The sequence below is a fragment of the Notamacropus eugenii genome, chromosome 2 (genome assembly GCF_028372415.1).
Source record: "Notamacropus eugenii isolate mMacEug1 chromosome 2, mMacEug1.pri_v2, whole genome shotgun sequence".
In the NCBI taxonomy this organism is placed as follows: Eukaryota; Metazoa; Chordata; class Mammalia; order Diprotodontia; family Macropodidae; genus Notamacropus; species Notamacropus eugenii.
Window position 1 is genome coordinate 410369322 of NC_092873.1, and position 144179 is coordinate 410513500.

Consider the following 144179-nt stretch of genomic DNA (forward strand, 5'->3'; position numbering starts at 1 on the left):
AAAATATATTAAATCCCTAGTAGTAACATTTGTGGTTGCCCTGAAGAACACTGAAATTTTATTTGTATATAACGCTTTTAAAATACTCTGATACTGAAATTCTGAGCTTACTAGGTTTTGTTAAAAGGTGATTGCACCAAGATAACAGTGTAAACCTGATCCATCTCAAAAATGAAATTCTTTGTCCACATAGTGCACCATGGGCACTCATGTTCAGCATAACGTCATAGGAGACTCATATGGGCTTAATAATATAAAAAGGCATGCTTCCATTCAATAACTGATGGAAACTCCCTCAACTTATGAGGCTTCTAAGACAGGACAATAAAAACACTGTTTATTTTCTTGTATTTTCATAACTACTCAGATGTTCTGGAAGTACCTGTGTGAAGAGATGTTCAAATTGTTTTTAATGAATTATAAATATTAAAAATCAACATAGCTAAACTGTTTTCAAAACTAGATGCATTTGACTAAATGAATTTTAATACATAAATACCATAATTTTGTAATTGCAAATATTCATCAGCTTCTTTGATCATTCCTATTCATTTTTTCTTTCATATGGTGGTAATTACCAATATATAACGCTTCCTCTAGTTCTTTTCCCACTTGGCACTGTTTCATAAAGGTCTTTTTCAGATTTCTTTATATTCCTTATGTTGGTTTATTTTAACTGTTTGTGGATTTCATTGTATTATGGTAAGCTATTCTATTCACGTACCACAATTTATTTGACCATCCTCCAGCTGGACATGTTGCTTCCAGTTTTTAAAAATGACAAGTGATGCTAGTAAAAAAAAAACACTGAAAGATATCAACAACTTCCAACCCATGTGCCTGTTTTGCCATCTCTACAGATTTTATGAGAATCATCTACACACACACACATCAGAAAAATCTTTTGAGAAGATAACAGGCAGCCTTTCACCAGATTCTATAACAGATCCTAATCACACAATTGACCAACAAACATAAGATCCAATTATGCTTGGTTTTTTTTGGGGGGGAGCTACAAAAAAATTTGATTAAGTAGAGCAAAAGGCCTGCCTTCAAGGTTCTCCTACAAAGGTTCTAACATCTATGTCAAAATCATACAAGATTTCTTGAAAGATGTAACAACAGAGATAACTTTGTTCAACACTTCTCTGATCATTCATCTCAATCAAGCAATAAAAGAGGGATACGTATATCCACCAAAGTTTTTTGACCCTGCCACAGACAATGCCCAGGGCAGAGGACAAATGGAAGAGGGATTCTTTTCATATGTTACTGTTTCTGGATACCAATTGCTTCCATCCCTGAATGGCTTATAGAGCCTTCTAAATTAGATTGATAATCACTCAAGAAAGTATGGCCTAAGTATCCATACAGAATAAATCAAGTGGATGAAGAGCTTCTGTTCTCCAGACTGTGATAGACAGTTGTATGGACAACCTGTAGCCTCAAATACCAAACTGAACAAACACTACAAATAGACAGTAAGTTCAGACCCAGAGTTAAATGAGAGGAGAGAGTAAGGAGGTTTGTCTTGGGGAAACTGTGCAGACTTTTTTAATGATCCCATGTTCTTCCCTAGAACAAAGGCCCATTGTTCTAATATCATTATTCTTCCAGGGATGCTATATGGCTCTGAGTCATAGAGTACCCCAGTCTATGAAGAATTAAAACTGAGGGACAACCAAAGGCCCATGGAGAGATGCATAGCAGCTGTGAATAGGCTGCAACACATTGCAACCAAAGAAGTGCACAAGAAAATGGCATATTTTAAGGCGTGTATGACTGGAGCAAAGATGGACCAGTCACATAGCAAGAGTGAGGGATAAGCAATGGATGGCCTGTTTGCCTACTCTTGTCTATACGACAGCAGAATTCCCAGAATGCTAGATGGACCCCTAGACTGGAATTATGGAGTACAAGGACAAGAATCACACAAGTAGGACAAGAATGGATGGATTGGGTAGGGAGTTACTCATTCTAAATCCCTTCCGATTCTCCATCCACCATGACTGTCCTTGTTCATCTACACCTGTGTTTGTACCTTGACAAAGATGATGCATGTATAAGTGAATATGAAATATTGACATTAACGTATTGATATGTGCATATAAAATGGTTTTCAAAATGAAGAAAAGTCAATAAGGCCTTCAGAACCAAGAAACAAAGAGGTGATACAAATTCAATCCTGAAGTGCCTAAATTCTGGGCTCTGAGCCAGGCCAAAGGACTTTTCAGACTTTTTCAGAGATGATATCCCTACCAAATACACTGATGAAAATATTACAAGACACTTTTCACCAATACGTTTTCTAAAAGAAAAAAATAAATGCAAAAAAAAAAATGGATGGGTTGTAGAGTTGAGGGAAGAATCTGCATCAATTATACACAGATCCATAAAAATAAAGAAGGGTTCTGGGTGTGTTTGGGAGTGGGGGATTTATTGAGAATAAATTGTAGTAGTAAAAACAAAACGCATCAATAAAACTTAAAAAACACATACCAAATGTCTAATTCATTGACTTCACAGATCCTGCCTTTACCCTTTCCAGAACAAATAACTATTTAGATCTATCATGTCATGAAACCATCAACAGGGTTAAGTTCTACAATGAGATATAATAAAGGATCATATCTTTATCTGTTCTCTATTGCCTTGGAGGACCTTCCCAAGGATCAGTAATGCTAATTGTCGTTTATGTGGATACCTAAATACTGAATAAGTCAATTAAAAAAATCATTGTAAAATCTAGACAAGCGGTTGCTATAGAACTGAAATGAGACATTGTTCATTGTAAGGAGCTCATTGACGATCTTCAGGCATTGTGGCATATTGGAGGTACCACATGCCTTGTAGTACCTACCCCAAAAGTTGCTATGAGGCTCCAACGAGACAATGTAAGTAAAATGCTTTGCAAACTTTAAAGCACTATATAATGTCCTTTATAATTTTTCTTGTTATTTTTGTCATTATAATTGTTATTAGAGTTATCTTATCCTGAGCCATCCAATCCAGACCACCAAGGATGGCAACTTATCACAGTTTATCTTTCCATAAAACTAGGGCAAATAGAAATCAGGCACATATGTTTGTGTAATTTCTTCCACACACAAAGTGGCAGCACAAGGAAAATATATTGCCATAGTTAATATGACTGTGGAAACCAGAAAACCTGAGAAAGATGAAAGACAGGCTTTAGAACTCCTGGAACCAATTGGGCAGAAAACTCATTAGCATCAGCGATCTCCATGTTTCAACTGATCTCAGACGAGAAAGTCAGGTCTTCATTTCCCGCATTTACAACGCTGGAACTCATGTTGAAATAACTTGTGATAACAGTAAAGACTTCTACAAGAGGACGATGGGGTCCAATTTTGGCTGTAAAGAAATAAAACATTAAAAAAATGGCAGCTCTGAAGAAAGCTAATAGTAACATGTTAATATCTAATTAGAACACATGTCAATTTCAGCTAATAAAAAACTCTGCAAGGAAGAACTTATGAATATTTTGTGTAATCAATATTGTTTAGCATGACATCCTTTTTTTAAAAATAATAATGATGACTAACATTTATATATAGCACTTTAAAATTTACAAAGCATTTTACAAACATCTCATTTTTATCCTCACAACAACCCTGGGAGGTAAGTGCTATTATTATCCTGATTTTATAGATGGGAAAACTGAGGCAAGTTAAGTTACTTGCCCAGGATCATACAGCTAGTAATTGTCTGAGGTCAATTTGAAGTCATATCTTCCTGACTCCAGGTCTACCACCCTATCTGCTCTGCCACCAGAATGCCTTTGAAAGATTAAAGAATACTATACTTGTAAATGTTTTTTTTCCCCTTTCTCTCACCTTTCTTCCTTCCCTTCCCCCCAAAATCTCATCAGTGCTCTAGACAACTCTGCGTAAGACTATACTTGTAGGACAGTTACTGATTTACATTAATAGTGACTTTCCTCACCAAGAATTTTATGCACCAATAAATTACAAGTTGGAAACAATAAAAAATCATGGCAAACTATCCCTGTTTTCAGTGGGCGGCTATCCAGAATCCACACATTGCTAACCTCATGTTATTCTACTACATCTAGATGTGGCCCCATCTCTGAGCCACCAGCCCAGCTGCACAAAGATGCAAGTTCAAAAAAAATTCAGGATTATCCACTGAGGCAGAATGAAAAATCTTGATACAGCCTAGGATCTTTTAGCATGTGTAGCCTTTGCAAGTATGTGCTTTTGCAGTTCAAGTGTTGGATCAGCAAATTGATGAGCCATCTGTCCACATGACATTGAATATGAATTTTTAGATTTTGAATATGAATATTTAAATATGAATACTTCATAATTTTGGACAGTATTGCTAATTAGGTTTACCTTCAGTTTTTTTCCCTGTCAAGTATTATTATGTAATTCAAATATCACTAATGAAGTAAGGTGGTGTCAGACCTAGAGTTAGGAAGGAGGACCTGAGTTCAAATGTGACCTCAGACACTTCCTAGCTGTGTGACCCTGGACAAGTCACTTAACCCTCTTTGCCTCAGTTTCCTCATCTGTAAAATGAGCTGGAGATGGAAAAGGAAAAAAGGATACCACTCCAGCATCTTTGACAAGAAAACCCCAAAAGGGGTCATAAAGAGTCACACAAACTGGGAAACAACAGTGTTGCTTTAAAGGTTTAAGGGATAGAACTTCAGGTTTTAAAATTTCCATCATTTGGGGGATGATTTTGATCATTTGAGGGATATCTGTGTTCAAAGATTAATTGTGGTGTTTTAATGTAACAAAGCAGATGAGAGAAAAAAAAACTCACAGACTGGCAAGATGTGGATACATACAGCTTCTGGAAGATCAAATAGAAACACAGTGTTTTGATAATACACTCCAAATTCATGATGTCTCTCTTAAAATGGCTTCAAGTTATTTCTGTATTAAAGAGGAAACCCAAACTCTAAAAACAAACAAGCAAATAACCAAATTAATTAAAACTTCCACAAACAAGTTTCCATTTCTGGAATACCTAAGCTATTGTTCCTGCCTCAGTAGCTCAGAATAAGGGCTCTTCCCTCCTATAACGGGCATAAAGTGGAGACTCCCCATGACTCTTCCTGATGTTGAAGTATCAGAATTGAGACCACTGGGTTAGGGTCTAAAATCAGTTGCTCTGGACAATTCTTTAAACTTTCCTTTAAAATTTTCCGTTTTTGCTTTGAGTTTATTATGGTTCCCCTCCAGCACCCAACACAGCCCATTAAATTTTAACTGAGATTTAAACTTAGGCTGTGCTATTTCAAGTTTCCATTTAATCCACTTTCATTCTGTTCTTAGTTCTTGCCTTTGAACCTCAGCATTCAGTTTTCTGAAAATCCAACTATTTACAAATTTCCTGAAACTCAAGACTCTCTTACAAGATAGTGATTTGTATCAAGAATTTTTCCTTTTTGATATATTCCTGATAATTTCTTAACCTTTTGCTTTTCTGTTTTCAAGTCACATTATATAAGTTCTAAATGTGCTGTTTTTGCTTCTCTTTTTCACCCTACTTTTGTTTCTTTTATAGGTTAGCATTGTTGTTGTTTAGTCACATCCAACTCTTAGTGACACTATAGGTAAGGAGGATTTTGTTATCCTTTTTAAGAGTCTAGTTTCTCAGGATTTATGACCATGGCAATGTCTAGCTTCCAGGTGTTAGATAACAACTCCCAGAATAGCCCCAAGGATCCTGGATAGTAATTCCTAGAAACACAGCGACAGGCAGTCCTACTGAGACTGCAAAATGAGACAATGTGATATTTACTATGCTTGCACCAAATTACAATATTACTAAAATTAACCTGTGAGCCTAATGTTGGCAAGATTCCTTCTATGCCTGTTGCCCTATAAAGCAAGTGGGAACTGGTCAGTGAGTGGGGAACCCATTTGGGATTTGGGTAATGTGTTGAGAAATGCATGTACCTGCCTCAACCGATCCCCATTGAGGCTTAGGGGATTCTTAGTAGGAATTGTAGCTCCTACTATATTCTCACCTGCCCCTGTGATAAGGGTGATTAGGGAATGCTATAGGATTTGATGCTCTCATTATCAGCTACTCCTTTGAGAAGAATACACTAGAATAAAGTAAGATTATTAACCTTTCCAAAGATGTCTTCCTGTCCTTCCTGTCTGATCAGATCCAGAGTGAACCTGTTAGAGGCTGAGTCCCCAAACTCCAGTGCATCCCATGTGTTATTTGTAAAACAGAACCTATTTAGGGTTTTCTTGGCAAAGAGACTGCAAGGGTTTGCCATTTCCATCTCCAGCTCATTTTACAGATAAGGAAACTGAGGCAAACAGGGTTAAATGACTTGCTCATGATCCCATAGCTAGTAAGTGTCTGACACCAGATTTGAACTAATGAAGAGTCTTCCTGACTCCAGAAACAGACTCTATCCACTGCATCGCCTAACATTCCTCTCTCTATTGGGCTTATTTATTCTTTCACATTGAGGCATGCTACCCAAAAAGCCCCTGTTGCCTTAGCCTCCTTTCTGGTTCAACCTGTGTTATACTTTTTGTAAAATGACTCGTATTTTTCATGCAGTTTGGTTATTGGATCACGTTAAGCTGACAGATTTCCAAGCACAATTTCTGTCCTTCACCTACTTTACCAGTTTGGTCTCTTGAGTATAAAATCAGCTCTTCTTGCCAGCAACAAATGGTACATTCCTTTATCGCCAAACACTTTTTCTATATCTGATCAAGTAATTCAACTAGATCTTGTACATATTATTGCATCACTTGAATTGATAACTAAATTCAACCAAATCATTCCTTTAGACTGGTACAGGTCAGGCAAGGTGAATTCAAATTCTTACACAATAAAAAGGAATCAAATATTACTTTAAGAAATACTTCCTCTTCCTTTGCTATTTTCTGAAATGCCACTTTCAAATTGAAAAAAGAAAGAACAAAAGGAAGGAAGAAGAAAGGAAGGAAAAGGAAAAAGGAGAAAGAAAAGAGAGAGAAAGAAAGAAACTAGAGGGAGCAAGCAGAGCCTTAGCCAAGTTTTACAACTGCAAGATAAGTGCTCCACTAACAGTTTTTGCCATTGGCAGCTGGTTTTATGTTCTGCTGAGCTTAAGCCTTCCTATAGCCTACAACAATGCAATGTCAAGGTTCCCTTTTATTTTCTGGGGTTCATGAACAAAGATAAGTGCAGCAAAATCTCGTTCATGATAGAAGGAGTTAAACATTTAGTAGCATTCCTTTGATCTATATAATACCTTCTTTTCCAAAAATGACAAGTAAAAGAAAAAATGCCCATCTCACTCAGGTTAACTATGACAAATAATCCCTAGGAGAAAAGTTGATCCTTGACTTTCAGACTTACTGCAGTTTTCCCAGGGATCCAAACATGCCTTCTTTCAAAGTCAAACAATTCCAAGTGGGGTTCAGCTTCATCAGTTACTTCAAGATAACAATTTTGCGGGTCCCAAAAAATTTTGCCCAAACTTCCAAATTCTTGCCTTGTCTGCATTCTCCATCACTGTTATTGAGCATGCTTCTAACTCAAATCTGTTGGAGGATAACACCCTTATTATCTTCCGTTCACTGACCATGAGAGCATCTAGAAACTGAGCCTCACAGAAAAAAACATGGTTTTGCTCACGAGGTACATTTAGTAAGGATCATGAGGCAAATAGATAAATGGCAAAAGATTGGCTCAATAATGTCCTTATAACCTCAGCATAAATTCAAGTTTATGAAGTATGTAGAATATCAGTAGAAAATTCTAGCTCAGAAAAGCACAAATATATAAAAACGAATTCCAGTATAAATGAAAAACTTCATAGTAATCCTAAAAATAAAAGATGTATAATTATTCCTGGAATAAGAGTGGCAGTGGATTAACACTCAATCCCTGGGTATAGCAGAATCTCCCTGGATATAAAACCACATAGACTTCCCAATTCTTTAAAGAGAAGTAGGAGAGAGAGAAAAAGAAAGAAAAGTTTATGGTTGCTCCTCCTCCCCAAATGAGTAATATTTTATCCACTTCTACCTATAAAGAATGGAAGGAGCCATCACTCTTCCCACTGCTCCATTTTCTAGAAGGGAGGAAAAGGGAGAAAGCATGAAAGCAAGGCCAAATCTCTGCTTCTCTGCTAGAACCCCAGGAAAAAGAAAGGCAAAGAATATGAGAGCAGGGCCATAATGCTGCTGCTTTTGTGGTCAAATAGAAAAAAAGAGAGTCAAATGAATAGAAAAGCAGATCTTGAAGTCACATTTTTTGTTGTTAAGTCATTTTTCAGCTGTGTCTAACTCTCCATGGCCCCATTTGGGATAGTGGGATACTGGAGTGGTTTGCCATTTCCTTTTTCAACTTATTTACAGATGAGAAAATTGAGGTAAACAAGGTTAAGTGACTTGTCCAGCGTCACAAAGCTAGTAAGTGTCTGAGGCCAGATTTGAACTCAGGAAGAAGTCTTCCTGACTCCAGGCCCCACACTATATGTATTGTGCCACCTAACTGCCTTAAAGTCATACTACTACTAGTCAAGTCACATCCCATATTCCTAGTGATGTCACGTTTTTCTAGGATCCAGCTCCTCCCCTAAGGGAAAAACATTATTGTATCTACATTCTAAGTTATGTCAGCCCTGAAGGTACATGGTAGTGGTTTCCCTTTCCTAAAGAAAAATACAGTTTTAAATCAAGGGGTCCTACCCTATTCGTGATAGAAAGCTACCTCCTCAATATGGACCACATGAATCATTAATACTGGCTGGAGCCTTGTGAGGGAAGGGCATATTATTCTATGCCTTTCCCATTCAAATAACTAGAAAGTTTCCATTGTTAACTACGGAACTATGGCATTACCAGAGATGGCTAACTTGAGTATAACTTAAGAGACAGGCTGGTGACTGTGGAGAGGCTTAAATTTATCTAGACTAAAGAGTTTATTCAGGATGACTCCAGGGTGATGAATCCAAGGGACTAGGAGAATGGTGATGCCCTTACCAGAAATAGGGACATTTGGAAGAGGGACAAATTAGGGAAGAAAGATAATATATCTCAATTTGGCCACACTGAGTTTGAAATGCCATCAAGATATTCACATAGGAGGGATGTCCAGAAGGAGTTGGTAGTATGGGGCTGGAGTTTAGGCAATTAGGGCTAAATGATAGGTTTGGAAGCCACTGGTCTCAAGATGATTCTTGAACCCATTAGGGATGGATGAGATCACTCAGCAACAGAGTGTGGAAAGAAAATATGATCCAGAATAGAGCCTTAAGGGACACTCACATATAGAGGATGGGAGATAATCCTACAGCAAAGGAAACTGAGAAGTAACGGTAGACAGGTAACAGGAAAGAGCAAAGTCATGAGAGCTAACAGAAGAGTGAGAATGGAGGAGGAGAAGGAGCCAACAGTGTCAAAAGTTGAAGAGAGGTTAAGGAAGTAAAAGAATGAGAAAAGGCTATATTACTTAGCAATTAAGAGAGAACCTTTGAGAAAATAGTTTTAATTGCAGGGTGGGGTCAGTAAGGAACTGGACCACAAGGAAGCAAAGAAGTCAGTTGGTGGTGAGGAAGGAGAAGCAGTGAGCATACACAATTCTTTCTAGGAGTTTGGTGGTGAAAAAGAGGAGAGCTATAGGACAATGGTTTAAGAAGATGAGAAGTGGATGGTTTTTTTGGTTGTTTTGTTTTTAAGGATAGGGCAAACAAGTAAGGGGCAGTTAGGTGGCATAGTGCATAGAGTGCTGTGCCTAGAGTTCTGAGTTCAAATCCAGGCTCAGAAACTTACTAGATGTCTGACCCTAGGCAAGTCATTTAATCCTGTTTGCCTCAGTTTCCTCATCTATAAAATAAGCTAGAAAAAGAAATGACAAAGTCACTCCAGTGTTTACAAAAAGCAAGACATGACTGAATAACACCACACACAGACTTAACTATGTAGGCAGCAGAGACAGCATCAGTAGATAGGAAGAGACTAATTGAAGATATATCAGAGAGAGAAGTAATAACCAATAGGACAAACTTTGGGAGGAAATGGGTGGGGTAGGATTAAGGTCACACCGGTCTTAGCTTTGGCAGGGAGAAGTAACAACTCATACTCAAAGACTAAAGTAAAAGAAGGGTGAAGATCGTGTGTGTGTGTGTGTGTGTGTGTGTGTGTGCGCACGCACATGTGAGCATGCGTGTGTGCATGTGTGACCTGAAGGGCAAGAGAGATGAGGGAGCTCATTATGGATGGCCTCAGTTTTCTCAGAGTAGGAGGCAATGTCATCTCTTGTGAGAAAAGGAGGTTCAAGGGTGAAGTTGGAACCCCAAGGAAACAGGATAATATTTGGAACATTCACTATATGAATCAAAATAGCAGTATATTAGGTGGCAAAACTAGGACTAGAACCGAGGTCATCTGACTCAATTTAATAATTCCACAAACATGTATTAAGTGCCTGGTATGTGCAAGACACTCAGCCCAGTACAGGGACATAAAAATGATTTCTGGCCTCATTCTCATTCTTTGCCGCCTCAAAAAGAGCTGTGAATAATTTTATGTATCCTTAGAGTTTGTAATCTATCCTTCTAATCCACCCCTCCTCTCCTTCTCCCCTTTCCCTCCTATTTCCCTGTTGATTGTCTATTTGTCTGTGTGTTTTGCTCCGTCCTCTGACCAGTTCAGACGAAAATGAGGTTGAAATATCAACTGTTCCCTCACTTCTTCTTCTTGTTCACAGAGATGTGTACTTATACATTAAGTGAAATAATGTTCCCTAACCTGCTTTTTCATTAACTTCCTCCCCACCAAAATTATCAAGATATAACAGAACCACTGCAAGACCTTCTGTTTAATTAGACTTCCTCTGTGACCCCTGATGATGACAGAGTTCGGAGGGGAAACCTATCATTTCCCCATATTTGAATGTTTATCAAGGCAGTTTATCCTTAGTTGGTCCCTTATCATTGTTCATTGTTCATCTTTTTGTTTCTCTTAACTCCTGAGTTTTAACTTCAAAGTTTCCATGCAGTTTTGGTCTTTTCATCAGGAATACTTGGAAGTCTTCTACTTCATTAAAGATCCATCTTTCTTCCCCCTCTAAAGCATCATACTAAGTTTTGCTGGGTTAATTACTCTTGGCTGTAAGTCTATATCCTTTACTTTCTGGAATATTTATTTCAAAATCTTTTCTCTTTGATTGTGGTAGCTGATAAATCATGTGTGATCCTGACTGTGACTCCTCAGTTCTGTCTTTCTGGCTGCTTACAGTATTTTTTCTTTGATCTGATAACTCTTGATTTTGGTTATGATATTCCTGGGAGTTTTCATTTGGGGATTTATTTCAGGAGGTGACTAGTATATTCTTTCTATTTTCACTTTGTCCTCTGGTTCTAAGTGATCTGTGCAGTCTTCTTTTAAGATTTCTTAAAAATAAGATGTCTAGGTTCTTTTTCTTTTTTGGGTCATGGCACTCAGATAGTCCAATGATTCTTTAATTTTTTTCTCCCCAACTACATTTTCTTCTACTTTTTAAAAATCTTTTGTATTTTAATATTAGTTTCTATTGGGCCCATTCAAATTTTAGGAAGTTGGTTGTGTGGGCAAAGTTTTATACCTCTTGTGCCAAGCTGTTAATTCCTTGTCTTCCATAACTCTTTTCCAATTTTTTTCCTCAAGTGCTCTCATTTCATTTATTTATTTGGTGAGGCAATCAAGATTAAGTGACTTGCCCAGGGTCATATAGCTAGTAAGTGTCAAGTGTCTGAAGCTGCATTTGAACTCAAGTCCTCCTGACTCAAAGGCCAATGTTCTCTCCACTGCATCACTGAGCTGTTCCTCTCATTTCATTTATAAAAACATTTAATGGGGGCAGCTAGGTAGCACAGTGGCACACCTAACCCCAATTGCCTTGCCTTCCCCCTCCCCCAAAAACACATCCAAAAATATGTTAACCTTTTTTTAAAAAGCCCAAAAAACCCTCTTGCTTCATCTCTTTTAGGAATTCTAATTGAATTTTTTTATGCCCAAGTTATTTTTCTGTGAGACTTTTCTTGTAAATGTGGAATCATTCTCTTCTGCATGTTTTGTCTTGAGCTTCTCTGCCACCATAATATCTCTTTATGGTGGTATTCATTTTTTGTTTGCTCTTTCTTCCAAAATATTTCACTTTGGATTTCATATTTAGGCTAGGTTCTGCCACACTTCTGGAGGAAAAAACTAGTATGCTGATGCTTTTGGAAGGTATTGAGTTTTGTGTTGTTTCAGGATTCCAGGGACAGGTTGGAAATCTGCAAACTTTCCAAGGTCCTAAAGTAGTCTGATCCAGGGCTAAGCCTGATTGCTACCTGGTCTGAACTCTGCAAGTTGCTGCCTGGGTTTGGATCAGAGCAACAGGAGATTGATGCCAAACTCCACTCCTATCATGCACAAATAGAAACATTTAGAAGACTTCAGCATTAACATTCTGTGAGTCTCAGTTTTCTCACCAGTAAAATGGGGGGACTGGTCTAGATGGACTCTGATATCCCTTCTAGCCTCAGACCTGTAATTGTATGATATACAGGGAACTCTCTCTTTCCTTTGCATTCAGTTCTGGAATCCTCCATGACAATGGCAAAACAAAACAAAACATTTATGAACATACGTTTCCCCGTTTGATGTCTCGGCTGATGTCACCAGAGGGCCCCTCAACATTTATTACCTCTCTTGTTACATCCTTCAACAAATCTCACACTATTTGACATGCAGGAGAAATACCTTGTTGGTAGAAAGTCTTTGGTATAATTTTGCTTCATCAAATTTTTTTATAGTCCCATGCTTTTCTTTTTTTAAACATAAGTCAACAGATAATAAGCAAAATAGGTTCTCATATTCTCTGCCTCTTTCATCAGTTGTATGGCTGTACTCTAACTGGTGGATAGTAGATTCTTAATAAATGCTTATTGACTAATTGTCATTGAATATCACTTGTGAAAACTTAAATATTCCCTTTCCAAACCGTCATCAAAGATGAACTTAATGTGTATAGATCATTCCCCTAAAAATTTTTGTGGAGATGGGAATGCAGGTATAGGGAGTGGTAGTTATCGACATTTTCTCATTCATTTTTTGTGTAATGATAAGGGCCTATATTTTCCCCAAGCACCAGAAAGCTCTTTATAGAGTTTCTCACTTCCTTCTCCTCCTTCATCAAAGATAATGGCACATAAGTAATTATACTAGCTTGCACTTTCGGTTTTACCAGAAGCTTGACAAATACTATCACATCTGATCCTCACAATAATCCTAGAAGGTATATACTATTATTATCCCCATTTTATAGATGAAGAAACTGAGGCAGACTGAGGTTAAGTGACTTGCTGCCCAGGGTCACACAGCTAGTAAATGCCTCTAGTAGGATTTGAATTCAGGTCTTCCTGATTCCATTTCAGTGGGCTATCTGCTGTCACCCAGCTACAAATATATTGGACAAAAACTACAAATATCTTCATGAGGGCCTTTGTGCAAATGTTTATAACGAGCATCGCAATAAAAGATGACCAAATGTCTGTTGCATGACATCATGATTCTTGTTGTTTTAAGACCCATCATAAAATCAACTCCATAAGTTTTTTTGCCCTTCCACAGAGAACCTGGGCATCATCCTTTGATTTAGCTACAAAATCCTTTTGTCTTCTGGTTTCCTTTATAAAAAGAAAGGCAAATTTAATACAATTCAGTTCCTTTAGTAGTCCATCCATGCACTGATCACTAGACAAAGTCTGGAGTATCATATGAACGTTTATAGATGGTCTCAAAATGATGAGTTGCCTTTTCATCCTCGGCCCCCTTTTCTGCTACTCCACCACTGTCACTGCGTTGTATTTTTCTTTATTTCATGGGTTGCAATAGCTAATGAATTTTTACCAAGTAGCCAGGCTACTAGTGATGAGCCTTTCCGTACTTAGACTAGTCCTCCTAAAACAGAAATTATCTGTAGCTAGACCATGGAATAGGATGGTAAAACAAGTATTTAAACACTTACAGTGTGCCAGGCACTATGTTAAGCACTCTAGCTACAAACAGAAAATTGAGACAGTCCCTGCTGTCAAGCAACTCACATTTCAATCTGGGGAGGGAGCATATACTGGAAGGTTCTGCTGTAGGGCTGGTAGAACTTCAGGAGCAATGGCAGGGCAGATAGGAATCAGAGTGGTCCACCATCTTACCAGTAGCACAATTGGTTCTGCTTGCCCATCCCACTGGTACACTGTCCATGCTCTAGTTCTTTCTATTACAGTCTATGTTCTATTATAACCAATAGGCTCTTGTCTTTCTATTAGCTACATAATTTAATAATTTCTGATCGCAGGTGGAGATAACATCTGACTACAGAAAGGTTTCCATTTTTTGTAACACTTTTTCCCATTGGGATGTCCAGGGCCTCCTGACTGGGCAAATCAAAAACAGGGTTGTTTCCTTAAGAGAATTTCATACTAGCATTTGACCTGTAGAGGGTGGTGTCTGCTTTAGTAACCAGCTATGGTAGCACAGAGCCTTACTGCCTCACCACCAGAGTCCAGTATTCTTTCAGCAGTGCCCTGTATCAGAAGGACGTGGTTGGGATAAATGAAACCACCATTGATGTTCCTGGAGAGTAGTTCTGATCATGTAACTCCTTTGGTTAGAAAGGGTTAGAGGCTCCCTATCGCCTCTGGGATAGAATACAAAGTCCGTCACTGTCTGGCTCCACCCTGGCTTTTCTTTTTGGTTGCTCCCACTCACAGAATCAACTGTTCCACACAAACTGGCTTCCCAGTTGTCTCTTAGACAGAATATTCCACGTCTTCTCTCCAAACCTTTGTCCGTGCTGTCCCTGATGCAGGGGACATTCTTCTTGTCTTCCTCTCTTGGAAACACCATTACCCCTCCCCCACCCCCTTTCAAGTCTCAGTTAAAGTGTCATGTCCTTCAAGAGGCCTTTTCTGATTTCACCAGCTGTTAATGCCCAACCACATTACTTTGTATGTATTTTACGTTTATCTATGTTTAGTTATATGTGCACATGCTCTATTTCTCTCCTCCCCTTTTCTTCCCCCCTGTCCCCTCCAGGTACAATCTAAGTCCCTTAAGGGCAGGAACTGACTTGGTTCTGTCTCTGCATCCCTTCTGTCTAGTACACTGTCTGGGACGTAGTTGGTGCTTAATTAATGCTTGTTGAATTGCATAGTAATGGTAGACAATGCAGCCCAAAGATTCAGCCATTGGTTGGAAAGAGAAAGATTTGAATTTCATTCTCCACTCCTGCCAGAGGATACCTGAATAAAGGTGAGACTATTCCTTGCTTTTTTTTTTCCTATTTCAATTTCTCAATTAGATTCAATATATAACCAAGTTGTATTATTCAATAAGGATAATTAGTTGTCCCCTTTCAGTCACCAGAGAGCTTGATGTAGACTTGTGGTGTTTGTCTTTTTAAAATCTAGAGAAGGAGGTTTTTTTAGAATAAATTTTTTAAAAAATTTAACATTCACTTTTTAAAATTTTGAGTTTCAAATTCTCTCCTTTCCTCTTGCTCTTCCCATGCCCATTGAGAAGGCAAGAAATGTGATCAATTACAGATGTGAATTCATGCAAGACCTATTTCGATATTAGCCATGTTGCAAAAAAAAAGTCAAGAAAAATAAAGTTAAAAAACTATACTTCAGTATGCTTCAAGCGTACTCCATCAATTCCCTCTCTCTGGAGATGGACAGCATCTTTCGTGGTAAAATTTCCCAGAAGGTCTAGCACAGGGGTAGGGAACCTGTGGCCTCAAGGTCATATGTGGTCTTTTGACTGAGTCCAAGTTTTACGGAACAAATCCCCTTAATAAAAGGATTTGTTCTGTAAAGAGTGGATTCAGTCAAAGGACCATGCTTGAGGGGCTAGAGGGTCACATGTGGCCTTGAAGCTGCGGGTTCCCCACTCCTGAACCATATGATGTTGAAGAAACCACTTGAGCTCTTGGGGCTTCAATATCCTCCCCTTCAGAATCAGGAGATTGATTTCAGATCTGACTAGTGTCCCATTATCCTTTTCATCCCCTTTTGCTTACCTTACTTTTGCTGTGTAACCTTCTGGCTCATTAGTTGTAGGGGCCAAGAGGAAGGGCACAGGGTAGGAGCCAGGAGGGCTGGGCTGTTGCCCTGGTTCTAGTGCTAACTCCCTCTGTGACGCTGTACAAATCAGGTCATCAAACAGGCCTTCAGTTTTCTCATCTATAAAATGCAAATGTTAGACTGGTGAGGTCCTTTCCAGCTCTAAGATTCTGAATTCTAGATCTGGGTAATGTCCTCCATCCTGCCACTCCCTCCTCTATACCTTAGATCTTTCCCTTAATTATGTGACCTCAAGGTTCACTGGTATGTGCTGTAATAGAAAGACAGGCCAAGAGTCAAGAGATCTGCATTCTAACCTTGGATCTGCCATGTACTAAACGGGAAACCTTAGGAACATCATTTTTACCTCTCATCCTCAAATTCTTTATCTGTCAAATGGAAGTGTGGCAAGTAATGTATACTTAATATGTCACAGCATTGTTGCAAGGATACACTGAGATGATGGATATGAAAGGTCTCTGGAAAAGAGTTAAAAGTGCCATACAAATATAAGGTCTCGTAAGAGGCTGTCCTCTCCTCACCTTGATGTCTTGATGAAATGTTTTGCCCTCACCCCTCACCAGCTGCAACTTGTCCAGCTAATCTCTATCATGGCTGGATTCAGCTTTCCTTTGAGCTGCCAGGGAAGAGCTGTCTAGTTCTATAGCTGATGATAGGATGGTGGTATTGTTTTCCCTAGAAGTAATATGGCATGGTGAAAATATCCTTGCATTAGGAGTTGGAAGACTTAGGTTAAAGTCTTGGTTCTGCTATTTGCCATCTGTGTAACTACTCAAAGCTATTTTAAGTTCCAATTTCCTCATCTGTATAATGAGGAGTTCAATTAAATAATTTCTGAGGCCCCTCCTAGAGCTAAAGTCTATGACTCTTCTCCCTCTTTCTATCCTCACTCCCCCATTCTTTCATTCACCCCATCCCACTCACTTCCTGCAATGGTGATAATAAAAGCTAAAAGGAAAGACACTTGGTTCTTTGGAAGTACTCCCCCCCCATTAGAAGCATCAGAGATGATACTGTCAATACAAAGCAATGAATTCCATCTCCATGTGATGTCCCAAGAAAGTCACTAATGACCTCAAGAACTATTCTGTGAACATAATTCCATAGACTTCACTAATTTTTAAAAATAGAATTCATGCCATAGATTACTTCCTTTTGGGTGATTTTCAAAACTGTCAGCCTCAAAACCAATCCATAAACTCTTAAATGTTTAGTATTACTTTACCTAAACTCCCAGGTGAGATTCAAGAAGGATGGGGGTTTGAGCCAAGTGGCTTTTTAGAGCTCTATCATCAGGGAAGAGCTTCTGAACTAAGTCAGAGCTGTTGACAGGCTCCTGGCTGGTCTAAGGTTTGGGGTATAGGATGCTAAGAAGTGACCTAACCAGACACGGGAGGACCTCTTCTCCTAACCCAGCTGGGAAGAGGTAAAAGTAATGTCAATAAGCATTTATTAAGTGCCTACTATGTGCTAGGTGTGAGATGATAAGGGACTGCACCAAGGTGATAGCAGCGTCAGAGGGGAGAAGACAGTATATATGAGAAATGTGGGGAAAGTAGAATCCATTGGCCTTGCCAACAGATTGTAAATGGAGGGTGAGTGTGGTAAAAGAATGAGGATTCTACGATGCAAGTTTGGGTGACTGGGCCAATGGTGGTATCCTAGACAGTAATATAGAGTGGTTTAGAGGAGTAAGCTAATCATGTTGAATTTAAGATGTCTGCTGGACATCTTTAAGATAGCTACTATGGCAGTTGGTTGGAAATGTGAGACTGGAGGTCAAAGGAGAGCTTGAGCTGGACAAATAGTACTGAGAATCATTTGTATAGACATGATAACTGAATTCATATGAATTCACCAAGTGAAATAGTACTCAGGGGTGGGGAACCTGTGGCCTAGAAACCACACGTCCTCAAGTGTGGCCCTTTGACTGAATCCAAACTTCACCAAGATTTGTTCTGAAAGTTTAGATTCAGTCAAAGGGCCACACTTGAGGACCTAGAAGGCCACATGTGGCCTTGAGGCTGCAGGTTCCTCACCCCTGGTATAGAGGAAAAAGAGAAGAAGGCCAAGGATAGAGCCTTGGGATGAAAGATGAAAGAAATAAGAATAAGGCCAGGAAAGGTAGAAGAATAGTAAATTTGGTAATGTGATCATGTATGTAAGATGCTTTGTACACTTTAAAAAGGTATATGTATGTGAGCTGTCCTCATTAATATTAATGCCTTAATTTTGATTTCATCACAAAATACAAAATCGCTCATCTCAATCACACAACGTTGAAAAGCTTTCTCATGAACAAAATCAATGCAAGCAGAATGAGAAGAGAAACTGTCAAATGGACTATCTCTAGTCTGATGTAGTAAAAATATATAGAAAATTGCCAAATATATAAGATGTATAGACATTTCTTAAAAGACAAGTGGTCAGAAGATACTGACAGTTTTCAAAAGAAGCAATGCAAATTAATAATCGTATAAAAAATCACTAACAATAAGAAAAATGCAAATTAAAATAAATGATGTTTTACTTCATATATATGAAATTGGGGAAAAATTATAAAATATAGTAATCATCTCAGAGGAATTGTGGGAAGTGATACATACTATTAAATTTCTGGTAAAGCTGGGGATTAGCGTAACTATTCTGTAAAACATTTTGTAACTATTTGAGACTGGTGTGACCAGGGACAGGTGACTTTAGTGGGCCTTAGTTTCTTAAAAATATTCATAACAGCACTTTTTGTAGTAACAAAAAGTTAAAAACAAAATACGTACCCATCAACTGGGCTGAACAAACTGGTTTATGAATACAATATAATAACGAGAGCTAACATTTATGAAATGCCTACTCCATACCAGGCACCGTGCTAGGCATTTTGCAATGATTACCTCATTTGATCCTCACAACAACCTTGGGAGGTAGGTGCTGCTATTATCCCCATTTTGCAGAAGGACAAACACACTTGATGGGCATCCCCTCAATTTACAGTTCTTTGCTACAAAAGAGATGCTACAAATATTTTTATACCTGTGGATTCTTCCCACCTCCCTTTTTAAAAAAATCTCTTTGGGATACAGACCTAGTAAAAGTATTGCTGGATTAAAGGATATGCACAGTTTTACAATCCTTCAGGCAAATTGCTCTCCAGAATGGTTGGATCAGTTCACAACTCCACCAACAGTGCATTAGGGTCCCAATTTTCCCACCTCCCCTCCAACATTTATCATTTTCCTTTTCTGTCATATTAGCCAATCTGAGAGGTGCGAGGTGATACCTCAAGAGGTGTTTTAATTTGCATTTCTCTAATCAATAGTGTTTTAGAGCATTTTTTCATATGACTATAGATAGCTTTGATTTTTTTGTAAAATTTTTTATTCATTTTAAATTTCCATTTCAAGAAAATCTATGTAATAAATACTACACATTATTTTCAAGGCTACCCAGCTTTTCTTTGCTTCCTTGTAGGTTTTCTTTTGTTCTCTACTGTACTTTATTTTTCCCCTCCCTCCTCTACCCTGTCCTAAAGAAGGCTACAAGTAAACATTGATAAATTATACATACACCTACACACATATGTTTTATACATGTATGTACATAGATATCTATAAACATACACATATATAGAAGACCATACTATACATATTTCCACTTGTCATCTCTATCTCTGAAGGTGGTTAGCATCTTCCTTCATTAAGTCCAAGTCTTTCCATGTTTTTCTAAATCAACTAGCTCATCATTTCCTACACCACGGCAACTTTCCAGTCTAATCACATACTATCTGAGAGATTGGCTATGAAAGTTTTTTTTTTTTTAATATTTTTTTAAATTTTTTTTTAAAATTTATTTATTTGACATTCATTTTAACAAAATTTTGGGTTCCAAATTTTCTCCCCTTTTGTCCCCTCCCCCCCCGAAACACCGAGCATTCTAATTGCCCCTGTGACCAATCTGCTCTCTCTTCTATCATCCCTCTCTGCCCTTGTCTCCATCTTCTCTTTTGTCCTGTAGGGCCAGATAACTTTCTATACCCCTTTACCTGTATTTCTTATTTCCTAGTGGCAAGAACATTACTCGACAGTTGTTCCTAACACTTTGAGCTCCAACTTCTTTACCTCCCTCCCTCCCCACCCCTTCCCTTTGGAAGGCAAGCAATTCAATATAGGCTAAATCTGTGTAGTTTTGCAAATGACTTCCATAATAGTTGTGTTGTATAGGACTAACTATATTTCCCTCCATCCTATCCTGCCCCCATTACTTCTATTCTCTTTTGATCCTGTCCCTCCCCATGAGTGTCGACCTCAAATTGCTCCCTCCTCCCCATGCCCTCCCTTCCATCATCCCCCCCACCCTGCTTATCCCCTTATCCCCCACTTTCTTGTATTGTAAGATAGGTTTTCATACCAAAATGAGTGTGCATTTTATTCCTTCCTTTAGTGGAATGTGATGAGAGTAAACTTCATGTTTTTCTCTCACCTCCCCTCTTTATCCCTCCACTAATAAGTCTTTTGCTTGCCTCTTTTATGAGAGATAATTTGCCCCATTCCATTTCTCCCTTTCTTCTCCCAATATATTTCTCTCTCACTGCTTGATTTCATTTTTTTAAGATATGAGCCCATCCTCTTCAATTCACTCTGTGCACTCTGTCTCTATGTGTGTGTGTGTGTGTGTGTGTGTGTGCGCGCATGTGTGCGTGTGTAATCCCACCCAGTACCCAGACACTGAAAAGTTTCAAGAGTTATAAATATTGTCTTTCCATGTAAGAATGTAAACAGTTCAACTTTAGTAAGGCCCTCATGACTTCTCTTTGCTGTTCACCTTTTCATGCTTCTCTTCATTCTTGTATTTGAAAGTCAAATTTTCTTTTTAGCTCTGGTCTTTTCATCAAGAATGCTTGAAAGTCCTCTATTTCATTGAAAGACCAATTTTTCCCCTGAAGTACTATACTTAGTTTTGCTGGATAGGTGATTCTTGGTTTTAGTCCTAGTTTCTTTGACTTCTGGAATATCCTATTCCACTCCCTTCGATCCCTTAATGTAGAAGCTGCTAGATCTTGTGTTATCCTGATTGTATTTCCATAATACTTGAATTGTTTCTTTCTAGCTGCTTGCAATATTTTCTCCTTGACCTGGGAACTCTGGAATTTGGCCACAGTGTTCCTAGGAGTTTCTCTTTTTGGATCTCTTTCAGGTGGTGTTCTGTGGATTCCTTGAATATTTATTTTGCCCTCTGGTTCTAGAATCTCAGGGCAGTTTTCCTTGATAATTTCATGAAAGATGATGTCTAGGCTCTTTTTTTGATCATGGCTTTCAGGTAGTCCCATAATTTTTAAATTGTCTCTTCTGGATCTATTCTCCAGGTCAGTTGTTTTTCCAATGAGATATTTCACATGATCTTCCATTTTTTCATTCTTTTGGTTTTGTTTTGTGATTTCTTGGTTTCTCATAAAGTCATTAGCCTCCATCTGTTCCATTCTAATTTTGAAAGAACTATTTTCTTCAGTGAGCTTTTGAATCTCCCTTTCCATTTGGCTAATTCTGCTTTTGAAAGCATTCTTCTCCTCATTGGCTTTTTGAACCTCTTTTGCCAATTGAGTTAGCCTGTTTTTCAAGGTGTTATTTTCTTCAGCATTTTTTGGGGTCTCCTTTAGCAGGGTGCTGACCTGCTGTTCATGCTTTGACTGCATATCTCTCATTTCTCTTCCCAGCTTTTCCTCCACCTCTCTAAGTTGATTTTCAAAATCCTTTTTGAGCTCTTCCATGGCCTGAGCCCACAGAATATTTAGTCTGGATGTTTGGGATACAGAGGCCTTGACTTCTATGTCTTTGCCTGATGGTAAGCATTGTTCTTCCTCATCAGAAGGGAAAGGAGGAGATGCCTGTTCACCAAGAAAGTAACCTTCTATGGTCTTATTTCTTTTCCCTTTTCTGGGCATTTTCCCAGCCAGTGATTTGACCTCTGAATATTCTCCTCACACCCACCTCACCTCCAGATCCTCCCAGCCAGCGCTTGGGGTCTGAGATTCAAATGCTGCTCCCCAGCCTCGGGGCTTCGGCAGGGGCAGGGCTGCTATTCAGTGTGAGATTAAGTTCAGATGCTCAGGTCAGGGCAGGGCCACCTCTCAGGCTCAGTTCCCTCAGGGGGTTTATGCACAGACCTTCAACAATGGATCCAGGCTCCTGCCTGCTTGGGGAGCCCTGGTCTGCCGCTGCGTCAGCTACTGCCTCCCGAGGGGTCCTGAGTTATGGGGGCACCCCACTCCCCTCTTGACCTGCCAAGAAGACCCTCTCACTGACCCCTGTCACCTGTGGGTGGAGGGACCCACAGGGCTGCTGGAGATCCCGTCCCTGAAGCCCTCTCAGATCTGCTCCTCTCCGTGCCACGGCTGCGGCAGGGCTGGGCTGGGCTCCGCGTCCACAGCGTGAAGGACCTTTTGCGAGAGGTTTGCAGGTCCCTCTGGAATAGAAATCTCCTTTGCTCCACTGTGCTGTGGCCTCTACTACTCCAGAATTCGCCGTGAGTTCCTTTTTACTGATGTTCTATGGGTTGTGGGTTTGGAGCTATGTGTATATGTGTCTTTCTACTCTGCCATCTTGGCTCCGCCCCGGCTATGAAAGTTTTTCCCCAATTTTCTGCATTCCTTCTGTTCTTGGCTACATTGGTTTTATTTCCACTCAAAAATTTGAAAATAATAGAAATTATTCATTTTACACTTCAAAATGCTCTCACCTTATAATAAAGTTAAGGTCTGACACTGCTGAATTTGCTTCCTTTACATCTTTTTTTTTTCCCTTGGTTTCTTTGAAATTCCTGACCTTTTGTTCTCCCGAATGAACTTTGTTATTATTTTTTTCTAACTCAGTAAGATGATTTTTTAATAATTTAATTGGGACAGAATTGAATAAATAAATTAGGTGAATTGTAAATTTTTTTATTACATTGGCTTTATCTACCCAATAAGTATTGAACAATAAGTATTACTTCAATTATTTCAATCTGACTTTGTATAAAGAGTATTTTATGTTTATGTTCATATGGTTACTGTACCTGTTTCGATAGATATACGCTCAGGTATTTTATATTGTCTCGTTATTTTAAGTGGTCTAAAACTATAGTTTCCCTATTTTTCTTTTGATTAAATTTATTTTAGCTTTAACTTTGTTTGAGATTATGATTATTACCCCTATTTTTTTTACATAACAAATTCTACTCTTGCCCTTTATTTTATCTTTGTGATATCTTTGATTTCTTTCTTTGAAAACTGATTATTCAACTCCAAGAACCCAGAGGAGAGGGACTTCTCTAAAGAACTTTCTCCCCTGCTTCAAGTAAGTTCCTCAGACATCTGGATATAAACCTACTACATTATGTGTGGGGTGTGTGTGTATGTGTGTGTATGAATGTATATCTGAAAGTATTAATATATATTTATAATTTATAAGTATAGAAATATAATGTATTAATATACATGAGTTATTATTACCTAACAAATGATGGTTCTGGGAAGCCTGGAGACTGTAGCTTCATCTTTTTCTTCAAAAGAACTAGAAAACAAATTCAAAATGTTTTGTTGGTTGTCGATCCCCTTTACTCCTTCACCATCCCAAGGACCTAGAGGGTGTACCTACTTCCTGACTACCTACCTACCAGTAACATTACATTTCAGATCTTTCAGCTTCCTCCTCCTTCCTGCTACCACTATGGCCACCATTTTACTTGGTTTTTACTTTGGCTAAAAGTGCAAACTGGACTTGAATCCTGACTGACATTTACTGACTTTGTGACCCTGGGTGGGCAAGATGCTTAACCCTTTGGGAGCTCTGTTTTCTCATCCGTAAAAATTGAAATAATAATACTTGTGGAATACTTGATGGGAAGAAAGCATTTTATAAACTTTCAGTGCAAAAGAAATGTAAATCACTTCTCTTATATTAGCCACAACTTGTTTTCACTTGGCCTCCTAATCCATTTCTTCTATTTTGACCATATTATCTCTCACTTCTGCTGTGCTCAACCCTCATCTGCTCTCTCTGCTTTGCTGGACTTGACTCTCTCTGCTCCCTCCCTAGTCTTTGAATGCTTCAGACCCTCCAGGTACATGTTGAATTATTGTATTCCTCTTCAGGCCTAAGACTCTTACTACCTTTCAAGATCTTGCAAAGAGATTATCGTCATGTTTTATGGTCCAGAATAATATCTCCTTGGTTAGAGGCAATAGCAATGCTCCCCTCATTTTTATAACATAATAACTAAATGAATTGTGATTTCATTAATGCACCTGCTCCCTGCACTGAGGCAGATCCCCATTATAATCTCCATTATTTTTCATAGGATTCTCATCCAGGTACTTCCAAAATTACTCTATGGAAAATCTACCCAAAGTGCTAAAGCCCTTCTTCTGGTTATTGGGATATATTAAGCAGATTAATCTAGCACTCAAATTGTCCATCCTTTGCCACTCATATTCACTAGATGAGTGACCTACTACTCTCTTTTCAGTTATCTGGACCCCTAATGATATCTCCTATTCCCCTAAATTACCATTGGCAACATGCTGGTGATTGGCTCTCAGTCTACTTGCATCCACTGTATATCTTTTCATTGTCCTGAGGGTCACCTGTAATTCTTACTCTTCGGAGACGGCATTGTTATAGCCACAGAACATGAATGATTCCTAGCAGAAATAAGATCAAGGGCATTAAAAGTACTGAACAATTTCCCAGATGCCTGGTCTCCTCCTATTCAACACTAAGCTCATTGTCTGGCTGTAGCTTCTGATAAATATCCATCGGTCAATCAATCAGTTAGCAAATACTCATTAAGTTTTCACTATGGCTAGGCACTTGGGATAAAAATAAATTTTATCAGTGGGCTGACTGTTCAGCGGCAACATCACAATCTGAAGAATAACCTTTTTTCATCCTCTCACATTCTTTGGATGTGGATGATTAAGCTAAAATCTTTCAAATAATTTTGTGGATTTCGCCAAGGAGGCTTTATAATGTTCTAGGATTCTATACAATGAGCACATCATGATGTCATCTCTCGGTAGGACCATTTATTGGCACCAGTAAGGAATTCTCTCTTTATCTGGATTCCATAGGAGACAACCTCTATAATAATAACTATAACTGACATTTATTTGGCACTTTCAAATTATAAAGTATTTTGTGTAGTAAAGAGCTTAAATAGGCATATGCCTTGCTTGATGTTAATGTTCAATTGGTCTTTGAGTAGTTATCTTGGTAGTTGCATCTCTATTATACAATTTTATGTTATTTAATGTGTATACAGAAAGCATCTCTAATTAAGGCTGAATTTTGTTCTACTAAATCAAGTGCTTTGAAAAAAATCAACAAAAATATAGTTGTCAGTGTCATACTTTCCATCTCTCCTAATTGCTGCAAATGTGTGGTCTGCTAGAGAAACAAAACACAAAACAAAAAACAAAAACCTTCAGAGCCTGCCTCTCCCCTTTGCATGTATTTGTTAAATGTATTATAACAAATGTACTTTCTAAGTCACCAGCAGATGTTGTGACAAGAGCCCCTATCCTTGCATAACCTCCCTTACCCACTGAGCCTGTGCAGACCTTGTTCTACTGAATAAACCTGTTCTGGTTCAGCCTGTCCCCCAACTGAGAGAAGTTTATAGCAGAATTCAAACACGCAAACATATAGGGGAACAGTGAGTCCCTTGCCGCTCTCTTCCATGCTTCTGATCTAGGTGAGCCCAGGGGATACACTCAGGTACAGATTGGGTGAGAATAAGGGGAGTATAGCCCTAAGAAAACCTGGGGCTTTCTTTGTACTGCTTCCCTAAGTCATCCTGGGGTCTTGGAGTACCCAGCCATGTTGGATGCCCTAGCTCTAAGTTCTCCTGTTCATTCGTGGGATTCTAGAAATGTCTGGAAGGAACTTGAGACCATATAGTCCTTTCACTTCTTTATTTGTGGGTTGTTGTTTGAACAACTTATGCATGATTTCATCATAGGTAAGAAAAACCACTCAAGCAAAGAAGATCAACAGCTTTGGTCCAATTAATATTATAGTCCTAGGGAGTTGCCAGGAGATATTGAGAGATTAAGTGACTTGGTCAGAATCATAAATTCTCCATTAGGAACAGTTTTGGGGCCAGGTCTTCCTTACTCTAATTTTACTGTATCAATAATCCTCTAACTTCATTCAGTTTCGAATCTCCCCTTTCACCAAGAAGGAGATGAAATTCTGACCCAAAGGCCTAAAACTTTTATCGAGCAGGTTTTCGACTTCTGCATTGCTTATTACAACTGACCCCCAAACAATCTCTTCATATCCTATCCCATTCTTCCCAGCCTAGCCTGGGGGCTCAAGGTGGCAATCTGACTCTAGCACTCCTCCTCTCAAATTCATTCCATCCTTTCCACCCATACAGCCATCACCTGGCTGCTAAACTATTCTAACAGTCTCCTAAGGACTTCCAGCCTTTCCACTCTCTAACATATCCTCCACATCACTTACAAGAAATATTGCTAAGGTCCAGGTTTGGCCTTGCCAACCCCATGAACCAAACTTTCAGTGGCTCCCTATGATTTCCAGGATAAAATTACAAGCCCAGTAGCCTAACATTCACAGTCCTACACGATCTAACTCCTACTTAACTTATCCAGGCTTATTTCATATTATTCCCTTTCCTCTATTCCAAATTCCAATCGAACCTAATTATCATGTTTTCTAAAATCATCATTCCAGCTCCCATCTCCATGAATTCATCTGAGCCACATGCCTAGAAATGCCCTTCCTCCCCACTGAGGCCTTTCCCGATCCAGATCTTCAGGGCTTCCCTCAGTGGACACATTCTCCTTCATGAAGCTTTCTCTGATTCCTGAGGTAGCTATTGCTTGCTTCCTCCTCAAACTACCCTCTGCTAAGATTTATTTGTGTTTATCCTGTTTCCTCCAAGGACAGCAAAACACCATATGGTCTAGGGGATAGAGTACTGGCCTTAGACATGATGATGATGATGATGATGATGATGATGAAGAAGATGATGATGATAGCAGCAGTTAGCATTTATATAGCTAGCATTTAAAGTTATCTTATTTTATTCTCACAACAATCCTGGGAAATAGATGCTATTATTGTCCTCATTTTACAATGAGGAAACTGATGCAGACAGAAGTTAAGTGATTTACCCAGGATCACATAGATTACAATTGTTTGAGGTCACATTTGAACTCATGTCTTCCTGATTCCAAGCATCTCCACTGTGCCACCTAGTTGCCAAGGGACCTGGGTTCAAATCTCAAGATACAAATGTTATTTATTCAGTAAAAAATACAGAGAGGATGTGAAATGGAGACTCTTTCTTTTTCTGGTAAGCCTTCATCTCCTCCCAGGGATCTGAATGGTCCTTTCCACGGTGAATGAGGCTCTCAAAGTAACTTGGTGTTTAAATCCAATCCTTCTTCAGTGAGCCTGACTACTCATCCCCTACTCCCATCTATATAGTCCTCTAGATCAGTCAATCAGCACCAATTAAGAACTTTCCTCAGTAGCTATTGCCAAACACTTTGCAACTTACAGGTAGAGCTCCAAACAAGAGGAAAGAACTAAAGGTGTGCTAAAGAATCAAGATATCTGACTTTCCTTGTGCGCCAACACTCTCCAGAGACCTGTATCTCCTATGTAATCTAGAGAACTGCCCTCAGTGGGGATGCATCAAGGGAAAAGATCAGGATTTGCTCCTTTTCATCATTCATGGATGAGTCTGGGCATTCAGTGCTACAGATCCATCATTCCCTTGGCTCTGGGTGTTCTGGGCATCATGGGCTCATCCCTTCAATGTTTGCCTGTCCAGGTTATCCTCCCTAGCTGGAGAAGATGTCAGCTATAGAGTTAGAGCATCAGAGATCCCTCTTTCAGAAGGAAATAGCCCATTGACCTAAGACTTGACACTCTTTCACTCATGCCCCAAGGCCCTTCTCATCTTGAACTCCAAAGAATCAAAATTTCAGTTGTTTCAAAGGGTAACAGAGAGATTTAAGACAGGTCTAAATAAGACAGAGTGAGCACTATACTGGCATCCATATCATGACGTTAAAAAAAAGCAATAAGTGCAACTCTTCTGGAGGATGAAAAAATGAATGAATGGAGGGGAAACATTTATTATGCACTTTTTATGTTCCAGGAACACTTATGGGAGGACATAAAAAAAGTCACACAAGGTGAGAAAGGCATTTGGGCCTCAGTTTCCTCATCTATAAAATGGGGAGCTATGGACTTGATGACCTTTAGGATTCCTTCATACTCTAAATCTAGCATCCTCTAATTCTATGAATACTCACAGCTATGAGATCACGGTTGCCACACAAGTCCTGAAGAATTACACCATTTCATTTTCATTTTCCCACAGGATGCTTGGCAAAGTGCTCCATATGTAGTGGATTTGTTGGCCAATAAATGTTTGTTGAGTTGAATTGAAGTGAGAGATAGAAAACTCTCTCTGTCTCCTCAAAGTAGAATGGGAGCTTGCTCGTTCCTGACTAACCTTTTGGGAGAGCTGCTGGTTCTGTGGGTCACCTGAACCCACAGACCAACACCATTGGAACTTTCAGCCAAGGGCAGTTAAACTGATTGTTTAACTGACAAGCCCTAAGGCAAAGACCAAGGCCTTCCATGGTCCCAAGTTTTCTCTCTCTCTGGAAATTACCCCCAGGCTCAGGATTCCAGTCTAGTTCTCATACCCTCTCTTCAAATTCTTACTCCACACTTATACACTTTGTTGTGGGTCCCAACACACTCCTCATGATTCCTTTTATTCCCTTCATTTGCTTTCTTTTTTAAAAAATAAGCATTTTTCAAAAGTAATCTTTTCTTCCCACTAACTCTCCTTCCATTAAGCAAATGAGAAAACAAAACAAGATGAAAAATAAAGCACTCCATACAAAGTTGCTTAGTCTGACAAAAAATTAAAATACAAAATCTGAAAATGGGTATCTCTGTCATCCCCTCGCCCTCAGGAGGTGAGTGGCATATTCCCTCTTGATTCTTTTTGACTTATTCATCATTGCGCGGATAGCACTCAAATCTTTCCAACTTGTTTTTCTCTAAAAATTTGTCAGTCATTGTCCTATTTCTGCTCACTTCACTCTGCATAAGTTCATAAAAGTCTTCCCATTTTCCTCTGAAAATGTCCACTCCCTAATTTCTTGTTACACAATTGTATCCTATTTCATTTACATAGCACAATTTGTTTAGTGGTTCTCTAATAGGATGACCCCTTAGTTTGCAATTTTTAACTAATATGAAAAAAGCTGCTATCAGTACCTTTAGGGCAGAGAGGGGGATTGAGTGTAGAGCCTGAAGTCAGAAAGACTCATCTTTCTGAGTTCAAATCTGACCATTGTGACCCTGGGCAAGTCACTTAACTCTATTTGCCTCAGTTTCCTCTTCTGTAAAATGAGCTAGAGAAGGAAAAGCAAACCACTCCTTTATCTTTGCCAAAAAGACTCCAAATGGGGTGATGAAGAGTCAGAGAGAACTGAATAATGCCAACAAAATTGGGAAAGGAGACTGTTTCTTCATAGAACAGTAGAGTTGGAAGGGACCCTAGAGACTGTCTTATTTAACTACCTGATTTTACAAATAAGGAAATAAACGACAAGCCAGAGTCACTCTTTTAGTTAGACTGCATTTTGAACCCAGGTTCTCTGACTCAGAGTCCAATGTGCTTTCCCTGGTACCAGTATTGTATGGTGACGGATGATCAGGCTCTTCTTCAGAAATCATACTACTGCTCTGTAGGTCACTGGAGCCAGGTTTGGAGAACCTTGGGTAAGGATGAGGTTTGGCATAGTAGAGTGATAGATTTAAAGTCAAAAGGATCTTTACAAGTTAGTCTAATCCCAGTCACTTAACAGATGAGGAAACTGAGATCAGAGAAGGTAAAGAGTCTCACACAAAGTCACACCCATAGCCAGTGTGGCAGGACTTGGACCAGGAGTGTGCTGCAGCCAACTGATACTGAAAGTCCATTGTTAAATTTTAAGTGTGAGCATTTTCCCTGGGATAATGGCAATGTTACAAATCAGGGCTTAGCTTGTTGTTTTCTTGACTGTCTGGACTCAAGAAAGTAAAGGAGAAAGTGTTAATAATGCAGATTAAATTTAAAAGTGTGCCCTAGTTTTCTTATCTTCTCATAAGGCAGGGTAAGGAGTAGCAGGAGGGAGAGAATTTGGAAATAAAAAAAAAAGAATAAAAACGTCTCTTTGATTAAAATAAACAAAAACAGAAAAAAGGGGGGGGATCTAAAAAGAAGTGTGCCTTCAAAACCAAACACATTCCTGATTTGAACTCAGACCTTCTGAGTCTGTATTCATTATTCTTTCTACTGTATGTGGCTCATGTCTGGTCACACTCTTATGCTGAATTGCAACTGTAGGGCCACCTGCTCTTCTTTGAGGTTAGGGATTTGGGGGCTCTAGGCCATTGCTCATACCTGCTCCCAGCCTAAAGAAGAGAGTTTCATGTGGAAAAAGAGCAGTCCCTCAGGTTTCCTTTGTTGGTGCCAGCTTGGATCTCGGTAGTTAGGAAAACGATAAGGTATCCTTCCCTCTTTCATTCTAGACAGTGTTGATTTCCCAAGATCTTCCCTTGGCCAAACCCCACACTAAGGCTAGATAGAATTCTACAGCTGTGACTTAGGGGAAAAAATCCTCAGCTGGAGACTAACTGGTATGGGGGCCAGAGAAAAGAAAGATAGATGGCATCAGAGGTGCATTCCATTGGGCCCCACAAGTCAGAGGCACCATCTGTTGTGTCCATCTTACAAGATGGTGCAGCAGAAGTTGTGCAATGTAGTATATTTATGGGACCTAGAAAAAACACAACGATGAAATGTGTGTCCCTTGCTCATTTTACTTTACTAGGCTGTTAAAAAAAAAGTTTATATTGTTAATTATCAAATAAACATTTACTAAGAACTTACTTTGTGAAGTAAGGCACCCTTGAGTCTAATCTCTTCTCCAGCTCAGCTGTCCTATCTACAGATCACAAGACTGAGATGTAGAAGAGATCTCAGAGAGTATCTAGGATGAACCCCCTCATTTTATGGAGGAGGAAACTAAGGAAAGATACGTGAAATGACCGGGATAATTCAATTCAACAAGCATCCTTTAGGTGCCAGGTTTTGTACCAGGCAGGCACAGAGGGTACAAAGACAAAAATAAAACAAACTCTGCCCTTAAAGAGCACATTCTGCTTGGGATGTGGGGAAGGAAATAAGTATGAAATATATCTAAATAAATGCAAAGTAATGTTTCAAAGGAAGCACTAACAAAAGGAAGGGAATGAAGACAGGCCTGATATATGAGGTGATGCTTGAGCTGAGCCTTTGGACAGAACTAGAGTTTTCAGTGGACAAAGGTAAGGAGGAAGAGCATCCCAGGCAGGGAGGACAAAGGCATGGCTGTAGGATATGGAATGTCCTTACAGGGAAAAACAAATGGGTCCTAGGTGGGTGTGGAGTGCAGGAAGTATGAGAACTGTCATAAGCCGGAAAACATAGGATGGAGTCAGACTATGAAACTCCAAACAAAGGAGTTTATATCTTATCCAGGGGGATGATGGGGAAACACTGAAGCAAGGCAGTGTCATAGTTAAACCTTGGGAGCTAAGAGGAAGAAGGATTGGAGAGGAGAGGAGAAGACTGGATGCAGAAACACCAATAAGGACACCAATAATTGCAGTAGTCCAGGTGAGAGGTAAGGAAGGCCTGAATTAAGATGGTGGTTGTGAAAGGAAAGAAGGGGACAAATGCAAGATGTTATGGAGGCAGAATTGATAAGATTTGGTAACTGATTCTCCATGGTAAAGGAGTCAGGATGAAGGGTGATATCTCTGAGCTTGTGAATCTGGTGACTGGATAAATGATGGTCCCCTTAACAGAAATAGGGAAGCCAGGGGTAGATTTTGAGTTCTGTTTGGCACATACTGTCAGGCACATCCAGGTGGAGATATCCAGCAGGAATCAATTATGAAGGATTGTAATTTAGGAGAGATAACTGGATATTTAGATTTGGGAATCACCAGTATGGAGATGATAATCAAATGCATGGGATCTAATGGAACTTATCAAAATAGAGAACATAGAGAGAAGAAAAAAAGAGTCCAGGATGGCTCTGGGATATATGTAGCCATGGGGGTGGAGCGTGGATGATGATTCAGCAAAGGAGGCTAAGGAGTGATCAGACACGTAGGAGGAAGATCTGAAAACAGCAATGTCACCAGAAAGAGAAAAATATCTTGGAGGTGGTCGACCACATTAAATGTTACAGAGAATTCATGACAAAGTAGGACTAAAAAGAGGCTACCTTTGGCAATTAAGATCATTAATTAGAAAGCAATTTCATTTGAAAGGGGCGGGAAAGGTGGGGGGTCCAGAATCCAGATTGCAAGCATGGTGTTGAGAAGTGAGAGGTGAGGAAGCTAAAGCAAAAAGTGTAAATAGCTTTTTCTAGGAATTTAAGTGTGAAGAGGGAGGGAGACACAATAAGGTAATAATAGGTTAGAATAATAACCTAACGGGATAGCAAGAGAAAGTGAATTTTTTAGACATGGAGGAGATGTAAGCATTGTTTGTAGGCTGTAGAAAAGGAGTCAGTAGATAATAAAAGATTGAAAACTAGAAGAGATGATTGAATGTCAGACCTTAAAGAGACTTGAAGGGATGTGAACAAAGGTATAAGCAGTGGAGGCTGGACTTGGCAAGAAGGGCTACTTCAAAATCTGAAACTAGAACAAGAGAGACTATAGTTGGCCCAATCAGTAGGTTTCTATAATATTGTTCTAATAAACTTTAGCAAAAAAGTAGGAGCAAAGAAAGTAGATGTGGGAAATATTCGAAGGTTAGTGTTTGGACAGAGATGACCAGGGATAAAACAGGGAGCACCGAAGGATTCGAGGGGAGAGAAGGGCATAAACTTGAACTAGTTAACTATAAGGTTAAGTTTTCAAAGGGAGGGAAATAGAGCCAGAGATGGGGTGATGGACTGGAAAAGCATGGAGAGCTGAAATGACTGAAGAGTTGTGAGACCTGAGAATAGCTATAGGAGGGGTGAGGCTCAGGGACAGATGGAAGGACAGGGAGCTGTGGTTAGCGAGCACTTTCAGAATTCTGAATCATGGAGACAGGACATGTATGGGAAATGATGAGATAAGCAACAGACCATACCCAGAGAAGGTACAGAGATCATGGGAACTGGGGAGGTTGGGAATCTGGAAACAGAAAGGTGTCTGAAGGGATATCAACTTGTACAACAAATCTTCAAGTTTAAGAAGCTGGGAAAGAGAAGACTATAAGTCAGGCACTGAATTTCTTGCAAGAGGAAAGAAAATGAACTAGAGTTATTCTATCACCAGGCTCGGAAGAGGGTGATAGATCTGGACAGAGTGAACTTAAAAGAGGTAGTTGGAGATGGTCACATGCACAGTTAGTAAGGGAGTTGAGATTAGAACCCACATTTCCTGACAGCAGAGTCAATATTCTTTCCAACGTATCATGTGGTCTCTGTTGCTAAACTAGAATTAGAATGATGGGGAAAGTCATGGTCTCCTGTTAAGAAGGGTCCTGAATCTCATAAAGTGGACCCAATGGAACGACAGAGAAGCTGGGTAAATGGTATCTTGTTCTTCGGGCCAGAGCTAAAACCTCAGCTGGTATGGACCAGGTTTGACTGTCAGGTGATCTGAGAAACAATCAGGCAGGCATGTGATGATAGATGCTCTATCGAATCACCTAGACTTCCTGTTTTTCTTTTACAGAAGAGCAAAAAAAAAAAGTGTGACCTTCTGTTCCTGGAAATGGGCTTGTTGTCCTGACCTCAAAAGCATTTATCCAGCCTGCTTTGTAGAGATCACTCCCAGCCTGCTTTCCAGATCCTTTCCTTCCTATAGAAAAAAGTGGCAGGTGCTGTGTGACTTAATTCCCCCCATGGAGGCCCATATGTGTGGCCATTTGCAACACCTCCCAAAACCCATAAGATTTCTTCCTAAAGCCAATGCTGTGTGGGGCTCCTTCACTTCCTGAGCCCGGGCAGGTTCCTCTTTCAGCGTGGCAGGGAGTCTTGGGGGGATGATTCTTCTTGCAGGGAGTCTTGTCTCTGCTTTCCATCCCACACTATGAAGCATCTATAAGATTCCATACACAACCGTGCCCCATGATATCTGTATGGTAACGTGGTCTGTCAGAAAGCTGCCCTCAAGAAAACCGGTCTTGGCAGTGACTGTCCACAACTACTCGCCTTTATATAGCACTTTAAGGTTTCAAAAGTACAATATCTCTTAATGCAAATAGCTACCTTCATTTTATAAAAAGGAAACTGAAGCTTGGAAGGATTGATTGTCTTGCCTAGTAGGGTCACCCAGCTAGTAAATATTGGTGCCAGGAGTCAAATTTAAGACTCCAATTCTTTCCACTTCATTGTATGTTTTTACAGACCACATAATTCCTGAAGCCTTAAAGGGCCTTTGGGGTAGAGCAATATTCCTGAGCAATAGGATGGAGCAGGCCATTTGTCAGCCAGGGCTAGCTGCTAGAATGTAAATTTGCAAAGTGACAGGGGCTTGGACTCTAGATTCTACGGAAGTCAAAATACTGGGTCATTGGAACATTTTCTCTGTATTGATTCCACCAAATAAAAAGGATGAAGTGAAGCATGGGATCATTCAGGAGAGCACAGAATTCAGAGTTAGGGTTTAAACTAGAAATAGAGATTACTTCTCCTCAGTATGCTTTCTCCTTACAATCGGTTAACAATTTCTGGACAAATCCTTGACGTAGAACTTTGGTCAGAGTCATAAACTCTCCTCCTTCTGGTGGCTCTGAGAAGGATGAGGGCAATGGTGAATTGAAGCCACATTCTGGGCAATTCAAACCAAACACAGAGCCCATAATGACCTAGCAGTATTCCCATGTCAGCCCTTCCTGTTGTCATTTTCAAGTTACAGAAACCCCAGCCTCTCACCAGCACCTTCCTTTACCCAAAGGTGACAAGACAAATGCTCATGAGATCTGGGCTTTGCATTGCAAAGGAAGTAAAAAGTATTACCTAGAAGTGTGGAAGGGGCTGCTGAGTAGCTGGAGAGCACCTATTCTAATCACCACCTAGAGTGACAGGGTTTATTCCAACAACAGGGTCTCACCAGGGAACATGAGAAAAGCTTATTGCTCTTCGACAACAAGTGCCAAGTTCAAAATAAAATGCCGAAGCCAAGAGGTCCGGAACTTACCAGAGGGGACAAAGCCCCATGTTGGTGACACACTGGTGTGACAGCCTGTGTTATTTACTAGGAATGCTATTATTGGGCCCAAGTTCCCAGTGATGCTTCTGTCTGAGCTCTTTGGAGTCCAATAAAAGAATTTGTAGCTTTGTATATACTTCTAGAGGTAGGGGAGAGACATGCAACTGTGGAGAATGGAAAACGTTGGTCAGTCAGTCAATAAGCTACCATGTGTCAGATGTTGGGCTAAGCACTGGGGATATATTTAAGAGACATCCCTTCCCTCAAGGAGTCCACAGAAGGCCATATGAAAACAAATATGCACAAATAATCTGTACACAGGCTAACTATGAAATAATCAACAGATAGAAGAAATTTAGAGCTTTGTTTTAAGTATTTTTGCAAACCAGATTCTCATATCTGCTTCTGCACACAGTCTGTTAAGATATATTGTTTCGATTGAGGTATAAGAGGAAAATCTATAGCTATGTATCCCCCACACACACATAGGAGAATTTAAAAGGCAAATAATGTCTTAATATTATAATGAAAATAGTTTTGACTTCATGGACCCCATGAAAGGGTCTCAGGGACCCCGGGAATCCACAGGCTGCACTTTGAAAACTACTGCTCTCAAAACATCAGGCGTTTCATATAAGATCAGACACACTGAACCAGTTAGTCCACCAGTAAGGTACAGACAAGAATATTTAAGCAAGAAGATGTGTAGTACCCTAGATCTCCTGGAGTCAGAAGACCTGGGTTTGAGTTCAGACTCTGCCACTTATGAGCCCAGACTCTGCCACTTATGAGCCGAGTCGTAGGCAAATCACTTAATCTCCCAAGTACTGTTTCCTCACCTATAAAATTAGGAAGTTAGACTAGCTGATCTTTAAGGTTCTTTTCAACTCTGACATTCTAAGCATTCAAGGAGCAGCAGGTTTTGTTTCAGCAAAGAGTTCTTTTAGGGGAATAGTGGGAAAAGAGGTAGGCAGGAGTCACATCATATGGGGCCATGAATAGCACCCTAAGAAAACTAGAATTTACTTATAGATGATGGTGAATCATTGACTATTTTTGAGCAACTCAGCGGCATAATCAAAGTAGTATCCTAGAAAGATTAACTGAATGGCAATAAGTAGTACAGACAAACAGAAGAGTACAGTTTGGAGGATACTGTAGATAGACTTGATGTGAAGTAATAAACGACTGAATTTGGGTGGTAGCAGTGATGATAAAAAAAAAATGATAGAAACATTATAATTATCCAGTCATACATCCCTCACTTTTTGGGGATTGCTTTGGAGTATGGGTTGGATGAGGAGGCCCCTAAGGTTCCTCCTAGTTCTCAAATTTGGGGGTTCTGTAGGTGGATTTAAGGGGGAAAGTTAATTAATTCTGGATTTGTTGAATATTTGAGGTACTTAAGACGAATTCAGGTCCAGTAGTCAGTTGGTGATGTGGGAAAAGTATTCAGGAGACAGGTGAGGGATGAACACTCAGTACAGTGCCTGAAATCTGGGGGCCTCTTAATAAATGCTTGTTGACTGACATGTAGATTTCAGAGTCATCCCCATAGAAATGATAATGGAACCCATGGAAGCAAGATAGTAGACAGAGAAAGAAGAGAACAGGATCCAAGAAAACTGAGGAGTGGTCAGAAAAGTTAAGAGGGGAACCAAGAAAGAGGAGTGTCAGGGAGATGCAAGGAGGAAAGAATATCCAAGAGGAGGTGGAGGATGAGGGAGATCAATTGTTCAGAATTCAGAAAAAGTCCCTGGATTTGGTCATTAAGAGATGGTGGATGACCTCAGAGCATTTTCACTTGAGTGGTAGGGCCAGAAACCAAATCACAAACAAAGGGTTGAGAAGTGAGAGGGAGGTAAGGAGGTGGTAATGACAAGTAAATAGACTTTTTTCCCCAGAAGTTTGGAGAGCTATAGGATCCTAGCTTGAGGGGACTGCACAGACAAGTGAAGGGCTTTTTTTTGTTTTTTAAGGATGATCTGGGTTGTTTAAGGGAAGAAACTAATGGATAATTGAAGATTAGGGAGCAGAGAGTTTTCTTCTAGTGCTTTCTGAGCTACAGTTGTACACCTCTATTTCTTTGCCTGGCTTCTCAGCAAAAGTGGCTATATCTACATGAAGCCAAACATCTGGATGAAAAATGGAAAACATCAGTCACATCTTTGGTCCATGTGATATGCCATGTAGAGAGAGGAAAACAGCAGGATGGTTGACTATTAATGTCCATCTTTGATGCAGATGTTTAGTTTCTCAAGATACTCTGAGACACCTGGGGACATGATTCCAGAAGAATGAGTGGAGGACATCCCAGTTCTGGTTCTAATTCTGGTTCTCTCTTGTACTCTGTAGTAGGAAGACACTGGACATGTCCCCTTAGTTATCTTTGCCACAGTTTCTTCTCTCTAAAATGAGACTTTAATCAGTCAGCAAGCCGTTGACTGCTGACTAGCACCAAGCACTGTGCTAAGAGCTGGGAATACAAAAATACAATTTCTACTTTCAAGAAGCTTACATTCTAATAAGGGAGTCAATATACTAACAACTATGTACATGCAAGAATATATGCAGTGGAAACCGAAAGTAATCTCAAAGGAAAGGCAAAGGGTAGAAAGCAACCTGCAGAGAATAGGATCTGATCTAAGCCAGGGGAGCCAGTAAAGAGAGGTGAAGAGGGACGCTGTGCTAGCAATGAGGGACAGCCAGTGTTCTGTATGGGGAACAACACACAAGCCAATGTTACCAGACTAGGGAGTGCAGAAAGGAGAATAAGGTGCGAAAAGACTGGAAAGGTAGGAGGGGGCTGGATTGTGAAGTTTTGAATGTCAAACAGAGGTTTTCATATTTGATCCTGGAGGTAATAGGGAGCCACTGGACACTATCGAACAGGGAAGTAGCATGGTCAGACTTGTGCTTTAGGAATATCATTTTGGCAGGTGAGTGGGAAAAGACTTGAAACAAGATCAATCCGAAAGCTATTGAGTCGTGCGTCTAGGCATGAGGTGATGACAGCCTGCACCAATGTGCTGGCTATGGGAGTGAAAAGGGGATCTATACTGGAAATGATGTGCAGACAGAAATGACATGGCTTTGGAAACAGAGTTGAATATATGGAGTGAATGCAAGACAGGAGTTGAGGATTGACTCCTAAGTTGTAAGCTGGGTCACTGGGAGGACAGTGGTGCTGTGGACATGAGTTCTGTTTTGAGCCTATTGAGCTGGAGATGCCTCAGAGACATCCGGTTAAAGATGTCCAAAGAGCAGGTGGTTATGCTCAGAGCTCAAGAGAGAGGTTATTATCTTCCTTCCTAACAGTGTTATGGAAAGAATACCAGACTTTCCCTTCCCGCTTTCCAGTCTTCTTATAGCTCACTCTCCCCAATACTTCAATACAGTGACACCAGCCTCCTTGCTGTTCCTTCACCAAGACATTTCACGTCCCTACTTCAGGAATTTTCATTGGCTGTCCACCACGTTAGAATTCTTTCTCTCCTCAACTCTGTCTCCTGGCTTCCCTCAAGTTCCAGCTAAAATCCCACCTTCTGTAAGAAACCTTTCCCAATCTCTCTCAATCCCAAGGCTTCCCTTCTGTTGATTACCCCCAGCATTTCCTGTTAATAGCTTTTTTGTACAGAGTTGTTGATGTCTCTCCTCCAGTAGATAGAGAGGTCTCTGAAGGCAGGAATTGTTTGTCTTTCGTTTTGTTTTTACCTTTTTATGAATGCCCAGCACTTAACACGGTGCCTAGTGTATAGTAGTAGGTGCTTATTAAATGCTTGTTGACTGACTTTGATTCAAGTGACCTTGTTTTGAGTCTTGGCTTTGACACTTACTAGGTAATGAGGCCATTGGACATTATCAAAGTATTCTGCGCCTCCATTTCTTCATCTATAAAGAAGGGATAATAGGGTCATAAATCTAGGGGGAGAAGGAACTTGAGAGGCTATGTAATAGAACTCCCTCATTTTACAGATGAGGAAACTGAGGTCCAGGGAAGTTAAGTAACTTGTTCCAAATCGTAAAATGGTGACAGAGATGGGAGTTGAATTCAGGTCTCATAATTCCAAGGCCAACAGAAAATTCTGGTATCTTTGTCACTGCACCATAATGCTTCCCATAATAAACACTCATACTTCATACAGTTGGTGCAAGGAAAAGTGTTTTGCAAACCTGTAAATGCCATAGAAGTGGAAGTTATTATTTCTTCCCTATCACAGAATTATTGTCCTATTCAAATCCTGTCCATCTTTCAATGCTGCTCTCAGATTCTACCCTTTTCCATGTACTCACCTGATAACTCTAGCATAAATAATAACTGATAACTCCAGGCAGAGAGGCAGCACCATAATACTGGGCCTAGAGTCAGGAAGACCTGAGTTTAAATCCAACCTCAGATACTTAGCAGTTGTGTGACCCTGGGCAAGTCACCTAACTTCTGTTTGCCTCAGTATCTTCATCTATAAAATGGGGATAACAAGAGCACCTACCAACCAGGGTGGTGGGTTGTAAGGATCAAATAAGAAACTAATCATACAGTGTTAGCACAGTGTCTGACAGATAGTAGGCACTATATAAATGCTTAGTTTCTTTCATTCCTCTTCTAGTAAATACTTATCTTTTCAGTTGTTTACCACTCTATCAGTTATTTTGACACATACAACTTAGAATTTTGCTATATACTGCCTTCATAACATTTTAAATGGTTTCATGTGTGTAGGATCATAAGCTCCTTGGAGGTTAAGTTTTGGCTTGTGTAATTCTGTATTCCAATAACTAGCATCGTGGAAGGCTTATAGAGTCACCCAAGGAATAGCCTGATGCACTGATTTGGACAAAGAGTTCATGGCTCCAGTTTCCTGCTAAGCTCTCAGAAAGAAAAAAGGCATATTTTTTAGTGTCTAGTTTTTAGGAAAATAGTGCCTCTATCAGAATTTATAAAGTTAAAAGCTAACATTTTCACTCTTTACACACACACTTTTGCTTCTGAACTTCACAATACCTCGGCAAGATAGCCACTTCAGCAGAATTGTCACTAATAACTAAATGAGGATGCCCGTTCTTTATAAACTTTTAAAATACTCTATAAATGTCAATATCATATTATCATTCCCATTTGAGTAAGATAAAAAGTTAAATTTTTGCATGTAAAATTCTCACATGTACTATATTTAGAGACCGTAAGACTGGAAAAAAGTTTAAAGCTCTGAACTCATCAGGCAAACTCAATCACAGGAGGAGGTTTAAGGTGCTTGAACAATGTAGTTGCAGAGTTCTTAGAGTTGTCTGGGAGGAGGGGAATGGGCCATTTGTCCTGAACAAATTAGATGGAGCTTGGAATAAGTAAGAGTTGTGACAAGACAGATTCTCCAAATAGCAATCCTATTCATTTCACTGCGCCCTTCCCCTCAGTCTAACGAGACTTTAAAAGAACAAGTCTGGTTTCAGAACAAAGGCCTGGCTTCCCTGGGACTGTCATTAGTTTGTTCTGTGACCACAAAGGAAGCAATCAAAAGGACTGGATTTCCATTAGACAGGAAGGAATGCCAAGGCACAAGATAAAGAATTCTAATACTTAACTGCTCAAAAAGCTTTGCACTTCAGGTCAACTGAAAAAAAAAACAACACAGGAGTAGCAATCATGACAGACAACAGTCAAAATAAACGTGATTTAAAAAGATAAACAGGATAATTATGTGTAAAAATAATGCAATTTTAGTCACCTATATGTGTATGTACAACTATACACACACACACACACACACACACACACGGGTGCGTGTATTTATGTGTGTGTGTGTGTGTGTGTGTATATTCCCAGAATGACACAGCATCTAAATATTTAAAGGAAAATTAGAACACTCATAGTTGAGGAATCTCAATGTACTCCTTTTAGACCTAAACAAATTTTTAAAAAGATAAGCAAGAAAAAAGTTAAAGACCTGAACAGAATTTTAGAAAAGGTAGATATGATAGGTCCCTGGCAATTACTGAACGGGAATAAAAAGGGATATACATATCTCTCACTTTTGCAACACTATACAAAAATTTATCACAAATTAAGGCATTATAAAACTTCATAAATATAAACATATAAAACTTCATAAATAAATGTAGAAAAGCAGAAAACATCTTCTACTGACCACAATGCAATTAAAAATGTATTTATTAAAGGGTCTTTTGAAAAAAGGACTAAAAGTTAATTGAAGACTTAATAACTAAAACCTAAAGAAGTGGTGGTTCAAAGAACAAATCAAAGAAACAATAGATGATTTAATCAAAGAAAGCTAACAATGTGAGAACATACCAAAACTTTTGGGATATAGCTAAAGCACTCCTTAGTGGGAAGATTTATATCTCTAAATATTTTCATCAACAAGAGAGAAAAAGAACAGACAAATGAATTTGGGGTTGCAACTAAAAATGTTAGAAAAGCAACAAGTTAAAAAAACCAAAACAGCTAAAACCAAAACAAATTCTGAAGATCAAAGAAGCAATTAACAGAAATTAAAAACAAAAAATTCCTAAAAGCAAAAAATTCTTATGGAAGCAACAAAAATGGGAGCTGTTTTTATATGAAACAAAATTTTAAAATAAAATGGATAAACCTAGGATAACCTGATTTTTTAAAAAAAAGAGAGAGGGAAACCAAATTGCCACTATTAAAAAGGAAAATTCACAACAAATGAGGAAGAAATAAAGGAAATTATTTTTTGTTTGTTTTTCTTTAATAGATTTTATTGATCTTTTTTTTTATACTATCTGAATTTCCTCTTGTAAGTCAGGAGGATATTGTTATTCTTTTTCTATTATTTTATTTTTTAAATTAAATTATTTTATTTGTTTTCAGAGTTCTACAATCACTTCCATATACCTTAGATTTTTTTCCCTTCCCTCCCCTTTCTTCCCTGCTCCCTCCCTGAGATGGCATACAATCTTATACAGGTTCTACACACACATTCCTACTAAATACATTTTTACCTTAGTCACATTGCATAGAAGAAGTAAAATGAATGGAAGAAACCACAAAACAAAACATAATACAAAAGAAAATGATCTGTTTCATTCTGCGATCCAATTCAATAGTTCTTTCTTTGGATGTGGAAGGCGTTTTGCCTCAAGAGTCCATTGGGAATTTTTTAAGTCCTTGCATTGCTGTGAAGGGCTAAGTCTACCAGCAAAATTCCTTGCACGCTGTGGTTGTTGCTGGGTACAAAGTTCTCCTGGTTCTGCTCCTTTCACTCCGCATCAGTTCATATGTTTTTCCAGACCTCTCTGAAGTTTTCCTGTTAATAAAGGAAATTATCAAAACCTATTTTGCCTAAGTATATGCCAATAAAATTAACGATATAAATTAAATGGATGAATATTTATAAAACTATAAAATACTCAGAACAACAAAACAAGAATAACTTAAATAACCCAGTCTGAGGAAAAGAAATTGTACAAACCATAAACGAGTTCAAGAAAATCAACCTGGAATGAGATGGATTTACAAGTGAAATTTCTTGGACTTTGAAAGAAAAAGAGATCACATTATATAAACATTTACAAAAATAAAAGAATAAGAGAGCCTGCCAAATTCCTTTTATAACACAAAAATGACCTTGATCACTAAACCACAAAGAGATAAAGAAACTGTAGATCAATATCTAATGAACATCAGTATAAATATTTAAGTAAAATATCAGCAAATCAGGTACAGCAACATGCCAGAAAGATTGCCTCCTATGACCAAATCTGACTCATGTAAGGAATGCACGGTTGGTTCAATATTAGGAAAACTATGAACATAAAAGACTATATTAATAATAAAAATTAATATCAGAGGATTATATCGATAAATGAAAACCCTTTGACAAATTATAACACTCATTTATGCTTAAACAATATAAAACATAATAGATGAACTTTTCCTTAATATGGTAAATAGTATATATCAATCTATCAATAAATGTTTATTAAGTGCCACTATGTTGGGGTATAGAAAAAGAGGCAAAAGACAGTATCTGCCCTCAAGTTGCTTACCATCTAATGGAGGAGACAATCTGCAAACAAATATATACGAAGAAATCTATGGGCAAGATAAGTAGGAAATAATTAACAAAGGGAAGGCACAAGAATTAAAAGGGGTTGGGGAAGGCTTCCAGTAAAAGATAAGGTTCTAGTGGGAATTTTAGAAGCCAGGAAGGTCAATAGTCATATCAGAGGAGGGAAAGCATTCTAGGCATGGGGGACAGCGAGAGAAAATGCCTGGAGCCTAGGGATGGAGTCTCTTGTTCGTGGAATAGCCAGGGGACCAGTGTCACTTGGGTTGATGAGTATGTGTTGGGGACTATTGAAACATAGGAGGGGGCTAGGTTGTAAAGGGTTTTGAATGCCAAAACAGAATTTTGTATTTGCCTCTGGAGAGAGAAAGAGAGAGAGAACACACATGGGCAAGAAGGAGTGTGTGTGTGTGTGTGTGTGTTTGTGTGTGTGTGTGTGTGTGTGAGACCTATACTATGGGAAAATCACTTTAGTGACTGACTGAAAGATGGCTTGTCATGGGGAGAGACTTGGGGCAGGCAGACTTATCAGCAAGCTTTGCAGTAATCAAGGCATAAGGTGATGAGGGTTTGCACCAGAGTGGTAGCAGCATCAGAGGAGAGAAGGAGTTGTACTGAAGGGATGTTGCAAAGGTGAAATCTATAGGCCTGGGCAATACATTGGATATGAGGGATGAGAGACAGTGAGGAGTCTATATAAATAAAGGCTGTTAACCTTTTTGTGTCATAAACCCCTTTGGCCATCTAGTGAAGCATGTTTTAAAACGCATAATATAAAATATGAGATTGCAAAGGAAATTTAGATTATATTGAAATATAGTTGTCAAATATTAAAACACATACACACATGTTCATGAATCTCTTATCTTAAATTAAGACCCAATTGTATATATATAATATTATATATAATATATAATTATATAATATTATATATATATATATATAATGGAAATAAATTAGAGGCCTTTCCAATAAGATAGGGGTAAGGCAGGGATATCCATTTTGACCACTACATCTGATATAGTGCTACAAATGCTATCTATATCAATGAGATAAGGAAAAAAATTGAAGGAAAAAAGCATAGAATGAGTAAATAAAATGCTTTTTGCAGATGTTACGACAGGAACACCTAGGTCACACAGTGACTAGAACACCAGATCCAGAGTCAGGAAAACTTGAGTTCAAATCTGACCTCAGACAATTACAAGCTGGGTGACCCAGGGCAAGATATTTAACCCTTGTTTGCCTCAGTTTCCTTATCTCCCAGGGTTGTTGTGAGGATCAAATGAGATAACATTTCCAAAGCACTTAATGTAGTACCTGGCACATAGTCACCACTATATGAATCTTAGATATTATGTCATTACTATTTAGAGAACCCTAAGGAGTCAATTGAAATTCATCAAAATAATAACTTCAAGAAAGAATCAGGACATAAAATAAACACACCCACAAGTCGTCTGCCTTTCTGTATAGTAATAACAAAATCTGGCCAAAAGAAAAATAGAAAGAGAAATTTTATTCAGAATAAACAATGTATAAAATATTTGGGAGTCCACCTTCAAAGACAGATACAGCAACCATAAGAACACAATTACTTCTCTAAGTCTCAGTTTCCTCATCTGTAATATGAAGGCAAACGGACTTGAAGACCTCTAATTTTTTTCCAGTTCTCAATCTATGATCTATGATTCCATGAACCTATATAGCATTCTTTGCAGAAATACAGACCTCAATCATTGGAAAGAGAATATTTGTTCATGGTTGGGCAGTGCCAAAATAAAAATAATAGTACTACCCTAAATTAGTATTTTTTATTACATGCCATATCGAACTACCAAAACATTCCTTTGTAGAATTAGAAAAAAATAATAACAAAACTTAACTGGAGGAAAGGAAACATCTGTTTACTAAGTGCCTACCATGGGCCACAGTGCTAAGAGCTTTACAATTAGGATCTCATTTGATCCTCTCAACAACCCTGGCAGGTAAGTGCTATTATTTATTCCCATTTTACAGCTGAGGAACCTGAAGCAAACAGGGTTAAGTGACTTGGCCAGGGCCACAGAAGTAGTAAGTGTTTGAGGCTGAATCTGAACTCTAGTCTTCCTGACTTCCCATCCAGTTCTCTATCCACTGCACCACTTACCTGTTCTGGAGGAACAAAGGATCAAGAATCTAAAGGAAAATAATGAAAAAAAAGTGGAAACTTGGGCACTAGCAGTCCCAGATATCAAAATATATTAAAAGCAGTAATCATTAAAACAATTTGGTACTGGTTAAAAATGAGAAAAGTCAATCAATGCAACAGATTAGGTATGCAGCATATAGAAGCAAATGAAAGACTTCAACTATTGGGGTAAGATGACTTTTTGGTAGGGAGGGAGAGAATACGGAACTCGAAATTTTAAAAAAATGAATGCTAAAAATCATTTTTACATGCAATTTGGAAAAAAAATTAAACTAGTAATAAAAGTAATGGGGGAGGAGTCAAGATGGCGGAGTAGAAAGATACACATATGCTAGCTCCGAACCCACAGCCCATAAAATACCTGTAAAGAAGAACTCCCAACAAATTCTGGAGCAGCAGAAGCCACAGAACAACGGAGTGGAGGTGATTTCTCTTCCAGAGAGACCTGAAAAACTGACACGAAAGGTCCATCATGAACCAGACCTGGAGCAGAGCCGAGCCCTGCCTTGACTGCATGGCACCAAGAGGAGCAGATCTGAGCAGGCTTCAGGGACACAATCTCCAGCGGCTGAGCGGGTCCCTCCACCCACAGGCGCCAAAGGTCGGTGAGAGGGTCTTTTCAGCTTGCTGAGAGAGGAGCGGGGTGTCTCCATAACTCAGGCCCCCTTGGGAGGCAGCAGCAGAGGTAGCAGTGGACAGGAGCTCCCAAAGCAGGCAGGAGCTCTGATCCATTGTTGAAGGTTTCCAAATAAACCCCTTCAGGAAACTAAGCCCCGTGTGGTGGCCCTGCCCTGACCTGAGCACCTGAACTTAATCTCACACTGAATAGCAGCCCCACCCTGGCCCAAAGCCCTGAGGCTGGGAAGCAGCATTTGAATCTCAGCCCCCAAGCACTAGCTGGGTGGATCTGGAGGGGAAGTGGGTGTGGAGAGGAAACTCTGAAGTCAAGTAACTGGCTGGAAAAATGCTCAGAAAAGGGCAAAAAAAAAGTAAGACCATAGAAGGTTACTTTCTTGGTGAATAGATATCTCCTCCTATCTTTTCAGATGAGGAAGAACAATGCTTACCATCAGGCAAAGACACAGAAGTCAAGGCTTCTGTATCCCAAACATCCAAAATAAATATTCAATGGGCTCAGGCCATGGAAGAGCTCAAAAAGGATTTTGAAAATCAAGTTAGAGAGGTGGAGGAAAAACTGGGAAGAGAAATAAGAGAAATGCAAGAAAAGCATGAACAGCAGGTCAACACCTTGCTAAAGGAGACCCAAAAAAATGCTGAAGAAAAAAACACCTTGAAAAATAGCCTAACTCAATTAGCAAAAGAGGTTCAAAAAGTCAATGAGGAGAAGAATGCTTTCAAAAGCAGAATTAGCCAAATGGAAAAGGAGGTTCAAAAGCTCACTGAAGAAAATAGTTCTTTCAAAATTAGAATGGAACAGATGGAGGCTAATGACTTTATGAGAAACCAAGAAATCACAAAACAAAATCAAAAGAATGAAAAAATGGAAGATAATGTGAAATATCTCATTGGAAAAACAACTGACCTGGAAAATAGATCCAGGAGAGACAATTTAAAAATTATGGGACTACCTGAAAGCCATGATCAAAAAAAGAGCCTAGACATCATCTTTCATGAAATTATCAAGGAAAACTGCCCTGAGATTCTAGAACCAGAGGGCAAAATAAGTATTCAAGGAATCCACAGAACACCACCTGAAAGAGATCCAAAAAGAGAAACTCCTAGGAACATTGTGGCCAAATTCCAGAGTTCCCAGGTCAAGGAGAAAATATTGCAAGCAGCTAGAAAGAAACAATTCAAGTATTGTGGAAATACAATCAGGATAACACAAGATCTAGCAGCTTCTACATTAAGGGATCGAAGGGAGTGGAATAGGATATTCCAGAAGTCAAAGGAACTAGGACTAAAACCAAGAATCACCTACCCAGCAAAACTGAGTATAATACTTCAAGGGAAAAATTGGTCTTTCAATGAAATAGAGGACTTTCAAGCATTCTTGATGAAAAGACCAGAGCTGAAAAGAAAATTTGACTTTCAAACACAAGAATGAAGAGAAGCATGAAAAGGTAAACAGCAAAGAGAAGTCATGAGGGCCTTACTAAAGTTGAACTGTTTACATTCCTACATGGAAAGACAATATTTGTAACTCTTGAATCTTTTTTCAGTATCTGGGTAGTTGGGATTACACACACACACACACACACACACAGCACAGAGTGAATTGAATGGGATGGGATCATATCTTAAAAAAATGAAATTAAGTGGTGAGAGAGAAATATATTGGGAGGAGAAAGGGAGAAATGGAATGGGGCAAATTATCTCTCATAAAAGAGGCAAGCAAAAGACTTTTTAGTGGAGGGAAAAAGATGGGAGGTGAGACAAAAACATGAAATTTCCTCTCATCACATTCGACTAAAGAAAGGAATAAAATGCACACTCATTTTGGTATGAAAACCTATCTTACAATACAGGAAAGTGGGGGAGAAGGGGATAAGCAGGGTGGGGGGATGATGGAAAGGAGGGCAATGGGAGGAGGGAGCAATCTGAAGTCAACACTCTTGGGGAGGGACAGGATCAAAAGACAGAATAGAAGTAATGGGGGACAGGATAGGATGGAGGGAAATATAGTTAGTCTTACACAACATGACTATTATGGAAGTCATTTGCAAAACTACACAGATATGGCCTATATTGAACTGCTTGCCTTCCCAAAGGGAATGGGTGGGGAGGGAGGAATGAAGAGAAGTTGGAACTCAAAGTTTTAGGAACAACGGTTAAGTACTGCTCTTGCTACTAGGAAATAAGAAATATAGGTAATGGGGTATAGAAAGTTATCTGGCCCTATAGGACAAAAGAGAAGATGGGGACAAGGGAAAGGAGGGATGATAGAAGAGAGGGCAGATTGGTGATAGGGGTAATTAGAATGCTTGGTGTTTTGGGATGGGGGGAGGGGACAAATGGGGAGAAAATTTGGAAGCCAAATTTTGTGAAAATGAATGTTAAAAGTTAAATAAATTAATTTTAAAAAAAAGTAATGTCAAAAATACTAAAAGATAGAAATAGTTAATGTTGGAAGGGTTGTGGAAAGAGTCCAAACATTCTCGTAAACAAGTAGGAATTATGTGAGAAAAGTGACCGTACTATTCATAGTTCTTGATCTAGCAATCCTATACTGGCCTAAACTGGCATATCAAAGAGAAGAAAAAAATATATCACATACCATAGCAGCACTTTTTGTCATGGCAAAAATAAACAACACATCACCCTTAACAAAATTTTGAATTTGTGCGGACTTCATAGGAATTTAGTTGTAACAAGAAGAAAACTTTTCTGTTACATATCACTCAGAGTGAGTAGATTTCTTTTTAAATGTGTAGCTAAAACAAACTGACTATTTGACAAAAATGTCTGAGAAAACCGGAAAGCAGTCTACCAGAAATTAGATACAGATTAACTTCTCACAGCACATGCCATGACAACCTCCAAATGGATATACGACTTATATATCCATACCATAAACAAATTAAAAGGGCAATAAAAGAACTACTTGTTGCAAGGTATCTAGATAGAGGTCCTTGTGACCAAACAAGAGGACCATAGAAAATAAAATGGGCAATTTCAATTACATAAAATTGAGAAAACAATTTGCATAAAATCAAGGCAGCTAAAATTAGAAGGGAAATAGTTACCTGAGGGGAAAAATCTTTATAGTAAGTTTCTATCATTAAAATTACATGTCAAAGATGTATAAGTAACTGGTTCAATATATAACAAGACTCACCCCTAAAAGATAAATGGTCAAAGAATATAAGCAGGGGGCAATCAAAGGAAGAAATTCAAGCTAGTGACAGCTATATGAAAAATACTCCAAATTACTAATAGCATAAGAAATGCAAATTAAAACAACTTTGAGGTTCTACCTCACAACCATAATATTGGAAAAGCTGGGAGAAATAAAGGAAGATAAGTGTTTTTTAAGGAGCTTCAGGAAGACAGGCACGCTAGTGCATTGTTGGTGGAATTGTGAATTTGTCCAACCATTCTAGAAAGCAATTTTAAACTACATCCAAAAGGTCACAGAACTGTGCATATCCTTTGACCTAATGGGTCTGTAACCCAAAAAGATCAAAGGAAGAAGAAAAGAACTTCACATAAATATAAGAAGTATTATGAAATTTAAAAAACGTTATAAAATTCAAAAGTATTTATAGAAGCTCTTTTTTGTTGTAGCAAAGAACTGGAAAGAAAGGGATGCCCATCAGTTGGGGATTGGCTGAACAAATTATGTTAGGGTATATGAAGAAATTATGAAAAGGACAGTTTCAGAAAAGCCTGGGAACACTTGTATGAACTAATGCAGAGCGAAGTAATTAGAACCAGAACAATTTATACATATAGCAAGAACTGAGAATTTACTCTATCAGAGTAAGGCCAGCTACATTCCCTCTTAGGATTCTAGGGGGTACCTCTGAGGTCCTGGAGAAGGCTGTCTGTAATACTGGCAGCTTGAGCCCCTATTCTGGTATATTTTCTTCTTCCCTGTCCCATAAATTGCAGTAAATACTTCCACAATTCTATCTAAACAATTAACATCAGGCAGTTAGCGGGCCTAATAGTCAGAAGCTTCTGTCAGGAAGACCTGAGTTCAAATCCAGAATCAGATACTTACCAGTTATGTGACCCAGGGCAAATCTACCTTCAATACTCTCCAATACTCTGATACTCCCTTTTTAGTTTAATCCCACCCATCCTTCAACATCCAACTTAAGTCCCATTTCTATCCACAGAAGTCCCCTCTGACTCTCCCAGCCCACAATGGTCTTACGAGATCTGAATTCTTGTACCAATAAAGGCTTGTACCACACAATTATTCGCTTAATTACTATTGGATTCAATGCTGTATCACTAGACTTTTCTCTCCAATTAGATCATAAGTTTCTTGCAGGCCTGCACCACATTGGCTTTTTTTTATATCCTCAAAGGCTGAAGCATATAGAAAATGCTGGATAATTAATTAATTATTCAGGCACTCCCAGGTCCTGTTGAACAGAAAATCAAAAGGCATTTTTTTTTCCTTAACAAGCAATATAGACAAAAATCTGCCACAGAATATCTGTGCTTGCTGTCAGGTAGAGAGCTAGCCTCTCCAGCACACATTATCACCAGCTTCTAGAAGTAGGTTCTTCTCTCTGCTCCCCACCCTAATCCCAGGCTCCACAAGGGAGATTGCATCAGGAAGAGAATACTGCACATGCCCCTAAGGACTACGCTTTCATTGACCAGTCTCCCTGTTACATTCATACATGGTCTGGTTTAGAGTGGAAAGCAGTTTTAAAGATCATCCAAGGCCACCCAGCTTATTTCCCAGATGAGGAAACTGAGGCCCAGAGAGCTTGTGACTTGCCTGTGATCACACAGGTAGCTTTAGCAAAGTCAAAATTTGAACCCTCGTCCTTTGATGTCAGTTGCATTTTTCTTCCCAGCACACCATGCTGCCTTTCAAACTGTTCCTGTTTAGATTCACCAAACATATCATTCTATATCATAGCAACGAATGAGAATAAATGGACATTATTGCTTATTAAAACAAACAGCAATAAGTCTAACAAAAAACTGAGCAGAGGATTGAACCAAGGAGAAAATATTTGTTTCTGTCCATGTACTTACAGAAATCCTATGGCTACTAACTGTACATGGCCATAGGCCAAAGGAAATGGAAGCACTGGCTGAAAATCTGGTTTGGTACTCCTAGTCTATACGCAGGAAGGTCAGGGAAGCCTGGAGTGGCAACTTCCAAACCCACACTATCCTTGGAGTACAGACTTCTACTGAACTTCCCTCTTCCCTGATGTAAGGAAGGTTTGGTCCAAGCCACTATTGCTGGGTACATTATAGGCATTCAATTAATACTGGTTGTTTGATTGAGATTCTAGATATAGTCAACCCTCTGCTTTCTCCAGGCCCACGAAGGAGGATCCTAAGTAAATATTAGGAATCATACAAAGCTATATTGAATTCAACAAACATTACGATTATCCCTTTCACACTGCAATTTTCTGCATGGAAGTTTCTATATATAATGGGTCAGCATAAGAAATTAAATGGGAATTTTGGGGGAAGTTTTCCTGGAGCCGCAGATGACACTGGAGGATACAGAGCCTGTGACCACATACTTAACCCAAATCTTGCAATAAGGTACTATAAGCACCCCATAAAAGAAAAAGAAAAAATTCAGACTTCTCTGGTTTGAAGGGAGGGCCAAAAAATTTCACATGAACTCTCCAGACCTGGGGGGTGGGGGGTGAGGCACCTCGCCTCTAACCCCCTGCCATGGGGAAGGGACAACAGTAATTAAGCATTTATCATCTGCAAGGCACTATGTGATATGCTAAGGGTACAAATGTGGCATCGACAAGAAAAGTCCTCTGAGAATTTAGAGGTGCTTTCTTGGACCTGGAAAGAGGGGGGAGGTAGAAATCAAATACAGCCTAGAAGAAGGGATAAGACGTCAAAGGCAGAAGGGAGTGTGTGTATGTGTGCATGTGTGCATGCACTCTGAGCTGGGCAGGCTGTTCCATGGCAGTCACAGGGTAAACAGCAGAAGCAGAATTACAGAAGAAGGAGGAGAAACCTTAGAGATGACCTACGTCAACCCCCCACCCCTTCCCCATTTGCAGAAGCAGCAGAGGATCCCAGCTGTCCTGGGTCTAAAAGGAATCCTCTTTTCATCCTTCCCCACAGGAGGCATGAATCACAACAGAGCTCAGCGGAAAGGGGCAGGGATTGAACCAGGATAGGTCTAAGGGATGTCAGTCTGCCCGAAAAGGTTCCTGCTCCATGAGAAAAGGATCCCAGACAGATTGGGGGAAGAAAGACAAAGACTGGAAACCTGGTTACTGAGGAGGGAAGAGGGAAAGGGGAGGGGAGCGTCTTTGTCCTTTGTTGTTTTCCTAGATTAATGAGAACATCAGACTAAGTGGTCAATATAGCCTCATGAGGTCACAGAGCCCTTCTCACCTCAGTTCAAACACTGTCTGAGGCTCCTTCTATGCAAACATTTGAAAGGACAGTGATAAGGTCTGCAAACTACTGGCGGCACTTTCTCCGCATGCCTTCCCACAACTCAGATAAATCTTTCGGGTGTAGATGCGCTTTGGATCCTGGGTTTGTCTCAATATATGAACACCTTCTGTACATCTGGGTCCCCAGTGTACACGACAGAGACATACACAGATGATGCTTCAGCGTGATCCTCTCCTTGAAGACTCTAAAGGCTACAGGCCACATTCCCTAAGGGTTGGTCCAGGGTCCTCTCTGGTACCTTTACATCTTCTTAGAGTAAGCCTTAGACCCAGAGACATTGCCAGAGGAGGATTAGAGAGTGAGACTGGGAGAAAGAATGAGAGAGGGACCTGGATCTTGTATGAGAATGGAGGATTGGAGTTAGGGATGATGATGAGAGAATGGGGCTAAGATTCTGTTTGGGAAGCAGGAGAGGAACAGAAAGAAGCTAGTAGAAAGAGATGCAAATAAACTAAAAATGACTATAAACATTAGTTATTCAATAAAGGCTTTTGTGAGAATAGAATGTATAGAGGGTAAATTTAGGACTATAAACTAGAAACTGAAGGGGAAATAGAATTACCAAAGAGATGTCAACAGGATCTGAGTAAGTATGAACGGTGATGATGCTATTTTGTTTGAAGAGCTCCCTTGTTTTGTTCTCTCAAACCTCTACGCCATAGAAAGGTTTCCTGTGAAAGGTGAGATTTTAGGTGGTCCTTGAAGGAAGCCAGGAGAACCAGGAATCAGAGATTAGAAGGGAAAAGCATTCCAGGCATAGGGGATAGCTACTGAAAATGCCCAGAGAAAGGAGATGGAAAGTCATGTTCTAGGAACAGAAAGGAGGCCAGTGTCACTGGATCACAGAGTACATGGAGGGGTATAAGGTATAAAAAGACTACAAAGATATTTATAGCAGCTCTTTTTGTGGTGGCTTAGAGTTGGAAACCAAAGGGATGCCCATCAATTGGGAGATGGCTAAACAAACTGGGATATATAATTATAACAGAGTATTATCATGCTTTAAGAAATGACAAGCAAGATGATTTCAGAAAAAACCTGGAAAGACTTACATGAACTGATGCATAGTGAAGTGAACAGAACCAGGAGAACGTTGTACACAGTAACAGCAATATTGTTGATGAAGAATTGTGAACGACTTATAGTTATTCTCAGCAGTACAATGATCCAAGACAATCCCAAAGGACTAATGACGAAGCATCCTACTCCAGAGAAAGAACTGATATTGTTTGAATACAGGCTGAAGCATGCTATTTTCACTTTCTTTCTTCATTTTTTCCTTTATTTGATTCTTCTTGTACAAAATGACTAATATGGAGATGTTTTTCATAATTGCATATGTATAACCTATATCTGATTGTTTACCATTTTAGAGAGGGGGAAAGAGGGATGGAATTTAGAACTCAAAATTTTTAAATAAAAATGTTTTAAAAAAGACTTACAAAGGTGGAGGATGTGTGGGAGGGGGCAGATTATTGAAGTATTTTGAATACCAAACTGAGGATTTTATATTTGATCCTAGAAGTAATGGAGTACCACTGGAGTTTATTGAGTAGGTGTTTTGCATGGTCGGACCTATGCTTTAGGAAGATCACTGACAGCTGAGTTAAGGATAAACCAGAGACTTCTGGCAGGGAGATCAATCAGCAGACTATTTCAACAAGCCAGGCTTGAGGTGATGAAGATCTGTACTAGGGTGGTAGCAGTATCAAAGGAAAGAAAGGGGTATAAGTGAGAGATGTTATGAAGGTAAAAATCAACAAGTCTTGGCAACAGATTGGATGTAGAGGATGAAGGGTCAAGAATAACATCTAGATTGGGAGATGGGGTAACTAGAAGAAAGGTAATACTCTCAAGTATAACATGGAAGTTAGGAGAAGGGGAGGGTTTTGAGGGGGAGGGAGAGTAATGAGTCTAGTTTTGACATGTTGAGTTCAAGATGTCAATGGAATATCTAGTTTGAAATGTCCAATAGGTAACTGAATATGCAAGACTGAAGGTAAGAGGAGAGGTTAGGGCTGGATAAGTGTGTTTGACAACTATCAGCTTAGAGATGATAAGTGCATCTGTGAGAGCTGAAGAGACCATCAAATGAAGCAATGTAGAGAGAGAAGAAAAGAGGGCCCAGGACAGGACCCTGAGGGATGCCTACTGTGATGAGGACCCAGCAAAGGAAACAAAAGGAGGAGTCAGATAAGTAGGAGAACCAGGAGAGAGTGATGTCCTCAAAACCTGGAGAAAAGAGAGTATCAAGGAGGAAAAGGTGATCAACTGAGTCAAAACACCAGAGACTACACTTGCAGATATACCCAGCTTGAGGAACCAGTTATTAAACAATACACACACAAGTTAAAACACACTATTGGAACAATTTTCACTCTCTAAAGTGATGGAGATGGAAAGAATCTCCTTTTTGAGCTAGTGAGCCTAAGAAGAACATTGGGGAATAAATATACTCTGGCACACTCCAGAAGAAAAAATCAGCCAAAGAAAGGGACAGGTCTGGAGTGGCCCTTTATAAATAGTATAGAGCAGGGGTGGGGAACTTACAGTCTGGAGGCCACATGTGGCCCTCTGGGTCCTAAAGTGGAGCCCCTTGGTTGAACTCAAACTTCACAGAGGCCATAGGTTCTCTATCCCTGGGATAGAGTAAGACCTACAGTATTTTTTCATTTAGGATGATAGCTTTAGAGTTAGAAGGGACCTCAAAAGTCATCTAACCCAGTCCCCTAGATTTGAAGAAACAGAGATTTTTATTCATCCAAAGTCACACAGGCAAAACCACTTAAGAAGGCTAGGTTTTGTGATCTCAAGTGAAGCAATGTTTCCAGTGCACTATGATGACTTGATGCGGAAGGAAGGAAGGAAGGAAGGAAGGAAGGAAGGAAGGAAGGAAGGAAGGAAGGAAGGAAGGAAAGACGGAAGGAAGGGAAAAAAAAGAAAGTATTTATTAAACACCTACTACATGCCAGGCAATGCTTTACAAATATTATCTCATTTAATCCTCACAACAATCCTGGGAGGCAAGTGCTATTTTATTTTACAATTAAGGAAACTGGGGCAGATAGAGGTTAAGAGCCTTGACCAAGTTCTTCCTGACTCCAGGCCCAGTGCTCTGTACAAGATTTTTGAACAGAATAATGACATGAAGGGGGACAGACCAGGGCAGAGAGAAGACCTAACCCTACCTCCTCTAATAAACATTAGCACCAACATCTAACTGAACACAATCAGAGAGAGAACTGGGTCAGATTATTTTTTTTTCAGTCTTTAAATTTTCCTCTCTCCAGCCCCACTAATAAGTGTTAGAGCCAGGACCCGTCTTCCTCCATGACAGCCCCTTGTTGTCATGTTATTCTCAAAAGACATACAACATCAATAACGGCAGTCTCTGATCTGACAAGCCAGACAACTAGGTCCTTACTTTGACACCTCAACACACAGGCCTGCCTCAGACTGAAGTGGAACCCCAGACTCCTTCCCTCTGCAAGACAAAGAGAAGTGCACCTGGTGCTCCAGAAGAAATAATTAAACCCCTAGTAAAAGCGCTCCCAATCCACATCTTCTTTCTTCTGCTTTGACAGCTGACTTCAACCTGTTTATTTAGTTACTGTAATTCCTAAGCAAAGCCCATAAACCAGCCTGGAATCCACATTCAGGAAAAGGGGCCCGTACCCTTGGGAAGAATAATGGGTTGGGAGGACCTGCCTTCCGTCTGACTCTCCAACCCCAAGCACTGACTCAACTCCCAAGATGTGTTGTCATCACCCCATCCTTCCTGGGTAATAAAAGACTTCATTTCTCTTCGAACATTAACCTGCTTAAGGAATGGTCCAGGTTTGAACTCTATACTGATAACGATTTCATGCAGTAGAAAGAAGCATTAGAGTCTGATCCAAGATTTGGTTTATAATCCTGATTCTCCTCTTAACTAGCTGAGTGACCTTACACAAGTTATTTCTCCTTTCTGGGCCTCAGTTTTCCTCATGTTGGATGTTGTTTCAATGGACCCTTCAAACCCTAACATTTTATGACCCTTTGATTAGGAAAAAGAGACCTACAAAGCCAATTCCAGCTCCAAGTTCTATGAATCTATGATTCAGGCAAACAGGTAGAAGACTGTCCTCAAACGGAGTTTCTCCTCTCTACCAGCGTTCACTTTTAAAGTCTGGTACTCATACTGCAGTAAAGAATCAAACTTTCTCCATGTCTCTGTCTGTTTCTATCTCTGTTTCCGTCTTTGTATCTCTCTCTTTCTCTCTGTCTCTCTGTTTCTCTGTCTCTGTATCACTCTGTCTCTCTCCACAGTCAGCTTTCCAGCTATTCTTTCTGTAACAGAAGGAAGGCCCTTCCAAAGAAGTATTCTTTGCCTTTCTTTCTTTGCAAGTGTAGCAGAAAAAGGAGCCTTTGCCTTCTTCCTTTTCATATTAGAAACACTTTAGAAAGTCTTCATTAGTAACCAACTCTAAACAATTCCCCAAAGGACTCATCTCCTTTCCTGGATATTCAGAAGACAGAAAAAGTTAAAGGTTGATGGCACCATTCCAACCCCAATCAGAGTTCTCTGCCCCAGAAAGAAATGTAGATTCTAAATCAACATAATAACAACTCACATTGATAGAACAACTAAACTGGAATGAATTTGGTAGTACAAGTATTATTATCCCATTTTAAGGAAGAAAAGAGTAAGGTTCAGTGACTTGCCCTGGGGTTATGCAGCTGTCTCGGAAGCCAGAATTGGAATTCTGGTCTTGTGACTTCCACTTCAGCATTACTTCCCTCTCTACCCAACCTTGTCCCTAGACAGAACCAGGACTATGTAGGGACCCTTGAAGAGAAGGAATTTCTTTACATTTTAACTCTGTTTTATGAAACTGATCCACTTTCCCAACCCTAAGGAATCGGTATCCATTATCTATCCTCTATCTCTCCCATCTGGTACAGCCAAGTCTACTTGCAGTCCTGGGCCACAGTGCCCATGCATTTCTTCCTTGTGTATAAATCTAGGCATCTTACTCCTCTGCTCAAACCTTCCTGTGGTTTCCTGGTTGCTTACTAAGTAAAATTCAAACTACTCTGCCTGAAATATGTGGGCTACACAATCTGTTACCTCTGTGCTTTCCTACCTTATCTCCTGTAACTGCTTTCCATAGACTCTCGGTTCTATTGCCTGTGGATTTATAATGCTCTCCTCATAACCCACACTGTTCTTTCTGTACCTTTGCTCACTACTTCTTATGTCTAGAATACCACCTCTAGCCTGCATTCTATAGATGAAGTCTCAGTCACCTTTTGGAGACCTACAGAAAAGACACATCACCCTTAGTCCTCTCCATCCTCAAATAAAGAATCTCAGACCCAGAGGTGAGAAGTCGATTATGTCTCAGACCTCACACAGCACTTTATTTACATCACTCTGATGTATTTCTTATGTGTTATTTTACATTATGATTATTTTTATGTTTATATGGGCAAATAAGAGATGTAGTGTTGGACTTGGAGTCAGAAGACTTAAGTTCAAATCCTGTCTCAGACAATTAACTAGCTACGTGACTCTGTGCAAGCCACTTAAATGCTCTTGGCCTATTTTTCTCATTTGTAAAATGGGGAGGATAGAGTAGTTGTAAGAGTCAGTCAAGATAGGAGGCACTTTGCAAACCTTAAAGTTAGCTAAAAGAAAAAAATGCTAGATATTTTAATTACAGTTTTCCGTTGAACCATAAGCTTCATGAAGATAGAGACTTCTTATCTAAATTTTGTATCTCCCCAGTACCTAGGACCATGCTTTGTACACATCCCCTTGATTGGCTTCTATTAAACTGAACTGAACTGAAATAGAAGGTGAGACTTGACCTGATGTAAGAGAGGCAGCTGCTCTCACAGTCCCTGTCTTTACCCTTTTGCTAAGTTACCAAGGTCAAGGATGGGTTAAAACCAGGGAAAAAACTTGGAGATGTCAGTGTCTCTCCTCTGGCTCCTCAAGTTTTGGAGAACTTCAGGGAAAGTTCTGGAGTTTTTGTTTTTGTTTTTTGTATGTTTTGATGAGGAAACTATTAAGAAGTGCAGAGCAACAGCTGGGAACAAAGCTATGATACCCACCCACTCTTCTAGGATTCCACCCTACCTGCTGGGGGTTCTCCCACCAAGTGGCCTGGAGTGACCAATGGACTATTTAATATTTATAAGACACCTGGGCCAGGGCAGTTTTCAAAGGCTGACAGCGACAAAGCGGGAATCAGTCTTAACATGACCTCTTACACCTTTTGGCATGACTTAAAGGTGCAAATGTGGGCACTGAGAAATTCCTTTTCCTGATAATTATGTGCAAAGAAAGGAACTGAATATTCCTTTGGAGGGGGCTTACCTTCAGTACAGAGAAAATAGGAAGGTTAGCTGTTGGGGAAAAGGGGGGAGAGGGAAGGAAGGAGGGAGGAAGGAGGGGAAGAGAGAGGAAGAGAGAGAGAGAGAGAGAGAGAGAGAGAGAGAGAGAGAGAGAGAAGGGGCATGAGCCTTTCATTGTAGGATGAGTACCAAACTTAGGGTGAAATGAACATTAGGCTTTCTAAAAACAACTTTCTTTCTTCCTGTCTTTCACTAATGAAATAAGCTGAAATGATATTCAGCCAGCACTGGGAAGGGGGAGGGTAGAGAAAAGGAAAAAGAAGGGAATGTTTATGAAAGTTTAACTTTCTTTCTCCCTTCATGTCCTATAGCCAGAAATTCTCTTCCTTTATAAAATAGGTGGGGCCCGGTTTTTGACTCCTGCCCCTTCCCTACATTCCAGGCCCATGCCCACTTATGGGCTCTTATTCTCCACCATTATTTCCATAACATCACAGGATAACCCCACAACCAACGATTACATTTCAACTCTCTCTAGGGAAAATTTATCTGTTTATATAACTGATCTGCTTTCCCAACCCTAAGGAATCAGCATCCATATTTGTACCTATTTGCCCTCTGGTACAGCTAAGTCTATGTGCTGTCCTGGCCCAAGACCACTGCCATACAGAGCTTCCTTATATGTAAATGTAGGCATTTTGTTTCTCTGCTCAAAGCCCTTCTACAGCTTCCTGTTGTCTGCAGAATAAAATTCAAACTCTATGTGACTAAAATAATAATAATAACTAGGAATTAAATGATACTTTAAAGTTTTGCAAAATTTCTTTCATAGGTTATACTTATTGATTCTTACAATAACCCTCTCAGGTAAGTGTTCCTATTATCCTCATTTTACAAATAAGGAAAATGTGGCAGAGTGAGATTAAGTGACTTGCCTAAGGTCACACAGTTAGTGTAGAATTAAATGGAAGTCTTCCTCACGCCAAGTCCAACAGTCTGTCTATCTTCCTAGTTGCCACAGTATCTTAAAATCCAAGAAGTTTAAATAGTCATGTGCCTGGAACATTTGAAGAGCTTGGAGGTAGAGGAATACACTGAGTGACCTGTCTAAATCCCTCCATTCCCTATATAGGTTTCTATAAAAGTGAGAGCAAAAAGAGGCTAGAGATCCTGCTAGGAGTGAAAGGATTTCCACAGAACTCCTCAAGGACTCAGTTTGTACTTTTTCAGGATTTCTACTGGCTCTATCACCAAATTTGGATGGAGTTGGCTGTGAAACACTGAGAATTTCTCAGCTTTCTGTTAAAGCTATGCCAAGCCTGCCAAAGCCTACTTCTCAACATTTCAAAATTAAATTACTCTTCTCTAGTAAACCTTTTCCTTTCTATACATGCAGGTCCCTTAGTCAGTGTTTAAGAAACAAGATAAAGATTGGCTAGAACTACAACCATCCCATAGGATTGGTCCTTCTCTAGAATCACAGGTACTCCAGTTAGAAGGGACCATTGAGGACATTTACTCTACCTTTCTCATTTTCCAGAAGAGAAAACTGAGTCCAAGAAGGTCAGAGGATCTTAGATTTAGAAATGGAAGGGGCATTTGGGTATTTGAGTTCAACTGCCTCATTTTATTAAAGGGGAAACTTAGAACTTAGGTCACCCAACTAATCAACGTGTGAGTCAGAATTCAATCCAATCCAGCACAAACTCCAACCAGCATCACGTATCATGCTGCTGGTAACTATGCCAAGATCTTCTGGCAAGGGAGAAACAACTGGACTTCATAGAATTTCTAAGGCAGTATGACTGGGTCTGCCTCTGCTTTACATTTCCCCAGATTTCACTTGGAGAGGTTCAGTTAGCTTGGATTTGTTTCCTTAAGTGACTGCCCTAGCCTAAAAAGAATCTTCTCTAAAATTGCTCCTAATAGGGCCTGGAGTTTGCTGCTATACAATTTTAATGTCCTTTTTTGTCATTGTTGTTTTTCATCTTTTTCCAGCTTATGTAATATAATTACAAAAGAAATTTTAGGATGCTTATTTTTATTTTGCTATCATAGGTATTTTATTGGTCTTTTATTCCTACAAGCTCACAATTCACAGAGGTCACAATCTAGTTGAAGAGTCCTGCCTGTATCTCAAGTTTTCTTGACTGTACAAGAGGAACATGAAAGGATTCCTAGGGTTCTGTATGATGGGAGCAGCACAGAGTGTGGAGGGTATCAGACAGGAGCTAGCACCAAGCATTCCAAAGACAAAGGGAATTCAAGTCTATAAAACAGCAACTATTTAGAAAAACTGAGTGTTCTGTAGCAGGCATATCAGAGGGAAACCCAACAGATCTCTGGTGTACTGATGGTTTGTGGAAAACGGGCCACCCAAAGACACTGTCTGCTTAATCAGGGGATCAGAGACACAACGAGGTCCAATTCCTCACCTCACTTGTCAGTCTAAGACGGTCTTTTGTATACTCTTCCCAGGATATTAACTTGTCTGTCTAATGTGTTCAAGCCCCAGGGAGTCTTAGGGGGTGTGACCCTCCTGTCTGCCCTCCTCCCGCTCTGGGGGAGCTTCCAGATACCTGTCTATATAAACAAGCCCCCAACCTCTGGTTCCCTGTCCAGGCAGCTGAGCCAGAAGCATCTTTCAAGGCAACAGCTTGTGGAAGTTTCTGCCCCTGCCTTGATTCAGCTCTTTACCTAGTGCAGAAGGAGGGTGGGACAGAATGAGGTTCCAAGCACTGACCTGGGCAATGTGGGCACTGCTCCTTGTCAGCATCAGAGCCATGCAGATGGAGGAGAAGATCCAGGAGAGCCTGCTGAGGCAGCTGCACCTCAATGAGATCCCCTTCCTGGGAAAGGCAGATGTGGAGCACCTGGTCATTCCGGATCACGTGAGGACCCAATACGTGTCGCTGATGAAGCACAGCTCTAGGGAACCTTCACCTCGGGGAAAGAGGCACAGCCAGACCATCGCAGGTAACAGCCCTATCCAAAGCCTTGGCTTTGCTCCTTGCATTGGGGCTTTGACCCGCCCTGACAACAGAGTCAGGACTGGTAGATCTTCTTTTTAAAAAACTACACAGATACATCAGGTATAGTAACATGGACCTCTGCTATTCAAAGAATGATTATTCTGGGTAAAGGATTTTAGCCTCTGTAAAATTGTTTTATTTTACCTTAGCCATATTCATTCCCATTAACTGCTGGTAAAATACTTAAGAAATAAATCCATCCTCAGTCTCACGGGACAAAGGATTGCCCTTATACCTAGGGGAAGGAGAAGGGTTAAGAGTCAGGGGTCAGATAGGGACTAACAGCAGAAGTAGAGACAGAAGGCACCTTTACTCTAGCATTTCTAGATCACAATCCATTAGGAAAAAGTAAAGAAAATCTCTGATAAAACCTGGCATGGCCCCCTCCTGGAGCATTTCATTACATGTGAATCATTCTCCCTTTCTCTGAGTAAAGTTTTACTATTCACTGGCACTCCTATTTTCTGAAGGAGAGTAGTGTGAAATAAAATGAGGTTTGAGGTTATCCATGATTTAAAATTATTTAGGATCTCCCTGTCCCTTCTCTTGCCACCTTGAAATTACTTTAAAAAAATTCAATTAAGGCTATATTTCTATTTTAACTATTATAAATAGGTAGCTTTCTCCATGAATGCAAACTATGCCTCTTTCCAGACTTTAAGCCTTTTCTGAGGGAGGTGAAATTAAATTGACTATGGGATTTGTTTTGTACAGAAATCATGGGCAGATTCTTCTCTGATGCCTCCAACCAGCGGCTGGTCTTCAGCATGAAGGACCGGCTTTCCCCCAGCAGGGAGCTGGTCCAGGCTGTACTGAGGCTCTTCCAGAAGCCATCCCTGAAAGGAGTGCTCAGGAGACAGCCTAAGAGGTTCCCCTTCCACTCCTATGCCAGCGTGACCATCTACTGGGTGCAGGTCAGAGAAGATGGCGCCAACCGGACATACTTGATCGATTCCAGGTAGGAAAGGATCTAGGAAAAAAATATAGGCCCCATAATGTTCAGCTTCTGTCCAAGGAAGGGGAAAGGGAAGAGGACTAATGTAAGGGGCATTATAAATATTAATGGAAGAGAAAGGGCCAGCATCATCCAGAACCTCACAAACAGTGTGAACCAGAGGCTTCCAGGTTATTCGCTGAGTCCCTGAACTGTATAAGCCTTCAGGTACCCTTTCCTATCTCTAGTCTCTGCTGCTTCTATTGGTCACTTCTTTCCCTTGTTGCTCAGATGATTTAGATGAAGGGTTGGTCTACCCTGGGTATTTTCTCATTGTCCTTCTCTCCCCTTAGACAAGTATCGATTCATGAAAGCGGCTGGATAACCTTTGATGTGAGCCAAGCTGTGAATTACTGGCAGCAAGAGGGCAAGGAGAACCAGCCCCTGGTCCTGGAGGTCTCTATCCACAGGGAGAACATAGGCCCAATGTCTTCCGATGCACACAAATTCATCCACTTCTTCTCCCAGAATCCTGCTGATGGAGAGTTACATGCTCCCCAGCTGCAGCTGCACACACTGGATATGGAGGAATATGGGTATGAGCAAGGGAATAGGCTTGAGGGAACTTCCAGAGGACAATCCTTTGAGAGTGAACTCTATCCTTGTGATGGGGGCCTGTAACTATCTGTTTGGTTTATTCTATACAACAATGCAATAACATCAGATCAGGGGGAAACCAAGTCCTAAGTTCTAAAGAACTTGTCCAGGAGACAGTCTGTTTTGGTGCTATATTTTGTTGTTAAAGTTGTATATGACTTGAATGCAAGTGGGTGACTTGGCATGTATGACCTCCACTGGAGAATAATCACCTAGCTTATCCTTCTGCCTCCTTCTTCTGATCTCAATGCGGCACTCTCATCTTGATCTTTCTTTCCTACACACAGTGCTCAGGGCAACTGCGACCCTGACATCCCATTGACGCAGGCCACCAGATGCTGCCGGCGTGAGACATATATTAACCTTCAGGATCTCAAGTGGACTGAGAACTGGATCTTGGACCCACCTGGCTTCAAAGCCTATGACTGTGTGGGGAGCTGCCAGCAACTGAAGATGGAACACCTGAACTTCAGGTGGCCTTTCTCTGCACAAAGGAAATGCCATGTCACAAGTACTGCCCCTCTACCTCTGATTGTTGCTGTTAAGGAAGGAGACAAGATTGTGACCAAGGTGGTCAACCTTCACAACATGAAAGTGACACAGTGTAGCTGTTCCTCAGAAGGAATGCCTGTCATGAAGAAACTGAAACCATAGACATAGAGCCTTAGTGTGCTTCTGAAGAATATAGCTTTTGAGTTAGACAGTGTGTACAGAGGGATCCTGGAGGCTATGTAACTCAGGTAGGGGGAGGTAGGAGTATAAAGTAACTTTTTCTTTAGCAAGTCACTTCCTTTACCTGGTTAGCTAGCCCTGTTTTTCCTGGGCAGTCAAGAGAATTCTTCATGAGTTCAGGAGACAGGCTTCCTGCCTAGGTCTGAGCCTCTTTCCTGTCATTTGCTTTTTCCTGTTTCCAATAGTTACTGTGAACTACCTGTTTTCTAAGCACTTTCATGTACAAATGTTGTCACTGTAAGGTCCTTGATGTTAGATTTAGAAAGGAGAAATTCTAACCAACTCTTTGTAGCTTCTACTGAGAATGGGAGATTGTCTGCTGTCATGTTCTTCCACTGACACTCTGCTACACTATATGGTTCTCAGGCAAAGTCTTATTTTGGAAAGAATATCTCATTTCTGCTCATCAGTGTTCTACTGTGAAGCCTGGAGAGACAGATTTTTGACTCTGGGGTCCTAACCAGGGGGAAATGTGTGTTCTGTTATGTCTCTTACATAGTAATGCCTAAACCAGCTAATAAATTTAAGGGAAAAAAATGGATGCTATTTCATTCTGTATCTTTGCTCAATTAAATTCAACAAATATTTGTTAAATGCCTGTATACAAGTCAATATGCTCAGATACCTAAAACCTTGTTACCTTGAAGGGGTAAGAGAGGTGTTACGGGAGGAAGGAAAGGTTATGGGTTTAGGGATGAGAAACAGGAACAACAATAATGCGCAAATAAGCTATCATTGGAAATTTGTAACTTGAGTTCTTAACCTTGCTTTGCGATTAAGTAGCTGGGTTACACTGGGTTAACATTTCCAAGACTTAGTTTCCTTGTGTATAAAATGAGGCCAGTTACCACTTATGGAAATCAATGACTTCCATAGGTCTCAGTTCCCTCGTCTGAAAAATGAAAATAGATAAATGATCTCTAGGATCTCTTTCATTTCCACCTTTGTTAATAAAAGGTGCTTAATCAATGTTTGAATTCACTATCCTATGAATAGTTGAATGCATTATTAACATTATGGTAAAGCTGAAGAATTGGAAGAAATGGCTTGATCAAGATCTCAGTTTTAACAGGAGAGAAACTAAACTGGAATACAGATTATTTAAATAGAGATGCAGCTTTAGTTTATGTCTCAGGGTCTTCAATAATGCAGGTAGAAAAACTTATGAAACCACCCAGGGTCCTTGATAATCATTCACAATCCTACTGATTTCTAGTTTACAAGGTGTTTTTCCTCCATGATGAGGAACTGAGGAGCAGAGAATTCAAATGATCTGTTTAAGGTCATATAACTTTACTCTTATAGGTGGGGCTAAAACTCACATTTTCTGACTCCAAACACAGTTTTCTTTCCATTACTTTATTCTTAGACATTGACAAAAGTATTGTTTCCTCTATGAACCTTGGGCTGTGGTCTCTTGAACAGTATAAGAAAGCTTGCCTTTTTGTCCCTTGGGAGGAGACTTGCTAAGTGTGAGATTGGATAAATGGATCACAAACAACTAGGTGTGCAAATGACCTCACAGTAAAAGAGGGATGTGTGTGTGTGTGTGTGTGTGTGTGTGTGTGAAGAGAAAGGGAGAAAAATAGTTGGAAAAAATCCAACTAACACCACATCATTAGTGAAATCCTTAGACCAAAGAGTAATCAAGATTTTTTGCACCTTGCTCAGTTCGTATCAGGGAGCTATTTTCTGAGGAAAACCTCAGTGATTTGCAAGACTCAACAGTCTACAGATCCTTATGCCCTGTCAATGAAGTTATCTTGTATTATGTTCTAAAATGTTCATAACTACATAGAATTGTAGCTAATAACACTTGATATTCATATGTTTACAAATGAGGTTCCAATTGAGCCTCATGACGACAATCCTGCACATGGTAATTATATTATCTTTATATGACATGTAAAATCATCATCAAATAGCTAATAAGAGAAGGATTTGAACCTTATGTTTCTGAGTCTAAGTCCAGCTCTCTACTGATTACACTAAATTGCTTCTCAGTAACAGAAATTAGCTTTAAAAGCCAGACAAACTTACCTGGTTCAGTATTGTAGCAGCCGCTAGTTGATTTGGGGTCTTGGGCCCTAGTGTTAAGAGCTCAATGACACTCCAGGCTGCAGCACCACAGACAGTATATATGGTTCTCACTTCTCTAAATATCAGCTTTCTTTTTTCTTTTCTTTTTTTTACCTAAGAAACAGCAAAGTCCTGAAATATAAACAACTGCAAAGTTTTTGTTCTTGTCTCTCCTTTTTGGCCCTTTAACTCTGCTCCCTTAAAGAGTCAGTCTATCACTCCATTTTGTCCTGGATGCACTCCCAAGTAGAAAGAGCACTCATCTTGGAATCACAAAATTCCTATTTCATTCCACTTCAGTTCCTAGTTCCTCTGCTTAGTACTGTGGGACACTGGACAAAGTATTTCATTCCTTGTTGTCTCCCTTCCCTCATCTATAAAATGAGGAGAATAATACACTCCCTACCTACTCCACAAAGCAACTGTGAGAAAAGCTCTTTACAAAACCTTAAAGGTTGTAACATTATAGTGATGGGTGATATTTTTACTATTATATATATACATATATATATGTAAGGCATTGGAAGAGGGAAAGTTTTAGTCAAATGTTCATAAATATTCTGCTTGAAAGCTGAGAAATAGTTTTTTACTGCAAGTATCTCTGACAAAAGTCTCATTTCTCCAATATATATAGGTGTGTCAAATTTATAAGAATACAAGTCATTCCCCAATTGATAAATGGTCAAAGGTTATGAATTGGCAGTTTTCAGATGAAGAAATCAAAACTATAATCATATGGAAAAATGCTCCAAATCATTATCTATTAGAAAAATACAAATTAAAACAACTCTGAGGTACCACTTCACAGCTATCAGAATGGTTAACATGACAGAAAATGATACTGGATGGGATATGGAAAAATTGGGACACTAATGAATTGTTGGTGGAGTTGTGAACTGCTCTAACCATGCTGGAGAGCAATTTGGAACTATGCCCAAAGGGCTATAAAATTATGCACACCTTTGATCCAGCAATATCACTACTAGGTCTGTATCCCAAAGACATTAAAAGAAAGAAAAGGGAAAAGAACCTATCTCACAAAAATATTTATAGAAGCTCTTTTTGTGTTGGCAAAGAATTAGAAATTAAGGTGATATCCATCAATTGGGGAATGACTAAAGTTGTGGTACATGAATGCAATAGAATACTATTTTGTTATAAGAAATGACTAGCAAGATGATTTCAGAAAAATCTGGAAAGATTTACATGAACTGATACAAAATGATGTGAGCAGAACCAGGAGAAAATCATACACAGTAACAGGAATATTGTATGATGACCAACTATGAATGATTTAGTTATTTTCAGCAATACAATGATCCAAAACAATTCCAAAGGTCTCATGATGAAAAATGGTATCCACATCCAGAGAAAGAACTGATGGAGTCTGAATGCAGATCAAAGAACACGATTTTTAGTTTATTTTTTTCATGGTTTTTTTTTTTCCTTTTGGTCTGTTTCTTCTTTCACAACATGACTAATATGGAAATATGTTTTACATGATCACACACACATAACATATATCTAATTGTTTATAATCTTAGGGAGAAGGGAGGGAAGGAAAAAATTTGGAAATCAAACTTTTAAAAAAATGTTAAAATTGTCTTTACATGTAATTGGGAAAAGTAAAATATTATATGCAAAAAATTTAAAAACATAAATATTCTGCTTCCCAGAAGTTAAAAAACTAAAGACCGAACTGCCAGACCTATGTCCACTAAGTTCCGACTTCTGACCCAGTGGTCATAAGAGCCAGAACTGAGAATTGAGGAACAAAGTGAGTTTCAAGATGGAACAGGTGCCAGGCAAGAAAAGGATCCTTGCTGGCAGGACAAACTTCCTCTTCACCTTTCTTTCATCCCTTTCTCCTTCCCACAGCAAGACTAGCAGAAGTAGAAGGACCTGGAGAATATCCCATTTTGGAGTGAACTTTCTTCTGACTCATGGTCTTCTCTACAGAAATACAGTTCAGCTGCATTTTCTTGTTACTTCTTACCTAAGAAGGTGCTGGCAGTTTAATACTAGAGAAGGACTTACAAATTACCTTGGAGATATCTGAAAAAGCAAAATCACTGCAAATGAAGTCTATCAATCTGATGTATAAAAAGGCCTTGGACATAACTTGCAAAATAGCTGACCGTTCCTCCCCCACCCCCACCCAAGATGGTGCTAGGAAAATTCAATTCAATCTGACAACCATTTATTAAGGATTCGTTATGATGCAAGGTCCTAAACTAAGCTCTGTGAATATGGAGATTTAATAGAGCAGATCATTCCCTCAAGGAGCAATAATCTGAAAGGGAACACGAGCACAAATAAAAATGATCAGAGAAATCTAGCTGAAGTGCCATAAGCAATTTTAAGAGAGAAAGATCACTCTCAGTTGAGGATATTAAGGAAAATTTCAAGAAGTAGGTGGTACCTGCCCTGAGAGGATTTCACCAGGTGGAGATGGAAAAGGAGAATATTTCAGGCACAGAGGCAACAGCCTGTGTAAATGAAAGGAAAAAATTGGTAGTTCAATGTGCCTAGAATGTAGAGTTTGTGAAGAGAAGTAGAAGGAAATAAGACTAGAAACATAGGTCAGGTTGAGAAGAGCTTTAACGGATAGGCATTTAAAGGTGTTTATATCTGATATATAGTCCATGGTTATCCACTGAAGATTTTTGAGAAAAGTGATCACAAGTTTAAATAAGACTCCATCTCCCAACTCCGGGCATTCTCTCTGGCTGTCCTGCATTGCTGGAATACTTTCCCTCCTCCTCTCTGCCACCTGGCTTCCTTTAAATCCCAGATGAAATCTCATCTTCCCCAACTGAAAAATGGTCAAAGGATATGAACAGGCAGTTTTCAGAGGAAGAAATTAAAGTTATCTATAGTCACATGAAAAAATGCTCTAAATCACTATCGATTAGAGAGATGCAAATCAAACACCACATCATATCAGATTGGCTAACATGACAAAACAGGAAGATGATAAAATGTTAGAGAAGAGGTGGGAAAGTTGGAAAACTAATTCATTATTAGTAGAGCTGTGAGCTGATCCAACAATTCTGGAGATTTAGAACTAGGCCCAAAGGGCTCTAAAAATGTGCATATCCTTTCATTCAGCAATACCACTTCTAGGGCTATATCCCAAAGAGATCAGAAAAAATGGGAAAAGGGTCCCACATGTACAAAAATATTTATAGCAGCTCTCTTTGTGGTGGCCAAAAACTGGAAATCAAGGGGACGCCCATCAAGAAGGGGATGTCTAAACAAGTTGTGATATATGAATGCAATGGAATACTACTGTGGTATAAGAAATGATGAACAGGAAGACTTCAGAGAGGCCTGGAAGGACTTGTATGAACTGTTGCTAAGTGAATGGAGCAGAACCAGAACTCTGTACACAGCAACAACCACAGTGTATGAGGATTTTTCTGGTAGACTTAGTCCTTCACAGCAATGCAAGGACCTAAAAAATTCCCAATGGACTCTTGAGGCAAAACACCTTCCACATCCAGAGAAAAAACTATGGAACTGGATCGCAGAATGAAGCAGACCATTGTCTCTTGTGTTATGTTTTGTTTTATGGTTTCTCCCATTCATTTTAATTCCTCTATGCAACATGACTAAGGTGAGAATATATTTAGTAAGAATGTATGTGTAGAACATATATAAGATTTCACGTCATCTCGGGGAGGGCGTGGGGAGGGAGGGGAAAAATCTAAGATATATGGAAGTGATTGTAGAACACTGAAAACAAAATAATTTTTAAAAAATTAAAATTTAAAAAAAAATCTCACCTTCTACAGGGAGACTTTCCCAATCCTCCTTAATTCTACTATCTTTCTTCTGTTGATTATTTCCAATTGATCCTGTATATATCTTGATTGTTCAGTCTTTACATGCTGTCTCCCTCATCAGACTGTGAACTCCTTGAAAGCAGGGATTGTCTTTTGCTGTTCTTTGTATAAAGACCAGCCTAAAAAGGTCAAGGTCTCTCATTGCATCCTGGGCCATCTCCAGTCATCCTGACGAATCTGATCACTGGATCCAGATGGCTCAGGAGGAGAAAGAGACTGGTGACTTTGCATAGCCCTCCCTCACTCAAAACAAAGTCAAGTGCAAGTCATGTCATCACTTCTGATGTCAAGGTCTTCTTTGAAAATGAAGGATGAACACAACATCCCTAGTGCTTACCACAGTGCCTGGCACATACTAGGTGCTTAATTATTGACTGGCTGACTGACTGAATACTGAATTGAAGAAAGGATGAGACTATATAGCCTGGGAGATAACTACTTAGCATTTTATTACTGTAGCCCAGGTGCCTAAATTAGGGTGGTGTAGTATGAATTGAAAAATGACCAAAGGAAAAGATATTGCCAAAAATAGAATCAACATAACTTGGCAACTGATCAGCTATGCGGAGGGAAGAACTGGAAGACTCCAAGATAACCAAAGTTCTGAGACTGGTAGCACTATCAACTGAAAAAGGAAAACTTGAAGAAGAGAGAGGTTTTGAAGGGTAGATGAAGTCTGTTTTAGATATACTGAGCTTGAGATGTGACTAGGACATGTAGGCAGAGATGCCTAGTAAGTAGATGGAAATGTAGGAGTAGAACCCAAAAGGAGATGCTAGTAGTGCTATGGAATCATTTGCATAAACTGAAGTCATCAATGTTGCCAAGAAGAGAGTGCAGAGGAAGAGTACTAGGGAAGAGCCCAGACGGTGACATTTAGTGAGTAGGAATAGGAAGATGAACCAGCAAAAGGAGCAGAGGAGGAGCATACAAATGGGTAGGAAAACTGCCTAGTTTAACAGAAGAGGAAACAGAATATCTAAATAGACATTTTGGAAAAAGAAATGGAACAGACCATAAGTAAGCTTCCTAAGAAAAAAGAGACAGGACCAGATGGATTTACAAGTGAATTCTATCAAACATTTAAAGAATTAATTCCAATATTAAAGAAAGCATTTGGAATAATAGGTAAAGAAGGAGTTCTACAACATTTCTTTTATGAAACAAATACGATACTGATACCTAAACCAGGAAGACGAAAAAATAGAAAAGGAAAATTGTAGACCAATTCATTAATGTATATGGATGGAAAAATCCTAAGTAAAATACTAGCTAAAAGATTACAAAATATATTACAAAGAATATACAGTATGGCCAAATGAGATCCATGCCAGCAATGCAGGGATGGTTTAACATAAGGAAAACTATTAATATAATTGATCATATCAATAATAAAAGTAACAAAAATCATGTGATCATATCAATAGATGCAGAAAAAGCATTTGATAAAGTACAACATTCATTTCTATTACATACACTTACAAATTTAGGAATAAATGGACATTTCCTTAAATTGAGAAGAAGCACTTACCTAAAACCATTTGCAAGTTTTGTTTTTTTTGTAATGGGGATAAGCTTTTAGAAACTTCCCAGTAAGATTAGGTGTGAAACAAGGATGCCCACTGTCACCAATATTACTCAATATTGTATTGAAAATCTTAGCAATAGCAATAAAAGAAGAAAAAGAAATAGAAGAATCAGAATGAGCAATGAAATAATAAAGCTATCTCTTTTTGCAGATGATATGATAATATACTTGGAAAATCCTAACTCAATTAAAAAGTTAATTGAAATAATTAGTAATTTTAGCAAAGTAGCACGATATAAAGTATACCCACATAAATCACTAACACTCCTGTATATCACCAGCAGGACCCCGTAAGAAAAGCTACCTAGAGATATCCCATTTAAAATAACTCTAGACATTACAAAATACCTGGGAGTGGACCTGCCAAAACAAACCCAGGAAGTATATGAACAAAATCATAAAAAACATTTTATACAAATAAAATCAGATTTAAACAAATAGAGAAAGATTAATTGTTCATGGGTAGGCAGGACCAATATAATAAAAATTAAAATTTTATCTAAATTAATCTATATATTCAATGTTATTCCAATTAAATTACCAAAAAAAATTTTTCTGAACTAAAAAATATAATAGCAAAATTCATCTGGAAGAACAAAAGGTCAAGAATATCAAAGGAATCAATGAAAAAAATGTAAAGAAAAGAGGTTTAGCAGTACCAGAACTTAAACTACAAGGCAGTAATTACCAAAATTATTCTGGTACTGACTAAGAAACAGAAAGATAGATCAGTGGAACAGATTAAGACATACAATATACAGCAGAAAACAAATATAGTAACCTCGTGCTTGACAAGTGTAAAAAGACTTAAGTTTTCCAGACAAAAATTCATTATTTGATAAAAATTGTTGGAAAAGATGAAAAGTTTACCAAGTATTTACCAAGATAAGGCTGAAACGGATACATGACCTAGATATAAAGGGGGATGTTACAAGAAAATCTGAAGAACATGGAACATAGTACCTACCAGACTTGTGGATAGGTGAAAAATTTATAAACAAACAAGAGATAGAGAGCAGTATGAGGTGTAAAATGAATAATTTTAAGTACATTAAATTAAAAAGTTTCTGGACAAATAAAACCAATGTAGCTAACACTAGGAAAGGAAAGGAAAGCAGAAAACTGGGGAGGTGGGGGTGGAATTTTATAGACAATTCCTCAGATAAAGGTCTCATATCTCAGATACATAAAGAACTCTGTCAAATCTATGAGAATATGAGTTATTCCCCAATTGATCAAATTGGTCAAAGAATATATGCAGGCAGTTTTCAATTGAAGAAATCAAACAGTTTATAGTCATATAAAACAATGCTCCAAATCACAATTGGTTAGAGAAATGCAAATTAAAACCAACTTTGAGATATCATTTTACACCTATCAGACTAGCTAAAATAAAAGAAAGAGAAATCGACAAATGTTGGAGGAGATGTGGAAAAATTGAGACCTTAGTTCATTGTTGGTGGATCTGCAAGCTGATGCATCCATTTTAGAGTGTGATCTGGAATTATGCCCCAAAAGTATTAAATGCTTATACCGTTTGACCCAGCAATACTACTATTAGGTTTGTTTCTCAAGACGACTAGAAAAAAAGGAAAAGAACCTATATGTTCTAAAACATTTACAGCAGTATTCTTTGTGGTGGCAAAGAATCCAAAATTCAAGGGATGCCCATCAATTGGAGAATGACTTAACAAATTGTGGTATATACTCATGATAGAATACTACTCTGCTATAAGAAATGATAAACTTGATGATTTAGAAAACCATGGAAAGACTTGCACAAAATAACGAACAAAATGAGCAAAAATGAGAGAATATTGTATACTGTAAGAGCAACGGTGTTTTAAAAACAACTTTGAGCAACCGAGTTATTCTATTATAAATACCCAATTTAACTACAAAGGTCCTATGAACGAAGAGGCTGTCTGCATCCAGAGAAAAAACTGACATGTATACACACACACATACCTAGATAGATAGATATAGGTATATTTGTGTCTAATTGTAGCCATGTCTAAGGTAGAGGGGGCAGAAGGGAGGAGAAAAAAATGTTACATGATAACTTTGTCGTATATTTAAAAGGAATAGCAAGTTGTACATAATAGAGCTACAGTTTCAGACACAATTCCTTTTATTTTCTATACCATTTTGTTATGGAAATGCCTGTTTTATTTCTCAAGTTCAAAACAAAACAGAACAAAAACCACATGGGTAGGAGAACCAGGAAAGAGATAAAAGTTCTCATGGAACTTGTTGGATGTCATAAATGCCATGGATCTCCCTACCAAAGAGGGAGGAGGTAAACTGTCTCAGTCCAGAAACCCACTGATCAGGACCCAGCAGCATTTTGCCCTGGAGTCAAATCAAATCTAGTAGTCAAGGAAGAGTTTTAAAATGAGGAAGAGATTTAATCAGTTTCTTCCACCTACTGTGACTCCTTCATTTGGCAGTAAATGCTTCTCTAAATGAGTGATTATGTGGTAACTCATGAATCCATATTGGGGAAGGGAAAGTCAAAGGCGTGGAAGCTAAAGAAAAAAAGGGAGCTAACAGAGTCAAATGTAATAGAATTACCAGGTGAGATATGGACTGCAGCAAGGTGAACAAATCTTTAACTTCTATAACGCTTTCTATAATGTTTCTATAATTTCTATGACTCCTTGTTTGGTAGATAAGGTTATAGCTGTTTTTTTTATAATTTTGTAAATGTAAGTGCTATCCTTTGCTATAAGGAGTATATGAGTCGCTTGCTATAGCATATATATACATATACACACATATACATAATGAAGTAAGGCCAGTATTTCTCTGTGTCATCATTTTTCTCCCTACACTATGGATCCTTAAATTAGTACTCCACATGTATAATCCTAAGGGGAAGAAGAAAAAAAAACCAAACAAACACCTGTTCGCATCTTTATGAGGCCTTCAACTTATCTGAGAGATGTTCTTGGCACTTACTGGATAATTGGCATATATCTTATAAGAGTCTCTCGCTTTTTGCCTTCACCCCTAAAACCAAGAAGGTCTTTGTCCAATAATAACCTCATAGAAAAAGTAACCACCTGAGCTTAGATGTCCTGGCTCCATATCATCTGGTATCATAGATAAGATACTATTGTGGGAAGTAAGAAGTTTCTGTTATCCACATTCATAGGTGACAAGGGTTGTGACCTAGCATGGACAGGTTGGAGGTCAGGGACTGGTGCACAGGCCGAAGGAGCTGTGTGAGGAAGGGCCTATCAGAGAGGAGAACATGAAGTTCCATGGGCCAAGGGATGGTGTCCCAAGAGATCCAAAGTTCAGAAAACAGTATAAGAAGCCCCATCTTACTGCACGTGTTGTAGACTTCCTGTAATATTCCTGTAATCTTACTGGGAGAGGCTACCCATTCATTCAGGGGGAATGGATGTAAAGATTAATAAGGGCCTTCCTGATTTCACAACAGATATTGTTCTTTATTTAAGGTGAGCACTGTTGGGGGCTTGTTAAACTGGCTCACTTCTAACACTATATATCCTCCTTGATGGCCAATAAATAAGGGAACATTTCACTTTTCTACTCTTATCCTTTTTCAACCAGTTACTTCAATGAAAGATGCCAAATAATGGATCGGCAAGACAGAAGACAAACACTATATATGTATATACATATATATATCTATAGATATATAGATATATAGATATATGTCAGTAATGGGATCTGTTCCTATACAAAAAGAAAAGCTGGGAAACCATCTTTGGAACTGCCATACTACCATAATCTGGGAACCTGCCATACCATTTCTCTAATCTGTACCTAGATTTGAAGGCCAGCAATATTCTACTTATGTCTCCAGATGGCTATAAAATAATATACATTTTTTAAAAAATCTTCTTTGGACACACAAGTTTTATTATACGTGGATTTCCTTTTCCCCTCCCTAATATGGACTATGAGTTACCACATAATTCCTCATTTGGAGAATCATTTGCTGCCAAATGAAGGAAATGCAATAGGTAGAAGAAACTGATCAAATCTCTTCCTCATTTTTAAACTCTCCTTTGTTAGTCTATTTGACTGACTCAAGGGCAAAATGCTGCTGGGTCCTGCTCTGTGGGCTTCTACACTGGAACAAACCACCTCCTCCTTTTGTAGGTGATGCCCAACAAACAGTTGGTGATGCAAAAATGGAGTTCAGGGAGAGAGGAGGGCTGAATAAGTAGATCTGTTAGCTATCTGTATAGAAATAATACCCATTGAAATTGATGAGATCACCGAGAAAGAAGAGATAACAAGTTATAGCCCTGGGATACACTCACAAAGAGCCAGTATAATCATCTGAAAAGGAGCTATCCAAAATCTGGGAGAAGCTGCACAAGTACTGAAACCAGGAAGGAAAGAGTACTCAGGAAAAGTGGATGTTACCAGCATCAAATGCTACAGAAATGCTGAGAAGAATTAGAACTTGGCAATTAGGAGATTATTGGTAAATTTAGGGAGCATGAGGGAATGAGGTTGCTAATTAATTTATAAATTAATAAATTAGGTAATAAATTACATTTAATTAATAAATTAATACATTTTGTATGTAAATAGTTGATTAGTATTAAAGAATTAATTAAATTATTGATGGTATAATGGATAAACCATGGATGGTATAAACTGATGGTATACTGGTATCTCTGCTACCAGGGAGACCACATTTTAGAAATTATATAAAAAGAATCACAAAAACAAAGAAAGAATTCAAGTTGATAACCAAATTCAGGGTGCAAGATTAGTCTCATGACTTGTCCCTATGGAAGAGTTTGTTGGTTATCAAAGCCAGAATTGATCTCAAGTATCAACTTAACATGAAATCAAGTGTAACACATAACCCAAAGTTAAACCTAAATCCTAATTCTAACCTCAGAGGAAATGTGAGTATAGAATTATAGAATTTAGGGCTGAAATGGCCTTAGACATAGTCTAGTGCATGTCTTCTGGGTAGTAGAAGATGGAATTTAATAGATAAGGGAGGAGATTTACTTCATTTAAAGGCTCTTATGAGTCTTTATGAATTTTCTGCATTTTTGGTGGGGGTAGTACACAAACTCTTACTTGCCTAATGTATGCCTTGTTATCCCGAGTATTTATATAGGGACTAAAGTCAATTTTACCTACAACTGTGGAACTATAATCTGTGATTTCCAAGATGTAACTCTTGTGGAAGCAATAGGAACCAAAAAGAATTAGGAGTTTCGGAGGTTACTCCCAAGAATGAATTCATTCTATAAACACAGAGGTAGGGTGTTGGGTCAAGAGTTATCTCATATTAGCTGTCTTCATGCTTTGCCTTCTAGTCAAATTGCCAGCCCAGCTGTTCCTGTTCCCCAACACCCCCTCTCCACCCCATGGAATGCATTTCCTTTCGGGTTGTAGAATCTGTAACTTCCTTCAAAAACATAGCTCAGGTGCCACCTCCCCTGACACCTTTCTTGGATGTCCAGTTACTAGAATTCTCTCTTTCTTGAAATAATTTTTGTGTATGCCTTGTATTGTGTTTGCTTTACGTCCACCTTTTACCCCCCAACAGAACGTGAACAGCTTGAGGCACTGTTTTTTTCCGTGTCCCCTAGCACTCAGCACCAGTACCTTGCAAATAGTAAGTATTTAACAACAGTTTTTTGAATTTGAATTTTTCAGATGAAAGTTTTGAAGAAGAGAAGAATGAAATTATCTTTCCAACATCACACAGATGGGTGTGATGGGCTACAGGTTCTGGGAGCCGAGAACTCTTCTGAACATTCCCAACGGATCTAAACTCTAAACCTAGTCTAGCCCTCCCTTCTCCGTTATCTCCAGGTAGCTTTATCTACCCCCACCTTTAATCCCATTCTCTTGGTTCCTGGTGTCTGCCCTCTAGTTACCCCAGCTGCTGGCCACTCCCATCAAGACCCTCCCCCTGGTCACTCCAGACTACTTGACTACCTTTACATCCCTCCCACAGTTTTTCTGTATATAAGATCCATCTTACCCCCATGAAGGTTCTCAGATTCTGTCTAGTTTAGATTAAATCTGGCCCACTTGCTCAGATTCCTCAAGTGTTTACCCAATATGGGGGAATCTTTCATCAACTTTGTTTTACTTTGACTGAAAGGCTTCCATGAAATTCAGTCGGGTAGGGCCCGCATGCTATTTCGAGGTCTCAGCGCCCCTAACCTCAAGAGTAGGTCACAAAGCTATGAAGGAAATTCAGGTTTTCTGTTTATCTTAAGCTCCCCTGCTTGTCGAGATCAGGGATTAGGGCTAGTACAGACCCCCGCCTCAATTCCACTAAAACCAGAGGGGCCAGCAGCTCCATACATCCCTGTCTTGACGAATTTGTTCATTTAGGGGCATCGAGGTTGAGTAGCAGACACTTGGGATCAGTTCTGGCTTTGATAACCAACAAACTCTTCCATAAGGACTTGAGTAGCAGGCTATGGGTCAGGAAGATCTTAGTTCAAAAATTGCCATAGATACCAGCTTCTCACACCCTAGCTTACTCATCTGTAAAATGCACAATAATTCGCACCTACCTCCTAGGGTTGTGGTGAGGATCCAAGAGATACATAAAAGGCTTTGCAAACCTTACAGCACGCAGTAGTAAATATTTTGGAAAGGGGGAAGGGCTCTGAAGGAAAAGTTGTATCACTAATGTTGCAACAGAGAGTGTGGGTCGGAAGATCGAGGGCTGCTTGGGGAGGGGCGTCCAAAGCCTAGCTCGGCCAGTTGCGGTCTGACCTTAGCCAGGCACTGCCACCCCTCCAGGCCTCGGTTTCCTCATCTCTCAGAAGAAGGGAGCAGGACGAGATGACCTCCAAGGTCGTCCACTGGGTGACGGAGAATAGCCAAGCACTCCTCTCCTGACTCAGGGAGGAGGGAGGGCAGGAAGAGCCGCCCCGGGTCACCTCGGCTTCCGAAGACGCCTTCTTTAATGAGATTTAAAACAGTCCCGCCCAGGCTCCTGACGTGCACCTCGGGGCTGGGCCGGGGCGGGGCGGAAGTGTTCAGAGGATAGTTGGGGCCATTTGCATCCCCACCCCGATAAGGATCCTTGGGGAGCAGGTACTGGGTTCGGAACGGAAGGCTCCCGCACGCCCCGCCGGTTTGGGGAGGCTCTCAGGGAGGCAGGTTTTGGGAGGGCCAGGGGTTGCAGGGGCTCCCGCAGGCCACGCTCTCGGACGCACAGCCCTGCATCCCCCGGCCGCATCAGCCGCCCGGCCGGGGAGGGAGCGTGCCGGGCAGCGCCGAGCATCCGCAGGCAGAGCGGCCCCTGGGCGGCAGGTCACTGAAGGCCGGGCTTCGGGGCTCCAGGGAGCTCCTGCTAGCCGCTCTGGCCGTTGCAGCTGCCATTGCCCGGGCCCCTGAAGCTCCAGGCGAAGACCTGGCCTGGGTGCGGCGCGGGGTTGCGGGAGGATGGAGCTTGCCGAAGCCGGATGGGTCACGCCCCGCATTCCTCTGCGGCCTCCCCTACACCCCTTTTCCCAGGGTGGGCCTCTGCCCCTCTACCGAAGAGCCTGGAGTTGGGGAGGAGAGGGCCAGGGCCGGGGAGGACTGAAACCGCGGGTTACCCAAAAGCCAGACCAACCTGAGCTAGGCTGCTGCGTGGATGCAAATAGCCCAAGGCAGGCCTCTGCTCTGGGAGCATAGCTCTGGGGGGTGGGGTGCCTGCTTCGGAGGTGGCGGCGCCCCGGGGCTGCTCTTCCTTTTCTAACCTCCGCTCACTCTTCAGATATTCTCACAGCTGCATCTGAGGGCTTTCCTTCCAGCCTGTTCCAGCTGTTGGGGGGACAACGCCTCCAGGACTATGAGTGTGGGCTTCATTGGGGCTGGCCAGTTGGCCTTTGCCCTCGCCAGGGGCTTTACTGCAGCAGGTAGGAGAGAGGGACCCTTGAGGATAGAAGTTACATTCAGTTACCCTAGGCTTCTTTGTGTGTCGAGAAGCCTTAGAGGCTCACTAGCTCTGTGACCCTGGGCAAGTCACTTATGGGGTCTCTAGGTATCCTGGCTTCCCACAAGATAATGGCTTATGGGGTCAAGCATTGGACACAACTGAACAACAAGAAATCCCAGAGAACTAGAAGATCCCGGGGTGAATGAAGGCTGGGAAGTGATGATGCCAAGAATAGGAAAAAGTCCAGTACAGTGAGGGGCTGGGATGTGAGGGACAGAAATGTTTGTCATTGACTTACTTGTCGGGTTCAAAACTACTCTTTCCCCTTGCCACAGCCCAAGACTTTGAACTGAAAGAGCTATGTCTTCTCTAGGTGTCCTGGCTTCCCACAAGATAATGGCTAGCACTCCAAATATGGATCTGCCCACAGTTTCTGCACTCAGGGTAGGTGTGAATGGTGGGGAGAAGGTGAGGTGGGTAAATCTGCCCCTCGAACTAAATTGCTTGATTCCAGAAAGGCTCATGGATAAGTCAAGTTTCAGGTTTGGCCCAGTTTCTCAGTCTTAGGACAGAACCCTGGCAGGGGTTGGTAAACAGACACACCTGGCCTGTTGCAGAATGTTGTGGAAGGAATATCTCAAAGACAGTGTAGCACATTTGATAGAGAACTGGTTTTGGAATATCATAATAACATTTAAAGAACATTTTTACCTGTTTTGTCATTTGATTCACATAATAGGGTAAAGTGCAGTGCGCATTGGATGAGGAAAATGAGGCTTCCAGAGGACATGTCTGAGGCAGAATTCAAATTCTGATCTTCCTGACTTCAAGTCCACCGCTGTATCCACTGTGCAGCCTAGCTTCCAGGAGGACTGGAATTCTGCCCCTGAAACAAACTGGCTGTGTGACCCTGGGCAAGTCACTTAATGCCTAGTGCTCCAGTATAGCAAACTCTTATTAGAAATGGGACCACACTAAACCCTGCCTTACATCAAGCCTGAATTTGTTTTTTGGCAGCTCTTGGGCATTGCTTCTAGTTTTGCACTTGAGCCAACAGCACATACCTAATACCTCTTCCAGTACTTGAAGACAGCTATAATTTTTCTCAGCAAGTAAAATTCAATAAGCATTAAGTGCCTACTGTGTGCTGGATGTTAGGGACATAAACTCTTTTCAAGACAAAAATTCCCTAGTTCCTCCAAAGGCAGGAGGCCCTTCCCATTATGGTTCTGACCATCCTCCTCTGAATGCTCCAAAATTTATCAGTAAATGTCCTTCCTAAAATGTAGTACTTGAACTGATACCCAGTACTCCAAATATGGTCTGGACAGGGAAGTGGACTTTGGGACCATCACCTCTCTAGCCCTGGAAACTTTTCCTCTCCAAATGATGCCAAGATCATATTAGTTTTTATTTTCTTATCTTTTTTTATTGATAACCTTTTGTTTTTTATAATACCCATATTTCCAAATATATTTTTTCTTTCCTCCCTACACATGGAATAAGAAAGATTTTAAAAGAAAAAGAGAAAGTTCAGCAAAACAAACCGACACATCAACCAAGCCTGACAACAGATACTTTATTTCACACCCATGATCCCCTGCCTCTTAAAAGAAGGGAGTACATTTTCTCAACTTTTCTATGGGGCTAAATTTGGTTACTGTGATTTTACAGCATCCAGTTCTGTTCTGTCTGGTGTTGCTGTTTTTTGATATTGCTGTAGTCACTGTGTATATTGTTTTCTTGGTTCTTTTTACTTTTTCTTCAGTCCCCTTTTCTGCTTCTCTGCATTCTCCATGTTCAGTTGTCTCCTATGGAAAATAATATTCCATTAGGTTCAGAGGCAGCTGGGTGATACAGTGGATTGAACACTTTCTTTGTACTCAGAAAGGTCTGAGTTCAGGTGTGGGCTCAGAAGCTCAATAGCTATGTGACCTTGAACCACTCACTTCACCTCTGTCTGCCTCAGTTTCTTCATATGTAAGATGGGGATAATAGCCTTCCTTTCAGGTTAACATTGAACAATATCATTTTGCCCCACATCTAGTCCTCTGTCCACTATACCTTAAGTATGCTAAGGTTTTCAGCATAGGGAGTAGCCTTTGTTCCCAGCTTGTAAGGGCCTTCAAGCAAACTTCAAACCCCAACATTGGCTGAACAAGTTGTGGCATATGAATGTAATGGAATACTGCTGTGCTATAAGAAAGGATGAACAGGAGGACGTCAGAAAAACCTGGAAAGATTTATATGAACTGATGCAGAGTGAAATGAGCAGAACCAGGAGAACATTATACGTAGTAAGAGCCACAGAGTACAAGGACTGTTTCTGATAAACTTAGCTCTTCACAACAATGGAAGAACCTAAAACATTTCTAAAGGACTCATGATGCAAGATGCTGGTCACATCCAGAGAAAGAACTATGGAGTCAGAACACAGAATGAAACAGACTGTTTCCTAATTTGTTATTTTTTTTTTGGTTTTTCTCATGGTTTCTCTCATTTGTTTTAATGCAAAATGACTAATGTGAAAATATGTTTAATAAGAATATATGTGTAGAACCTATATAAGACTGCATACTGTCTTGGGGAGGGAGAGAGAGAAAATTTAAAACTTATTGAAGTGGTTGTCAAAAACTGAAAACAAATGAATTAATTATAAAATAAAATAAAAAGGGAAAAAAACTCCAACATTGAAAGCATCATGGGCCTAATGGACAAGTGACCTAGGTTGGGAGGTACAACTATAATATTACCAGCTTTGTCTCTTAACTAGCTGAGTGATAGGAAATGTTCTATTCCATCATTGCTGTGTCCCGTCTCCTATCCATTTCAACAAATACTAGTAACTTACCTTGGCATGGAAATGCTCTTGGGCTCTTGCCAGCAAAGCACAAAGCCTGTTTGGTCCAATAAAGCTGGAAAGGTTTGAACATGTCCTGGGGATACATCGCATCTGCCATCTAAATATCACCTTGGCTAAGTAAATAGGTACTCTTCACCAGCATGGTGACCAATAATTGAGGAATTCTTTAGCCATGAAACTATGTGTATGATACTGGGTGCAGGGGAAAGATAAAAAAAAAAATGCAGCACATCCTTTCCTTCAAGCAGCTTAGTCTAGTAAGAAGAACAAAATAAGTAAACAAAATATGCAACTTGGAACATTAAGTGGATAAGAAGAGTGTAAAGTGTCGTGTTAATGAGATAATGCATATAAAATGCTTTGTAAACCTTGAAGCACAACATAGTGATAGTTACTGTAATAATGATGATGATGCCTGAGAAGACTTTACCTGGGAAAACTTTACCTGTTTTGCCATTCCTGACTCATGATAGGATCCTAGTGTAGAGTGTCTTGTTTTCTAAGGAGTAGAACAGAAAGCTACTTGTCCTCCCCTAGGAAGGAGACCTCTAACATTTCTTCCCTCTTCCTCTTCTTAAGCTGGTCCCTTTTCCCAGCCCATTAACAGTAATAACAGACTTTGAAGGAATGAGAAATCATTATAGAAAGAGAAGGACACTAAGTTTGTTTTCTGCTGATTAGAGAGAGGCTAGGCTAGTGACCTAACAGTCCCTTTGGAAAAGTCCTGCATCTGTGTAGGCCACTCTAACTCCTGAACCTTTAATTCTAAGTCCTTGAACCTGTTACTTTGCAGAAAATGGGTGTGAGGCTGACCCATCACAACAAAGAAACCGTGCAGCACAGTGATGTGCTCTTCCTGGCTGTCAAACCTCACATTATTCCCTTCATCCTGGATGAGATTGGTTCTGATATCAAGGACAGACACATCGTGGTCTCCTGTGCTGCTGGTGTCACTATCAGCTCCATTGAGAAGGTACCACAACTCTCCTTCCAGCCCCTGAATGGGAAAAGGTCAGGGTCTGAAGGGGCTGGGGTTGATGTGGTCAGTGACTAATAGGGAGAGAAGTGTGGGGATGTGGGGAGAGGCAGGAAGTCAGAACTGGGAATTTAACTCTGTTTCTCTCCTCAGAAATTGACAGCATTCCATCCAGCCCCCAAGATCATTCGATGTATGACCAACACCCCTGTATTGGTCCGGGAAGGAGCCACAGTATATGCCACTGGTACCCATGCCCTGGTGGAGGATGGGAAACTCCTAGAACAGCTAATGAGCAGTGTGGGCTTCTGCACAGAGGTGGAAGAAGACCTGATAGATGCTGTCACAGGACTCAGCGGCAGTGGCCCTGCCTATGTGAGAGCTGGACCTCGGGTGGGGCAAGGGAAATGAGAGGGTTCCTGGTGACCTCACTTCTTCTTTTCTTTAAGAACTTTTAGGAATGGGAGAAATCTTGGGGTATGTGGGTGAGGCAGGTGTATACTAGTTTGGGACTTTGAAGATCAGCTGCTCAATAAACATTTATTAAGCACTTGTAAGCCCTGGGAACACAAATAAAAAGAAAGAAAGCCAGTTCCTTCCCTCATAGAGCTTCCTTACCATCTTATGGGGGAAGACTGCACACAGAAGGAAGCTGAAAGGAGGAAAGGGATTGGGTCAGGGGAGTTACCTGGGGTCCTGATGGAGAAGTCAGAAATCCCAGAGTAATACAACCAGGTGAGAAAGGAGTAGATTCTCTGAGCCGAATTCCATGGTTCCACTCTCCAATAAGGACAGAAGGTAGTGTGATAGGGTAGAGTCCCAAGGCTGATGGGATCTTAGAGGACGATCAGGTTTTCCCAATATTTAGCTATTTGGGGGCATGGTGGAAAGGCAGGTCTTTCCTGGCAGGTCCTTGGCCAGTCCTCCCTGCTGTGGGCAGAGCTGATAGGGGAAGTGTTAAATCCTTGGGATTATTTCCAAGAACTTTAGGGAACAGATAGCTCCCTTAAGAGGGACATCAATGTGCCTCCTCCCATCCTTGTCCATACAGAGTTTATTGATTTCGTCTGCAGGCGTTTATGGCCTTGGATGCTCTAGCAGATGGCGGGGTGAAAATGGGCCTTCCAAGAAGACTGGCAGTCCACTTGGGTGCACAGGCCTTACTGGTCAGTATCCTGCCTTTTGTTTGCATGACATATTTACAGGGTTCTTCTTGTGCTATTCAGTGTGGTATTTAGGTAAATATCTAGGAGCGGGCATGGTAAGGGGAAGTCTTGGGGAAAATTGGCTCTTGGCTCTAATGCAGGGGATCATACTTGTCATGGATTCCTTTGGCAGTCTGGTGAAAACTGTGGACCTCTTCTTAGAATACTGTTTAAATTCATAAAAGGAAATACATGGGATTACAAAAGAGCCAATGATATTGACAGTAATTATCAAAATGTTTTTAAAAAAACAAGTTCATGGACCTTGAGTTAAGAAACCTTATCCTAAAGGTTTTGTTCAGGGAAGCAGTCTCTCAGTTATTGACTGCATTTCTTTGTCTGATTTGTTTTGCTCTGGTAAGGGAGCTGCTAAGATGCTCCTGGATTCAGAGCAGCATCCAGGACAGCTCAAGGACAACGTTTGCTCCCCTGGGGGAGCCACCATTCATGCTTTGCACGTCTTGGAAAGTGGTGGATTTCGATCTTTACTCATCAATGCTGTTGAGGCCTCCTGCATTCGGACCAGGTAGGTTTAACTCTCCCTCCTTCTCTCCTGGTCACTCCATCCCCAGAACTGGCACCCTGGCCCAGGCCTGCCCCTCACCACCAGCAACCTTCCCATTGCCTTCTTGTTTTTCAGAAGTTCAGCAGAGATAATTCCTTACCATCTCCTTTGAAATGAACACGAGACAAACAATGAATTAGACGAACACATTCCTTTCACATTTCGTTCTTTTTGTAGTTAGGGACAGGACAGCAATTTTAGATGTTTCAAGTCCCATGGACTGAGCCAGCCTCCATGACAGTTTCCCTCCTTTCTCCTTCAGTGGCAGATAATTCTAATACCACTGCTGCCTGATCCCCTCATATTCTCTCTGCAGGGAACTGCAGTTCATGGCTGACCAAGAGAAGATCTCCCCAGCTGCCATCAAGAAAACCCTCCTACATAAAGTGAAGTTGGAGTTGCCTCCTGTTTCCACACACTCACTTTCCAGCGGAGTCAAGCTGCTTAATCGGGCCCAGGCCCCTGGGGCCAAGAAGGATTGAGATGGATTTACCTCCCTTCTACCTAGTCTGAAACCCATCCCTCTTCCCTGCCCTCAGGGTACTTAACTCTGAGCTCCTAGCCAGTTCTAGTCCCTAATACTCAGGGAGAGGAGTCTCTGTAGCAGCTTTATCCCCTGTAATAAAGCTACTTTAAATCTCTTTATGTCAGTGTAGAGGTGGACGTAGGTGTATTAATTTAACTACATTTAAAGTAATCTTTTTTCTTTTATGGATGGAAGGCAGAAAGTCTATGAGTAGTTTTTAGTGCAGTGGCAGTGAAGAAACACTACAGTCACTTGAGTTTGAATGAAAAATATCAAATTTGTACATGTGGGTTTTTTAAAAATCATGCTTTATAGATATAATTATCTTTTTAAATAATTTTAATAGCATTGGGTTAAAACATGGATTCTGCTAATTTTGTTTCAATAAAATTCTATTTTTGATTTTTAAAGATGTGTAGAAAAACATGCTAATACCTTGCATTGTTAGCACCAGCCTTATTTCTCTGCATAGTGGAGAAAGTCCATGAGAGGGAAAATGACAGCCTGAAAGGCTGAACTTACAAACTTAACCAAAAGATAAGAATAATTATGTCATAGTCCCTGACTAGTATTCAGGCTGTTGGTCAGTTCTGTTGCCTACAGGTGCAGGACTAGGTTTTTGGGGGGAGGAGGTCTAGAATCAGGGGTTGGGCTCACATTCCATTTGAATTTACCACAAAAACCCCCAAAATATTAAAGCTTGGATATCTCGTATTTAAAAGGACTTGTCAGATTAAGATGGAGTTAACTCCAGTGAGCCTCATTCATCCTGTAATGTCAGTGTTGGTCTTCTATCCACCTCCTGCCTAAAAAGATTATATCACCATCTTTCAAAAGAAGGGAAATCTATTCCCTTCTCAATGGACCACTCATCCTGTAGAGGTAAGTCAAAATAAGAAGGGCTTTTCCTCAATCACCAGGAAAAGCCAGAACTGTCCATTTCAATCTTAAAAATTAGCACCTGCTGACCTGAAAATTTGGTTAAAAGAGGCAAACAAGCTAGGTGATATCTATTTATGTTGTTTCTTCCCTTAAAGCTAGCAGAATGCATACTTGCATGGACCAAGAACATAAATTCTGACTGCACGATGAAAGAATGACAAGCTTTCTTATATGTTTTAGGACAGTCCCACTCAGGAGGTCTGTGTCCCTCGGATTTATGGTCTCCATGTGTGTCTAACCATACCATGAGAAAGAAATTTTCTTAATTGAATAGGGTGGAAACACAACAAGGTAAGAAAGTTGACAAAGTATCAACTGAAAATACAGTTGTGGATATGTGTTTCCTTTACCATTAATATGCCATAACATAGTATATGTTCATAAAATATTAAGAAAAGTCCCACTGTTCAAGATAGTGTCTCAAGTTAAGGGCCTCATTCTTAATGGCCATAAACAGGAAAAATGGTCTTAGCTCCATCTGGCCTTGTTGACACAGGAAGAGACATTCTCTTGAGTTATTCAGAGAACAAAGAAGGGAATACCTGTTAGGCCAAGGTACTTCTGGTTGATTAGTTCAGGCTTTGGCCTTTATTGGGGTTCAAATGATCTTAAATGATCATTTCTTTCTTTTGATCAATGGGTAAGCTGAAGGCACCGCCTATAGACCATGGAAGGTATGGGGAAAGAAAAAAAAAAACAACTTCTTCAGGGAGTGGGAAAGAAAGTTCTGAAGATCCTTCCTTTGTTGACCAGGAAAATGCACTAATCTCTGCATCTGCAGTGGGCCCCACGAACTGAAGGAAAACAACCATGGACAGCATTATTTTGTGGGCCAGAGTCAACCCTAGTTGGACCCCTGAAAGGATAAGAGCAAGGACAGCAAGCATTTGAGCAGCAGAAAGAGGAGGGATCTGAGTAAGCTGCCTCGGAGGGGGGATGGTGGGGAAAGGGGACAGGAACTAAACATATCATACTACTGGGTTGCTGCAGCCCTTTCCCTTAACTGAGTGGCCTGAGAGTGAAATACATTTATGCTATCCTGTATTTGTTGAGTTTTGTTAACATAAAACCAGCATTCCTCCTTGAGGAAGACACAGACACCCTCCTGGGCTGCAAGGAGTGCATCAAGCACTCTCCAGTTTTGCAAGGCCATCGCAGCCAGAGAGCCAAGTTCACTCTGCAGATCTCCCAACCACTTTGGCTATCTGGTCATTCATGTCAGTCATCTGTTGGGATATATCTTTGTAAACCTTATTTGCTGTATGCTGCCTCCTAGGATGAGGGGCAGGACCCAGAAGTGCAGCAAGCTGGAAGTAGAGACTTGGCAAGAGAGTTGGGTTCAGCAACAACCAGGTCTTGAAGTATTATAGGTATTAGATTTTGGAGTAGGGCCTGGAATGTACTGGAGGTCAAGTACAGCCTGGACAATGGTGCATAGTCCTGTCCACCAGGGAGGAAGGGTTTGATAAAAGGATGTGCCACACAGGAAGAACATTCCCAGGGACAATGGTAGAGTGAGAGAAAATGTAAGGGAACCCCGGGAACTGGTTGATGGTAACCCTGGCTCCTTTGTAAGTATAGCAGCCCTTCCTCTGGTTTGGGGGAGTATTGTACAGAAGCTCGAACTGAGAAAGAAGTAGGCCCATGGAAGGATTTAGGCAAGAGTTGTTGGTCATAAAATTGGAGGTAGGGCCATACCCATTTTCTTTCTTTTTTTTTTTTAAATTAATTTATTTGTTTTATTTTTCAACAATCACTTCCATAAGTCTTAAATGTTCTCCCCCCTCCCTGAGATGGCATGCAGTCTTTTATGGGTTCTACACATACATTCTTATTAAACACATTTTCACATTAGTCATGTTGCATAGAAGAATTAAAATGAATGGGAGAAACCATGAGAAAAAACCAAACAAAACATAACACAAGAGAAAATATTCTGCTTCATTCTATATTCCTATTCCATAGTTCTTTCTCTGGATGTGGATGGCATTTTGCCTCAAGAATCCTTTGGGAATGTTTTAGGTCCTTGCATTGCTGTGAAGGGCTAAGTCTGTCAGAAACAATCCTCACATATTGTGGCCATTACTGTCCATACCCATTTTCTGCCCAAAATTATCCCCAATAGTGATTCCAGTAAATTTTGTTCCCCATTCTATCAGGCCAGGGCTTTAGGCAGAACCCAGGAGAGAAAGTGGCAATGATGAGGAACCAGTCACTTGCACAGGAATTGGCACCAACTCTGGCAGAATGCCCTGCATAGTGTGAGGAATCACACCTTGGGTTGTACTGGTTCCTAGAATTCAAGGAGAGGGTAGGGATGCATAGAATGTGATTCCTTTCTTGTAATTGAGGATAGCCCACCAGGGTGAACCCAGATTATGTATTTACACTAGGCAGCGTCAAGTTTCCCTACAGGGGTTCCAGAGGAGTGATTAGAAAAGCAGCAAAAAGCAGCAGGAGGGGCTGTAGAGGCCCAGGCTGCCTTTGAAAAGATGGCCCTAAGAGGTATCCAAATCTAGGTGAATTCAGGTTTTTCCCAAAGGCTTCCTGAAATAGGGGGCACTGAGGAGAAAGTTGAATTCTCTGTCAGACAGCCTGGTTCACCCCACAAATTACAATCAGCCTTTCAGGATTTCCTTTTTGAGAAAATCTTAGGCCGTCAGGGGGTGAGCCTGGGCAATTAGCTGCACAGACCCCACCCCCAGTCAGAGGCAGAGATAGGTTGTGTTGAAGTGTATCCCAGAGGGTCAAGGCACAGCCAGCAGATGGGCAGGTTAAACAGCCTGACTGCCTTCTGAGCCAGCTTCTGCATCAGCTGAGTGGGGCGATGGGAGAAGTTGCTCTTCCTCTATGGTTGGACATCCCCAGAGATGGGCAGCCACTGCAAGGTAACTGCCAACAAATCGAAGGAGCAAGGGGGTCAAGGTGGGGAAAGTGAGGGGCATAATGGGAGTATAGAGTGACTAACTGAAAGTAACCAGTCTTGGGTATGTAAGGGGCTTCAGGTGGGGGAGAGAGCTTTGCTTCCAACAGGCCTGGTGCAGACTCTTGGGAAAGCTGTCTATTCTGGTGTCTTTTTGGAACCAGAGGGCAAGGTCTCCTGTTGGTTTAAATGTCCACTAGGGAGCATGGGCAATCTTTAGATGTAACAGATGGATCCAGGAGTGTGTTGCTTGAAGTTTGGCAGCAGTACAGGTTGTGAGTAGTACTTGGAAGGGTCCCTTCCATATTCCCACAGGTGGTGCTTCTAGTAAACCAAGTCTCCAGGAGAGATGAGAGAGCTGACTTCAGGCAGTGAACCTAAGGAACCAGACTAAGACACAAGGTCTTGAACCTGATGAATTTGCTGACTAAGCTTAACACAGTATTGTTGAAGACAGTGAGTGGGAAGAGATCAGCTGGGGTGAAGGGCATTGGTCTCCGGGTGACAATCTCATAGGGCAAAGTTTGGTCTTGCCCATAGGTCCAGACTAGAGGGTAAGGAGGGCAGTGGGCAGCACTTAGATCCATGGTGCCTGGAAATCAGGTTAATTTTCCTAATAGTCCTTTCAATGTCCTTGTTAGTTTTCTCTACCAACTCTGAAGATTGGGAGTGATAAGCAGTGTAAGTGTTGGCAGATTCCCCAAGCTTCCTGGATGGTTCTGAGCCTTTGACCTGTAAAATCAGTTCCCTGATCACTATGAACTTCTCATGGGACCCCCAATAAGGGATGATGTATTCACATAGCAGCTTTCCCTACCTTCCCTGAAGTGGCTTCCTGACATGGGAAAAGCTCTACCCAGCTGAAAAACATACAGACCATAACATGGGCAAACTTATATCCTCAGCACAGAGGCAACTGGATGAAGTCAATTTGCCAGATCTCAAAGGTTGAGAAAGGGAAAGGAAAGCAGCCTTGAGGCCAGAAGGGGCTTGGAGGGGTTGTACAGAGAACAAGACTGACATGGCCCCCTTTTTGATATTCCCCACCAATGCTAAGAAGCAAGTTTATAAAGTTTATCCAGTCCCCAGTGACACAGATGATGCAGGTGACTCAGTAATGGTCCAGTACGGCTGGTGAAGGAAAACAACCCGCTGTCCACGTTTCCAAAGCCCCGTTTCTTGAGTGCACCCTTGTAGTTCCTACAGACCACTGTTTCTGGAGGGATCAGGGCTTAAGCCTCTGTTAAAAGTACCAGATTAATAGGTGGGGGAGTAAATGGGGAGGTGCAGGAAACCATTACAGCAACATGAGAGGGCGGCCTCCCTGGCTGCTTGATCAGCTAGTTGATGTCCTCCAGCTTCAGGAGTGGATTCATGGGAGTGATTGGTAGTTTTGATAATGGCCACCTTCCTTGGAAGTAGTAGACATTCTAGTAACCTAGAGACCTGTTTACTGTTCTTTATGGGTTGTCCAATAGAAATTAAGAATCCTTGTTGCTTCTACAACATTCCAAAATCATGGGCCACCCCAAAAGCATATCTGCTATCTGTATAGATGTTAATCTTTAGTCCCCTTTCCAATTCACAGGCCTCTGACACTGCTTCTAGCTCTGCCTGTTGTGTGGAATGAGCATGGGGGAGGGGGCCTGACTCTAATACCTCAGTTACCATGGTGATGTCATAACCTGCTACCACTTGTCCTTTGGGGTTCCTCAGGCAGGAGCCATCTGTGAAAACTGAGGTCAGCATCTGGGATGGGCATCTCTTGGAGGTCGATTCTTGGAGTCAGCAGGTGGTCCATGCAGTCATGATTGATGAGGTTAGACTCATGATCATTCACAAGCTGGTCTGTCTCAAGACTAGGGATAGTCTCCAGAAACTCAGCAGGATTTAGTACATTTAGTCTTCTGATGGTGACATGGGGCTGTGCCATTAGCTGGGTTTCAATTTTTGTCAGGTGGCTAATCAATAAGTGTTGGGTGTGATGTGAATTTGGGAGGGCCTCAACTGCATGGTGCACATAAAAAGTTACAGGTGAATCAAGTATAATGTCCTTACTTTGTTTAAAAATCTCAGTATTATCAATAACACTTCTCAGGCAGGGTGGTAGGACCCTGCTTCCAATTTGCTATAATATCTACTAGTCTATAAGAATCTCCATGTTTTTGTGCTAAAACTCCTACTGTATTTCCTCTTTTTTCCATAACAAAAAGTACTAAGAGCAGGGAATACTTGGGAAGACCCAAGTCTGGGGGTTCAGAAAGGAAAGTCTTTATGGATTCTATAGTCTGGAGCTTTAGATAAGCAAAGGGGGTAGAGATTTTGGTATCACAGGGCTTCATAGAAGGGGTGAGTGACAACAGAGAATTCGGGTATCTCTGGAAGAGAAACCAAGTTTAGATAATAAACAGTTCATACTTCCTGGGAGGTAACAGTCTGGGGTGGAGGTCAGGGACAGGGATAAACACCAAGCTATATAGATATAATAGGAGAGGACTAAGTATGTAGTGCCTACTATGTGGTAATTGTGCTGAAGAAACTGAGGTTGTTTGTCCTTGTTCTCGAAAAGGACCATGATATCAGTAAGGTGATGCTGTGACTTGCAAATGAATTGGATTTAACTGAGGGAGGGCTGTGCAAAGTCACCAACCTCACTTTGTTCCTGCGAGCCATAGGGAGGGCAGGGTGCAAGACAGAGATCAAGATAAGAGATGGCCTGGATGTAGTGGGAGGCCTTGGCCTTTTTAAGCTAAGGTCTTTTCCAGGTCTCTGTTTGACTGAGGCAATGCCCGTTCAGTGATTAAGGCTAGTTTAAAAATGAAGCAAGGAAATGGACCCTTTTACCTAAAAAAAAAAAAAAATCAATCTGGGAGGAGAAAAGCCCCCAAGATTTCTGGCCAAAATAGAAACAATTACTATTTACATTCACTCTGAGCCATCAAAGCCCAAACAGTGTCCACTAAGTGGTGCTTGGGCTGGGATCTATTGTTGACCAATCAATGAGAGCAGAGTGAATTGGGTTTAAGGCCTAGTCTTAAGAAAGAAATCTATCCAGTAAACCCCCAGATATCTTGCTAAATTTCAGCCATCAAAATTTACATTCCTTTGAGCCGAACACCTGCTGGTACTCCTTGTGGAGGAGGGAAAGGAAGGGGAGGGGAAGGGAAAGGGAATGAAGGAAGGAAGGAGCTGAGTTGTCCAACTGGAACTGTCCAATTGGGTGTACCCAGTGGGGCAGTTCAGACTACTCACAGGTTGTTTGTCCTCGTTCTCAAAGAGGACCATGACATCAGGAAGATGATGCCACGACTGCAAGTGAATTGGATTTAACTGAGGGAGGGCTGTGCAAGGTCACCAGTCTCTTTCTCCCCATCTCAGGGCTGTCACATCAAAGAAGCCATTCTAAAACTATGATAACTGTCACTATGTCTCCAATGAAAAAATCTGATCATTTCTACCCAGTCCTCATAAGAAAGAAGGACAAGACAACTCTGGTGTGTGAACACCATTGTGAATCTTGAGGGCCATAATTCTGAGAAGGGAAAATGGTGAGAACTGTTCCATTGAAGAGACTACAAGTACTTTGGAATGTAGGAACTGTTACCTTTTGAGAGAGGGGTGAAAAGGAGCTTAAAGGGGGAAGACCTTGTTAGTACAAGTCAGTCCTCAAGTCTTGTGGTAGACTTCTGAGAAAGGAGCTAGTCTTATCCTTTCTGAGTAGATTATTTAAGAAAGGAATCAGAATTAAGTTTCTCTTGAAATAAAAAAGAAATCTTTATATTAAAAAAAAAAATCTCAGTACAATCAGTGAATCATAACAGGGAACAAAAATTAGAGACCAGGGGGAAAATGCCACCATTTAACATGTGTGTTGGTTATGGGGGGAGGCAGTTTGCCATGTTTCTATCTCAGAACATCAGAAATATGATGGTCCTGAGGCTTGGAAATGAGATGTTATTGCTAAATGACCCAATTAGGAGACCTTTGCATGTACTAAAAGTAAATAAAGATGTTTTCTTCCAGAGATGGCGATGCTGAATTGTGGGATTAGAAGAAAGGTGAGAACTCTCTCCTAGGGCAGAGTCTGGAAGCTCTGTCACCTTTTGGGGGTGGAGTAGAGGGAGGGGCTAATCAGAGGAAGAGACCTTCACAATTCAATGCTTTTATCTTTTGCTGCCAGAGCTCAAGGTGAAGAGCTAGCATTATTTCTCCTGGGAGGAATATCAGAGAGGGAAGGAGTCAGAGGCCTACAAACATGGATGCAAGAAACTTAATTGAAAACCTCAAGGCAGATCTCACTTGCTGCATCTGCCTGGGCTACTTCACTGACCCAGTGACCGTCAAATGTGGCCATAGCTTTTGCACAGAGTGTCTTCTCCAGTGCAGGGATGGAGCCAATGAAACCTTAACCTGCCCAGAGTGCAGAGGAGTCATCAGATACAGTGACTTGGTGCCCAACAAGAACCTGCAGAATCTGTCCATCACTGGCAAAATACTCAGACCTCATCTGCTGCAGAGCATGGCTGCCCCGACCACCTGTGATCAACATGGGGGAAAAGAGAAGTTCTTCTGTGAGGAAGACCAGAGACTCCTCTGTGATAACTGTTTATTAGCCGCAGAGCACGAGGATCACCAGGTCCTTCCCTTGGAAACAGCTGCTGACAAGTGCAAGGACAAGCTTCAGGAGACATTAACTGCCATACAGAAAAAAGAAGAGGAATTTAAAACTGCATTGGACAAAGTGAAAAAGAGAAAGACCCGCTGTAAGGAGGATAGCTACAATTTAAAACAATCCGTTACTTCTGAATATGGGAAAATGCACCGGTTCTTATGGGATGAAGAATATCAGTATTTGCAAAGACTAGATGTGGAATCCAGAGACAACCTGATCAAACTGGAGGAGAGCAAGGCCAAGTTGTCCCAACAAATGCAGAATCTGCAGCAAATGATTTTAGAAGTAGAAGAGAATCTGAACAAGATGCCCTTGGAAATGCTGCAGGATATGACAGGCATTTTGAAAAGGAAGGAGGAGTTGCTACTTCAAGAACCAGAGCTTGCTTCCCCTTGCTTGACCTCCTGCCCCATCACAGGCTTAAGAGAAATGCTCATGAGTTTCCAGAGGGATATAATTCTTGATCCTGAATCAGCCAATCCTCATCTCATCTTGTCTGAAGACTTGAAAGGAGTCCAGTACGGAAGTGTCCCTCAGGTCCTGCCTGACAACAAAGAGAGATTTGACTATGTTCTTGCGGTTTTGGGGATCCAAACCTTCACCTCGGGCAAACACTATTGGGAAGTGGAGGTGGGAGATAAGACAGAGTGGGAACTGGGCATCTGTAAAGATTCAATCAGCAGAAAGGGGAAACTCTCCTCCTCCTCTGAGGGTGTAAGGACCCTAGCAGGCTGCACTTCTGGAAATTGTTTCTTCCTTGTGAATTCACAAAATGGCTTTGAACTGAGGCAGCCTATCCACAAAGTAGGCATTTTTCTTGATTATGAAAAGGGACATATAGCATTTTATGATGTCACAGACAGATCCCTTATCTACAGTCCCTCAAATATAGTCTTTGAAGGGCGTCTTCGCCCTTACTTCTCTTTTGGTATTCCCAATGAAGAAAGTACCCCTGGATCACTCATTATCTGCCCTAGCAGTAATCAATAGAGGGCTGTCAACAATACTGATTACTAAGGATGACTCAATGCAAGTAACTGAAAGTGATACTGAAAATGACCCTTTATGACTCTTTATTTGAACTCATATTGAAATGGTCAGTAACGTGATGTATGATTATTAAAACCACGAGAATATAATGTATCTTGTTTATACTTGGTATATAAAAAAGTATGGGGCCTTTTTTTTTTTTTTTAAGGTAACTGATCTGCAAGCACCTAAACCAGAGGTCAACTGGAAGGGAAGGTAGAAAAGCAACAGGAAAGAAGGACTAAGGGAAGAAAAAGGGGAGAAAAAAATTTTCAAATAGAGAAGGATAAAGAGGGAAATTTAGAATGCTAAATGAATAAACAAGCAAACAAAGAAACAAAATTAATAAGTAAAAGAGAATGGTTCTCTTGGATGAAGAGTCCTAGGAAGATGGATATGGAAAGCTGATTCCAAGTAAGAGACAAGACAAATTGAGGACCATCATGTACTCAAAGAATTTCCATTGAATCAGGAAATATCTACTGAAACAAAGGTATGATGAATGATTATAAGACCTCAACAGATGAGTAGAAGGTAAGAAATTGAGGCATGACATTTTACTAAATATACTTTGATTGCTACCCTTTCTTTTTATACCCTTGTTCTCCCCCATAAACCTTCCCCACCCTCTTCTCTGGGCTGCTGTTGTTACTGTTTGTCCTTCATTCTCGAAGAGGACCTCATAGAAGATGATGCCATAACTTGCAAGTGAATTGGCCTTAAGTGAAGGAGGGCTGTGAAAGGTCACCAGCCTCACTTTCTAGTCAGGAGCCACATGGGGCTAGTGGCAAGATACAGATGAATATGACTTGGAGATGACCCCTAAGGAAACAGGCAAAAAGAGACTAAGTGACTGCCCAGGGTCATACAGCTAGTTAAGTGTCTGAGGTCAAATTAGAACTCAGTTCTTCTTGATTCCAGGCCTAGCATTTTATCTGCTGTACTACCTAGCTACCTAATATACTCTGTTAGGTAGAGAATTACAAATTAAAATGCTATGGGAGGGTGCGAGAGGGAAAGGAGAATAGAGGGGAAAGTCAGTACCAAGTGGTACGATCAAGAAAAGTTTCTTGGAGACATTAAAATTGAGCAAGGGGGCAAAAACTAGGATGAGAGTGGATTAATAATATGGTAGAGGTAGAATCAACAGGACTTCACACCTGATTGTACGTGAGGGAAAAGGGAAGAGTCAAAAATGCAACAAAGTTTTGATTCTGGGAAAAAGACAAGAAAGCGAATCCATTAATAAAATGGGGAAATTAGAGAGAAAAAGGGGCAAATTTGAGGGAAGGAAAAGAATTGGGCTCATTGTACATGCTGATTGAGAGGTGTCAGTGAATACTATCCTGGTAGATGTGTCTGGCAAGTAATTGGGAATTTGAGATTTGGAGTTCAAGGAAGAGATCAGAGCTAGAGATAAGGATATGGTAGTCTTCTGAATACCTATATTCATTAAAGCAGGGCCAAAAGAGACCACATAGTAAAGAAAAGAGGAACAGAGCTGGAACCCAGGGAGACAGTACACTTGGGGGCATGAAGAGCAAGTAAGAAAAGAAAAGGATTAATAAGAGGAGAACCAGGAAAAGACGAGTATAGAAATGGAGTGAGAATCCACTGTGGAGACTAGGACTAAGGATGTGACATATGGTATACGTCAGGCATGGTAGGTAAGTTAACAAATTTTGCTGAACTGCCTTTTTTTCTTTTTAAATTTTGTTACAAGTGTGGACCTTTCCCCAAACATTTTGATTCCCCAAGACCTGGGAAAGTCCTGAAACGTGGCTTGGCTGATCCAGAGAAACATTTTGGCCCACTCTGAACTTAACCTACCAAAATGTTTTGCATGCTCTGGCATAACTGACATGCTTTGCTTTGCTCCCTGAGTGAACTCAAAATGCCCCTTCCTGTGTCAGCAACTACAAGGGCAGAGTAAGCTGACCAGAAGCATTCTTCTGTTTATGACTACTGAGGACAAGGTGCCTTGACCCAGACACTGCCTTGAATAATGGAACTTTTATTATCTTGGTCTATTATAGATACATGTTATGTTATATTACATCATGTTAATGATAGAAGAAACACAGACATTCTGAACCTATAATTTCAATTGACACTTTGATATTCTTCTATCTTACTGTGTTTACAGTCTATCTACTTAAGAAATTCTTTTCTCATATTATGGTTAACACATATGAAGACTATAGTTTTGGCTGACATAGGCATCCTGAGCCAGGAAAGGAGGGAGGGGTGAGAAGGAATTGCTCTGAAGATATATGATCCCCTTTGTCTGCCCATCCTTGGGTTCATTGTCTACAGTGAGTTCCCATGCATATCTCTATATGCATGTTCCGCAGGGTTTGAGAGAAAAATATACACATGCAGCCTAATTTTGTTTGTCTTTCTAAGAATGAACTCAGTAATGGTTAAAACAAGAGATGATTCATTAGGTTGAGGAGCCAGGAAACATACTATTCAGAAATTAATGTAATGTACAAACAAAAGGCATCAATTTTTTAAGAAAGAGTATCAAGAAGGGGATCGCCTATAAGTAACATCAAATAATGCAAAAAGGTAAGCATTATAAGGATAAGAGAAAAGGAGGTGGAGATCAAGAAGTCATCCATGACCTCTGAGAGAACATGTTAAAGAGTAAGAGTGAAGAGTAAAGAGCAAAAAAATGGAAGTAGTGAGCCTAGAGCACTTAAAAAAAAAGTTAAGTATTGAAAAAGAGATGCCAGCATGAGGAATGTTTTTTTTTAAAACTCATTATCTTCAGTATTTCTTTTTCACATTATCTTAATTTCCAAATATATGCCTTCTCTGTCACCCACCCAGAGAACCATTCCAAGTAACAAAAATCATCATAAACAACAAAAAAATCAAGTCAACAGAACCAACTAATACATCAATGATATCTGACAATATACGTGATATTCTACAACCAGTCTCCCACTTTTGCAAAGAAGGAAGGGAGGTACATTTCTTCACCCTTCTCCAGGGTCAAGAGTGATCATTATAATTACCATTTAGTTTCAATTGTTCTTTCCATTTATATTGTTGTCATTCTATGTATTGTTCTCCTGGTTCTGCTTTACTCTGCATCTGTTCATATAAATTTTCATACTCATTATTCCTTATAATAGTAATATTCCATTACATCCATATAGCACAATTTGTTTTGCCAATTCTCAATTAGTAAGTTTCTATACACTTTCTTTCTAGCCCTTTGCTACCACCAAAAAAAAATCTGCTCTAAATATTTTGGGGTGTATTATCTATTTTTGTCTCCGACTTCCTTGAAGCATCCTACACCTAGCAAAGCAATCTGAGTCAAAGAATCTTGACATTGACCCATTCATTTTCTTAGCATAACTTCAAATTACTTTCCAGAATAAATAGACCAATTTTGAGCTCTACTAATAGTTTATTAGTGTGCTTGAATTTTCACAGTCCTTTCCTTCCAGCACTGGTTATTTCCAGCTTTTGTCAGCTTTGCCAATTTGATGAGTGGGAGGGAAAACCTCAGAACTGTTTTCATTTGCTTTTGTCTAATTTGTAACTTGGAGCAATTCTTATGTTTTTTAATGCTTTGAAATGCTTTGAAATCCTTTAAAGGAATATTATACATTTTAGGAGAACGACTATAGTTCAGAAAAGAAGCAATGAGGACCCAAACTAGGGTTATAGTAGTATATATTTACCAATCATCTTCATAGAAGCTTCAACCTTGGGAATGGATCAGATCACTAATGGATAGAGTAGGTGTAGAGAAGTCAGCACCCAAGTGAGCCTTGGGAAAAATAATCCTCCTCTATCCCTAGCTTCTCACCAAAATGTCCCTTCCCAGCACTCTTGAATTAATATTTGATTATGACCTGCTTCAATGCCTTAGGAAGAACTCATTTATTTGTCTTACTTTAGAAACAGAAAGTCAGAATTCTGGTGAGTTTTGGTCACTTCACATTTCTGTAAACTAGCTATTTGATTCCTTTTCCATAACTACCATATCCACCTAGAGAGAAGGAACATTATTTTAATATTACTATAGACAGTTTTTTTTAATTACTTGAAAACACAAAATTCACAAAAGCTGTTCTTTGTAGATCCTTTAATTCAAAATTCTTGGACTAGGTCCTGGTTACAGATTAACACTGTTTCAAGTTTTATTTGATTATAGCAATTAATTCATAAATGTTTGTTTATTATACGTAGAAGAATGGAATTTGGGGTCTTGACTAGAATGGTAGCAGAACTAATGAAGAAAGGAGATTGATAAATATAACATTTTACATGTTATCTCTTTAAATGCAAAGAACTTTATTAATAGCTTGCATTTTACAAGTAGCTAACATTTATGTATCACTTTATCGTTTGCAAAAGTGCTTTACATATATCAGCCTGTGTTAGCCTCAGAACAGTGCTCTAGGTGGGAGGAGGTAGTTATTATGGTGTCCATTTTACAGATGAGAGAACATGCTGAGGCAGGCTTAAATATCTTGTCCAGGGTTTCACAGGCATTAAGTATCTGAGGAAAGATTTCATTCCAGGTCTTCCTGTCTCCCAAAGTCTAGCACATCCAAACCTTCAGGGGATTGAGAGGTGGCATCGTGGAAGAAGGGAAAAGAGTTGGCAGATGACTGGATGGTAAAAAGCAATCTTGAATATAAGGCCCCTTCTTACTCTCAATATGATCCTGAATAGGTTTTGAACCAGGGTGACTGGGAGGATGGTGGTACCATCATCAGAAACAGGGATACTGGAAAGAGGGCTGGTTCATAGTAGGGGTGAGAATAAGAGGAGAAGATGCTAAATTTAATTTGGATGTGTTGAGGTACAGAAAAGACATCTAGGTGGAGTTTTCAGACAGGTAGGAGGAAATGCAAAATGAGTTCAGATACAGATATTGGCTGAATATGTAATAAATAGGCACAGTGGATAGTGCTGGGCTTGGAATCAGAAGACCTAAGAACTTACTAGCTGTATAACCCTCTATATATCTCAGTTTCCTCATCTGTAAAATGAGGATGACAGCAGCATCTACTTCCTGAGGCTGCTGTAAGGATCAAATGAGATTATAAAAATAAAGTGCTTTCCCAGCTTTGAAGTACTACATACATACTAGCCATCACATTGATTTGGAAGTCCCTCCTGAAAATTCAGCTAGCTTTATCACTCAGACCCTTGGTTTTCAGCACCCCCTCTAAATTCTCAGAATCTGTTATCTGGCATTCACCACAATAACTTAGATAGTGTTTGGGATGATTCTGTGGCCTCAACTAGATCATAAGCCAGTCAGTCAAATAGCCTTTAAGTGCCTGTGTGCCAAGAATTGGACTAAACATTGGGGATACAAGTAAAGGCAAATGACAGTCCCAAGCTCTCAGGGAGTTGATAGGTAATGGGGGAGAAAACATACAAACAACAAGGCATAAACAAAACAGATAAAAGATAAACTGGGTTCATCTCAGATGGAAGCACTAAGATTAAGAAAGACTGGGAAAGGATTTTTGCAGGCAGGTATGGCTTTAACTGAGACTTCAAGGAAGTCAGGGAAGTTATGAGCAGCAGATGAGAAAGGAAAAAGAAGATCATTTATCCAAACTGGTATCAAAACAGAAACCAGAGAAGGTATTCATAGGAGAATATATAGCAGATAATGCAAAGTGAAGGAGCTCTTCCATTGGAAGCAATAACTCAGCTCAACCAAGAGAGTTCTAGATCTCCCCTAAAGGGCAATTCCCCAAAGCCTTTGGTGTAGGAAGCTGGAGACAGGATCATCATGGAGACTGCCAGCTCCTCTCACCACAGCTTCTTCCCAGTGTCTTTTCATTCAGTAACCTGAAGTGGGGTTGGCCTCTTCCATACTGTCACTCAAAGCTGGAAATGAGAAGTGCTTGAAGTTCAAAGAGACCCAGCAAATACTAAGAAAGCTGAAGAAGACTCTAAAGACCAGCTCAAGAAGAACTCAAGCCCTGCTCTCAGCAAATCCACCCTGCCCCTCATGCTGGCACAGAATAGTGATCTCCATCAATAATAAGGAGGGAGTCCCATGCCAATGGTCCTTGGGACTAGGATTACAAATATTCCCAGGGCCTGTGTCTAACAATAACTCAGGGTTTGCTGAAGTCAACCATGATTGCATAAAAGCCATGTGAACTAGTCACTGCTTTGTAACTAGTGGACAGGGGTTAGAATATTGGCTCTGGGCTGCTTGGTAGGACCTCAGGCAAGTCATTTCCTCTTTCTGTGCCTTAGTTTCCCTGTCAGTAAAATGATGGGGTCAGCCAGGACAATCTCTACTAAGGCTTCTCCCAGTTCTAAATACATGGTGATAATAAAATACCACAACACCAGCAATTTGTTCAGCTTTTTCCTTGTAGTCATGGCCATTACAGAATAGAACAGAGAACCTCAGTGAGGAATCCAGAGAGAAGAGGGTGCCAGTACCAAAAGAAGGATCCCAAGAAGGGGTTGGCAGAGCACATGGAATCCCTACTCTGGGGCTGGAGTCAGCCTTTTCAAGGCCCCAAGTTTTATTGCTGGGGGTGAGCTGCACAGTCCCAAAGCACACCTATATCAGAGCAGGTTGCCTCTCACCATGGACAGGTTGAGCTCAGGCTCATGCCCTGGCTGCTGAGATGGGGTACAATAATTTTCCCTTAAGCCTCTGGGGCAGTCTTGCCAAGGCTGGACTGCAAGAGGAGGATGAAAGTAGGAGGTGAGAGTCATGCCGTCCCTGCCCAGTGATGAGGGGCCTGGAGAAGCTTCTGGCCTAGAAAGGTCCCAGGGTTTTTTGGCCTCAGGGAGGAAGAAGGCAGATGAGGAAACTTTCTGGGAATAGAATGGAGATGATTTATTTGGGGGGGTAAGAATCAAAAATTTAGATCTGGAACAGATTTTTGATGTCACTGAGGCCAGACTTGTCCCTCTGTGGGTCAGGAAGCTCTATGGAGCTTGCTCATGCTCTCACTGATTGTTGATCCTAGGCCATGGGCTTTCTGGATCCCTGGACTAGTGCTCTTCACTGCACAGTGAGGAGGAAAAGGATGATGCTGTGGTGGTTCTCAGCTCCCTGATGGGCACTGTGACCATGAGCAGCTGTGCCCTTGTCACTGGGGATAAAATAGAAGGACTTAGTGAAGCTGCAGCAAGAAGGACCAAACACAGGAGAATTTTGCTAGAACTAAAGACAGAACACAATTATCAGAAGATGCTATGGAGGGAGTGAGGAATCTGCTTGTGGGATTCAGCAGAGATGCTTGAGAGTATTTAAAGTGAGCACAGAGGGATGAACTAGCAACTTCTCTTATACTCAGATTTTAAGATAATATTCATCAGTGCTTCCAGAAGCAATTCTTAATAATTTCTTAATTGTGTTTTGCTTTCTGTTAGGTGATAAACCAGTTACAGTGAAAACATCACTACAAGTACAAAAGCATCTGAGATAATATTCATTTCTGAGTTTAATTTGGATTTCAACATTAGTCCAAAATATGCTTTACTCCTGCTGAAGCAGTACCAAAAGCAACTCAAGAAATGCTAAGGGATCAACTGGGATACAAAGTACTCTAAAGGAACTGAAAGAAGACATGATTTCAGTCAAAGAAACATTGAGGGAAATAAGGAGAAATTACACAGGAATTAATATCATAGATAAAATACTGGTGGAAACAGAAAAATGAGACATGATGCAGTAGAACAAAAAATGGATAACAAAAAACAAGTGAAAGAACAAGGCTAGAATGTAACAAACCTAAAAAACCAATTGATAGCAGTGCATGAAAAAGCAACCAGTCCTCAGAAGACCAAAACTTCAAATAATTAGCTCTCCAGAGGGCAATGATAAAGAAAAAATACCTAAAGAAATAATTCAAGAAAATTTCCCAGAATTAATATCACACTGCAATAAGAAAAAATTCTGAATCTTAATAAGAAGAAACCTAAAATTCAAGTCTCTGAGGTATATCAAACTCCAGAAAGTACCAGTTGGCATTTTATAAGACTTACAGCTAAAACAATGGAAGAATAGGACAATATACTTAAAACTGAGAGATGTGGTCTTGGTTCCTAGAATCCTGCAAACCTCAGCCTTCTTTTGAAAGGTAGAAGAACACCTGAAAACTTACAATCCTTCAAAGAATTCTGTGACAAAGGACTTCAGCTGAAAGAAACTAAGTAGAGAGTTGCAAGAATATTTTCTTTAGATGGTTAAGTGGTTAAAGATGTTCAACAAAAGATTTTTAAAAATATATTGATAGCTATAGTTGTAATTTAAATCAAAATTTACAAACCTCCAAAAGAGAAATGTAACAGTATTGTATTGGTTTCTATTCAGTTCAGTAAATATTAAATTCCTACAGGATACAGAAATGCCAGATGAGACAGGTCCCCTTGAGATTACAGTCTGGTAAAAAATAATGTGTGTCATAGTAATTTTGAAATTAAGAACAGTGAGTTTAAGATATAAAAGATTAAGGACAATGGATAGAGGGGAAGGATATACTTGGAATTATGTGTGGTGTATAAACAAAAAATATCTAACTTTTTAAAGAGAGGCTAAGGAAAGAAAGAATCCTCAAAGTGATACCTTTATCTTGGTGTTGAAGTTAAAGATAGGTCAGGGTGGAGAGAAATGAGCTAAAATCTGACAAATGTCACACTAAATACTATGGATTCAATGATTAGTTGCCTATAAGAAACACATCCAAAACAAAAAATATATAAAGAATAAGACTATATAAACTTGACTAAAATTTGTCATGAAGAGGTCAGTTCAGAAAAAGGAGTAACAGCAGATAAATCCAAATGGAAAAGTTAAGAAAAAGAAGAATATTAAATTATGGCAAAAGGAATAGTAAACTTTTAAAAAATCTGACAAGGTTAACTTTTTATACCCCAAATAACTAGGTGATCTGAAAAGTCAAAAATCTGAGTAGAAACCATAGTTTCTATGTGTATTTTTCTTAATTATTTAATAACATGAAATATGTACACTTATAAAGACATGACAAATCAGACAACTTTATTGAAAAAATAGGAATTCTTATGTCTAAAGAGAGAAATGTGGGAAAACACACTTGTCTTAAGTATATATGTATCATTTGCAAAAATTGTTTGTACCTATAGACATGGAAGTTCTGATTAAACGTGAAAAGGCTCTATAGCTAGCAGACAACAATAAAATATAATGAAACTCCAGTTTTTTAACCTGGGTTCCTGCCCTTGATTTTTTTTTTTTTTTAGTATTTTGACAACTATTTCAATATAATTTCCTTCACAATCCTATATTTGTTTTTATGCATTTATAAACATTTTTCTGGGAATCGGTCTATAGACTCCACCAGGCTCCTGGTTAAATATTTTAAGTACATGACAACTAAGAAAATCGAATTCAAAGAGAAAAATCAGAAAAGCAATGACAAGAAACATAGTATAAACATATCAAAATCTATGGGCTGATGCCAAAAACAGTTCCAAATATTTTTTTAAAAATCATAGGAATAACTGCATACGTTAAGGAAAAAAAAACCCTAAAGTTAACTTTGCACCTAACAACATTTTAAATCAAGTATTAAGTACCTACCATGTTCCGGACACTGCACTGCAGGTATAAAGACAAAAATAAAACTGTCCTTGAGCTTATATTCTACGGGAAAGCTATTATGCACATACACAGGGTGTTCTAAAAATCTTAGTGCAGTTTTGAGCTAAAGCTAGAAGTACAAAATATAAGCTAAAGGGAGAAGCAAGAGGGTACTAACAAGTAAGGGGATCAGGAAAGTTCTTATATAGGTGATACTTAAGCTGAACTTTGAAGGAAAAATGGGATTCTAAAAGATGGAGGTGAAAAGGGAGTACATTCCAGGCATGGGATCCAGCAAATGCAAAGGCTTAGAGATGATATGTGGAATGTTATGGGAGAGATAGAAGTCAGTTTAATTGGCTAAAATGTATAATAACATATAAGGCTGGAAAGAGAGATTGAAGCCAGGCTGTGAAGGATTTTTAATGCTTAAAAGAGTTTACCTTTGATCCTGGAGATAACAGGGAGCCACTGGAGTTTACTGAGAATTTACAATGATATAGTCAGATCAGGCTTTTGGAAAATCACTTTGACCCAACAGAAAGAACATACTAGGCCAAAGGAAATTATAAAGAGAGATAATAAAAAGGAAAAAATGGAAAAAAATCAAGAATATAAGAATGCATTTCATTTTGGCATAGTCTTTTAAAATCTATTAAATTGAGAAACCCAAGAATTGAATTTTCATAAAGACAAATTTAATAAACATTAATTTGATAATAATAGGGACACAAACTACTAAAGTTAGAAACAGATAAGAGAGGACAATTTTATTTTATTTTTTTTTTTATTAATTTTTTTATTTTTTTAATGTTTAACAATCACTGCCATACAATTGCGATTTTATCCCTCCCCACCCACCCCCCACTACCTCCCTCCCTCCCCACGACTGCATACAATTCTGTATAGATTCTACATATACTTTCCTATTGAGTATATTTTCACTATAGTCATGCTATGTAGTCAGACTAAGATAAATGAAAGAATCCGTATAACAAATCAGAACATGATACACAAACAGATACACATACACAAACATGATCTGCTACATTATGTGAGTGACTTCCATATTTCTCTCTCTGAGTGTGGAAGGCATTTTGCCTTGAGGTCCACCATTGGGATTTTTTTTTTTTTTCAGAAGTTCTTGTGTTATTACAAAAATCTAAGTCTACCAGAAAAAACTCTCACACACTGTGGTTGTTGCTGTGCATAAAGTTCTCCTGGTTCTGCTCCTTTCACTCAGCATCAGGTCATATAAGTCCTTCCAGGCCTCTCTGAAGTCTTCTTGTTCATCATTTCTTATGGCACAATAGGACTCCATTACATTCATATACCATAATTTATTCAGCCATTCCCCAATTGATGGACATCCCCTTGACTTCCAGTTTTTGGCAACTACATAGAGTGCTGCTATAAATATTTTTGTACATGTGGGACCCTTTCCCATTTTTATGATCTCTTGGGGATATAGTCCTAGTAGCGATATTGCTGGGTCAAAGGGTATGCACATTTTTGTAGCCCTTTGGGCATAGTTCCAAATTGCAGAGAGGACAATTTTAAAGAAATTAAAGAAATTTTTAAGGAATGTAATGTTTATAGCTCTGTGACATCTCCAGTCATCCTGATCTATATCTTGCCATGGTCCCAGATGGCTCTGGGGGAGAAAGTGAGGCTGGTACCATTGCACAACCCTCCCCCACTTAAATCCAATTTGCTTGTAAGTCATGGCATCACCTCTCTGATGGCACAGTCCTCTTCAAGAACGAAGGACAAACAACAAGAAGAAGGATACAACATAGTAAAAGTCAGTAGTCTCTGAATTAGTTTGTGGACATAATAACTATCAAAATATCAATGGGTTATATTCTAGAAGTGGATAAAAAGACTTTATATGGGAGAAAAATGGGCAAGAATATATGAAATATTTTGAAATAAGTAATAGTGACAAAACTCCCCTCGATTCCTCATGGGTGGTGGTGATCCTCTCTTTCTGCCAGGTACAAAGGTCTTGGGCCATGGCAGGAAGACGTAGCCCATTATGGTCTCAGACTCCTGAGTCCTGCCTTCATGGCAGTTCAGACTAGTTCAGGATCAGGACAGTCTGCTCTGCTCAGCTGTCATGTCAGAACATCGCAGTTGTTTTATTTTGTTTCAACAGGGTGGGCAGAATCTATTCAGGAGGATCTGATTGGTTTCCCAGCCCTGCATTCACAAACAAGGAGACAATAGTCAGCTAGGAAACTGAAATGTCTAGCCTGGATTGTTATAGGGACAGACATTTCCAGACATTGAGGGAGGCAGACAGGAATCAGGGAGGGGGGTATTACAGAGAAGAGGCTGCCATTAAAAGGGCCAGCAGAGAGCTGGAGGTAACAGATAGGATTAATAGGCACAGCTAAGGCATAACAATTGTTGGCTAAAGAAAGAATAGGCAACAATCACAAAAGCCCAACAACAAAGGTTTTTTCAGGACAGTAACAGTGAACATTTTCTTTGCCAACCTGGGCTGCTACCCTGAGCCACAGGCAGCTCTATTAGAGCGCCCACTGGTGGCTAACTCCAATATTACACTATATACATTAATAAAACGCATTCATTACATTTTGTTTTTACCTATATGACAGTATAGAGGAGCTCAAACCAAATTTCAGATGAATATTGTACTGCAAGCTACACAATAAGTGTCCTTCCCCTGAGGCTATAACCCTATATCTCTTCTACCTTTCATGGCCAGACTCCTAAGCCACGGGTTGTCAGCCTTTTTTTGGATCAAGTGCCCCTTTGACAGGCTGGTAAAGCCTGTGAATTTCTCAGAATGATGGTTTGCTGCCTACATTCATAACTTAAGATGTAAAATTTCAGTGAGAAGTTAATGAAAATAAAGATGCAATTTTTTTCTCCATCTAAGTTCACAGATCCCCTGAAATCAATCTACAGGTCAATGGACCCCAGGTTAAGAACTCCTATGTAATGCCGTCTGCACTCACTGCCTCACCTTCCCTTCTCACATCTCAAACTCTAGAAACCTGAGTTCATCTCATTCCTTAACTGAAACAGCTCTCTCCAAAATTACTAGTGATTACTTTAATTGCCAAATTTGATATCCTTTTCTCAATCCTTATCCTTATTGACTTCTGAATCATTTAACACTGTTGACCTCTCCTTTCTCCAGGATTTTTTCTCCTCTCTGGGTTTTGGTAACCCTGTTCCCTCTTAATTCTCCTTCAACCTCTCTGACTGAATTGACATTCTTAAATTAGATCTCTGATCATGTCACTCCTCTGTTCAAGAAGTTTCAGTGGCTCCCCATTAACTCTAGCATATTTGTCATTTAAAGGCCACAATAATCCGATTCCAGCCTACCTTTCCACATTTTCTATGTTACTCCTCTTCACAAATTCTGTGTTCTAGCAAATTGGTCTACTTGCTATTTCCTGCACTAGTTCCTCCAATCTATCTTCACATGGCATGAGCTCAAGACCACAGGAGGCCTTACATCTCCTGTCTCCACACCTTTGCATACACTGTTCCCCATGCTAAGAATGTACTCATTCCCTCCTTTCCTTTACCTCTTTACCATCTCTAGCAACCTTTGAAGCTCAGATCAGGTGCTTCTACACAAGTCCTTTTCCTGATCATCCCACCACCAGTTACTTGTCCCTTCACCCTAATGATACTATTTTGAATACTGAAATCTCACTCTGGCAGACACAGTAGATTTAAATCTCTCTCCAGTCCCAGTTTGTTCCAAAAAAAAAAACCAAAACCAAACAAACAAATTGCTATGTGCAAGCAGTAGCGCAGGTGAGTCTGACTGACACACAGGCGAGGTGATTAACAGTTGATTTAATACCTTTTATTTACTGATTTAAGAAATAAACATTTAAACTCATAAGGGTAAAAGTCTCTAAATCCTTGAGGAAAGGAAACATCTAGCTCTTCCTTCCAGGAGAAAAAAGGAAAGAGGAAGGGAGCTCATGTATATTTGCTCCACACCACCACCCTGTCTCAGCAAAGTTCCTATGATTGCTGACAAACTTCCCTCTGTTCCTCATGACAGCAGATCCTCTATTTTTGCCTTCCCTGCTCCCAGTTCTCCTTTTGATTTTTGCTCTCATCAAAGTCATGCTCTTTTTTCTTCCTCAGACAAGGGGTTCTGTCACCATCCCCAAAGTCACTGGGAGCCAGAAATGGCTACAGGCTAAAGAGCTTATACCTTGTCTACTCCATCTTCCATTTTCTGCCAGCCTTTGGAAAGGGTATTACAGTAGCAAGAGGAGAAAAGGAGACTAGAAGAGACACTTCAGAGAATGGAACAAGGAGTCAGTAAGTATGAAGCAGGTTTGTTGGGCAGCAGTGACTGACCAGCTAAGATTATGTATCATAAATCTTTTTACTTATGAAATGAGCTTCATTGTTGTGACTTTCTCTGGCGCCATCTGGCTTACCCAAGGATAAGGACAACTGAAGGATGGAGTGGCAGGAGGTGAGGGGGAGGCACAAGATTTCTAGGGTAGCAGCTAGGGCAACATTTAAATAGTTAAGGCTGGAGACAAATGAAGCCAGAGTAGAAGAGGTGAACTGACATGAATGAAGGCACTAAAGATAAGGACAAGCTATTGCAACAGTCTAGGTAAGAAAGCAGTGAGCACCTGAACTAAGGTGGTAGAGAGAAGGGGATATGAAATATGTTGGGTCTTCCAGCCTCTAGTCTCTTCCCACTCCAAAGTCATCTTCCATATAGCTTTCAAATAGACTTTCCTAAAGCAGATATAATCAAAGCACTCTTCTCCTTAGGAAGTTCCAATGGTATGCTCTTGCCTCTAGGAAAAAATAATGAATCCCACTGTTTGGTTTTAAAGTCCTTTATAATCTAATTCCAGTCTACTTTTCCTGCCTACTGCACATGACTCTTTTTCATGCACTTTGTTGCAGACAAACTGGCCTATTTGCTGTTTCCCATATATAACATTCCATCTTTAGCTTCCATGGTGCTGCACAGACTTACCCCACCTCATGCCTCCAATGATCTTCTTCCTCACCATCCCATCTTGGAATCCCTAACACCCTTAAAGGCTGACTTCAAATGTCAGCTTCTTCCTCCCTTCCTTTTCTGATCACCTTGTTAGTTCTCTCCTCTCCTGAAATTGCTTTTTATTTACTTTCAACAAAGGATATACTTTTATATTTTCGTTTTATATACTTTTGGTTTTCATGGGAGGAGGAACCTACAAGAGAAGGAACAGAAGAGAGGACTTGAGACAAATAAGCAAATTATGTAAATGATTTGTAAGGGTTTAAATAAGAAGGTGAGAAGTGCAATTTAGAAGTTTGGGACAAATTGAAAAAAATACTTGAGAAGAACGATCTCAGGTCCCAGATACTGGCCTGGAATCTACTTTGCAAATTCTGTGAAAGAAGACTGAAGACCAAGGGAGATCATTAGGGTTACAGAGTTGTGGAAAATAACAATAGGAAGTTGAATATTAGGAGATGACCCTACAGCTTAGCTATAAACACAAGCAGTTTTTTTAAATTGAATTATTTTGCTTTCAGTGTTTGACAATCACTTCCATATATCTTAGATTTTTTTCTACTTCCTCCCTCTTATTTCCCCCTCCCTCCCCATTCCCTCTCTGAAACAGTATACAATCTTATATAGATTCTACACGTACATTCCTATTAAATGCATGTTACATAGAAGAATTAAAATGAATGGGGGAAACCATAAAACAAAACATAACATAACATAATACAAAAGAAAATGGTCTGTTTCTGTCTGCGATCCAATTTCATAGTTTTCTCTGGATGTGGAAGGTGTTTTGCCTCAAGAGTCCACTGGAAATTTTTTTAAGTCCATGCATTTCAATGAAGTACTAAGTCTACCAGAAAAATTCCTCACACACTGTGGTTGTTGCTGTAAACACAAGCAGTTTAAAAAAAACCAAGACTGAAAGTTTCTACCAGTAGAGAAAGCAGGAGAAATTGTGCAATAACTTCCTGAGTTTGTGAAACGTTTGTATTTTATCATATCTGAATGACAATTTTGTGTTCCATGTGTAGGCTAACTTCCTTCCTAGTCTCAAGGTCACTAGAGAACTCCTCCTTCACTTCATTAGAACAGATGCAAAATTTTGATGAGATAAAAGGATATTTGAGGTGGAAGGGAGATAATTGGCCTTGTGTGAACTTTAGAAAATAGAAGATCACTATACAGAAGAAAAGACAAAGGAAAGATATAACTGTACACTTAGAGCTCAAAATTGAGGCTCTTCTGAAATTCATACATACATTCAGAGCTGGAAGTTATCTTAGAGATTCTCTACTACAACCCCTTCATTTTCAGAAAAGGAAACTAAGGTCCAGAGAGGCTACATGACTTGTCCAAGATTAGGGAGGCTTTAAGTAGCAGAGCTAGAAATGGATTCAGATCCTGGGACACCAATTTCAACAGTCTTTCCACTGTATCACACTGCCTCTCCAGTGTAGTTGTTTGTCTTCCAAAGAATGATATGTGTAAGCTATCAGGGGACATCATCTGTTAAGAGGCAAAGGAAAAAAAAACAGTACTAGTTGTTGACTCTCAGATCTGAGGTACTGAGGCATCTATTTTTCAAAGTGATTAAATTATTTGTCTTTCTGGAACATGTATCTAAGATATAACAGAGAATTTCCCAAGACTTGTCAAAATAGATGACAACTACCCTCTTATGGTGAATCATCCGGGCACAAATGATCCTGCCAGAAGAAACCTTGAAAAGTATTGCCAAAGATTATAAAATCTTGAGCAAGAAACTAAAGACCATAGGAACAGAGGTTGTGTTTTCTTCACTGTTGCCCACAGATGGCAACAATGACAACAAAAAAATGATCTGGGAAGAGAACTGGCTGAGATATATCTCACGATTTCTGAGAATGGGATTTTCTGAACAACACTTAAAACATATGGGAGAGGATTGCTGGCAGAGGTGGAAGTTTACCTAACGATAGCTGATAATAATGTCTCTGTCTTACAATCTAATCAGAAGAGTTTTAACCTAAAAAGGACGAGGGGTGGAGAAAGACTGCGTATTCCCCTAGAGGGAATACCCCCTCTAAATAGCCATAACAGAAGAACGGCATTTGAAACACCCAAAAGTTCATAGAAAACAAAACATAAGGAGGCAGTAGTAAAATATACACAACTGTTCAAAGTTTAGTCAACAAGCCAGAGGAACTAAGAAAGAAAATTTGACCTTAGGGCACCACTGAGTTGATGGTATGAAACTTGTCACTGGATTACATTTTGATTGGGCACGTCTAATTCAAGAGCAGACCAATTAATAACTTTTTGACTTTTCTTAATAATTTCATTCTTCAAAAGATGGAGGAATGAGTAAAATAAATTACAGTATGGATTTGGTTCTCACTAGTGAGGAAGAACTCATTGCTGAGACAGAACTAAAGGAAACCCTGGGGAAAAGTGACTACTCCCTCCTTGAGTTTTTGATAGAAGAGAGGAAATTCAGGCATAGTATGACATATAGTCTAAATTTGGGGAAAGCAGATTTCAAAGAGTTCAGAAGGATAGGAAGAATTCCATGGACTAGAATTCAACAGAAGTCAGCCCGCTGAGAGGAGATGGCTCAAAAATGAATTTCTGAAGACACAAAAGGACATAATTCAAGTGAGAAGGAAAAATGAGTAATGCAAGATGAGACCAATGTGGATGCAATGTGGACTGCTAACTTGCTAACCAACTGATATTTTTAAAAAATGTATGATAAATAGAAAAGCATGTCATGATCCTATAAAAAAGTATCAGGAGTTCTAAAACATACCTTTAACTAAGACTGATAAGAAAAGTGAACTTAAAACCTTTACACCTACATTTAGAGGGAAAAAAACAGGATCAAAGAAGGAACAGGAGCTTTGCTTTGGGGTAGATGGAAAGCTGCTGATAGAGATAAAGTCGAGCTGTTCAGTTTTTATTTTGTGTCTTTTTTTCTGCCTGAAAAAATGAACTTTATACTGGAAAGGACAGAGTAAAAATGTCTACCTAGAAGTTGATACCCAAGTTAAGTAAAGAGGTAGTAAGGGAGCACCTAATTAGTTACCTTTGATGAATTCAAGTCACTAGAGCAGATGAACAAGATCCTTAGGTTCCAAAAGAAGTGGCAGATTTGACTGCTAATCCACTACCAGCAATGTTGGAAATATCATGAAAAAATGGGAGGGACCATTAAATTGGAAATGAAATTACGTCTTAATTTTTAAAACAGAAGACAACAGAATCTGCAGACTGTAAGCCAGTGAGCTTGATTTCATTTCAGAGAAAATTTTAGAGCAGATCATTAAAGAGATGGTTGGCGAATATTTCTTGCAAAAAACTAATTATACCACTAGCCTGAGAATGCCAAAGTTATTCATACAATTGTGGTTCACAAGAACCTGCCATCCTATAAATCTGTATTTGAACAGATTGTAGCTTAGAGGAAAAAACTGAAGACCAGTCATACCAATGAATTATAATTAAAATCTTATTTATTTCTGAGCTCCTACAGAATATTTTAAAATATTTATAAAATATTTTAAAATAAAAGCAGTAAAACTGTATGTCAAAATCTGTACCAGAAAAGAAAGCAGTGACTACTAAGGGCTGGCATGAAATAATCAACAATAGGTTATCCTAGACTAACCTTATTCCTTTTTTGATAGGGATACTAAACTGGAAGATGAGGGGAATGATATATTTTACCTAGATTTTAACAAAGCTTTCGATAAAGTATTTCGTATTGTTATCCTAGAGATATGGAAAGATGTGGATTAAGTCCAGTGGTTCTCAAACTTTCTGATCTTAAGAAAAGTTACTGAAGATCCCAAAGAACTTTTGTAACTATCAATATTTATCATATCAGAAATAAAACCTGATAAAATTTTAAACATTTGTTCATTTAAAATGACAGCAATAAGAATAAACCCATTACAAGTTTTATAAAAAAATTTTCAAAAAAGTAAGTGAAAAGAATGGCATTGTTTTGCCTACTTTAACAGATCTCTTTAGTATCTGGCTTCATAGAAGACAACTAGATTTTCAAATGCATTTCTATATTCAGTTTGTTGCAATGTTGTTTTGGTTGAAATATACAAAGGAAATCAGGCTTCATTACAGATATGTGGTTGGAAAAGAGAGGAGTATTTTAACGGGCAAATAACATCTTAGTAATATTGTTATATAAGTAGTTTTGACTCCTTGAAAGGATCTACACCTTGAGAACTGCTGGACTACACAGAGGGATTCAGAATAATAGTCAGAGGGTTTCAGAACTAGTTGAATGACCAGGACCAAACTTAAAGAATAGTTGTTAATGGGCATTGTTGAAGGTTTCCCATGGAGTGCCTCAGGTATCTGTGCTTGGCCCCATGCTATTTAACATTTTTATCATTGATTTGGATTAAAAACCTAAATAACATGATCATCAATCACAAAGCTTAAAAGGGCAAATACTGGATGACTGTCAAACTCCCCCAAAATTTTGCCTGTCATTGATCTTGATGTTGGGATCAATCTTTTATTATTGAGTGCTTTTTCAGTTGCATCCTACTCTTCATAACCCCATTTGAGGTTTTCTTGGCAAGGATACTAGAGTGGTTTGCCATTTCCTTTTCCAGATCATTTTACAGATGAGGAACTGAGGCAGGCAAAGTTAAGAGATTTGCTCAGGGTCTGAGGCTTGACTTGAACTCAGGAAGATGAGTCTTCCTGACTTCAGGCCCAGCACTCAATCCACTGCAAACACTCAAGCCACTATGCCTCCTAGCTGCCCAGGGATCAATCCAATGAGATGCAATTCAATAGGGATATATGTAAAGTCTTAATATCACCTTAGTATAATAACTAGCATTTATATAGCATTTTAAGCACTTTAAGGATATCTTATCCTCACAGCTACCCTGGAGATAGGTGGTATCAATATTCCCATTTTACAGATGTGGAAACTAAAGCAAACTAAGTGACTTGTTCAAAGTCACAGAGCTTTAGTGAGAAGTACTTTGCGTCCATGACATTATGACGTTAGGCTGAAGTAACTAGGGATATTTTGGCCTGGAGGAGAAAAGATTTATGGGGGTCATGATGGCTGTATTCAAATATTTGAAAGGCTGTCATACGAAAAAGGAATTAGGCTTGTTCTGTTTGTTATTTGAGAGCATAACAGGTAATGGGTAGAAATTGTAAAGAGGCAAATTCAAGCTACATGTTACGAAAAATTTCCTAACAATTAGAGAAGTTCAAAGAAGAAATGGGTTGCCTCAAGAGGTGGTACAATCCATCTCCTTGGAGGTCATCAAGCAAAGGTTGGATGACTACTTGTCAGATATAGTACAGTGGGGATTCCTTTCAGGCATGGGTTGAATTAGATGGCCATTGAGGTCCCTTCCAACTCTCAAATTCTGTGATTCTGTGAATAACGCCATATGCATAGATCAATATAACACAATAATAACGATGTGGAGCAAATGGGGTTATCTTAGAAAAGTATCTTGGAGAATATGAGGAGAGAACATTTTCAGATGGGGGAATCAGAGAAGGCTTTGTGGAACAGGTGGCACCAGGGCTGAACCTTGAAAGAAGAGGATCCTGAAAAGCAGAAATGAGAAGGAAGTACATTCTAAGCATGGCAAAATAGCCACTTGTAAGGCACTGATGCAGAAGATTCACCTGGGAAACAAGTTTTAGTCTAGTTTGATGGGAATGGCGATATGTAAAATAAGGCAGAAATTAGGTAGAGTCACATTGGGGGGGGAGGACAGGTGTCATATGTGCTAGACTAAGGATTTTACCCCAGAGGTAATAAGAAGTCACTTAAAGGTTTTGTTTTTGTTTTTGAAAACAAAGGTTAGGACTCTTAAATTGGCAGGTGTTTGATAGGTGGAATTAAAAGTATGAGAATGGAGACCAGTTACAGTATAAGACAGTATAAGACAAATAGTACAGTTTGCATTGGATTTGGAAACATCAGACCTGTATTCAATTCCTGGCTCTGCTATTTACTAGCTATTTAACCTTGGGGTTTCACTTCTCATACGCGCAACTCATCAGTAAGAAAATATGGGACTAGATCTCTAAAATCCCTTTCAGGGTTAGAGCTCTGATACATTACATGCTAAGAACTGGGGTGGTTTGTAGTAGTGATAATAACCATTAGAATCTGAAGCTTGTGTCAGTCATTTGTCAGAATGATAATGATGGAGGAGGTCTTATCAAAGTTCAGTCAAAATTAGAAAGCAGATGAAGCACAGCTGAGTCTCCTGCTTGTAGAGCATATTACCCCCAACCCTACATCTCATTCAATATAGGGGCAGGTGATCAAAGGAATTCTCTCCTTTGCCTTTTATGAAAGAGGGAATCATCTCTCAACTTTCAGGTGGGAAGATGAGGCAGGGATATCTTTCCAGCTCTGGTTCAACTGAAACTCAGGAATTGGAATGAGTGAAATCACCTCAACTTGTGTGGGGAGTAGATGGGTAATTTCTGTGACCTAGTATCAGGGAGGGGAAGTAGAAGGGATTCCCTCAACACCAGGCGTGATGGTAGTTAAGATCTGATGAAGCTTTGAACTTATACCCTGGTAGCAATAGGGGCTACTCCCCTTACTTCAGACATGGTAGGATTGAAGCATTCTCTAAGCTTTGGTGAGAAGAGAGGCAGAATGTACAACTTCCTAACCAGTTGTAGAGACTGAATGTGGTATCCTTGAGGTGGTTACAGAGGTTTGATTAGCCTCAAAACCGTCAAGGGACAGCATATAAGGTAGAAAATCACAACTCTGAAGAGAAGGGAATAGAGTTTATTACCAACTAGGTTTTCTAAGGTGGAGTTGAGGAGCGGGGAAGGAGGTGCTAGGGCTAGAGATGGCAAGATCAGTGTGGGATCCGCAAGGAATAGCCATTGCTACACTTATTTCAGCTGATTTTCATAAGTTCCCTCCACTCCAGGCCTTTTTTGGTGGTGGTAGAAGGTGGTGGAGGTGGGAACAATATTTATTTCATTTAAGGAATTTGGAGAAAAATTGCTTCCTTGGTTAATTTCTACTCTGCCATCTTACCAAAAGTTTTGAAGTATAGGATAGCGGAAAAGAGTATTGGACCTGAAGTGAGACCTGGGTTTGAAACCTGTATAGTACTTACTAGCTGTATGACTATGGGCTAGTCATTACATCTGGTGTCTCATCTGTAAGATGGAGAAAACACTGGCTCTATCTGACTCCAGTTGGAGACTTCCATGGACAATTACTGTGATGCTTTTCAAACCATAAGGCACTATATAAATGGAGGTTATCAAATGTCAGCTATCCTATTCTACAGGATCTGACAAGCATATAATTTAAAGGACTAATAAGATGGGTTGCCCATCTGGGAAAACAATTTGGCCAATATGCATTTTTACTCCACTTTTGTTTATCCAATGTAAGTACCTCCCCAAATCTATTCCCACAATATATGAAGTTACTTGAGCAAAACACCTTGCAAATATTAACACCGTAAGTTATTAAATACCAACATTATGTAGAGCTATTTCTAGAATCACTATTCTGTTTATTTATTTTTCGTTTTATCCAATACTAGATTTTTTTTTTAATAAACTGAAGGTGTGTGGCAACCCTACCTCAAGCAAGTCTATCAGCATCATTTTTCCAATAGCATGTGTTTACCTCTTGTCTGTGTCACATTTTGGTAATTCTTACAATATTTCAAACTTTTTCATTATATGTTATAGCGGTCTGTGATGTTATCATAATTGTTTTGGGGCACCGCAAACCATGCACTTACGCTACTGATTTATCAATAAATGTAGTATGCATCCTGACTGCTCCACCAACTAGCCTGCTGGCTGTTCCCCTCTCCCTCTTCTATTCCCTGAGACAAGATACTGAAATTTAGGCCAATTAATACGATGACTTCTTAAGTGTTCAAGAGCATGGAGAATGGAATCAGCAAACTTCACTGACTTATTTTAATAAGTTGCCACAGCTATCTTACCTTCAGCAACCATCACCCTGATTAGTCAGCAGCCATCAACAACACCTTCACCCGCAAAAAGATTATCATTTTACTGAAAGCTCAAATGGTAGTTAGGTTTGGGGTTTTTTGTTTTGTTTTGTTTTGTTTTGAGCAATATCAGGTATTAAGGTAAGTACATTTTTTTAGGCATTTTAGGTATTGCACACTTAATAAACTTTCCATAACTTTTACATGCACTGGGAAACCAAAAATTTCATGACTCTCTTTATTGGTCTGGAACTGATGAACCTGCAATATTCTCCAACACATGCCCGTAGTTTTCAACAATCACTGCTTGATTAATTTCCAGGTTTAGAGGATCAAGTACTATTTCATCTGCTTTTATCAAAGTACTCCTTGAATTTACAAATCATGTGTTCTTCAATATAAAGTTGGTTGTCATTTTATCTAGTTCTATAAAGTAGCTTCACTGACATTAATAGGTATTTAATTATAAATCAATTTGGATATTGTCATTTTTGCCACTTCCAACTATCCTTATGACATATAGCTGTGTAATAAAAATTACTATACTATAACATATAGTTATGTAAATACAATATTCTCTCAAAAATTTCCTTAATTGTAAATTCACTGTTATCTTTTATTTTGGGACTGTGTTCTCCTCCTTGTTATTAACGAAGAGTTTATCCATTTTAATAGACTTCATAAAAAACAATTCTTGTTTTTTAAATTTATCATACTTTAGACCAAAATGAAATGATCCTGCTTTATGGGGTAGAGTAATGAAAACAATTTCTGAAGACTCAAAATTACAGGTCACCCAAAACACAATGAAGATATATCTGTTTACAGCATATTACAATAAAGAAATGGACACAAGTGTAAAAGATCTTATCAGAGATGTATGACTGGAAGAGACCAATCAATCAAGGAAAAAAAATAACTAATGGACAGACCACTTAAGGCTTTGCTACCTATATAATACTGAGACCTAGAAGGCTCAAAACTCATTTCAAGTATCTCCTTAGCAAGATTAGTGAGAGGACATGCACAATGTTTTTTTGTCTTTATCTTTTTTTCTGTTCCACGGAATGACAAAGCAGAAGTAGGATTTAATAAACTACATTTAAAAAGCAATGTAATCACAGATCCTTTTTTCTGATTGCTCTTCTAAAACAAAGCAAAACCTTTTCTTTTCCTATTTTTCTCTAATTTACCTTTTAAAATGTCTTTAAAAGTTTTTCATTTTTGTTAATATAGGCTTTTAATCCCATAAATCTCTATCACTGTCATTTTATATGGATTGTCATATTTGTGCTGTTTTTCTTTTTTCTTCTTTGAACCAACTAATCCTCTTATTTTACATTTAGCCTTCTACAAATATTCCTATTTTATTTTGGTCTGAAAACACAGTATATAGAATTCATCTTTTCAGATTTACTTGAGCCCTGTGAGAAAGCACAATTTTGTGAAAGTTACTATACAGTTGAAAAATGGGCATCTTAATTTCTTTTCCATTCTTTCTAACATCTTCATGTTAGAATTTGGCAAACCACTCAGTCCGATTTTTACAATTTACCCTTTTTCTTTGATGTATCATAAATAATCTTAATAATGTAATTTTAAAAACTGTTGTTAAAATTATTAGGAAATATATGATAGATGTATGATTTCTACTTATTCTCCTAATATTGTTTTTAACCTAACTGCTGTGGTTCTGAGAGTGTAACAATCTTAATAGTGTTCAGTTTTGTTGTTTGCTATTACTTTTAGCATTAGCTAATAGTCTTATCTCCCTTAAAGTTAAATCCAAACAGAAAGCATTAACTAATTTAATCTTTTTGTTACCTCTCTTTTATCTTCTGCTTGGCAAAGCAAGATAAATATTATCTTTCTGTGGTCTTAGTCTTCCTAATATCTTTTTGGATTACATATCTTCTATAGAAAGCTATTTTCAAATTCATGTTATTTAGTGTTACAATAATTAAGATTTTCTTATCCTTACTACTTTCCAACTTAGTCAAAGAGGTTTCATTATGAGAATAATCTGTCCTTTTCCCCACTCTCTTCTAAAATGTCATCTATTTTACTTTTATCATCATCAAAACTCATATTGCATAAACTATCTTACCACACTAATCTTCCATAAAGGAGAAACCGTGTATTTTACCCAGCATCTAGAAGTATTCCAAACACAGTAGTTTAATTCGTTTATTTTTAATTAACACAATATTATATTAACATTTACATCCATTTTGAGAGATTTGTAAATCTCATTTTACAACCAAAACTATCCTTAACAACAACTATCCTTAACCCTTTGCTAAATATTTTAATTACTTATCTACTCAAGAGGGTCCTAGTTCCCCCTCTGCTCATAAAGTCCTTTATAGTTGTAGTATTTTGTCAAAAGAATTCTTTGAAGGTTTAATTCTTAAATATCATTCTTCTGCCTTTAAAGAGAATGTTTAGGTTTGCTGTAAGTCTGTAGAATCCAAGTATATCTTTTAGTTTTATATTCTGAGCCAACATCACTTTTCATGGTTTTAATTGCAAAATGTGATAAAATGCAGTTCAGTGTTTTCTGATATATATATATTTCTTCTCTCTTGAGGCTCAGAAGATTCTGGTTTGAATTTTAAAATCTGATGAGAATGCCTTAGAGACTTGGATTTCAGGTTTCCTTTTTTTGAGAGTGAATAATTTTAGGATGTCAATTAGGGAAAATTCTCGAATTATTTCTTCAGGCTATCAAGATTCAGATTCTTTCCCTCTTCAATGCTTTCTGATACGCCAATTATGCTGAGGTTGGTTGGTTTGTTTGCATCTATCTTCAAGGTTGGTCACTTCTTCTTGCACTTTTACCAACTGGTTTTCTAGTTCTGTTACATTAAGGACTTGTTCTTCCATCTGTTTCCCCGGTCTATTTTTCGCTGTATCAGATCACTTCTCATCTTTGCTGTCTCCTGCAATATTTTATCAATGAGGTTGTTCATTTCCGTATAATTTCCCTTTATTTCCTTGCAAGTTTCTTTGACTGAAATCATATTTTTCTTTAGATCCTTCAGAGTACCTAGTATCCAAACTAGTTCTCTTAGAGTACCTTGGATTCCTTTTGGTGATGTTTCTACAGATGTAAGACACATCTTGAACGGATAATAAAGTTGAAATTAAACTCAGCAATCAATATTTTCACAGAGGTTTTGTGATGCCTTGAGGTGGTAGTTTCACGGTAACAGGATTATCACCTAATTGAACACAATTAAGAAAACTCAGAAATTCCTTTTAAAAGCACGGATTAACTGTCACCTTAGAATCCTGGGACAGAAGGTAATCTTTCAGATTCAGGATCTCAAGAGGGTAACATCTATAACGCACTTAGCACAGTGCCCCGCACGTGGGGTTAGGGGCTAAGCATTTACTAAGCACCGGACCCCTGCAGGTGGGTGCTACTGATCCCCATTTTGCTATTAACATTAACAGCGGCAGACAAGGCTACATGTATGTATACATGTGCATACATGTGTATGTATATACTACGCATGTGCGCATATATGTACACACACACATATACATACATATCTCAAGCCCCTCGGCAGATTGCTCCTCCAAAAGTGTACATCCCCTCTCATTTGGGTAAGACGATTTCCTCTCCTGAATGCCCCCTCGTGCTCATGCCACCTCATGCCACCTCCACTCACAACCAGACCTTTCCCTCCATCTTGTCCCAACTAAGGCCACCCCATTTTAGCAGGAGCTGCGGAAAACAAACAGCCAACCAAGGGGGGGGGGCGGGGATCCTGGCCTACGTGTGGTGACCCCGTTTCTAGCGGACGTGGACCTCGAGGCGAGCTCGGCCGAAGCCCACACAGGCTCGGCGGCCTTTTTCCCCCCACCCGGGTCGGGAGTCAAACTAGAGAGCGGGGGCTGCGGCCCTTTGTTTGCCCCTTACCTACCTTCCTTCCCCTGGGTCCCTGCCCGGTCGCGGGGAAGCGGACGGCTTCGGCTGGAGAATAACTGCCTCCCGCTCAAACTGCCACCCACACTGCGCACGCGCAGAAGACGCCCCGCCCAACAGCCTCCGGCGCGCCTCGCGCCTCCGCAGTTGGCCCAACGGGCTGCTCGGTCCGGTGAGCGCTTCCTCCCAAGTCTCGGCGCACTTCTCGTCCGCGAGATGCCGCGAGAGCGTCAGGAAAACAGCCTCGAGGAGGAGGGGGGGAGGGGGAAGGCGTAAGGAAGGGCGGGAGCCTTGGTAGTTGGTAACGGAAAAGCGAAAGCCGCGAGGCCCCCTTCCTTTGTCGTTGGGCCGCCCACCCCCCCCCACGCTTCTCGTTGCGCCTGCGCACAACCTGCCGCCTCCTCACCCGCCCTGGCGGATGGTCCTTTGCCCAAGAAAAAACCGAGCCCCCCGATTGTATCAGTTGTGTCCGGACCCCGGATGTAGCGCTAGGAGCCCAACCCCCTCGTACGGCAGAAGAGGAAACAGGCCGAGAGACTTGTAACTTGATCCAGGCCGCACAGACAGTAATGATCATTTTGGGCCTCCCTCCATCCCCCCCCGCCCCGGGCGGAGAAGGGGGCGCCACGGCCGGGCCGGCCTCTACGTAGCTGTTACAGGGTTAGGGTTCGTTGTTGGTCTCCTCCCCCAACGGGTCGGAGAGCGGGAGGGACAGAAAGCGGGGTTTGTGGTAGTTGGTTTTCTTAATATTTTAAAGAAGGGGGGGGAGACGGGGGAGGACCGTAAAGGACCGGGGAGAAGCTAGCAGAAGGAGGCGGTCTGACTCGCACACGAGCCGCCGTGCGCATCCGGACGGTGACAGGAAACGTAGCGGCCCCGAGGCGAGGAGGCAAAGCGTTTATTTTACTTTATCGGCCCTGCAAGAGAAGAAACGCTGGGACTTAGGGAAAGGGAGAGAAAGAGGCGGAGAGCCTCGTTCTTTCCCCTGTTTGCTCCCGGAGCCCTTCTCGTACCGCTTCCCCCCGGGGGCGATGGGGAGGAAGGGGCAGAACCCCTCCGGAGCTCCCTGGTTGGGAGGGAAAGGAAAGGCCCAGGCTAACTGACCTCTGTTTCTCCTGGACTTCCAAAACCTCCCCGACCCTTCTTTGAGTTCAAGTCTCCCTATATATTTCTTAAAGAACCTGATTTTTCCCGTTTAAGAAAATATCCAGCGTTTTTATATCATCTTTTAAATTTTATTTTTTTATTAATTTGTTTTCAGTTTTCAATAATCACTTCCATAAGTTCTAAATTTGTTTTTATGTCATCTTAGTTTCTAAACATCTCTCGCCAGTGAACCATTCCTTGTAAGAGTTAATAATACGAGCTAACCTTTTTATAGCATTCACTCTGTGCTAGACACTGTGTTAACCATTTCACAGATATCTGATCTGATTCTCACAACAACCCTTTGAGGTAGGTACTTTTATCCCCATTTTAGATTTGAGAAAGTAGAAGCAAACAGGTTTAAGTGACTTGCCAGTGAGTGTCTGAGGCAGACTTTCAACTTTGAACTTCAGGCCCAGTACTCCATCCTCTGTGCCATCTATCAGCATAATAAAAAAGGGAAACCCAGATAAATCATCTGCGTTTCTCTATATTTCTAACACAGCCCAACAGCAAGAAATAGGAAAAGAAATCCATTTAAAGCCGAGGTAGACACTATAAAATATCTGGGAGTCTACGTGCCAAAACAAACTCAGGGACTATATAAACACAATTACAAAACTCTTCACACAAATAAAGTCAGATCTAAGTAAGTAGCAAAACATCAGTTGCTGGTGGGTAGGTTGAGCTAATATAATAAAAATGACAATTCTACCAAAATTAATTTACTTATTCTGTGCCATACCAATCAAACTACCAGAATTATTTTCTAGAGCTAGAAAAAATTATATCAAAATTCATCTGGAAGAACAAAAGGTCCAGAATATCAAGGGAATTAATGAAAAGAAATGCTAGGGAAGGTGGCCTAGCCCTACCAGATTTCAAATTGTATTATAAAGCAGCAGTCATCAAAACCACTTGGTACTGGCTAAGAAACAGGCAGACCAGTGGAATAGGTTAGGTACTCAAGACACAGTAGTCAATGAATATAGCAATCTATTGTTTGATAAACCCAAGGACCCCAGCTTCTGAGATAGGAACTCACTGTTTGACAAAAATTGCTGGGAAAACTGGATAACAGTATGGCAGAAACTGGGCATAGACCAATGCCTGACACCATACACAAGAATAAAGTCCAAATCGATACATGATCTAGGTATAAAGACTGATACTATAAACAAAGAGGGGAGGAAGGAATAGTGTATTTGTCAGGTTCATGGAGAATAGGGAAATTTTTGACCAAACATGAGATAGAAAACATTATAAAATGCAAAATGGATAATTTTGATTACATTAAATTGAAAAGTTTTTGCACACACAAACTAAATGCAATCAAGATTAGGAGGGAAGCAGAAAACTGGGAAAGGATTTTTGCAATTAGTGTCTGTGATAAAGGCCTTATTTCTAAAATATGTAGAGAAATGAGTCAAACGTACAAGAATACAAGTCATTCCCCAATTAATAAATGGTCAAAGGATATGAATAGGCAGTTTTCAGAGGAATAAATTAAAGCTATCTATAGTCATATGAAAAAATGCTCTAAATCACTATTGATTAGAGAGATGCAAATCAAAACAACTGAGGTACCACATCACACCCATCAGATTGGCTACCATGACAAAACAGGAAGATGATAAAATGTTAGAGAAGATGTGGAAGAGTTGGAAACCTAATTCATTGCTGGTGGAGTTGTGAGTTGATCCAACCATTCTGGAGAGCAATTTGGAACTATGCCCAAAGGGCTACAAAAGTGTGCATACCCTTTGACCCTGCAATGTTGCTTCTGGGACTGTATCCCAAAAAGATCATAAAAATGAGAAAGGGTCCCACTTGTACAAAAATATAACAGCATTCTTTGTGGTGGCCAAAAACTGGAAATCAAGGGGATGCCCATCAATTGGGGAATGGCTGAATAAATTGTGGTATATGAATGTAATGGAATACTATTGTGCTATAAGAAATGATGAACAGGAAGATTTCAGAGAGACCTGGAAAAACTTATACGAACTGATGCTGAGTGAAAGGAGCAGAACCAGTAGAACTTTGTACACAGCAACAACCACAGTGTGTGAGGAATTTTTCTGGTAGACTTAGTCCTTCACAGTAATGCAAGGACCTAAAAAATTCCCAATGGACTCTTGAGGCAAACTGGGTTCCAGATCCAGAGAAGGAACTATGGAATTGGATCGCAGAATGAAGCAGACCATTTCCTCTTGTGTTATGTTTTGGTTTTTTTTATGGTTTCTCCCATTTTAATTCTTCTAGGCAACATGATTAAGGTGAAAATGTATTTAATAGGAACGTATGTGTAGAACCTCTGTAAGATTACATGTCATCTAGGGGAGGGAATGAGGAGGGAGGGGGAAAAAATCTAAGATATATGGAAGTGATTGTAGAAAACTGAAAACAATTAAAAAAATAAAGGGACAAAAGTTCATCCAAAAAATTAACCAACATATCAACTGAATCTGACAGTATATGCAGGGAACCACAGAAATAGTTCCCCACCTCTGCAAAGAAAGGACTGGTGCTTTTTTTCTACACTTGGGTCAAGTTTAATTATTATTATTTTACACAATATTCTGTATCATTTTTATGTGCTCTTCACTTACAATGCTGTAGTTACTCTGTGTAGTTTTTTCTGGTTATGCTAATTTCCCCTGCATTGGTTCATCTGTCTTTCCATGATTCTTGAATTCCTTATATTTATTATTTCTTATAGAGTAGGAATATGATATTATATTTGTGTGCTGCAATTTATTTAACCAGTCCCCAATTAATGGGCATCTATTTTCTTTCCAATTCTTTATTACCATAAGAAGTGCTACTATGAATTACAGGCTTTCCTTCTGTCCTGCCAAGGACTAAGGTGCCTTGCTGTCTCCTCTACTACTAAACCCTCCTGTATGGGTTGTCTTTCCTCATAGAATGTAAGCTTCTTGAGGTTAGAGAGGGACTGTTTTGATTTTATATTTGTATCTCCAATGCTTGGTATGTACTTATGGTACTTAAAATGTTTTATAATTCATTTATTCAAATAAGACCTCTTTTCTATCTTTGACTCCTTTGGGGTTTACACCAAACAGTAGGATCTCTGGATCAAAACAAATGAACATGTTCGCCACTTTTTTAAAAGCATAATTCTAAATTGCTTGTGATTGACACAATTTATATCCCCATGACTTTAACCCTGGACCTCTGACTTTTTTCTTAACAGAAAAAAAGACTAAAATTGGAAGATCAATCATAGTGTCTTTTCTATGACACTTATTCCTCAGAATTGTTCTGAGTTTTCCAATAAACAAGAGATAGAGAGCAAAGTTAGGTATAAAATGGATAATTTTGATTACATTAAATTTAAAATGTTTTGTATAAATAAAACAAATATGGCCAAGATTGGAAGGAAAGCAGAAAACGGAAGGAGGGGAATTTATAGACTGTTTCTCAGATAAATAACTCATATCTCAAAAGTATAAAGAATTTTGTCAAATCTAAAAGAATATTAGTCATTTCCTAATTGATAAATGTGTCAAAGGATATGAACAGGCAGTTTTCCAATGAAGAAATAAAAACAATTTATAGTCATATATTTAAGTTTAGAGATTACTCCTTTTGTGAGTGCCTATGGCTAAAGCCCCATAGAAGAGAGGAAAAACCAGAGAAATTAGAGAAAATGGACAGAGATTAGAGCAAGAAATAAACTGAAGAGGGAAAATTCAGCCTCAGTCTTCCCTCTCTGTTCCAGCCTCTAGGCCTGGGTAAGCAGTTTCACTCAAATTCTTGGGGAAGGGAAAGGGAAAAGGTGACCCTATATGCAATCCATTTTCATGTTCCTTTGGGGAGTATCAAGATTAGATTTTGGAAAATTATGGATTAGAGGAATGAATTATAGGGAAAGGACTAGAAGTCATAGTTCATTTCCCTTGTTTTATAGATAAGGAAACTGAGGCCTAGAGAACTTTGGGGTTTGTCTGGAATCATTCAGGTACTGGTAAATAATATCCATGATCCAAATTCCAGTTTTCTGACTTTAAATCCAGTACTTTTTAAAATATATCATGTCCCAAAGGTATGTGTTCTTCATTGGTTCCCTCTACCAGTTACTCTGATATGGTCAATGTTTCGCCTAATAGCCTTGGCTCTTACTCTCCTCAATCAGTGTCTGAGTGGGGTAGAAGTATTCTTGAGGTCAGGGATTGTCTTTATTATCAATATATAGCACATCTATGTGGGCATAAGGGTTCCATGACTTTTACTGAATGAAGACAATAGGCCAATGTCTAGATGTCTATTGATGGCAAAAAAGAAGGTTGGGCCTCACTGGTATGAACATAAGCTGCATGGTTCAGTCGAAAGTGTTGAATTTGGAGTCAAAGGACCTGAGTTTGAATCCCAACTCTGTCACTTAATACCTTTATGACCTAAGCAAGTCATTTCCCTTCTCTAGACCTCAATTTCCTCATCTGTAAAATGAGGGAGTTGGGTTTGATTACTGCTACAGCTTCTCCCGCCTCTAAATATATGTGATCTTATGAATGCAGAAGGCCCCAATCACATTAATAAACTCAAAAGCATTGAAAATCACAGATCTTTCAGAAGTTTGAATCATGGATGATACCCCAGGAAAGAAGATATTGATTGACCCTGAGCTGCGATGAATTCAGGGGTATCTAGAGTTTCTACAGCAGGAGGAAGGATTAGAAGAGATAAAATTTCTGACAGAGAAAACCACCTTCACTGAGTTCCCTGCCAAAAATAAAATAAAACAAACAAACAAAAATCTATGTCACATAGGTTAAAACCAGATTTTTTTGATTCCCAATCCAGTGTACTTTCTGCATATTGAGCATATATGCTCAATAAGTATTTGGTGAATTTAATTTGCTTTACTCCTGACCAATAAGTTCTATGTACCCAGATGGGCTGCCAGCTGCCTTGAGAAACCCATTTAACCACACCATCTGCCAGTGCATCCAAGGCCACAATTGCCTTCAGGAGAAATAGTCACTATATCCTGTATGTGGAAGAGGGTTGGGGGAAGGGGTAGGGTTGATGCCCATTTCCCCAACCCCCACACATCCAACGGTCTGTTCTCTGAAGCTATAACTCCAGTGGCCTCACTTTCCCTAACTCCCATCCCTACTCTCTACAGCAGGGGAGGGCAGGCACCAGGATTTGGCTCATAATCATTTACATTCGTTTAGTACTTTATGGGATATAATGTACTTTCCTCTTCACCACAGAAGGATGAGAGGTAGGTAGATAGGACAGGTATTATTAATCCATTTTACATGTAGGAGAAGAGACCTGAGTATAGTGAGAGATGCTCCCTGTGGTGAGGGTTGTCATTGTATAGCCCAAAAGGATGCAGAATAGACATCTCTAGTCTCTTTTCTCTCACCTAACTCTAGAAAAAAACTTTCATTTCTGTCAGGCAGGGAAGCAGGAAGTTGGGACCCAAGGACATTCTGATTTCCTTAGAGAGAGGGTGTGGCAAGTTAGAGGCATGGCTATCTGCTCCCTTAAATATTGTTAGTTTAGGGAATATGATTAGGTTCAATCTAACTTCTGATCATTCTGTCTCATCATTATTGGGCAGGAAGAAGACCCTAAGCTCTACATCCAAGACTTGACCCCTTTCCCATCAAATATCATCCACAATGAACACACTTAGCAAATAGCCAAGAAATTTACTTATAAATATATTTATTATATGTATAATATAATAAATATATTTATAAATATTTATTCAAATCATGGCAAAACAAATCAAAGAAGGTATTCATAGAAGAATATATACAGACAATACTGAGTGAAGCAGCTCTTCCATTGAGAGAGATAACAGCTCAACCTGAAGAGAGTCCTGGATCTTACCCAAGGGTAAGCGTAGCGAGATAGGAACAGTGACATGACAGAGACTGCCAGTTGATCTCATTTTCTTTGAGCAATCTGACATGGGGTTGGCCTCTTCCATCTTTCCTCTTGAAACTGGAAGCCAGACTCACCAGAAGCCACTCAGAGCTCAAAGAAGACTTGACTGGAGAGAAGAGGACTGGGGAACACTGGAGCTTTCCCAACTCTCACCAACATTGCCCCACCCCTTGAGCAGGACAGGGCATTTATTTCTGCCTATAAAGAGAGAGTCCCACACCAATGGGCTTTGTGACAGGAATTACATACAGATCAGGCTGAGTGATTTGCCCAATGTCACAGTTTCCTAGCTCTTCCTGCTGTATTTTGTTGGCAATATAAAGGAAAGCTGATGATTTATATGGATTTCTTTTATATTCTGCAACTTTTATGAATTTTGTTTCAATTAATTTTGGGTTTGTTTTTTAGGGTTTTCTAAATAAATTATTATCTAGAAAAAAGCAATAATTTTTTCACCTCTATGCCTGTAATTATTCCCAAGCAATGTATCTCTTAACAAAATCCAAGACCACATTAGCTTTTTTTTGGTTCTATTGAGCTTGAAGTCTACTAAAACCCTTAGATTTTTTAGACAGAGTGCCATCTAAATATGTCCCTCCCAACTTGTACTCTTGAAGTTGACTTCTTAAAATGCAAGTGTAAGAGTTTATATTCATCCTAATTAAGCTGTGTTCTACTAGATTTGGCCCAAATTTCTAATCTATTGAGGTCTTTTTTGAAACTGACTCTATTATCCAGTTTGTTAATTATCCCTCCCAGTTTTGTGCTATTTGCAATTCTGATAAAGCTAAGACAGGATCCAGAATAGATCCCTAAAACACCTACACTGGAGACTTCCTTCCAAGTTGACATTCAGCCCTCTCTAAACTTATGATATTATCTAACCTACACCTTTCCATAAGAATAGTAATAGATGTTACAAAATAGTTTGCTAAGATAGAGGTAAGCTAGCTCTATGGCAGTCTTCTATTATTAATTCTATTAAAAAAGGAGACTTCTGGCATGATTTGTTCTTCATTCAATCAATCGACAAGTATCTAGTAAGCCCCTACTATGTGCCAGGCACTGCAAGGTTCTGGGATACAAAGAAAAAGAGTGAAATAATCACTAGTCATAATGCACTTATATTCTAATAGAAGAGACAAGTACATGTAAAAATATGTACAATATACATATAAAATGAATAGATATAAAGTAGTTCAACATGAAGGAATTTGAAAGGGAGAGCACTCCCTCTTGAGTTGAGGGATCAAGAAAGACTTCCTACGGAAAATGATTTTTTAAATTACATCTCAAAGAGAGAAAAGGAACTCTGTGGAGTAAGGAAGGAATGCATTCCAGGTATGCAGGACAACCAGTGCAGTGCAAAGACTTGAAGATGAGAAATGTGTGAGGAACAGAGAAAACCAGGTTGTTTGGATCTCAGAGTTGGAGAAGGCAGTAGTGATATGTAATGAGGCTGGAAAGGTAGGTTGAAATCAGTTTTTGTAGGACTTTAAAAGCTAAACAGAGTTTATATTTTATCCTGGGGGAAATAGGAAGCTGTCTAACAAGCCTCCAACAGTGAGAAACTTGTTCACCTTGAACAAAGAACAATACCTGTTGTGAAATCAGGAAAGCTTTTGTTCATCTTTACATCCATTCTAGCCTCCCCAGTAAGATTACAGGAAGACTACTACATATTCAGAAAGATGGGGTTTCTCACACTCTTTTCTGAACTTTGGATCTCCCATGACACTGTCACCTGGCCATGTGACAGGCCATGTTCTCCTCTCTGATAGGCCCTTCCTCACCCAACTCCTTGGGCCTGCATATTAGCTTCTGACCTCTAACCTATCCATACTAGGTCATAACCCTTATCACCTGGGAACATGGACAACAGAACTTTCTTATTTCCCACAGAAGCCACTGCAATTGATTGGGTAGAAGAGTTACACAGTCAGATCTGTGCTTAAAAATGTCTTTAGTAGCCTTGGGTAGGATCCACTGGAGTGGACAGGGGACACCAATTAAGTGGCTGTGGGTTCCTCATTGGGAAAAAGTCATAGAATACAGTAATAAGTGAAAAAACATAAAAATTTAAACTCTGAAAGATGGAAGTGCAAACATGGTGACCTATTTACAATCATAACTTAGATACTGAATTATATTTTAGACATTGAGTCATAACTTAAGGTACAATAACCTACAAAGGTCAAAACAAGAATATCATGGGACCTATATGTGACTGGGACATGATCAATACACAGACTTATGTTTGGGCATACTGTTGGCTTAACTCCCCAGCTCATTACTAAGCAGAAAACCAGAAATATTCACCAATCAGTAGAGATGCACTCTCTAGCTCCTCCTGCCTTTGTCTGTTTTCTATAATTACCACAGGGATCTTTGGGGTTCTTATTAGAGATCCACAAAACTGTCTGGCCACTGCCCCAGACCATAATGATTGATTAAATTACTACCTATAATCAGTTTACAGCTCCATGGCCTGTTCCTTTGGTATCAAAAAGACACCCCATGGTTATGGGGGAGGTGAAAGAGAATTCTGGATCTTTTTTTTTTTTTATGGAGAATTGAGACTTTTGGGGGGGGGGATGTTGAGTTCCATTTATTTTTTTTTCCATTTCTTATTTTTATTTATTTAACTTTTAACATTCATTTTCACAAAATTTTGGGTTCCAAATTTTCTCCCCTTTTGTCCCCTCCCCCCACCCCAAAACACCGAGTGTTCTAATTGCCCCTGTCTGCCAATCTGCCCTCTCTTCTATCATCCCTCTCTGCCCTTGTCTCCATCCTATACCCCTTTACCTGTATTTCTTATTTCCTAGTGGCAAGAACAGTACTCGACAGTTGTTCCTAAAACTTTGAGTTCCAACTTCTCTTCCTCCCTCCCTCCCCACCCCTTCCCTTTGGAAGGCAAGCAATTCAATATAGGCCAAATCTGTGTTGTTTTGCAAATGACTTCCATAATAGTAGTGTTATGTAAGAACTAATTATATTTCCCTCCATCCTATCCTGTCCCCCATTACTTCTGTTCTCTCTTTTGATCCTGTCCCTCCCCATGAGTGTTGACCTCAAATTGCTCCCTCCTCCCCATGCTCTCCCTTCCATCATCCCCCCCACCCTGCTTATCCCCTTATCACCAACTTTCCTGTATTGTAAGATAGGTTTTCATACCAAAATGAGTGTGCATTTTATTCCTTCCTTTAGTGGAATGTGATGAGAGTAAACTTCATGTTTTTCTCTCACCTCCCCTCTTTATCCCTCCACTAATAAGTCTTTTGCTTGCCTCTTTTATGAGAGATAATTTGCCCCATTCCATTTCTCCCTTTCTCCTCCCAATATATTTCTCTCTCACTGCTTGATTTCATTTTTTTAAGATATGATCCCATCCTCTTCAATTCACTCTGCGCACTCTGTCTCTATGTGTGTGTGCATGTGCGTGTGCATGTGTGTGTGTGTAATCCCACCTGGTACCCAGATACTGAAAAAAGTTTCAAGAGTTACAAATATTGTCTTTCCATGTAGGAATATAAACAGTTCAACTTTAGTAAAGTCCCTTATGACTTCTCTTTGCTATTTACTTTTTCATGCTTCTCTTCATTCTTGTGTTTGAAAGTCAAATTTTCTTTTCAGCTCTGGTCTTTTCATCAAGAATGCTTGAAAGTCCTCTATTTCATTGAAAGACCAATTTTTCCCCTGAAGTATTATACTCAGTTTTGCTGGGTAGGTGATTCTTGGTTTTAGTCCTAGTTCCTTTGACTTCTGGAATATCCTATTCCACTCCCTTCGATCCCTTAATGTGGAAGCTGCTAGATCTTGTGTTATCCTGATTGTATTTCCACAATACTTGAATTGTTTCTTTCTAGCTGCTTGCAATATTTTCTCCTTGACCTGGGGAATTTGGCCACAATGTTCCTAGGAGTTTCTCTTTTTGGATCTCTTTCAGGCGGTGATCTGTGGATTCTTTGAATACTTATTTTGCCCTCTGGTTCTAGAATCTCAGGGCAGTTTTCCTCAATAATTTCATGAAAGATGATGTCTAGGCTCTTTTTTTGATCATGGCTTTCAGGTAGTCCCATAATTTTTAAATTGTCTCTCCTGGATCTATTCTCCAGGTCAGTTGTTTTTCCAATGAGATATTTCACATGATCTTCCATTTTTTCATTCTTTTGGTTTTGTTTTGTGATTTCTTGGTTTCTCATAAAGTCATTAGCCTCCATCTGTTCCATTCTAATTTTGAAAGAATTATTTTCTTCAGTGAGCTTTTGAATCTCCTTTTCCATTTGGCTAATTCTGCTTTTGAAAGCATTCTTCTCCTCATTGGCTTTTTGAACCTCTTTTGCCAATTGAGTTAGGCTATTTTTCAAGGTGTTATTTTCTTCAGCATTTTTTTGGGTCTCCTTTAGCAAGGTGTTTACTTGTTTTTCATGCTTTGCTTGCATGTCACTCAATTCTCTTCCCAGTTTTTCCTTCACCTCTCTAACTTGATTTTCAAAATCCTTTTTGAGCTCTTCCATGGCCTGAGCCCATTGAGTGGGCTGGGATACAGAAGCCTTGACTTCTGTGTTTTTCCCTGATGGTAAGCATTGTTCTTCCTCATCAGAAAGGAAGGGAGGAAATGCCTGTTCACCAAGAAAGTAACCTTCTATAGTCTTATTTTTTTTTCCCTTTTCTGGGCATTTTCCCAGCCAGTGACTTGACTTCTGAGTGTCCTCTCCACCCCCACCTCGCCTCCAGATCCACCCAGCCAGCACTTGGGGTCTGAGATTCAAATGCTGCTTCCCAGCCTCAGGGCTTTGGGCAGGGGCAGGGCTGCTGTTCAGTGTGAGATTAAGTTCAGGTGCTCAGGTCAGGGCAGGGCCACCTCCCAGGCTCAGTTCCCTCAGGGGGTTTATGCAGAGACCTTCAACAATGGATCCGGGGTCCTACCTGCTTGGGGAGCCCTGGTCTGCTCCTGCCTCCGCTGCTGCCTCCCGAGGGGGCCTGAGTGTCACCCCACTCCCCTCTCGACCCGCCAAAGAGACCCTCGCACTGACCCTTGTCACCTGTGGGTGGAGGGACCCGCGCAGCTGCTGGAGATTCTGTCCCTGAAGCCTGCTCGGATCTGTTCCTTTCTGCGCTGCGCTGCCGAGGCAGGGTTGGGCTCTTCTCCGGGTCTGGGGCACAAGAGACCTTTTGCGAGAGATTTTCAGGCTCTCTGGAGCAGAAATCTCATCCACTCTGTTCTGTGGCTTCTGCTGCTCCAGAATTCGCCAGTGGTTCTTTTTTTTACAGGTATTTTATGGGCAGTGGGTTTGGAGGTAGCGTATGTGCGTCTTTGTACTCCGCCATCTTGGCTCTGCCCTGGAATTCTGGATCTTATAGAGGTTGTTGCAGTTATTTAAGTGAGAAATTATTAGCATTTTTGCTCTATCCTTTCTAATTCAAAGGTCATTCTCCTTGGCAGAGAAAGAAGCAACCCTACCTTCTTTCTGCTGTTACTTATCATCCTATCAACCTTGAAGAGTGATCCTAACTTTTCTTTGAGCTGCTTCTTTTGAACAATATAGTTGCTGTTGTTTTTTTTAATCCATCATTGGTTATTGTTCTTAGCTTTTCTTGCCTGTCTCAACACATTCGAACTTTAGCACTCCTGACAATGTTCTGTGTTATGCTTTTGTATTAGTTACTTTACTTGTCCTTGCTTCCATTTTCTATACATGTCTAAGTAAAATCTAAGTTGGCTGTTGAGTTTCCTCTGCATCAGCATCAGTTCTTTCAATTTTCTTTTTTTCTTTTCATCAGAATTGTTTCATTTTGATTTAAGTATGTTATACTTGAGAGTTTCCCATCCTTCCTGAGCTAACTTTTCCACTGTAATTTCATTCTGTGAGATTCCACCTAACTTTACTCTTGTGGGATGTCTAGAGAGTATATCTCTTCTGATGCAATGAATTGAATTCAATATCATTCCCCTAAAAAAATCTTATTTAGGGGACAAGACTAAACCTAAAGCAACATCTCTCCCTAACTCTCAAATTCCAAACTGCTTTTTGATCCATATAATAATAATAGAAGAAGAAGTTAGCCTTTACATAGTGCATACTGTTGAGGAAACTGAGGCAAATAGAGGTTAAGTGACTTACCCAAGGTCAAACAAGCTAGCTTCCATCACTGGTGTTATGTCTCTCATTACATGAAAAATAAACAGATTAAACCCTACTTCTTACCCAATCCCCACCCTAGACATTGTGGCCAATACTTACCCAAAGTTGTTGAGATATTTGAGCCAAACTTCTCAATTCAAGGTCCTTCTATTTCCTAGAATTCTTCTCTCTTACCTGTTGCTCTTGCCTTTATTGTATCCATTCAATAAATTAGATAAGTATCTTCTATGACTATATTAAATATATTTTCCAGGGCCCTGGGGGATATGTAAAGCCCTGGAACTGACTTAGAAGAAATCAGAGAGAAGCAGTTGTGAGAATAACTGATGTTAGCAGACAAGAAATCAAAGAAAAGTGAATAGCTCAGGGCTTCCTCTCTTGAGAGAAAAAACTATACTCAAACATTCAGTCATCATTTAATTAGCATTAACATCTCCTAGATTTTACTAGCCAGTATCTTTGCTCTTCTGCACCTAGATGCATCAGACTCTGAACAGTGAGTGAAAGATTATTATTAGGGTTAGATCTAGCCAAGATTTGCTATGGTTTCTTTGGCACTTCATAGAGGACTGCAGAATGAGGTAGATAGGAAAAGAGGTTTAATTCATAGACTCTTAAGAGTTGGATGGGATTTTAGAGGCTCAACCCTTACCTGAAACAAGAATCCTTTATAAAAAATTTGGGACATAGAATCATTCAGCCTCTCTTGAAAGACCTAGAGTGAAGTGGATTAGGTGCTGTCCTTCACAACCTGGCCCTGATCATGTATTCCCTATCTCATGAAGTACTAGAGATATAACCTGGCTTCATTGTCTGTCCAGTACTCATTCTTGCTTGCAACTATAAAAACATAACTTTTGTCTTTCTTGGAATTCAGCCTATCTAGCACAATTGGATTAAATTACCCCCATTTTTGTTATCAGTATCAGAAGAGAGGCAATGAGAAGATCTTAGGGACTTGGCCTCTGCAGTTGCCATGTTTTCTATCATATCCTTCTACCTAATTACTTCCCCAACCACAAAGTCCTGAGATGCCTACCATAAAGCACCTCATTTCCAGTCCCCATTATACAGTGGACCTGACACTTGCTTCCAGCTTAATCATCTACCTGGGTAAGGCTGTTATCTAGAGAGGACTTCATGGCCATTCTCTCACTCCTGCATCCAGGCCTATGGTACTTCCATGCAGACAGATGCCTCTGGTTCTGTCAGACTCATATTGAGCAATTGGATGATGTAAATGTAGTTTACTTATATGTGTACATTTCATATGCTCTTAATAGATTGTGAACTTCAAAAAGTCTGAGTCTTCACCCAATTTTATATCTTACCCAGTACCCAGTACAGTGTTCTTTTTTTCACTCAATTTTCATTTTATTTTTTTCAATTACACTAAATAAAATTTTTTAACTTTGCAGAATGATTTAACAACCTCTACAGGTTGCTAGGAAGGTTTTTCATATTGCGAAAGTGTACCCAAGGGTTAGCTAGCTTCCTTTGCTAGATGGACATGTACTCTGAGGGAGGCATTTTACTAGGTGCTCAAAGGTGGCCTCAAAAAGCATCTGTGGCCTCAGTGAGATATGAGTCATGCAAGTTATATCCAAGACCTTATCTAGAGTGGAGCACTACATTTCATTTATAGCTTTTAGTAAGTCCTTCATTTCCATTATACAGTAAGCTATAGGATTTCTCAGGTATGAGGTAAGAAGGAAATGTACTTGAATTTTCTTCAGATTAACTTTTAAAACTACCAGCAAAAGAAAACTGGAAAGCAGTCTGGCAAAAACTAGGTATAGACCAACATCTGATATAGTGTTTCAAGTTAAGATCAAAATGGGTATATGATTTATGCAAAAAAGGTTATTTCATAAGCAAATTAGGGGAGCAGGGAGAATATTGTCAATCTATGGATAAGGAAGAGTTTATGACCAAACAAGTGATAGAAAGGATCATGAAAGGTAAAATGGATAATTTTGGCTACATTAAATTCAAAAAGTCTTTGCACAAACAAAACCAATGAGGCCTAAATTAGAAAGAAAGGAAACTAGAGTGGAAATTTTATAGCAAGTTTCTCTGATAAAGGTCTCATTTTTCAAATATATAGGTAACTGAGTGAAATTGCTGAAAATAAGAACCATTCCCCAACTGATAAGTGTTCAAAGAATATGAACAGGCAGTTTTCAGAAGAAGAAATCAAAGTTATCAATAGTCATAAAAATGTTCTAAATAACTAATAATTAGAGAGATGCAAATTAAACAACACTGAGGCATCACTCACACCTGTCAGTCTGGCTGATATGACAGAAAAGGAAAATGATAAATCTTGGATGGGATATGGAAAAATCAGAATACTAATGCACTGATGACATAGTTATGAACTGGTCCAACCATTTTGGAAGGCAATTTGGAACTGTTCTCAAAGGGATATAAAATTGCACATACTCTTTTACCCAGCAATATTTTTCCTACATCTGTATCTCAAAGAGGTCAAATAAAAAGGAAAAGGACACAAATGCAAAAAAAAAAATTTATGGAAGCTCTTTTTGTGGTGGCAAAGATTTGGAAATTAAGGGGATGCCCATCAATTAGGGAATGGCTAAACAAGTTGTAGAATATGATTGTGATGGAATATTAATGTGCTATAAGAAAGATGAGCAGGATGCTTTCAGAAAAACCTGGGAAGACATATATGAACTGATGCAAATCAAAGTGAGCAGAATCAGGAGAACAATGTATGTAGTAACAGTAATATTATAACAATAATCAACCATGAAAGACTTAGCTACTCTGATCAGTACACTGATTCATGACAATTTTAAAGGATTCATGATGAAAATGCTATCTACCTCTAGAGAGTGAACTGATAAACTCTTGACAAGCATATTGTTTTTCACTCTTTTTCTTATGTTTTTTTCAATATGAACAATATGGAAATATTTTTTCTATTACTTTATATGTATAATGGGTATCATATTGCTTGCTCTCTCATGAATGAGGGAGGTTCTGGAGGGAAGAAGAGAATTTGGAACTGAAAATTAAAAAAAATTTTTAAATCCAAACTACCAGTCATAAGAAAATTAACACTCTACCAGTTCATCTCCAGATACTTTTGCTTTCATTGCCTTGGGAAGTAATAGAAAGGGGGAAGAGGAAGATATATGAAAAATGCCTTGCTTTTTCCAATCCACTTACAGATTTTCTTGTATGGTACTTGCCCCAGCTCAAAATTCACTGTTTCTTGCTTCTTAGTCTTAGTTTTTATGATCCAAGTTCAGAAGCCAAAGTTTAGTGGTCTTGGTAGCTTTAGTTGCTTCAACTTCTAGGAAACCTTGAAATACTCATGCACATATGATTTAATTCAACAAACATTTTTTAAATGCCTGCTGTGTTTAGAGAACTATTCTGGGCACTATTACAAAGTTTAGATAAAGTATGATCTTTATGAAACTGTCTTCATGAAACTTATAGTCTAGTAGGGGGATAAGACATAATGGGAAATGGAAGAATATCAGGAGTTTGGTAGAAATGAGTAGATTAAGAAAAGGGGGTGCTGGGGGCAAATCCAAGATGACAGAATAAAAGCAGAGACTTACTATAGCTCTCCCCTCAAACCCAGTCAAATACTTGTACAACAATGACTCTAAAGAAATTCTGGAGCTGCAGAACTCACAGAATGACAATGTGAAGCAAATCTCCAGCCCAAGACCACCTGGAAGGTCAATGGGAATCATTTATCCTGCCATATTGGGAACAGAATGAAGTCTAACATGGGCTGCTAGATGGGACATGAGCAGGCTGAAGGGCACTGAATCTCTGGCACCTGTGGTAATTTCCAGACATCACAACCCCAAAATACCAAGGACAAATTGAAAGGTCAGTGGAAAAAACCTGTTGGACCTGTGTGAAAGAGTAAAGTGGTTGGGCTCCAGCCCAGGGTGACTGAGGGGGCTGAGGAGCCTGGGGCAGCCACAGCAACAGCTGGGGCAGCAGCAGCTATTTCTGGAACTCTAGGTTCACAGACTGTAGGGGGATCAAGCTGCTGACAGTACAACCTCCCACCTCCACTAGAAGCACAGAACTACTTTGACAAAGAGCTCAAAAGTCAAATAAATGGCTGAGGAAATGTTAGCAAAAACAGGAAAATGAATCAGACTATAGAATCTCACTTTGGTGACAAGGAAGACCAAAATATGCAAACAGAAGAAGACAACAAAGTCAAAACTCCTACATCCAAAACCTCCAAGAAAAATATGAATTGGTCTCAGGCCATGGAAGAGCTCAAAAAAGATTTTGAAAATCAAGTAAGAGAAGCAGAGCAAAAATTGGGAAGAAAAATGAGAGTGATGCAAGAAAATCATGAAAATAAGTCAACTGCTTGCTAAAGGAGACCAAAAAAAATGTTGAAGAAAATAACACCTTAAAAAATAAACTAACCCAAATGTAAAAGACATCCAAAAACCGATGAGGAGAAGAATGCCTTAAAAAGCAAAATTGACCAGATGGAAAAGTAGATCCAAAAACTCACAGAAGAAAATAATTTCTTAAAGATTAGAATGGAGCAGATGGAAGCTAATGACTTTATGAAAAATCAAGAAATTATAAAACAAAGTCAAAGCAATGAAAAAAATAGCAAACAATGTGAAATATCTCATTGGAAAAACAACTGACCTAGAAAATAGATCCAGGAGAGACAATTTAAATATTATTGGACTACCTGAAAGCCATGATTAAAAAAAGAGCCTAGATATCATCTTTCAGGAAATTAACAAGGAAAACTGCCCTGGTATTCTAGAACCAGAGGGTAAAATAAATTTTTTATTACCTCCTGAAAGAGATTCCAAAAGGAAAATGCCTAGGAATATTGTAGCCAAATTCCAGAGCTCCCAGGTCAAGGAGAAAATATTGCAACCAGCCAGAAATAAACAATTTGAGTATTGTGGAAACACAATCAGGATAACACACAATTTAGCAGCTTCTACATGAAGGGATTAGAGGGCTTAGAATATGATATTTCAGAGGTGAAAGGAGCTAGAATTAAAATCAAGACTCATCTATTGAGCAAAACTGGGTATAATATTTCAGGGGAAAAAAATAATCATTTAATGAAATAGAGGACTTTCAAGCATTCTTGATGAAAAAAACAGAGCAGAATAGAAAATTTGACTTCTAAACCCAAGAATCAAGAGAAGCATGAAAAAGTAAACAGGAAGGAGAAATCACAAGGGACTTATTAAAGTTGAACTGTTTACATTCCTACATGGAAAGATAATATTTGTCATCTTGAGACTTTTCTTAATAGTAGGCTAGTTGGAGGGATTGTACATATATATATATATATGTATATATATATACATATATACATATATACAGAGGGCACAGGGTGATTTGAATATGAAGGAGTGACATCTTAAAAATAAAATTAAGGGGTAAGAGAGAACTATATTGGGAGAAGGAGAAAAGGAGAAATAGAATGGGGTTAATTATCTCTCACATAAAAGAGGCAAGAAAAAACTTTTTCAATGAAGAGGAAAAAGGGAGAGGTAAGAGGGAAAGAGTGAACCTTACTCTCATCGGATTTGGCTTGAGGAGGGAATAACATACACACTCAATTTGCTATGAAAATCTATTTTACACTACAGGAAAGTAGAGGGGAAGGGGATAAGCAGGGGGGGTGTTTTGGGAGATGATAGAAGGGAGGGCAAATGGGAGGAGGGGTAATTAAAAGTAAATACTTTTGAGGGGGAACAGGGTCAAAAAAGAGAATAGAATAAATGGGGGGCAGGATAGAATGGAGAGAAATATAGTTAGTCTTTCACAACATACCTTTTATGGAAGTTTTTTGCATAACTACAAATGTATAACATATATCGAATTGCTTGCCTTGATGGGTGGGGAGGAAGGAAGGGAAAGAAGTTGGAACTCAAAATTTTAAAAACAAATGTTAAAAATTGTTTTTGCATGCAACTGGGAAATGAGACATAAAGGCAATGGGGTACAGAAATCTATCTTGCCCTACAAGAAAATAAAAGGGAAAGGGATGAGAAAAGGGAGGGGTGTGATAGAAAGAAGGACAGATTGGGGCAAAGAGTAATCAGAATGCATGATTTCTTGGGGTGGGCAGAGGGAAGAGATGGGGTGAAAATTTGGAACTCAAAATCTTGTAGAAGTGAATGTTGAAAACTAAAAATAAATTAATTTTAAAAAACAAGGATCAAAAAAAAAGAAATTAAACTGTAAAAAACAAAAGAAAAGGGGATGTTGTCTGAGGCATTAGAGCCTATTATCCACTGAGTTGGTAAGAAGTTGATTGAAGATGCAGCAGATTATTTGCAGTGAGTCTCATTCTTACAGCCATACTCAGCTATCTTGTGTGACTCTCAGACACATTCTCAATTAGGTTTGCTTAGAAGGAAAGATAAACCAGTCTAGTTCTGACAAACAAAGCCTTCCTATGAGGCCTGGAGAAATACAATTTTGACTCCAAGGTAATGACCTGGGACACATTTCTGTTTTGCTGTGGCCCTTTTGAAGGGATAGTGTCTAATCCAGTTGACTAAGAGAAATAAATTTAAAAATTGATTGTTTCATTCTATACTTTCGCTGAATTCAATTCAATACACATTGAGCATCCAATTTTTATAAGACTCTATACCCAGATATCTAGGGCCCTAATTCCTTAAAAGAACATCTATTCACGTCAATGGCAATTAAACAGCTCCTAGTTGACTGCTGTAATTTAGCTCACATTCCTTGGAACAATAGAAAACATTTACTCCAACCTTTTTTTTTGCTAAGCCATGGTTACTAAAAGAGAATGTTCATGGTAAAACAGAAAAAAATAGATTAATTTTTAAAAAGCAGATAAATAAAAAATTAAAAAGCCAATAAAACTGCAATATCTTGCTGATCCCAGAGAGAACTAGAAAGAATGAATCAATGAGATTTGGAGAAGTGGGAAGACAACAGACAGGACAAAGAAGCTAAGGCTAATCTTTCTCCTGAAGTGTAGGAGGTGAAGTGAGAAGGGAAAAGACTGGAGAGGAAGACAGGAACAGTCACAGTCCTTCATCCCTAAGGCAAAGAGACATCTTTATCCTCCTCCCAAAGGTAGAAGTATATACACCATGTAGTGTTTCCTACTTCCTTTGAACCCAACATAAAATAAGGACAAGGCTACTTGTACTCTTTACTTCACAAGTTGTTAAGGAAGGAAACAAGCATTTATTAAATGCCTACTATGTGCCAGGCACTGTGATAAATCCTTTACAAATATCTCATTTTATTCCCACAATAATCCTGAAAGGTCAGTGCATTTATTATCCCCATTTTATAATTGAGGAAACTGAGGCCAATAGAAGTTAAGTGACTTGCCCAGGGTCACATAGCTAGGAAGTATCAAAGGCTGGATTTGGAATCAGATTTAGAGCTGGAAGAGATCTCAGATGTCATCTAATCCAACCCCTTCATTTTAGAGCTAAAGAAAGTCTCAAAAAAGTTAAATGACTTAAGAGGCAGCTAGGGAGCACAGTAGATATAGAGCTCTGGACTTGGAGTTAAGAAGACCTGAATTAAAATTCTTCCTCAGACACTTAGTAGCTCTGTGACCATGAGTAAGTCAATTAGCCTCACTGAGCTCCAATTTCCTCATTGACAAAACAGGGCTAGTAGCATCCACTTTACAAGGTGAGGACCAAAAAAGAGTTATACAAATGCTATTATTATTGAAACATACCTTCTAAACTACGAGGAACTAGAAGTCACTCTAGAGAGTCTAATCTTAAGGGCTTTTCATTACAGCTTAATTATCTGATTAATTAACATAACTAATTAATTAATTTCCTTCAACACAGTTGAAGGCAAGCACAGGAAATGAGGCCATAGTCCTACTTCTCTCACAGTCTATCACACCCAGTTCTATGGCATATTCACTGCTTCTTGACTCGACTCTTTTGCCCTGGAATACATTGGATCACTTACTTTTTGTCTCATATGCAGCCACTGCAACCATCCTTACATTGAACCCACTTATTAAGGATACCACTCTCTAATTTTCCTTTTTCTTTTTCTTAGTAGAGGCAATGGCCTTAAGTGACTTGCCCAGGGTTAAATAGTTAGTAAGTATCTGAGCTAGGATTTTAATTCAGGTTTTCCTGATTCCAGGACTGACTGGCCCCAAGTCTCTCACATTCCAAACTGGTTTACCAATACTCTATTTTGTTCTACACAATGCCATTTGCCACCATAACACACATTCTCAGGCCATGTTTTCTATGTCTGAAGGGCCCAACAACTCCAAGGCTATTATAAAAAAGTGCATTGTCACCAATAATTGAAGAAATGCAAATGAAAACAACTCTGAAGTACCATCTCATACTGATCAGATTGGCAAAGTTGACAAAAAAGGGGAAATGATGAATGCCAGAGGAGTGGTGGGAAAACAAATCCTTTAATATATTGTTGTTGGAGCTGTGAACTGGTCTAGCCATTCTGGAAAGCAATTTGGAAATGTGCCTAAAAAGCTTTTAAACTGGGCACACCAAAAATGACCCAATGATACCACTACTAGGTCTATACCTGAAACAGACCAAAGAAAGAGGGAAAAGCACTCATATGTACAAAACAACTTATAGCAACTCTTTTTTAGGGTGAAGAATTGGAAACTCATGGGATGGTCATTATCTTGTGAATGGCTGAACAAATTGTGGTATGTGAACCTAATGGAATACTACTGTGCTGTGAGAAATAATGAAGAGTTTGGTTTCAGAGAAACATGTGAAGACTTGTATGAACTCTTCCAGAGTGGAGTTAGGAGAGCCAGGAGAACGATTCATACAATAATAAT

The 144179-nt window shown here is 39.6% G+C and overlaps 2 protein-coding genes, 3 long non-coding RNA genes and 1 pseudogene across 12 annotated transcripts; 3 read left to right on the forward strand and 3 right to left on the reverse strand.

The window, feature by feature from the left end:
* Positions 1–4853: 4853 nt before the first annotated feature.
* Positions 4854–28680, reverse strand: LOC140529209 (uncharacterized). Its single transcript, XR_011975454.1, has 5 exons — positions 28455–28680; positions 24671–24803; positions 23613–23673; positions 16066–16228; positions 4854–4953 (listed from the first exon to the last, which is right to left on the reverse strand). It is a non-coding gene; the product is annotated as an uncharacterized lncRNA (long non-coding RNA).
* A 13438-nt stretch (positions 28681–42118) lies between these two features.
* On the reverse strand, positions 42119–78664 carry LOC140529213 (uncharacterized). 2 transcript variants are annotated; one of them, XR_011975459.1, is made up of 3 exons: positions 78504–78664; positions 46010–46101; positions 42119–42695 (listed from the first exon to the last, which is right to left on the reverse strand). It is a non-coding gene; the product is annotated as an uncharacterized lncRNA (long non-coding RNA). The 2 variants fall into 2 exon arrangements; XR_011975460.1 differs by lacking the exon at positions 78504–78664 and adding an exon at positions 61835–61942.
* On the forward strand, positions 61815–64987 carry LOC140529211 (left-right determination factor 1-like). Its single transcript, XM_072647698.1, has 4 exons — positions 61815–62067; positions 62838–63081; positions 63411–63653; positions 64002–64987. Exons 1-4 carry the CDS (start codon positions 61815–61817, stop codon positions 64366–64368), a joined length of 1107 nt encoding a protein of 368 aa, XP_072503799.1. The 3' UTR covers positions 64369–64987.
* Positions 78665–78813: 149 nt separating the features above from the next.
* On the forward strand, positions 78814–86406 carry PYCR2 (pyrroline-5-carboxylate reductase 2). 3 transcript variants are annotated; one of them, XM_072647699.1, is made up of 8 exons: positions 78814–79032; positions 79700–79841; positions 80235–80305; positions 83518–83697; positions 83854–84075; positions 84774–84866; positions 85268–85431; positions 85787–86406. In XM_072647699.1, exons 2-8 carry the CDS (start codon positions 79775–79777, stop codon positions 85950–85952), a joined length of 963 nt encoding a protein of 320 aa, XP_072503800.1. In that variant the 5' UTR covers positions 78814–79032; positions 79700–79774; the 3' UTR covers positions 85953–86406. The 3 variants fall into 3 exon arrangements, with proteins under 3 accessions (XP_072503800.1, XP_072503801.1, XP_072503802.1); XM_072647700.1 differs by having other exon boundaries at positions 78978–79032; positions 80197–80305; XM_072647701.1 differs by having other exon boundaries at positions 79016–79094.
* LOC140529210 (probable E3 ubiquitin-protein ligase TRIML1 pseudogene) lies at positions 86406–95672 on the forward strand (annotated as a pseudogene). 4 transcript variants are annotated; one of them, XR_011975457.1, is made up of 3 exons: positions 86406–87229; positions 93885–93919; positions 94042–95672. The product of XR_011975457.1 is annotated as a probable E3 ubiquitin-protein ligase TRIML1 pseudogene, transcript variant X3 (transcript). The 4 variants fall into 4 exon arrangements; XR_011975458.1 differs by lacking the exon at positions 86406–87229 and adding an exon at positions 87722–87853; XR_011975455.1 differs by lacking the exon at positions 86406–87229 and adding an exon at positions 91335–91680.
* Positions 95673–120347: 24675 nt separating this feature from the next.
* LOC140529214 (uncharacterized) lies at positions 120348–122520 on the reverse strand. Its single transcript, XR_011975461.1, has 2 exons — positions 122107–122520; positions 120348–121398 (listed from the first exon to the last, which is right to left on the reverse strand). It is a non-coding gene; the product is annotated as an uncharacterized lncRNA (long non-coding RNA).
* Between the last annotated feature and the right edge of the window lie 21659 nt (positions 122521–144179).

Bases quoted from the DNA above. Each gene is read 5' to 3' on its own strand.
- LOC140529211 (XM_072647698.1), top strand. From the start codon at position 61,815: ATGAGGTTCCAAGCACTGACCTGGGCAATGTGGGCACTGCTCCTTGTC. The intron at 62,068-62,837 runs GTAACAGCCCTA...TGTTTTGTACAG, and splicing joins GCACAGCCAGACCATCGCAG to AAATCATGGGCAGATTCTTC. The intron at 63,654-64,001 runs GTATGAGCAAGG...TCCTACACACAG, and splicing joins CTGGATATGGAGGAATATGG to TGCTCAGGGCAACTGCGACC.
- PYCR2 (XM_072647699.1), top strand. From the start codon at position 79,775: ATGAGTGTGGGCTTCATTGGGGCTGGCCAGTTGGCCTTTGCCCTCGCC. The intron at 83,698-83,853 runs GTACCACAACTC...TTCTCTCCTCAG, and splicing joins CTATCAGCTCCATTGAGAAG to AAATTGACAGCATTCCATCC. The intron at 84,867-85,267 runs GTCAGTATCCTG...TGCTCTGGTAAG, and splicing joins TGGGTGCACAGGCCTTACTG to GGAGCTGCTAAGATGCTCCT.